The 114,839-nt window shown below is 44.5% G+C and overlaps 5 protein-coding genes and 1 long non-coding RNA gene across 27 annotated transcripts; 4 read left to right on the plus strand and 2 right to left on the minus strand.

The window, feature by feature from the left end:
- Positions 1–3,123: 3,123 nt before the first annotated feature.
- Positions 3,124–7,374, minus strand: LOC110534051 (radial spoke head protein 6 homolog A). The gene is made up of 7 exons (XM_021618692.3): positions 6,796–7,374; positions 6,482–6,710; positions 6,059–6,361; positions 5,516–5,965; positions 5,274–5,418; positions 3,778–3,895; positions 3,124–3,648 (listed from the first exon to the last, which is right to left on the minus strand). Exons 1-7 carry the CDS (start codon positions 6,888–6,890, stop codon positions 3,408–3,410), a joined length of 1,581 nt encoding a protein of 526 aa, XP_021474367.1. The 5' UTR covers positions 6,891–7,374; the 3' UTR covers positions 3,124–3,407.
- Positions 7,375–9,350: 1,976 nt separating this feature from the next.
- LOC110534052 (heterogeneous nuclear ribonucleoprotein U-like protein 1) lies at positions 9,351–18,113 on the plus strand. Of its 14 annotated transcripts, none has more exons than XM_090186826.1 (16): positions 9,351–9,649; positions 10,208–10,380; positions 10,633–11,001; positions 11,095–11,311; positions 12,190–12,263; positions 12,354–12,493; positions 12,633–12,732; positions 12,858–12,970; positions 13,074–13,340; positions 13,462–13,584; positions 13,681–13,809; positions 15,179–15,347; positions 16,231–16,488; positions 16,591–16,757; positions 16,873–17,046; positions 17,141–18,113. In XM_090186826.1, exons 2-16 carry the CDS (start codon positions 10,245–10,247, stop codon positions 17,240–17,242), a joined length of 2,538 nt encoding a protein of 845 aa, XP_090042952.1. In that variant the 5' UTR covers positions 9,351–9,649; positions 10,208–10,244; the 3' UTR covers positions 17,243–18,113. The 14 variants fall into 14 exon arrangements, 9 of the variants coding, with proteins under 9 accessions (XP_090042952.1, XP_021474370.3, XP_021474368.3 ...); XM_021618695.3 differs by having other exon boundaries at positions 9,501–9,649; positions 10,208–10,470; XM_021618693.3 differs by having other exon boundaries at positions 9,510–9,649; positions 10,208–10,494.
- Positions 18,114–18,858: 745 nt separating this feature from the next.
- On the plus strand, positions 18,859–21,798 carry LOC149980032 (uncharacterized). The gene is made up of 2 exons (XR_016483751.1): positions 18,859–18,941; positions 21,430–21,798. It is a non-coding gene; the product is annotated as an uncharacterized LOC149980032 (long non-coding RNA).
- A 2,614-nt stretch (positions 21,799–24,412) lies between these two features.
- Positions 24,413–30,323, plus strand: LOC110534054 (uncharacterized). 2 transcript variants are annotated; one of them, XM_021618700.3, is made up of 13 exons: positions 24,413–24,817; positions 25,071–25,156; positions 25,331–25,427; positions 25,522–25,805; positions 25,922–26,085; positions 26,176–26,316; positions 26,442–26,513; positions 26,670–26,781; positions 27,574–27,632; positions 27,725–27,875; positions 27,979–28,054; positions 28,176–28,590; positions 28,682–30,323. In XM_021618700.3, exons 1-13 carry the CDS (start codon positions 24,689–24,691, stop codon positions 30,211–30,213), a joined length of 3,318 nt encoding a protein of 1,105 aa, XP_021474375.2. In that variant the 5' UTR covers positions 24,413–24,688; the 3' UTR covers positions 30,214–30,323. The 2 variants fall into 2 exon arrangements, with proteins under 2 accessions (XP_021474375.2, XP_021474377.2); XM_021618702.3 differs by lacking the exons at positions 25,071–25,156; positions 25,331–25,427.
- An 817-nt stretch (positions 30,324–31,140) lies between these two features.
- LOC110533121 (ryanodine receptor 1) lies at positions 31,141–106,012 on the plus strand. Of its 7 annotated transcripts, XM_090186831.1 has the most exons (108): positions 31,141–31,398; positions 36,873–36,992; positions 37,084–37,185; positions 38,181–38,201; positions 39,452–39,526; positions 40,353–40,431; positions 40,514–40,626; positions 40,761–40,860; positions 40,976–41,072; positions 41,561–41,635; positions 41,739–41,895; positions 42,057–42,221; positions 42,427–42,548; positions 42,757–42,946; positions 43,057–43,192; positions 43,326–43,421; positions 43,532–43,650; positions 43,822–43,955; positions 44,054–44,295; positions 44,375–44,567; positions 44,677–44,893; positions 44,968–45,072; positions 45,161–45,264; positions 45,395–45,478; positions 45,710–45,869; positions 46,337–46,484; positions 46,703–46,908; positions 47,004–47,178; positions 47,311–47,519; positions 47,658–48,016; positions 48,370–48,496; positions 48,671–48,831; positions 48,930–49,092; positions 49,182–49,268; positions 49,463–49,689; positions 59,055–59,499; positions 59,589–60,155; positions 60,268–60,468; positions 60,548–60,659; positions 60,790–60,933; positions 63,315–63,588; positions 63,690–63,804; positions 63,921–64,053; positions 64,304–64,398; positions 64,503–64,638; positions 64,744–64,933; positions 65,058–65,172; positions 65,286–65,406; positions 65,630–65,799; positions 65,982–66,202; positions 66,470–66,560; positions 66,719–66,859; positions 66,990–67,153; positions 67,619–67,697; positions 67,789–67,878; positions 68,003–68,146; positions 68,261–68,338; positions 68,441–68,516; positions 68,648–68,771; positions 68,850–68,965; positions 69,091–69,158; positions 69,286–69,407; positions 69,615–69,664; positions 69,756–69,816; positions 69,924–70,050; positions 70,155–70,266; positions 70,426–70,507; positions 70,605–70,735; positions 70,859–71,179; positions 71,270–71,510; positions 72,098–72,185; positions 72,826–72,918; positions 73,619–73,633; positions 76,235–76,405; positions 76,545–76,604; positions 76,683–76,817; positions 77,180–77,292; positions 82,477–82,573; positions 82,674–82,780; positions 82,894–82,945; positions 83,067–83,159; positions 86,638–86,737; positions 86,914–86,993; positions 87,074–87,150; positions 87,287–87,360; positions 87,903–87,920; positions 90,847–90,927; positions 91,051–91,139; positions 91,352–91,480; positions 91,578–91,682; positions 93,616–93,633; positions 96,569–96,650; positions 96,754–98,063; positions 98,172–98,278; positions 98,442–98,607; positions 98,740–98,826; positions 100,576–100,863; positions 102,817–102,947; positions 103,062–103,104; positions 103,201–103,334; positions 103,493–103,553; positions 103,686–103,832; positions 103,920–104,054; positions 104,181–104,337; positions 104,474–104,538; positions 104,675–104,775; positions 104,864–104,915; positions 105,040–106,012. In XM_090186831.1, the coding sequence occupies exons 1-108, from the start codon at positions 31,351–31,353 to the stop codon at positions 105,133–105,135; spliced, it is 15,330 nt and encodes a 5,109-aa protein (XP_090042957.1). In that variant the 5' UTR covers positions 31,141–31,350; the 3' UTR covers positions 105,136–106,012. The 7 variants fall into 7 exon arrangements, 6 of the variants coding, with proteins under 6 accessions (XP_090042957.1, XP_036846352.2, XP_090042959.1 ...); XM_036990457.2 differs by lacking the exon at positions 93,616–93,633; XM_090186833.1 differs by lacking the exon at positions 93,616–93,633 and having other exon boundaries at positions 83,067–83,141.
- Positions 105,963–114,460, minus strand: LOC110534055 (tyrosine-protein kinase receptor UFO). Of its 2 annotated transcripts, none has more exons than XM_036990465.2 (18): positions 113,844–114,460; positions 113,283–113,490; positions 113,078–113,178; positions 112,814–112,996; positions 112,594–112,674; positions 112,185–112,496; positions 110,442–110,581; positions 110,192–110,336; positions 109,902–110,031; positions 109,697–109,791; positions 108,991–109,086; positions 108,767–108,844; positions 108,574–108,666; positions 108,317–108,438; positions 108,049–108,158; positions 107,188–107,347; positions 106,904–107,040; positions 105,963–106,792 (listed from the first exon to the last, which is right to left on the minus strand). In XM_036990465.2, the coding sequence occupies exons 1-18, from the start codon at positions 113,920–113,922 to the stop codon at positions 106,327–106,329; spliced, it is 2,736 nt and encodes a 911-aa protein (XP_036846360.2). In that variant the 5' UTR covers positions 113,923–114,460; the 3' UTR covers positions 105,963–106,326. The 2 variants fall into 2 exon arrangements, with proteins under 2 accessions (XP_036846360.2, XP_090042962.1); XM_090186836.1 differs by having other exon boundaries at positions 113,283–113,440; positions 113,844–114,295.
- Positions 114,461–114,839: the final 379 nt, after the last annotated feature.

A 114,839-nucleotide genomic window follows, 5' to 3' on the forward strand; every position in this document is an offset into this window, starting at 1 on the left:
TCATAAGTTTACATACACTAAGTTGACTGTGCCTTAAAACAGCTTGGAAAATTCCATAAAGTGATGTCATAGCTTTAGAAGCTTCTGATGGGCTAATTGACATAATTTGAGTCAATTGGAGGTGTACCTGTGGATGCATTTTAAGGCCGACCTTCAAAACTCAGTGCCTCTTTTCTTGACATTGTGGGAAATCAAAAGAAATCAGCCAAGACCTCAGAAAAAAATTGTAGACCACAAGTCTGGTTCATCCTTAGGAGAAATCTCCAAACACCTGAAGGTACAACGATCATCTGTACAAACAATAGTATGCAAGTATAAACACCATGGGACCACACAGCCGTCATACCGCTCAGGAAGGAGATGTGTTCTGTCTCCTAGAGATGAACGTACTTTGGTGCGAAAAGTGCAAATCAATCCCAAAACAACAGCAAAGGACCTTGTGAAGATGCTGGAGGAAACAGGTACAAAAGTACCTTTATCCACAGGAAAACGAGTCCTATATCGACATAACCTGAAAGGCCGCTCAGCAAGGAAGATGTCACTGCTCCAAAACCGCCATAAAAAAGCCAGACTACGGTTTGCAACTGCACATGGGGACAAAGATCATACTTTTGGAGAAATGTCCTCTGGTGTGATGAAACAAAAATATAACTGTTTGGCCATAATGACCATCGTTACGTTTGGAGGAAAAAGGGGGAGGCTTGCAAGCCGAAGAAAACAATCCCAATCGTGAAGCATGGGGTTGGCAGCATCATGTTGTGGGGGTGCTTTGCTGCAGGAGGGACGGGTGCACTTCACAAAATAGATAGCATCATGAGGTCGGGAAATTATAAGGATATGTTGAAGCAAAATCTCAAGACATCAGGCAGGAAGTTAAAGCTTGCTCGCAAATGGGTCTTCAAAATGGACAATGACCCCAAGCATACTTCCAAAGTTGTGGCAAAATGGCCAACAAAGTCAAGGTATTGGAGTGGCCATCGCAAATCCCTGACCTCATCCTACAGAAAATGTGTGGGCAGAACTGAAAAAGTGTGTGCAAGCAAGGAGGCCTACAAACCTGACTCAGTTACACCAGCTCTGTCAGGAGGAACAGGCCAAAATTCACCCAACTTATTGTGGGAAGCTTGTGAAAGGCTACCTGAAACGTTTGACCCAAGTTCAACAATTTAAATGCAATGCTACCAAATACTAATTGAGTGTATGTAAACTTCTGACCCACTGGGAATGTGATGAAATAATTAAAAGCTGAAATAAATCATTCTCTCTATATTATTCGGACATTTCACATTCTTAAAATAAAGCAGTGATCCTGACTGACCTAAGAGAGGGAATTTTTACTATGGTTAAATGTCAGGAATTGTGAAAATTTGGCTAAGGTGTATGTAAACTTACGACTTGAACTGTATATCCATTACACATTAGTCAAACATCTGTATTACAGCGCAACAGATTAAACAGAAGGATGATGATAGTTAATGATCCTGCTTACTTTCATTTACAGAATTGTTTCTAACCTAATTCACAGGGTTAGCAGAGATTCAACAAATAATGAAATGTTTTACCTATTGCGTTACATTGCCATGCATTCTGTGTTTTATTTTTATGCCAAATTAATACAAAATCTGTCCTTCTTATTCTCTACCTCTTTTATGGTTATAGAGATATACATTACCAGTCAAAAGTTTAGACACACATACTCATTCAATGGGTTTTCTTTATTTTTACTATAGTAGAATAATAATGAAGACATCAACACTATGAAATAACACATGGAATCATGTAGTAACCAAAAAAGTGTTCAAAGTAGCCACCCTTTGCCCTGATGACAGCTTTGCACTCTTGGCATTCTCTCAGCCAGCTTCACCTGGAATGCTTTCCCAACAGTCTTGAAGGAGTTCCCACATATACTGAGCACTTGTTGGCTGCTTTTCCTTCACTCTACTGTCCAACTCATCCCAAACCATTTCAATTGGGTTGAGGTCGGGTGATTGTGGAGGCCAGGTCATCTGATGCAGCACTCCAGCACTCTCCTTGGTCAAATAGTCATTGTCCTGTTTAAAAACAAATGATAGTCCCACTAAGCGCAAACAAGATGGGATGGCGTATCGCTGCAGAATGCTGTGGCAGCCATGCTGGTTGGACTCATCAGACCAAAGGACAGATTTCCACCGGTCTAATGTCCATTGCTCGTGTTTCTTGGACCAAGCAAGTCTCTTCTTCTTATTGGTGTCCTTTAGTAGTGGTTTCTTTGCAGAAATTCAACCATAAAGGCCTGATTCACGCAGTCTCTTCTGAACAGTTGATGTTGAAATGTGTCTGTCACTTGAACTCTTAAGCAGTTATTTGGGCTGCAATTTCTGAGGCTGGTAACTCTAATTAACTTATCCTCTGCAGCAGAGGTAACTCTGGGTCTTCCTTTCCTGTGGCGGTCCTGATGAGAGCCAGTTTCATCACAGCGCTTGATGGTTTTTGCGACTGAACTTGAAGAAATTAACAAGGCACACCTGTTAATTGAAATGCATTCCAGATGACTACCTCATGAAGCTGGTTGAGAGAATGCCACGAGTGTGCAACGCTATCATCAAGGCAAAGGGTGACTATTTGAAGAATCTCAAATATAAAACATATTTTGATTTGTTTAACACTTTTTGGGTTTCTACATGATTCCATGTGTTATTTCATAGTTTTGATGTCTTCACTAGTATTCTACAATGTAGAAAATAGCAAAAATAAAGAAAAACCCTGGAATGAGTAGGTGTGTGCAAACTTTTGACTGGTACTGCATATACTTATTGAAGGCTCACCCCACATGTTCTGACATGGCCAATTAAGGACAGGAGCAATTACTGAGGTATTCAGTTACTTGCCTGCTTCATGTGGAAAGTAATAAACAGTGAAGTCTGCCTTGCCAACACATCTGACAACGGTCTGATGTCTAAAAAAGTATGTCAATTAAATGCACAAACATTGTTTCATTAAAACCTGGTATTGGGGTGGGACACTGTTGGATCGTGGTGGGTGAGGGTGGGTTGGATTTGGTAGGGGATCAGTGTGTGTTTTGCTCTCTACCTGTTTGTCTGTATAATCTTTAAAAAATGACTAATAAAAAAAACATGTACAAGCATTGTTCTCTCAGTGGACATTGCTGTACGAATTGTTTTATTTGTTCTTAATAAATTAGGGGCTCTATTTAATCTATCGCTGAAGCGTTACAGATTCTGCAGTAGAAATGTAAAGGCAATTTTGAGCCGGCATATGCGGCGTTTACCATGAATGCAGTCTCAGCTAAAGCCGGAACATTGCCTTTAAATTTCAATCACGCTGTAAAGCTGAACTTTGCGACACGGATTGAACAGAGCCCAGTAAATGTTGCCTATTTTGTAATGTAGTGTTTGTTAACTACAAATTTAATCATCCTCTTCTTCCTCCTCCTCTTCATCTTCACCCAAGGCCTCTGTCTCTTCTTGGGCAGCCCTCTGCTCCTCCAGGGTTGCTTTCAGGGCTTGCTCTTCCTCCAGACTGGGATCCAGGGACTCTGTGATCTCTGGCCCACTGGGGTATTCTCTCTGGGGCATTGTTGGAACAGTTGGGATGTACCCTTCCCCTGCAAATTTCAGGCCCCAACCAATGTAGATGTTCTCAAACTTCCTAATTTAGTAAACAAACAAAAACATATTTATTCTATTGGGGATATTGTCTGTATCCCACAGTTATAATAATATATAATACATTACCCCTACAAAGTTCTACAAATAAATAAATGATACTCAATCTTACTTTCCACTGGCATAAGTATAAGCCCCCGGCCAGAGGTTTGAGCGCAGCACTGCAATAGCAAACTGAGAGATGAGGGTGGAGGACATCTTGGAGCTCCAGGGAGGGGTGTTGGTAGTCTCTGAAATGCATACACATCATGCATTTGAAAGGAGTTTAACACATAATAATAATAGACATGCCACCAGCATGGAGTGAAAATGTAGGCCAACCAACAGACTGAGAATAGACCAATGATTATATATGAATGGACAAAGCCATCGCTCACGTGACACCATTAATTCCTATGTGAAGACTCAATAGCGCATTGAAGCCAAATGAAGTTGGTTAAGATGGCATCTGATGGAGACATAAAATGCGCAGTTTGAGCTGAAAAAGGCTATAAGGATACGCCTGATGCCCAAACTGATATAAAATGTCAGAATTGATCAAAATTAGGTTAGGGTCTGGGTTAAGGGTTTGGTTAAGGTTATGGTTTCGTCTAGTCGGTCATAGCCGCGGGAAGTAAGGGTCCTGAGGGTGCTGCAGCATCCCCTGATAAATTGTAATGCCAAAACTATATATCATTAAAAAAAATCTAACTATGCCTTCATTACTCCGGCCGTCATGTTTTTTTCAGCTAAATCAGTGAACTAGGTCTTTATTATTCCTGGTGACTAATGAGCAGGTCATTATTTTTCCTCAATCCCCCCTCCCTCGCCCGTTGGCAGATATTTCTCGACAGCACCCCCAAACCATGGAGTCGGTGTAAGCGTCAGCTGTGTCCTTATAGCAGAGTTTCTAAACCCAAAGACGAAAAAATTGCCAGATTTCTGGGAATGCTTGCGAAGCAGACTCATCAGACCAGGGTTTGGCGTTTCAGAGGTCAATGAGAGAAGTGAAAACTTCTTCCTTAGTTGTGAATTTTCTATAAATCTAAAGGCACAACCTCGATTTGAGCCAATGTCATATGCATTTCAACATGTTATTACTCCAACCTTGTGAAAGTGACACGCTGACACATTTTTATTTTCATCAAAAATGAGTGCCTTTGATTTGTTTCTTGCTACAAGTTTGATCAGGGATTTCTATTGGAGAAGCAGTTTAAGCCTATCTTCATACCCTACTGTCTTTGCTTATTGTCGCTTCTGTTTGAAGCTACTCCGGGAAGTGGCGTTGCAGGCTAGCTCAGTGCTGCCACCTCTCATTTATTACCTCAAGTTGAAGGCCGACCGGGGTACTGCAGGCTGCCATTAGCAACTAAATTACCGTTATAACTTCTTCTCTGTGCGATTTTAAAATAATCGGTTCAAGGACAAACATCTGGTGTATTAGAAACAATTATTGGTACCATGATTGTCTTCAAATGTTGTATTTACTTACACGAAGATTGACATATTTCCATTCACTATAATGGGGGTCCTGTTTTGTGCAAACAATGCCTTCAGTACCGCGGTCGGACTTTAACTTCCATGGCTTCAATGAGAGGGGGCAGTTGTTCTCCGCTGGAATATACTGACCTGCATCCTCAGAGAGTGGAGTGAGGAGGGGAGGCCCCACCTCTGGATCAGGCTCATCAGGCTCCTCCTCCTTCTCCTCTTCATCTCCTTCCTCCTCAAAGTCATCCTCAGGCTTGTCAGCCAGGTTCACCCACACACAGCGACCCTAGGAGAAGGCCATGTGATAATTTTCAGGGCACAAAAAATGGGTTAAAAATGGCTTATCAGAATCACATTAGAAAAGTAATTTGTTTGAGTGTTACCTGTTGAAGGATGTGCTGGACATGATGCACCCAGGTGGATAGAGATTCTGCCATTTCAGGAACAGGAATTCCCTCAAAGTCAGAATTCTCTTCAAAGCTGTCTCGGGCTCCCTCCTCTTCCTCCTCACCTTCCTCCTCTGCAAACTGATAGAACCCGAGGGGACTGACCTGTGTGCCGGCAGAGATGCGAGCAATTTGGGCTCGCAAATAGTTGGCCTCATTGCCAGGAAAAGGAGGATAGCTGATGATGGGGGCATCCAGTCTCCCTGTGAAGAATTTGCGGATGTGGCGTGCGGCTGTGATCTGGGTGGGAGTGACAGTGGGCAGCTTCACCCAGGGAAGGCCAGGCTCTCTGCACACAAAGTAAGTAAACTTGTTCACACCTGTGCGATTGTCCTCCTTTGGCACCACAGGCGGGGGCTTGAAGGTGGATCTTGGGAGCGTATCAATCTAAAATGCAAAGTCATCATAAACTTTTCATACAAGAAGAAACGTAATATGAAAGCAACATACTGTAAGACAGTCATTTTTTCAGTAACTCACCACTTCCACCACATCGGCTTCCTCATCATCATCCCGAGGTTCTCCATCTCTTTCCTCATCTTCCACTGTTTCCTCATTACCCTCTTCCTCCTCCTCCCCCTCTCTGTACTCGCACTCAGCAACAAGATAGTTGCCCCCTGTGCCCAGGATTTTGCCCCAAAGTCGGCAGCGCACTAGCGGTTGGGAATCCACCAGCTGCTTGAGTGCCAGGAAGACCATCAGCATCTCCTCTCTACCCAGTCCCACTCCAGCCTGCTCGAGGAAGAAGCCAAGCTCACTCACATTGGGAAGCGGTGTTTCTACCTAATGAGACACAGACGCGTTGAAATAATTATTGATTACACTATACAACTTGCTCATTCATTCCCCAAATCAGTCTTGGTAAAGTGAATGTGCAAGGACCTGGGTCATTTATTCTCTTACCAGTTCCTCCTCTTGTTCTCCATCATCACCCCCTCTCCGTGAAAACAGTAACCTCTGCTGCTCAGCCAGGAGCTGTGCAGCCGTTGCCAGTGGCATGTCTCTCAAGGTGCTCTGCTTGTCCTGCAGAAATTCCTGCTTCACCTCACGGCTCATGTCTTCAATTATGTCAACCACATTGTCTGGACGCTCATCCATCACCTTGGTCAGTAATCGTGAAAGATGGTCATAGCTGGAAAGGTTGGAGAACAGTGTCATACTCACTTAACTAGCACGCCACCTTCACTATCCACTATGGCAATCATATAAATACTCACAGGTTGAGGTTGCTTTTTGTACTATTCTTGAGCATAAAGGCCTTGAAGCAGATCGCTGTGTGCTCCCTTTGGTTGTTCAGTGCTCCCTCTGCCATTTTTCTTGCGTTCCTAACAACTCAACAGAAAAACGGTCCTGTGGTGAAAACAGATTGCTAACACCCAATACGCACCACTGTCGTGGTTAAGTTAAGGTTGTTTATCAACACTTTTCCCAAACGTTAAAACTTCCAAAATCTCAAAAGATAGCCATCTGGGGGATGCTAGCTATCCGAGTTCTTGTTCTTCACCAGTAAAAAAAACACAGCGAGCAGCCCGTTGCTAGGGTAAACAATACTGTTGCTGTGCTCGTGGTACTTTGCTATGCATAGAACGTCCATCAAGCGGCAGCACATCCATCACCCCTGGCACTGCTAACCTGCAAACCTCCAAAACGGATCCTTAGCTGACCCCCACTAAACCCTTAACCCTGACCCTAACCAATTCTGAAGTTAAATGTCAGTTTGCAGGTCAGGTGTGTCAGTGTAACAGATGTGAAACGGCTAGCTTAGTTAGCGTGGGCGCTAAATAGCGTTTCAATCAGTGACGTCACTTGCTCTGAGACCTTGAAGTAGTAGTTCCCCTTGCTCTGCAAGGGCCGCGGCTTTTGTGGAGCGATGGGTAACGATGCTTCGAGGGTGACTGTGTGCAGAAGGTCCCTGGTTCGCGCCCGGGTATGGGCGAGGGGACGGTCTAAATTTGTACTGTTACATCTGTATAGCCTTTCCCTCCTAAAACAGTCTTGAAAAGGCATTCTCAATCAAAAACCTTAAATAACGGTTGAATTCACCGTCCACCTTTGACAGAGAGGTGATCAGTATATATGCATAGGCTGTACGTTGTTTGTTTCAAATTGGCCACAATGAAAAGACATGGGACAAATATAACAAACAAAAAGCTGTTTTCTTTTTTTTCTCATGACAGAGATTTTCTATTAAGGACTTTCAAAACAAAAATCTATTACATTTTGGTAAATATTTTCCCTGCTAGATTGCCCCAGTGCATTAGGCAATTTCGTCAAATACAAAACTAAGGACACATAACATAGATATTTTGGGATGAACAAGAATCAGTGTCTACTTTCAATAGGTTCATGGTGTTAAGAGCCAGTATAAATATAGAGGTGCAGTCACAATTTTGCAACTGTTCATCCTCAGTTTATAATATTCTTCTTTACGCCCTTCCACAGATGGAGCATAATTCAGCATTTCCTGTGCCAGTCTCAGGTTCTGTGGTACTGTCTTTCGATGACCACTTTTAATTGGTCAGTGACATCTGAAGGTTCGGTAGGTGTCTCCTTCATTGGCTCCCACTGTCTCTATAGGGTCCGGAGTAAGTTCTTTTCCACTACTGGCCAATCCACCTGGTGGAAACATAATTGAGTTATATTATCTACCATCTACCATCTACCATCTATCTACAGTATATCTAATAATAATTCAGCATGGGTGTTATGAGTGTCATTTTGAGGGGATACCCAGAGGGACTGTAGATGATTCTGCTCGTTATCGGTTGCAAGATACCAGTTGTGTCATTAAATCTATACCTTTTCAAAACGTTCACGTTCTTGTTGTACCGGATGGTTGTACCGGATGGGGTGCGGCCCAGATGGGGCGCAGATGTATGGTCAAGTCCTTGCAATGGGATATGGGATGGTTGATTTCAATCAACCTGGATTCGTATTATTCTGTATGTAAATCTGATGCATTTTAGTATGATATGTAACGTTTCATATGTTATGTATTCATTTGTGATGTCCATCACCCATTTCGTATGATATGTTACGGATTATATGTATTATATGTATTATATTATATGTATTATATGTATTATATTATATGTATTATGTATTATATGTATTATATTATATGTATTATGTATTATATTATATGTATTATATGTATTATATTATATGTATTATGTATTATATGTATTATATTATATGTATTATGTATTATATTATATGTATTATGTATTATATGTATTATGTATTATATGTATTATATTATATGTATTATGTATTATATGTTATGAATTTGGCTTAAAAATCCTTCTTTAACCTGTCTCCTCCGCTTCAACTACACTGATTAAAGTGGATTCAACCGGTGACATCGATAAGGAATCATATCTTTCACCTGGGTTTACCTGGTCAGTCTGTGTCATGGAAAGAGCAGTTGTACCTAATGTTTTGTACATGTTCACTGAGTGTGACACCTGCTCTTTCTATGACAAAAACTGACCAGGTGAATCCAGGTGAAAGCTATGATCTATTATTGATGTCACTTGTTAAATCCACTTTAGTATATTTTGCCATTGAAAAAGCATATGATACAATGTGGCGGGAAGGTCTATTGATTAAATTGAATGGGTATTAGTGGGAGAATGTACACCTGGATTATGGATTTCTTGTTTGACCGAACCTTCCAGGTCAGGGTGGGATCGGAGTTATCAAGAGGAAGTTGGAAAATGTAACTACACAGGTTGGTGCTATTAGTCCTACCTTAGTCATGTTGATGATTGATGATCTCTTTCTGGATATCGGACAGGGGAGGGGGTCTTATATGCAGATGATGGTTAGTTAAGAGAATATGGAGGCATAGATAGGTCGTGACCGGTCTCACACTCCAGGACAGTAGGTGGCGATGTATGCAGATGTCAGTTGGTAGCGATTCGGAAATAAAAACTTAAAGAAAAAGAAACAGACATACAGCGCAAAGATGTTTACAGCTTCGTTAGCGACAGAGTCGTCCATTTTGTTTTAGTTGAGTTGGTCGCTGCATGAATCTCTAGCAAGGACATTATAGGGGTGAGGAAAGAGGTTAGTAATGTAAATTCACATGACCTAGCTACACTATACTATCTATGGGCTCTCGAGTGAAGCAGCGGTCTAAGGCACTACAGACCCTGGTTCGATTCCAGGCTGTATCACAACCGATCGTGATAGGGCGGCGCAGAATTGGCCCAGGGTAGTACGGGTTAGGCCGTCAATGTAAATAAGAATTTGTTCTCAACTGACTGCATAATTTAAATAAAGGTTACAGAAAAAAAACATGATTGTATACAGCTAGTTATGTTGGTGTGACGTCAGACCTAAACTGGTTCTCCAGTAGAAATCTACCTAGCTAGCTAACTTTAAGAAAACTGTTGGATTTTGACCCGTGCGTTGTTTCGCAGTGTATTTATTGTATGTTTATGCTACGCGAGCGATGTCCGTGCATGGTCCTGTAATGCAACGAAATAGCGAGCTAGCTAGCTCAGGTGGGGCAATAATGTGTAACTAACTACAGTAAATAGCTAGTTAGCCAACGTTACCACTACTAGGCGGTTAAGTACATTTCTAAACTGAATTCCTTGCCTGTGCATTAATTTCGTATAGATTGGAATTTCTGATCACTGAAGAAGTTGCATGAAAAATGAGTGGAATCAATGTGAAGAAGCTCAAAGTCAACGAGCTGAAGGAGGAGCTTCAGCTGCGAGGCCTGGATACTCGTGGGCTGAAGGCGGATCTCGTCATAAGGTTGCAGTCAGCACTTGAGGCCGAGGCTGCAGGTGAAGGGGATGGGCCACCGATTGCCGATGTTGGGGAGGAGGGGGATCAGCAAAACGATATTGGCGGAGACGCTGGAGATGGTGATGACGGTACAAATATTGGGGGTTCAAAGTGTATGTAGACCGTTGTAAGATTGCACCAATACAGCCAAGGCCACTGTTGTTCACAGATTGTTTGCAGATGAAACTGCTGTGCTACTCCAAATATGTAAAACAAGCAGCTTGTGATACTGACACTGTTTTCTTTTTTAGTTAAAGATGATGGGGAAGAAGAAAAATATATTAAGGACAAGGAAGTACAGTTTGTCCCGCAGGCTGATGAGGCGAATGGTGATAACGAACAGAGTGAAGAAGACAGCCGGGATGGGGCGCAGATGTATGGTCAAGTCCCTGCAATGGGATCTGGGATGGTCGATTTCACAGAAGATGTGATGGAGCGACAGATTCCGCAGGCGTATGAGTCAGACAAAAGACTAGAGCCACAGGTGCTAGAACCGGAGATGGAGGAACCTGTGCAACCAGAACCTGTGCAACCAGAACCTGTGCAACCAAAGCCTGTGCAAAAAGAGCCACTGGAGTCGGAATCAATTGAGCCTGTGGAGATGCCTGAAATTAAGCCAGGTCAGTAATAACTTGTTCATGCTTAGTATATTCTCTCAATTCACACTGTTGCTCAAGCAGTAATTATTGACCACATTGACCTCATTGGTGCAGAGGAGTTTGTGATGAAAGCAGAGTTGAAAAAGGAGCAGGAGCAGTTGAAGGAAGAGAAGGAGTCCCAGCAGCCAAGGGCTCATCATCCAGAGCCAGCCAATGAATGGGGGGCTGAGCAGGCGACCCAGGCCAAAACGGAGGATAACCGACACAACCGTAAGAGGCCATACGATGAAGGCCGTGGCTATGGATACTATGAACATCGGGAGGAAAAAAGGTGTGTTAGAAACATTTTAAGTGGAACAAGTTTGAAATAGGGATGGGGGTTTAAAATAATTTCGCTATTCGAATAGTATCATGAATTTTTGTTGGATATCCAGATATTTGAAATGCATGTGTTGTTTTAAAAAAAAACTGCTGTGCGAGGGGAAAGGCTGGTGCTCTATTGCTGCATCTGCGGAGGTGCCTGTGAGATTGGAGCGAGCAGATGGAGGCATAGAGAGCCTCTACTGGAGTACAGCCAAGACTACCTAGCTTGTAGCAGACACAATGTTACTTATCATCCCATATAACAGTGCCTGTCTTGACTGGAGTAGCCTAGAGAGGCTAGCTACACTGTATGGCTAGTTGAGGCCACATTTAGTGATTTCTCCCCAACTCCATTCGGATAAAACAGCCTACCTGTTGGTTGCTCGTTGTAGCCTACTCCTTCTAATTTCGCTAACTTTTAATTCAGTCCTTTTATTCCGTTTTGCATTGCAATAGTGAACTCTCATTACTCTTGCTACACATTGAGCCGCTTTGATTGGCCAACATACACAACAAGCTACCAACGTGAAGGCTATCAGTCTTTTTTGTTTTATTAAATAAAATATTTGAAATGTCATGGTAGGATACTTGTATGGATACTTGTATAACATGTATCACATGGATATTATAATTTAATTTAGAATAAGCATTTCCAGTGTTAAAACAAGTCCATAAAATGTTTTGGCACAACAAATTATACTCACACAATATTCCAATACTAACGCCTGTTTCGGATATTCCAATAACTGTGCACATCGCTAGTTTGAAAACTACTTCACTGAAGTGTCTTGAAAACATTCTGTAGAACTACACCTCTAGCTTATGCTCCACACTCCTGTCACACAGGGGACGTTCTCCCCAGCCTCCAGCAGAGGAAGAGGAAGAAGATTTTGATGACACTCTTGTGGCCATTGATACTTGTGAGTGAAAGTACTATGTTTCGGGATTGTAGTAGGATTTGTTTAAATGGTTTATTATTGACTTTTGATGAGGTCTTGTTTTTTTTGCAGATAATTGCGATCTGCACTTCAAGGTATCACGTGACCGGTATAGTGGATACCCGCTGACCATTGAAGGTTTTGCATACCTGTGGTCAGGTGCACGAGCTTCCTATGGCGTCAACAAAGGGCGAGTCTGCTTTGAAATGAAGGTAGAGTATTTCCTTTTTAAATGAAGTTGCATTTCACTTAGGTGCTTTGCAGATGGAATATTCCTTTTTATTTATTTTTTGCTGTCAAGTCTCATTCGATTTTAATAATAATAATTTGGTGCATGTTTTTCTTGCCCAGATAAACGAGGAGATCTCTGTGAAGCACCTTCCCAGCAGTGAGCCTGATCCTCATGTAGTGCGGATTGGCTGGTCTCTGGACACCTGCAACACACAGCTCGGTCAGTTTAAAAAAAAAACGCTTCTGTACTTGAGCTGGAACACTTGGGATTATGTCATTGTTACTATCAATATTTCATGTGATTTGAAACAACACACAAACTCCTGTTTTTACTGCTTATTACAGGTGAAGAACCGTTCTCTTATGGCTATGGAGGAACTGGCAAGAAATCTTCGAAGTGTAAATTTGAGGATTACGGGGAAAAGTTTGGTGAAAACGATGTCCTTGGGTGCTACATTGTAAGTATTTGTGATGGTGCAGAAGATTCACTTAGATTCATCTGACTCATAGAAGCTGAGTACTCAATAAGCCTAAACGTTTTCCTCTCCATGTCTTGTTCAGGACTTCGATAGCGGTGAGGGAGTGGAGATGGCCTTCTCAAAGAACGGCAAGTGGCTAGATGTGGCCTTCCGTGTGTCACGGGAGGAGTTGGCCGAGCGGCCACTCTTTCCCCACGTTCTTGTGAAGAACTGTGCCATTGAATTCAACTTTGGCCAGAAAGAGGAGCCCTTCTTCCCCCTGCCAGAGGGATACACCTTCATTCAGAACGTCCCTCTGGAGAACAGGATGCGGGGGACTGTTGGGCCTGCCTCCAAGGCTGACTGTGAGGTGAGTGCCAGCCATGTTGGATCATGAATTTTTTTTATTCGTTAGACTAGATTGCTTCTGTCATCGGTAGCTGTGAGGTTCCATGACCAATTGCATGTTTGACCCTCTTGTTTTACCTCAGTTATTGATGATGGTTGGTCTGCCTGCGTCTGGGAAAACCACTTGGGCCTTGAAGCACGCGGAGGAGCACCCTGCAAAGAAATACAACATCCTGGGCACCAACGCCATAATGGAGAAGATGAAGGTCAGTTGTTATCTTTGTTTGAACACAGAATCCTTTAGTCTTGGTCTTTTTTGGTGTCAAGTTCCCCTCTAACGTAATGAAAACCTCTACCCTCAGGTGATGGGGCTGCGGCGTCAGAAGAACTATTCAGGTCGGTGGGATGTCCTGATCCAGCAGGCCACACAGTGTCTGAACAGGCTGATCCAGATCGCTGCCCGCAAGAAGCGTAACTACATCCTGGATCAGGTACTGTCTGATTTCTCATCCCATGCTGTGTTTTTGTGCTCACCCTCCCTCCTTCCCAACCCTGCCCACTGTTGTTCACCGATGCACATGTCCATTAATGCACTCTGTGATGCGGTCTCTCTAGTGTAGAGGCCTCGATCAACATCTGAACTCCTGGAAGTTATCACCCTGAACATGCTGCTGAAAACATTCTTTCTGTTTTGCTTAAATGAAAGCGGTGTTGCAATTGTATGTTTTTACTCAATATTTTTTGAATATCCTCTCTATGTTCTGTTCTTAAAGAGCTATAAGCTGTACAAATAGTCCATGTCTATAATAAGATGTTGAAAAACAAGTAAACACTGCCGGGTGGTGAGTAAGAAATACACCTTCTGTTCGTTAACTGTAAGATTAGTTCAAGTTTAAACTCTCATCACCTCTGATGTATGATAGTTGATTTATACATACAGACAGCATATGGAACTTTTTTTAAAAATGTTGTATGTTAAATAAATAAGACCTTAAGGTAAGTGAACTAACATGTTTGAATTTTCAGGGCGTTTGCTCAAGTTACTCAAGGTAGGTGAGGTTCTGGACGTTCTAATGGGTGCCACAGTGTGAGTGAGTATTGACAGGTAGGTATTGTCTGTTGTTATTGTCATGAGACAGTTGGGCTATTGACAAAAAGGTAGGTTCTGGTAAGTAAATGGGGACCCTGTTATTGTAGGTGAAATATTACCCAACTTTTAAAAATGCTAAATTATTTGTTGATCTTTTTTTTAGAGGTCATTATCAGAGCAGTGGTGTAGCAAATACCTGCCACATAGAACAGTTCATTGATTGTCCTTAAGGGTTTACCTGGAGACAATTCAATTGATTTTACAGATTTGGTTTTTCTACTGTTAATTATATGGAAGTGAATGTGAGCTGTGTGGCAGAAGGGATTAATGGGCACATTCATCTATTTGCTCAACCTTGTAAGGGTGCGTTGTAAACATGGCAAAAATGTATTAAAGGATGCAGCATATTTTTGTAATAGATTTTTTTTTTAAACGCAACTGTTATTTTGTAATGTAGAATCTGGCCTTAAGTAGCTAACGCTCTCAGCTTTTCACTGGAAACGTTGACCAGTTGAGAACTTGCAAGAATTTAGCCAATAGATGGCTAACATGGGTCCCCAAAGTTCTTTCTCCCAGGAAATGTATTCCAGACACAAAAGTAAGTTGTGAGAGAACCATATGTAGTTCCAGAACAGTATGGGGGGGTAAAAACTCTCACTTTCACCGTTGCAGGAATCCAATTTCCCTCCTATGGAACGCAAAGCCATAACAAAAGCAGACAAGTGAACAATAATAAACAGCTTCTACTTTTTTCTTGTCAACTTTGCTAGACAAATGTATATGGATCAGCCCAGAGACGAAAAATGCGTCCTTTTGAAGGTTTTCAACGCAAGGCTATTGTAATATGTCCCACGGACGAGGATTTAAAAGAGCGAACGTTAAAGCGAACTGATGAGGAAGGGAAGGATGTGCCCGATCATGCCGTATTAGAAATGAAAGGTAGGAATTCCATGGATAACAAAAATTAAAAACCACACAAAGACAATGCATTTCCTATGTTTTTTGTTTGTTTGTTGTTTTATCGAAACTTGGAAGATCCCACCCGTCCCCCGCCCCCCTTCAAAGAGCTATTCCCACTATTTCCCCCTTTATCATCTATCATTCTCTTGTTTTTTTAACCATATCTTTCATCTTTCTCATTCATCTATTTAGCACTGCAAACTCAGGGTGCAGGGGGATGTCCATTTCAAGTGTTGGTTTGGATGCTGACCCTTGAAGGATGAGATTTTTAATAGATTATCAATTGAAAATTTTAACAAAACCATTGGCAGTGCAATTTCCAGTACCAGGGGAGTGGAAGAAAATCCACATTTATTACTTAAGGACTAACTGAGGACATACGCCCACAGGCTATGCTTCCTTCCGTAAGCTATGCTTGTGGTTTACAACTGAAAACTCTACATATTCATCACTCTCCTTAGTTTTGTTATTTTTCTATGGTCTCCTGAGTGGGGCAGCGGTCTAAGGCACTACAGACCCTGGTTCGATTCCAGGCTGTATCATTATTGGGAGTCCCATAGGGCGGCGCACAATTGGCCCAGTGTCGTCCAGGTTAGGGTTTGGCCGTTGTAGGCCGTCATTTTAAATAAGAATTTGTTCTTAACTGACTTGCCTAGTTAAATACAATTCCTCCCTAAACTGGAGCAAATTCTCCCCTGTTCCCTTGAGGTAATGTTTTGCTATAATTCTGGTATAACTCTCCCCCACTTCCCTCTTCCCCTTCGTCCTAGTATTGTCTATCAGATAGTAATAATGATTTTCTTTCTTTCGACGGTGCCGCTATACTCGTCCTGACAACGTCCAACCCCTCTGCTTCCTGTAGCCAACTTTGTGCTCCCAGAAGCTGGTGAGTTTCTTGACGACGTGACCTTCATCGAGCTGAAACGAGAAGAGGCTGACACGCTGGTAAAGCAATACAACGAGGAGGGCCGCAAGGCCGGCCCACCCCCAGACAAACGCTTCGACAACCGCCAAGGAGGATTCCGTGGTCGTGGTGCACCCTACCAGCGCTATGACAACCGTGGTGGTCCCCAAGGGGCAAGGGGAGGCTATCAGAGTCAAGGTGGCAACTTCAGAGGAGGTGAGGTGGAAGGTTTCTGTGGAATTTATTTTGTTTTAAAAATTTTTTTTTTTTTTGCATGTTAGTGAGCCTACTTAACTGCTTTTGCTTTAAACTTTACAGGGTATAACCATGGAGGCTACCAGCAGAACCGCTGGGGGAGCAACCGTGATGGTGCTGCAGGAGGACAACATGGCTACAACCGCAACCAGCAATCTGGAGTGAGCTACAATCAGCACCGCCAAGGACAATATAACAAGGGAGCCACTGGGAGTTACAGCCAAGGACAGGTAAACTGTGTTAAATGGTATCTCCCTACATGTGGTTCTCCCTCTGGAATATGTTCCTCTGTCAACTCTTCACCAGTCCTTCAAACTTTCTGACATCGTATGTTTTAATTTGTAGCCACAGACATACAACCAGGGATACAATCAGGGCAACTACAACCAGGGTTACAACTACGGCAGCTACAGCCAGTACCCAGGTTACAGCCAAACTCCTGCCGCCTCCGCTGCTCCTGTTGCCACTGGACAGACCTACAACCAGCAGCAACAGACCTACAACCAGCAGTATCAACAGGTGAGTCGGGCCAACCTAGTTTCTTAGGTTGTCCCATATATCATGTTCACCTGTCTAAAGCTCTGTTGATAATGTCTTGCTCTCTCTGATCCAGTATGCACAGCAGTGGCAGCAGTATTACCAGAACCAGAGCCAATGGAATCAGTACTACAGCCAATATGGAAACTACAGCCAGGGTTCTCAGGGCACACAGTAGGCATAAAGTAGTGCGCTGACGAGACGGATCTCATTCCCTCAGCAGCATTCCATTGCTTATCCTGCCTGCAGGCTAGACCTCTGCCTTTTCATTGTCATACATCTCCTTAATGATTAGCCTGCACTTTCTTATAGCTTACATTTTCAAAAATGTTTAAGGGTCCAGTTTTTCTTCCCTGCCTTTTTAGATACAGGATTTTTATTCTTGCCACGCCACGACGTTAGCATTATGTTTGCAGTAGGTCCTGCAACACTTTAGTAACACGCAGCTTATTTTTCTTGCCTGTTCTCAATGTTGGCTATTTGAAATGAGCAACAGAGGTGTAGTTTAACATGCAGATGTAGGACAGTTTAGTGTTGCGCAAGTGAATGTTTGTTTATTAGAGCTCATAAAAGGTAGCTGGGATTTGCATGTGTACATTTCAAATGTGTTTTTAAGAGATGGAATATTTTTGGACAACATTGTTTTTGTTTTCAAATTTTGCTATTGACAAGACATTTTTTAGTTTTAGATCAAAGAACCATAAGTTTTAATGAAACTGGTGGAGTCTGGACTTATTATTCTCGTTTTGATTTAACCATTAATATTTTGCCCATATTTATTGAAATTGAAGACTGACATTTTGATGACTTTTTTTTTTATATAAAGAGAGATTGTAAAACCACATTTACCAGCATTTTTCACACCATTTAAAATATTCTGTAACATGTCCCTAAAGTCGTTTTTGAATCTTGTGATCAATAACTAGTTTGTGTGGTTGTAAAACTGTATAGAATGTATGTCAAACAGTATCTGCATATGGTTCTGTGTTCAAACAAAATGTAATCTTTTTGTATTTGAGAATATAATCTGAAGATTTTTACTTCAAAATGTAATTTAATTTGGTTGTCTCTTTTTCTTTCTGTCTTGTTTCCTTGAGTACGGCTCACAAAAGTCCAGATTTTAATTATGGATCATTACAAGAACCACACAGCTATAACATTGGACACCTAAAAGTTAGTGTTTTTAAAGGCACATTGTAAAGAAGTAATTAGGTGGCTTGGGGTTAAACACCTCACTGGGTTAAACTTCCTGTAATTTTCACAGAAACCACTTTTTCCACACTTTCATTGGCTGCCACTACTCTTGCTTAACAAAATGTTTTATTTGTCTCATCTCAACATTTTTTGATGTACATTGATATAATCATTCCCCCCACCCCCATCATAATGAGGATATTAATAGATGTGAGATGTGTAATGTCATTTTTACTTTTGATATTTGAGGGGGGGGGGGGGGGTGTTTTGCCCCGATCTATAACAAAAAAAAAATATTCTGCCCACTTCTCTTTAAAATGTGTTTGCTTCCGGATAGTTAGTACTGTATGTACATATCTAAATCTTACCAAAGGTTGCTTTTGGTTCTCATAAAATACATTAAGGGGTCGTTTCCCCCCAACACCCTACAACACTGCAGGCAACAACTAATATTATTACAAATGCCCCAATGCACATGAGTTAATTGCAATTTAGGTAAATTTAGAACTACACAGAAGTGGATATCTCATATGTCATGTGTGGTGATTTGATACAATTTATTTAACATTCGCATCGGTGCATCATCTTGACTCAATTATCGACATATGGAAACAGGAAGTTACAGTTTCCGTATCTTTGTCAACAAAACATTTGCGAAAGCCTGAATAAGAACATTACTCTCAGTAAGTACAATAGTACAATTTGTGAATATAATGGGGAGAGATAGGAACAATATGCTATATGGGTGAGTATATTGAAAACTGATTAGATAATGTTGACTTATTTATTTTATTATGGTGTCATGCCTCTTCTCACGGATCCCCAGCCCACATGAGCTTATAAAACACTATTTGCTGTAGCAAAGTAAAATAATATATACACACTTGACTTATTCCACATTTTGTGTTACAGCCTGAATTCAAAATGATTTCAATTGTTCTCACCCATCAACACAGAATACTCCATAATGACAAAGTGAAAACATGTTTTTAGAAATGAACAAATGTATTCAATTAAATACAAATATCTAATTTACATAAGTATTCCCACCCCCGAGTCAACACATGTTAGAATCACCTTTGGCAGTGATAATCGCTGTGAGTCTTTCTGGGTAAATCTTTCTCTGCAGACATGGATTGTACAATATTTACACATTTTAAAATTCTTCAAACTTTTAAGTTGGTAATTGCTAGACAGCCATTTAAGTATTGCCATATATTTCCTAGCCGATTTAAGTCCAAACTGTAATACGGTTGATGTCAACACCCCTCATCGAATATTTTAAAAAGTGTTAAAATAACGAGATGTATCTACTAATCCAAAGAGGAACAGGCGGGAGCTTGACAGCTAAACATGGAGGAGTCTTCTCTGCTTACAGATGTGTGCCATCAGGTAAGGATGAGACAGACTCCGACGGGAATGTGATATTCAAAGTGTCAGCAGAATTGTGCTGTGGATGCACATTTCTCGCACTGACTTCGGTTCAGGTGGAGTCACGTATTGCTGTGACAGAGCCTCTGCTGGACACCAATCTCAACCCTGAGCAATTGGTAGTTTGTCAAAGGAGGGGGTTGGTTTTCCTCATGACAGTGCTGAAGAATGTCTCAGTTTTTATAAGCCTTACTTTTCACTAGGTGATTCATTTCTCCATATGTTTTTTAAACCCATTTACAGGCAAATCCATAAGATACATCAAGATCTATTGGAGGACTATTAGTGTCAATGCCAAATGATAATCAAACGTTTTCAGGTTACGCTTCAGTCCTTGGCCTAGGGAGAGAAGAAAAATATGCAATATCGCCTGTATACTAAAAGTAACGTAATATGCAGGCTAAATCTATGTCCACATTAAAAGCACTAGAGCGCAAAGATTGAATTCTAGTCAATGGTGCGCAAACATATTCTCAAATCGGGCAGAACGAGACAGTGCAGCTCAGAGGCGTGTGCGCAGCACAGAAATGGATTTGGTTCCTATTATCACTTGTAGGGCTGCACGCGCACCACCCTGAGCAGTCTGGGCAAGGCACATATCATATCTGCTAAATATGATAGTGTGATAAGATATTACCTGTCCAACTCTAAGGGCCGTATTCAATCAGCGCCCGGTTTCCCAAAAGCATTTTAAGGCTAAGTACATCGTTAGAGCTTCGTTACATCTCCGAGCTGTTTCCCAAAACAATCGTTAAATTAGCTAGTAAGTGCAAGCTAACTAGCTAAATTGCCATAAACGTTTAATGCTTTTCGACCTGTTCCCAAATTAATATAATTGGTTCAGAGTTTGTTTTGATATTTTAACCTGCGTGTTGTGATCGCGTTTGGTGTTGGGGAACAAAATTAATTCATGCACGCGCGCAGCCGGTTTGGATTCGGTGTATAACGCTTGCCTCAGACTACCCATAGAAGTGCATCAGTGGATGCTTTGTTGCCCTCCGGCGTCACATATACATATTTAGATCTCCGCTAAACATAACATCACATGGTTTATTTGTCTCTCTGGACCACGGATAACTTCAGAACAAAGTTGACAACAAATACAAAGTTGCCAATGTCTTTGCAATTGATACAAACAAGCGATGTATAAAATATGCTTCAAATGAAAACAGAAATAAAATAAACAGTAGTCTATAGGCCTATTTCAATCATATTGAAATACGTTTAATGTTCAATTACGTTATATTTTTCTACTTGTAGGCTGTCTGTAATTTGTCTCAATATATTTCATGATGTGTAGTTTAACATAGTTAAAACATTCCTAAGCCTAAATTCCAAACTATCGGGAAATTGGGCTCGGGCCTGTCAACTGACCTGTATCCTTACAGCGCTAAAATACATATTTTTAGTCAGGAGCAAAGCTTGGCCTCAGATTGTGAGCTCAGGGAAGAGAACAGAAGAGCAACATAATTTTGAGCACTTAAGAGGGCACAGCAAAGTGCAGTGAGGAAGTCAGAACCAGAAGATGAGTACAGCTCCACAGAGTCAGCAAGAAAATTAGTATGAGGACGTCTGTGTAAGTCAGTCAGCATGAACATTTAGCATAATTATATGAAGTGCATATGGATGTAGACTTTTCTCAGTAACGCTTATATATCCCAAACATATCTTGTTTAGTTATATTTATTTGTATTGTTAATAGCTATATTAATGATGAACCTTTTTCCATGTTCTCCACAGCTGCGCAGCGCAGTGCACCTTGTCTCCCCGTCTCTTCCGCTTGCAGCAAGAAAGGACCAGTCTTACATTTTGCTAGTAAAGGCAGGGGAAAAGCATTGCAGTCTACAAGGTATGCTATAGCTGATTAACTCTGAGTTTTGTGTTTGACGTTAAAAAAAATTAAGATAAAGAGAGAAACTGCTCTGATTCTCCTCTGTCTCTGTTGACGGTATTGATGGCCGGTGTACCATTCTGTGGGTGGACGGCCAAGAGAAATTGAGGCCCCCACGCCCATGTGGGAGGGCCGGACTGAGGGAGGAGGCAGGCGGCATGGAGGAGGACGTGGAGAGCAACGTCAGCAACATCAGAACTTTTCTGGAAAAAAAGAAACGCACGACTGAAATTATGTGACAGAATTGATCAAAAATGGAGATAGAAAGACACCCACAAGGAGGGAGATTACATAATTCATGCAGATCCACAAAAGTGGCATCCTGACATTTTACTAAAAGTCAAATTCATAAACATTGTGTAGATTTGAATGTGCACTTTCAATTAAATTGTACTATGTTTGATGATGCATGTGTAAATAAGAATGGACTATAACCGTTTTATATAATATTATTTTTGTTGGACAAATAGGAAGTTGAGTATATGGATACAAGTCATTGTATTTAAAAAAAAAAAGATATATATATATATATCTTTACATTTGAATCATTTAGCAGACCCTCTTATCAAGAGTGACTTACAGAAGCAATTAGGGTTAAGTGCCTTGCTCAATGGCACATCCACTGATGTTTCACTTAGTCGGCTCAGGGATTTGAGCCAACAACCTTTCGGTGACTGGCCCAATACTCTTAACCGCTAGGCTACCTACCACCCCGGGAGTGTCTATTCATCGTTTGATTGACATTTCTCAAAATAGAAAGTAATCAAGCTGTATCTGTTTAAATAAAGACAAGTACTTCCTTGTACTTTTTTCTTGTTTTGTCATCATGAGAAAACAACTTGCACAGTAAGATCTGTTAACTTTTATCAAATCAAAATGTATTGGTCACATACTGTACACGTGTTTAGCAGATGTCATTGCGGATGTAGCGAAATGCTTGTGTTCCTAGCTCCGACAGTGCAGTAATATCTAACTATTTCACAACATATACACACAAATCTAAGTAAAGGAATGATGAATTAAGAATATATAAATATATGGATGAGCAATGTCAGAGCGGCATAGACTAAGTGACAGTAGAATAGAATATATACATATGAGATGAGTAGTGCAAGCTATGTAAATATTAAAGTGACGAGTGTTCCATTTATTAAAGTGGCCAGGGATTTCAAGTCTATGTATATAGGCAGCAGCCTCTAATGTGCTAGGGATGGCTATTTAACAGTCTGATGGCCTTGAGATAGAAGCTGTTTTTCAGTCTCTCGGTCCCAGCTTTGATGCATCTGTATTGACCTTGCCTTCTGATGGATAGCGGGGTGAACAGGCAGTGGGATGGATGGTTGTTGTCCTTTATAATCTTTTTGGCCTTCCTTTGACATCGGGTGCTGTAGGTGTCCTGGAGGGCAGGTAGTTTGCCCCCGGTGACGCGTTGGGTATACCGCACTACCCTCTGGAGAGCCCTGCGGTTGCGGGCGGTGCAGTTGACACACCAGGCGGTGATACAGCCCGACAGGATGCTCTCAATTGTGCAACTATAAAAGTTTGTGAGGGTTTTAGGTGCCAGGCCAAATTTCTTCAGTCTCCTGAGGTTGAAGAGGCACTGTCACCACACTGTCTGTGTGGGTGGACCATTTCAGTTTGTCAGTGATGTATACGCCAAGGAACTTTAAGCTTTCCACCTTCTCCGCTACGGTCCTGTCAATGTGGATAGGGGGTGCTCCCTCTGCTATGTCCTGAAGTCCACGATCATCTCCTTTCTTTTGTTGAGTGAGAGGATATTTTCCAGGCACCACACTCCCAGAGCCCTCACCTCCTCCATGTAGACTGTCTCGTCATTGTTGGTAATCAATACTGTTGTGTCGTCTGCAAACTTGATGATTGAGTTGGAAGCGTTCTTGGCCACACAGTCATGGGTGAACTGAGAGTACAGGAGGGGGCTAAGCACGCACCCTTGTGGGGCCCCAGTAGTAGGTAAAAATCTGTCATTCTGCCCCTGAGCAAGGCAGTTAACCAACTGTTCCAAGGGGCCAAAGACATGGCTGTTGATTAAGGTAGCCCCCCCGCACCTCTCTGATTCAGAGGGGTTGGGTTAAATGCGGAAGACACATTTTGGTTGAAGGCATTCAGTTGTACAATTGACTAGGTATTTCCCTTTCCAGTGTTGAGGATCAGCGGAGTGGAGGTTTTGTTTCCTACCTTCAGCACCTGGGGGCAGCCGTCAGGAAGTCCAGGACCCAGTTGGTTCAAGCTTAACGATGAGCTTGGAGGGTACTATGGTGTTGAATGCTGAGCTATAGTCAATGAACAGCATTCTTACATGTGTATTCCTCTTGTCCAGATGGGATAGGGCAGTGTGATGGCGATTGCATCATCTGTGGATCTATTGGGGAAGTAAGCAAAGTGAAGTGGGTGACAGGTAAGGTAGAGGTGATATGATCTTTGACTAGTCTCTCAAAGCATTTCATGATGACAGACGTGGGTGCTAAGGGGCGATAGTAATTTAGTTCAGTTACCTGTGCTTTCTTGGGTACAGGAACAATGGTGGCCAACTTGAAGCATGTAGCGACAGCAGACTGGGATAGGGAGAGGGAGAGATTGAATATGTCCATAAACACAGCAGCCAACCTGTCTGCGCATGCTCTGAGGACGCGGTTAGCGATGCCTTCTGGGCGGGCAGCCTTGCGAGGGTTAACACGCTTTTTAAAAAAAGGCCCTATGAATCAATGTCAATAAATGTGAAATATGTCCATTCCTGTATGGCGTGTATGTATGGGGCTCTTTTTCATTATGTATGGCGTGTATGTATGGGTCTCTTTTTCATTATGTACTGACCATTTCAAACTATATTTGTGACTTCAGAACAGACAAGCGTCTCTGTGAACCGTGCCCATCACACCTACATTACGCCTTATTTGGGCACAGGTGACCGGAAGTATCTAATTTGATGGCGGCGGGATGAAAGGCTCAAAGACGTGCATCAACGTAGGCAACATCATTTTTCTACCTAGCTCTGACGAAATGTCGGTTTTTAATAGTGATGGAGTTTTCAAAAGCCACTACTTTCAACTTATTTAATTTTTAAAGAAGACATCCTAACTGGATCTACCAATGCCAAACCCCATGGACGACCGTCTGCGCGTGATGGCGGTGATACACGCTTTGAAAGCATCTGGAGTTCGCGTGAAAAACTGGAAGAACTTCTTGAATGGGCCATACACGAGCGACCCTGTCAGACAGGTAACCAACAAGGCCAATATGTTTTCTCAACAATCAATCTCAATGCGTCATTAGAGCATGTTTTCCATTGTCCACAACACGATATGCTGTCACAGACTTTTGATCACTTGATTGATTACTGTCAAGGTCGCGTTTCTTAAATATTCAAATGTACTTATCATAATTTGCAAACTACCAGTGTTGAGGTATTGATTTGTTGTAGAAAGCCTTTTTAGCACATCACCATGATTTGTTGTTGATGGATGTCTTTCAGGAGAACCAATCTAAATTTGCTTTTGGTCGGGACCTGATATTGCTGCCACAGTGTGATTTAACTGATTTGAGTGGGACAGTGCCAAAGTACGTGATCTTGAGTTGTATGGTTGCTGTAAATACAGTCATAACTGGGAGATGTGATAAAAAAATCTAACAAAATCTAATGTGGCCTATTCTGATTACAATGAACAACTGAAAGCCCAACGTTTTGGTTGTATATGACTTAACTTCCATTTGAGTGATCTAACTATTCCATAGGTTCTTGGTGGATGCCTGTGAATTTTTATCCCAGCATCTTCATACTGAAGGGCTGTTTCGAAAGACCGGGTCGTTTAGTCGGATGCGAGCTCTGAGGGTGAGGCGGCACAGGAGGGATGTGCAGGAATGTCAATTTTCTTACCTCCATGGGTCTATCTTTTCTATGTTGACGCTCTACCTCCTCATGACAGGCTGGCCTGGAGCAGGGGGAGCCAGTCTTTTCTCTGCCACATTCAGCCACTCTGCAGCCCTGTGATGTGGCGTCTCTTGTGAAGCAGTTCTTACGGGAGTTGCCCTCGCCCCTCATCCCTATGGATCTACAGGTGCCACTGTGTCGTGCACAGGGCTTCGACGAGGAGGAGGGTCGGCAGGAGCAGGGCGAGGATGGAGCTCTTCTTCTCACAGCCCTGTTCCCCCCGTCGCATTCACGGGCCCTCCGATACTTCTGCACCTTCCTGAGACAGACGGCTCAAAGGTTTGTTTCCAGAAGTTCAGGAGGACTTCTTCTTTTATCTGGGCTAAGAGAGCGGGAGGTCTGTGTCTCTCTGTGCCTAAGTTTCTCCATCCTCTCCTATCACTCACATTCACTAGATGTAAAGAGAATCGTATGGAAGTGGGCAATCTGGCTCTTGTGATTGCACCCAATCTGCTACATTGTCCAGCTGGGGGCTCTAAACTGACCGCAGGTACAGAGAGACGACTGCATAGACAAGCAGCAGTGATCAAGAAACTCATAATACATGCTCATCGCATTGGTAAGTTTAGAGAAATATACATTTGTATAGTAGCTGATGACGGATGTTAGGTTTAAAGTTGATACTAATTTCACTCTTCTATGTCCCCAGGTGTTGTCCCCCCTTCTATTATGGACATGGCAACAGTAGCAGAGTCCTCCACACCCCCAGTTGATGGGGGGAGGTTTCAGGAGAGGGCAGGACTTGGTGTGTATAGACTTTTAGGACATCAAAGGAGGCGCAGTGTTGGAGGTGAGAGTTTTGCAATGACTGGATAATGAGGTTTATACTGTGATAATAATTTCAGAATAAATACGTTGCTGGAAAATGTATGAATTCAATTCAGATTATTATATTTTTTTGCTTGATCTCTCCAGAGATATTTGTGGATGCTCTCAGTAAATTGAAGACGGGCCGCACTCACACTGACCTTTTACATCCCCCAGACAGTACGTGCATAATGTTGTGGTAATGATGTGATTTTTGCTGCTTGTTAACTGGTTGCAAAGTTCAAATGCTGTTAGTAAAAAGTGATGCAGAAAGGATTGTCGTCAATAAGGGCCAATCAGTGTGTTGCCTCTGACTTTATAACCTTGACCTCACAGGCCAGCAAAATACAAAGACCGCTCACCACAACACACCTGAATCACCAATCACATCTAAACGAAAGTCGACTGAAGATCCTGTCCCTGATGTCGAGAGCTCTGCTAAAAAAAGGTACTTGCATTTAACTGTCTTTAAAAAATAAATACATACACACTACCGTGCAAAAGTTTGGGGTCACTTAGAAATGTCCTTGTTTTTGAAAGAAAATCACATTTTTGGTTCATTTTAAGATAACATCAAATTGATCAGAAATACAGTGTAGACATTTATTGTTGTAAATGACTATTGCAGCTGGAAACATTTTTTTAAATGGAATATCTACATAGGCGTACAGAGGCCCATTATCAGCAACCATCACTCCTGTGTTCCAATGGCACGTTGTGTTAGCTAATCCAAGTTTATCATTTTAAAAGGCTAATTGATCATTAGAAAACCCTTTTGCAATTATGTTAGCACAGCTGAAAACTGTTGTTCTAATTAAAGACGCAATAAAACTGGCCTTCTTTAGACTAGTTGAGTATCTGGAGCATCAGCATTTGTGGGTTCGATTACAGGCTCAAAATGGCCAGAAACAAAGACCTTTCTTTATCTAACACAACGTGCCATTGGAACTCAGGAATGATGGTTGCTGATAATGGGTCTCTGTACGCCTGTGTAGATATTCCATAAAAAATCAGCCGTTTCCAGCTACAATAGTCATTTACAACATTACCTATGTCTACACTGTATTTCTAATCAATTTGATGTTATTTTAATGGACAAAAAATGTGTTCTTTCAAAAACAAAGACATTTCTAGGTGACCCCAAACTTTTGAACGGAAGTGTATATTTTGATGAACCACGTCTCTGAGATTTTTATTTTAAATGCTTTATGGAGCTAATATTATCCTTCTCTGTATACAGACGCTCAATCCATGACCTTAGAGAAGAAAACCAATCCATGAGCAAACAACCCTCCAATGGTCACGTATTTATAGCCTGTACTGCAGTATAGCTTTTAGTCAGTGGCATAAGATACGGTATGAGAAGTTCTATGTTTTGATTGTCCCAGCAGATTTCGAGGCGGCAGTCGGCCAAAGCCCTACCCGTAGTCACACTTCTGTCCTGAGTGGAGTGGAGGGCAGTAGGGAGCACGAGCGCTCTGTCACTCTCACTGCCCCAGAGAAGAGGAGGAATCACAAGAAAGATTATAAAACATCAAACAAGTTAATCTAAAGCATCATAAGCATTGATTCTAGTTCTTCTATTTAACCCTTGTTTTGTCTATCGCCTTGTTTTTGTGTCTGACTGTGTCTGTGTTTCCCGAAGGCATCCGGTGCAGGAGGACAAGGCTCATCGAAGGACATCTCTTAGATTCTTCAACATGACAGTCTGGAGCAGCCCTGTAAGTCTGGCGCTGTCCAATATTCTGTCCTAACACTGGGTCTTCACGTTGCTCATGCTTGTCTTTTGACGCTGAGCTCTATTGTTGGACTTATCTACTTTCTCTACAACTTTATTCTCAGGACCCTTCCCCCACATCCATTGGGAATGACACTGAGAATTGGATCATGGGCAGTATATTGGTCACTGATGGTATGACTGAAGCATCCAGCTCTGAGGTTGGACCATCCAGGATTCCTGTCATAATGACTGATGGTATGACAGGACCATCCAGGATTCCTGTCATAATGACTGATGGTATGACTGGACCATCCAGGATTCCTGTCATAATGACTGATGGTATGACTGAACCATCCAGGATTCCTGTCATAATGACTGATGGTATGACTGAACCATCCAGGATTCCTGTCATAATGACTGAACCATCCAGGATTCCTGTCATAATGACTGATGGTATGACTGAACCATCTAGGATTCCTGTCATAATGACTGAACCATCCAGGATTCCTGTCATAATGACTGATGGCCCAGGGCAAGGTTTATATTTTTTTAAATATTTTTTCAGTTACATCATGTATCTACATGTTAGTCACTTAAATACTCAATGTGACATTTTATCTGTATTCAGTTCTAGTGAGGAGTGAAGTGGAGGATGACCCTGATCTGCCAAATTACAGCTTTGCTGAAAATCCCGATCACTTCCTGGATCTCGCGACATTGGCCTCACCTTCCAGGACACAAGCTGGGGAATCATGTGAATGCTCTGGTGTCAAGTTGGAAACCGAGACGATAGTGGAAACCGTTAGACAGTATGAAACAAACCATGTATTGAGGGATCCAGAGCAGGTTGGGATAAAAGAGGACCCTGACGACGTGGGTCTAAGCAAGAAGCAGTCAGAAGTGGATATATCTGTCAGTCAGAAGCCCCGTCACCCTCGTCGCTCCATCAGTATGCCAGAGGTGGCATTGGACCAACTGAGGATTCAAGATGAAATTTACAAGAAAGAGAAAACAGATTGGATGATCGAGAAAGAAGATGGAGTCTCTGGGGACACACTTCAACTGCCGGTGAAGAAAGAGAAGATGACAGAGTCAGGACTGGGTTTTAAGAGGACACACATGTCTGTAGCAGAGCGCATCAGGCGCTTTAACGCTCTGACAACGCTGCTCCGTAACCCCAGGGTTCCTCCAAGGCCCCCTGAACCTCAGCTCAATGATGTCCTGCATGAGAGTCAGCGGGAGGGGGGTCAGCGGAGCGTTGTACGTCTGCGCCGGCAGGGAGCACGGCGGTTTGGACGCTCCATCAGTCATGATGGTGTTCCCGGACCTTGGCCAGGACAAGCCTCTAAAAATCATCAAGAGGTGCCAGTGGTTGTTCAAAGCCTCAGTGAGCCAGTCCTATGTCCACCTCCAGAGCCAACTCCTAGTGCTTATCAATTTGCCCAAGAGGGACAGTTTGAAATCCAACATACTCCTCAACTACAACAGGAACACCTCATGCAGACCATCCAGGATTTGTGCGCTCCTCCGTCACCCAATCCAAAGCAGAACAAGGACTCCTGCCAAGTGACGTTTAAAGAATCACAATTGAATCTCAAAGAAAGACAATTGGAACCGGTGGAGGAACAACCTAAGGAGTCAGAGCTACATGATCTGCTGGAGATGCACTTGAATACATGCAATCCAAAAGAGGAGCAAGACAAACACCTCACAGTTCCAATTCAGGTGAATAGACCGTTTCTGACCGACACGGTCATAGATGGTCCACCTCAGACCATGGCCCCCCTACAGCAGGAGTCCAAAAGTACAGAAGTCAAATTCCCTCTCCATTTTCCAACGAAGCCCTCCTCTCTCTCTCAAACAGAAACATGCTCTCCCATTCCCAGTGGACCCTCTCCCACACCAATAGACAGAACATCAACTGACCTCTACACTGCACACTTGGTGGCTAACTGCTCCCCTTTCTCTGTCACGACCTTTGGCTTTATAGAGATAGACATGGGGGTCAGTGAGAGTGATGGGGGTTCTCTCCCCGTTGAACTCTCTCCATCACCAGCCTTGCAGTTCAAGCTCCCGGCCACCAAGAGACGCTACAGAGACTCGCCCTGCTGGCCCGTCCATGAGATTAGCATGGCCACAGGGGACCCATTGCAGATCTGAGGGGTACAGGACAGACTAAATGGTATTCCGTAACTAGCGCATTGGTCTTGAGTAGTAGGGTTTACAAATGGGAAAATAAGATCACTCGCACAAAGAATGCCATATGTTTTTTTAATATATATTTTTAATGTAATTTTCTGTTATGCCAATAGGTTATCCTAGAAAAGTAGTATTTTAAAGCGGCAGTCAACAGTAGAACAATAACAAAGTGGCCTCCCTGTTTCGGTAAAAATCTGAGGGATGGGGCTGGAGAAATGTAACCACTCTCAAATGTATCGACAAAGCTATAGATGCAAGGCCTGCCTGTCCATAATATAACAATGATAGTTTTAACCATGTATTGAGACTATATTGTGTTTGTTTACATTGTTTTTCAAACATTGGAGTAAAATAAGCTTATTTTGGGTTCTGATGGTGTACAAATGTTACTAAGCTGTCAATCAATGGGTAAATATCATTATATCAAGTAAATTATATTATGTAGCAACTGCTGATTGCAGATTTTATTATTGTGAAGTTGCGTTTTACATATCTGACTAATTTGTGTAAGTGTATGTATTTCAGTTTGAATAAAATGATTTATTTTAATATTTTGATGTATTAATTGATATCAGATTAGTCTATTCCTCTTAGTAAAATTAGAGGTGTTTTCCTGATTTGTTTAGAGGTTGACTTCATTTTTCTGACCTAGTAGGTAGCAAGGTTTAAAAATCTGTGTATTCACAAACCTGTTGCAGACCTCACCAATGGCAATCCCTTTGGGTCTAATGCAACGACACTAACGTTTTAGGCGATGGCTTGGTCACTGACACATATTGTAGATATTTTAAAATCGGACACACGTTTACCAGTACATTTGTTAATATGGTACAACAATTCTATAGGACTTCGTAAAGGTGGCACCATGTTTTACAGTTCGCTCCACCCACTTTTCCCTTGTCATGTTGCACGGAGCAAGGAGTTAGTAAACTGTCACTCTGTCTCATAACACAGCCATTGCCACTGAACCCACATTGTCCTTCAGTACGCCCACACGCAGACAGACGCTGGGAGTGAGAGAAAAGAGGTGGGAGAGAGACAGCGAGGCTTGCTCAGGAACAACCAGGGAGAATAGAGTGATAAGTTATACATTAGAGGATGGCGGAAGGAGGAGATGGAGAGGAGGAGATTCAGTTCTTACGTACGGTGAGTGATGCTGGACTCCTTTGGCTCTGTTCGTTTCGATTGTAACTGAAAAAGGCTGTGAGAGAGAAACCATACTGCAGTATAACTACGATAAGTTGCCTTATCTTGCCGTAGGCCTAATGTGTGACTTTGGTGTAACTTCTAGTCCAATGCATTAACTTCCATACGTTTTGATAGTGGCTTCCCTTTGACTTTGGAAAGACCAGATTGACATGGACAGATGCTGGGCTTGTCTGCATTGTTATCTATTTTTATACCAGAGCAGCTTGAAATGTTACTGTTTGGGAGTTGGGCAGTTTGCTGGGTGCCAAGTAACAGCTGACGCTGGCAAATAGAAACGCATGAAAACGAGGGGTAGTAATACAAAAATAAAAAACGAAGAATGACGAACATAAGATGTAATGGGATGCGGAATCAGATTGACTATCATATTGGATTTTACTTTTAGGTGCAGTAATATGGGTTTTCAGACATATCAGGTCATGAGGTGGCAGCATGATGGAAAGGAGTGGTAGGTTACGTTGGTGCATCGGCGCATTTGATCCAGTCAAGAGAAGGCATGTCTTCACAGCAATTTAGTGACAGACTACAGCACATTTTGAGACCAGCATGATAAAGATGCTGATTTCCACACTGTTCGTTTTCTGAATGGCGAAGATGTATTGTGTTAGACACCTTTTCCTAATGGTGTGTTGTGACCTGTTCTTAGAATGAGTTCCGTCTTCAGCTGTACAGTAATTACAGACTGGTCTGCTTGTGGAGGGTTAGACCATTCATACCACTGACCCAGTGTGGAGAGACACTCTCGCACCACGTCTCACTGAACCTCTGGGGACATGGTGGAGCAGAGACAAGAAAACCTTTACCCCATCAGTTTTCTCACAGGGACCGAAGGCCTCGGATGACTCAAGCATGTCGCATTTCATATCTGTTATATTAAGATACACCGAGAAGCGAGTTAGTGGAAACAAATATAACGCTAAGCACTGATATTTTTGGGAACAGGCATTGGCATACTGTATTAGATACTGTACACATTATTTTCAACGTGAATATATCTCTCAAAGACTACCTGTAAGCTACATAGAATGTACAATCACAACAAGGCATTGACAAAGAGCATGGCATGCAACATGCCTTTTCTGAAAAAGGCTCTCCTGTTTCGATTGAGGCAGAGCTCTTTTCCTCATTAGGGACTCCCATGCTGACGTGAGGCTGAATCACATTTCAAAGGCACGGTTTTTATATAACATGTATTGCTGTGTCAAACCTGACTGATGCCAGGCAGAGATGGAGTGTTGTGTGTACTTGTCGAGGTATTATTCACCACCAGAGCAGAACACTTTCTTTTTATAGTGCCTGCTGCATATAAAGAGCTTTGTCCTACATTGCCTCTCTGCTTTGTTAAAGGCCCAGAGCAGCTGTTTTTATATCAATATCAAATATTTTTATGGGGTAACAATTACAGTGCCTTGCGAAAGTATTCGGCCCCCTTGAACTTTGCGACCTTTTGCCACATTTCAGGCTTCAAACATAAAGACATAAAACTGTATTTTTTTGTGAAGAATCAACAACAAGTAGGACACAATCATGAAGTGGAACGACATTTATTGGATATTTCAAACTTTTTTAACAAATCAAAAACTGAAAAATTGGGCGTGCAAAATTATTCAGCCCCCTTAAGTTAATACTTTGTAGCGCCACCTTTTGCTGTGATTACAGCTGTAAGTCGCTTGGGGTATGTCTCTATCAGTTTTGCACATCGAGAGACTGACATTTTTTCCCATTCCTCCTTGCAAAACAGCTCGAGCTCAGTGAGGTTGGATGGAGAGCATTTGTGAACAGCAGTTTTCAGTTCTTTCCACAGATTCTCGATTGGATTCAGGTCTGGACTTTGACTTGGCCATTCTAACACCTGGATATGTTTATTTTTGAACCATTCCATTGTAGATTTTGCTTTATGTTTTGGATCATTGTCTTGTTGGAAGACAAATCTCCGACCCAGTCTCAGGTCTTTTGCAGACTCCATCAGGTTTTCTTCCAGAATGGTCCTGTATTTGGCTCCATCCATCTTCCCATCAATTTTAACCATCTTCCCTGTCCCTGCTGAAGAAAAGCAGGCCCAAACCATGATGCTGCCACCACCATGTTTGACAGTGAGGATGGTGTGTTCAGGGTGATGAGCTGTGTTGCTTTTACGCCAAACATAACGTTTTGCATTGTTGCCAGAAAGTTCAATTTTGGTTTCATCTGACCAGAGCACCTTCTTCCACATGTTTGGTGTGTCTCCCAGGTGGCTTATGGCAAACTTTAACCGACACTTTTTATGGATATCTTTAAGAAATGGCTTTCTTCTTGCCACTCTTCCATAAAGGCCAGATTTGTGCAATATACGACTGATTGTTGTCCTATGGACAGAGTCTCCCACCTCAGCTGTAGATCTCTGCAGTTCATCCAGAGTGATCATGGGCCTCTTGGCTGCATCTCTGATCAGTCTTCTCCTTGTATGAGCTGAAAGTTTAGAGGGACGGCCAGGTCTTGGTAGATTTGCAGTGGTCTGATACTCCTTCCATTTCAATATTATCGCTTGCACAGTGCTCCTTGGGATGTTTAAAGCTTGGGAAATCTTTTTGTATCCAAATCCGGCTTTAAACTTCTTCACAACAGTATCTCGGACCTGCCTGGTGTGTTCCTTGTTCTTCATGATGCTCTCTGCGCTTTTAACGGACCTCTGAGACTATCACAGTGCAGGTGCATTTATACGGAGACTTGATTACACACAGGTGGATTGTATTTATCATCATTAGTCATTTAGGTCAACATTGGATCATTCAGAGATCCTCACTGAACTTCTGGAGAGAGTTTGCTGCACTGAAAGTAAAGGGGCTGAATAATTTTGCACGCCCAATTTTTCAGTTTTTGAATTGTTAAAAAAGTTTGAAATATCCAATAAATGTCGTTCCACTTCATGATTGTGTCCCACTTGTTGTTGATTCTTCACAAAAAAATACAGTTTTATATCTTTATGTTTGAAGCCTGAAATGTGGCAAAAGGTCGCAAAGTTCAAGGGGGCCGAATACTTTCGCAAGGCACTTTAAGTACCTTACTGTTCTTTTTTTTGCCCATTTTAATCCAAAACTCCATCCCACTACAACAGGCTGAAATGTCATGCAGTCTTTTCAAACAGCTCTCACACTAAAATGGCATTATTAGCAATTTCACAGTAGTATTCCAACCTCAAAATGTGGAAATATACACTGAGTATACAAAACATTAAGAACACCTGCTCTTTCCATGATAGACTGACCTATGGTCCCTTAATGATGTCACTTGTTATATCCACTTCAGCCAGTGTAGATGAAGTGGAGGAGACAGGTTAACGAATGAGATATAAGCCTTGAGGCAATTGAGACATGGATTGTGTGTGTGAGACATGGATTGTGTGTGTGTGCCATTCAGAAGCTGAATGGACTAGACAAAAACATTTATGTGCTTTTGAACGGGGTAAGGTAGTAGGTGCCAGGCGCACCGGTTAGTGTCAATAACTGGGGGCGTTTCAAGCGTTCTACAGGGATGCTGGCCAATGGTGACGCCAATGCTTCCCACAGTGGTGTCAAATTGGCTGGATGTCCTTTGGGTGTTGGACCAACCCAGCAGAGTTGCATTTCTTGACACAAACCGGTGAAGCCTGGCACCTTCTACCATACACCGTTCACAGGCCCTTAAATCTTTTGTCTTACCCGTTCACCCTCTGAATGGCAGACACACACAATCCATGTCTCAATTGTCTCGAGGCTTAAAAATCCTTCTTTAAGCTGTCTCCTCCCCTTCATCTAGACTGATTGAAGTGGATTTAAAACGTGACATCAACAAGGGATCATAGCTTTAACCTGGATTCACCTGGCCAAGTCTGGCATGAAAGAGCAGGTGTTCATAATGTTTTGTACACTCAGTGTCTCTATAAACACAGGCAAATCACGTTTTTGACTGCACTGGGCCTTTAAGTCTGTTTCGTGCTTCTCTCAGGATCGTTACTTGAGTCGGTTAGATTCTTATTGGAGTTTAATTAGAGAACCGCAGACATGTACTTTATTGTGAAAGTACAGTACTTACTACGAACATGAAGTAGTGTAAAGACATCTACTGTATTCATGTCCACGTTTGTGTGTGAGCGTGCCGTGACTATCGTTATAGCAGTGTGTGGAAGATGACGCTCTCGCCAAGAAGGGAACCATTTTCTTGAGCTGGCCAGCTGAATGTGGAGGTGTGAGAGAGGCTGGCCGTCACTTGCTTTGATGCTGTTCATCTTGAACTCTGCTGAGTTCTATATTTACGGAGTCTTGGGATTAGCAGGTTTATAGCCAGGGCCATGGGAGCACCTGTTTAGTTCTGGCCCTATGAGAACTGCACTCGCTCTACACATTGAGTATGATGAAGTGCTTTCGATTATATTATCTTTTGCCAGGTCAGAGTGATGGCGTCGTGTGTATATATGTCATGTGCTCTGATAGTTTTGGTATGATTGACAGTGGTAGTACTAGTACAAATGAACTGAAGTACACTGAGTTCTACAGCACTGTAGGCTTTGTAAAAGGTTTCTTGTTACATCGACTTATCGGTGTCCACTGTTCTTCTGTCATAACTAAGGAGTATGTCTTTTGCCCACTTTTGGCTGGTCTCTATGGTTGACTTTGGCCAGGTTTAGTGTGACTTGAGCTGTCAGCCTAAGAATGATAGTTTGACACCGGGTCTGTCTGTCTCACTGCTCTCTGTGTGAGTGCATTACAAATTATTATGCCAGGCCGGGTCTCAAATATCCACTGCTCCACCGAGGGGAATGTGGGAGCAGCAGGTGCAAGGTTCTGAAATAGAGGGCCGGGAGGAGCGGGTGCTTACCCACAGTCCGACTACCAAGGAGATTAGTGTTAGGACAGGGGCAGGGCCCGGCACAGAAGAATGACAAAGAAAATGTGGATGTGAAGGTTAGGAATGTGAGATCCAAGACCAGAGAGGGTCTGTTGACCACTCTTTGTTTGCTTTTTGACCTACTATGTTTCGGCTCCCCGTTACGACGGCTTTATCACTCTGCTGGCTCTATCTACTCTCATTATTGTTACCATATGTTGGTCAGGGTTGCATCCTTGTTCTTATGCGACATAAAATATGCCTGTTTGGTGCACAGGAATCATATTCACGCTTTTACTATATTCTCTTCCACTACAACCATTACACATCCACACTTAAGCCCCTCTAAATGGGTTTTGGCTGTAACTCTACCCCCTCTATTCATGTCATATGGGCCTATCAAGGTTATGAATGGCAAGTTAAATATAAAGTACTACTTTTGAAATGTTACCCAAGTGATGAAACATCTTAATGTAAAACAATGAAATAATAATTATGATATAAACTAGCTCAGCTGATTAACATAATCTGTTTTGGCCTTTGACCTTTTTTCTCTCTCCTGTATGTAGGATGACCAGGTTGTGCTACAATGCACTGCCTCCATTCTGAAAGAACAGATCAAACTGTGTCTTTCGTGTGAGGGCTTTGGGAACCGCCTCTGCTTCCTGGAGACCACTTCCAATGCTCAGGTAGAGAGAACCACGTTCCCCAATCTGATTACGTCTGTACTCCAGCCGTTGCCGTTCCCTGGGTTTTGCTGACGGATGTGTTGTGTTGTAGAATGTGCCACCTGATTTGGCGATCTGCTGCTTCATCCTGGAGCAGTCCCTGTCGGTACGAGCCTTACAGGAGATGCTGTCCAACACTATGGAGCTCAACGAGGTAAGAGACCAGTAGAGGGACTGATGGTTCTGTTGTGTTGGGATTAAAGGAGCTTATTTTACATCTGATGTTAAACAATTCTACAGTGCACACTGAGTGTACGAAACATTAGGGACACCTGCTCTTTCCATGGCATAGACTGACCAGGTGAGTCCAGGTGAAAGCTACGACTCCTTATTGATGTCACTTGTTAAATCCACTTCAAATCGGTGTAGATGAAGGGGAGGAGACGGGTTAAAGAAGGATTTTTAAGCCTTGAGACAATTGAGACATGGATTGTGTCTGTGTGCCATTCAGAAGGTGAACGGGCAAGACAAAAGATTTAAGTGTCTTTTAACGGGGTATGGTAGTAGATGCCAGGCTTCACCGGTTCGAGTCAAGAACTGCAGAGCTGCTGGGCTTTTCACGCTCAACAGTTTCCCGTGTGTATCAAGAATGGTCCAACACCCAAAGGACATCCAGGCAACTTGGCACAACTGTGGGACGCATTTGAGTCAACATGGGCCAGCGTCGACACCTTGCCCCGTGCCCCGATGAATTGAGGAAGTTCTGAGGGCAAAAGGGGGTGCAACTGAATATTAGGAAGGTGTTCCTAATGTTTTGATCACTCAGTGTACAGTACATGGAAATAGTTTTTCTTTGGCTGGAAAATAGAGGTGGTCTTTGTGTAGTGTCTGGTGAGCTTAGTTCTTTCTGAATCAAACTAATACAAACAAATGTCATGTTTTTCCCATATTATGGGAATCAGTACTTTTGGTAAAAAATTTCAGAAAATACTGTTATGCCTTATATGGTAGTGAGAACATCCTCTCTTATGTCATCGACACATAGTTGTAAAAGTAGCATTGTCGTGAATAGTTATGTGCTAATGACACATCACTGATGCATTTGAAATATGAGTATTATGTCAAGGCCTTTTGTATTTTTTAGCAACTTAACTTCGTTTTGTCTCTTTTCTGACCCCACACCCCTCACCTCCCACCTGCCAACCATAGGCAGTCGATTTGGACAAATGGGTATGTCTGCTCATGTTTCCCTTCCTGTCACATTTCCCCAAAGTTTTCCCCTCCTCTCCACCCCTTGTCTACCGTGAGAGTGCTCTCATCTCTCACCCAATGTCCCTGTCTCAAACAGTGATGCGCCACTTTCGTCTGCCCTCACTCATACTACCTAACTCCACACTTTGCTCAGTGTTGTCATAGCTGAAATACCGAGCGGCGTTTCAGATGACACTCGAGGAACGATTCCTGTCAGCAACACAGGAGCAACTAAGAAGCTCTCTGCCGTCGAGGGCTTCTGGCTGCCGTATAATCTCTACACTACGTCCAACAGCAGAAACGTGGACCACAGACCTAGTGTTGGATGGTGTCATTTGAAACAAGGCTCTTTACTGCCCTGTGACATTGTCCCTCTGAATGTCTCCTATACAACCTTCATCATACTCCCATCTTCACTCCTCACAGGCACATAAGTCCCGTTCATTGAATGTGGAACCAGACCAGCCCTTTACGTTTTCTTAATCCTTGCTATTCCGTCATCCTGTGAGTTACTGTGGTTTGACCAAACCATCACGGCAATTCATCTTAATCTTCAGAAAGTCTGGAATGTAGGGCAAAGTGTAACCTTGAATATCAAACTGCACGCACGCACGCACGTATACACACACACACACACACACACACACACACACACACACACACACACACACACACGGGTTCACTAAATCTGACCTAGAAGTCAGTCTTGCGCTGTGTTCTGACTCTCCACTTACTCATGGAATAATCAAGATGATAACAACATTGACGGTGGAAATGATAACCACTAATTATAACAAATGTTGAAGAAACAATATAGTTTGATTGTCTGAATGTCACTTTTTCTGCCTTCCAGTTAAATGTGACATGTGACTTTCTGTGGTATTGTTTCTTGCTTCCAGTATTGTTAATCATTTGACTTTTGTTAATCAATTTCCCTTTCCACTCACCCCTGGTTTGTATTGACACAATGTGGACATGTTTGCTGTTGTGTTGGTTCTCTGTGGTGGGCTCTCTGACTCCTCTCAGCCAGATACGTTCAGTACACAGGTTCTCTGTTGCCTGCCACGTTGTTCTCAGTTTGGTACGAGGAGGATGACTCGCTCAACTCCTGTCTCCCTCCTCGGTCTTTAACAGTCCTGTGTGCCTGACCTTAGTAGGCTGAATGTTGAATCATACACGACTCTCTTCGGTTGGATTTTTAACTTCTCGCTCTCCTGTGTTCTGCCCAGTCATCTCAAGGAGGGGGCCACCGTACCCTGCTGTATGGCCATGCCATCCTACTGAAGCACACTCACTCCAGCATGGTAAACAGACTCCTCTGTCGCACTGCGTAGTTTCACATGTTTCTCATTTCACCAACCCACTATCAGTTTCACATGTTTCTCATTTCACCAACCCACTATCATCCACTTCTTTCTACTTCTAACTCACCCAGACTACCACCCACACTACCACCCACACTATCTCCCACACTACCACCCACACTACCTCCCACATTACCACCCACACTACCACCCATACCAACACCAACACTATCACCCACACCAACACTATCGCCCACACTACCACCCACACTATCACCCACACCCACACTATCACTCATACCAGCACTACCACCCACACCAACGCTATCTCCCACACTACCACCCACACAAACACTATCACCCACACCCACACTACCACCCACGCCGACGCTACCACCCACGCCAACACTACCACCCACACCAACACTATCACCCACACCAACACTATCACCCACACTATCTCCCCCACCACCACCCACGCAACACTATCTCCCACACTACCACCCACACGATCACCAACACTACCACCCACACTATCACCCATACCCACACCATCTCCCACACTTCCACCCACACTATCATCCACACACAATCTCCCACATTACCATCCACACTACCACCCACACCACACTTTCTACCTCTATCTCACTCGTCATAACCACATAAGTCCCATTCATTGAATATGTACTATACCAGCCATTTACGGTTTTAGTGTGGGTGGTAGTGTGGGAGATAGTGTGGGAGACAGTTTTGCAGTTACATGGGTTTGCTTTTCAATTAGCGCTTCATTATTCATTGTGTAATTTGTACTCTCTGTGTGCTGCAGTACCTCAGCTGTTTGACTACCTCAAGGTCACTCACAGACAAACTGGCCTTTGATGTGGGCTTACAGGAAGATTCCACCGGTATGGCCTTTACCATAGAGAACAGTGGCATATTAATTTTCTGCACAGTGTTCCGTTCAGTGACGCAAGTGTTCCTCCACAGGGGAGGCGTGCTGGTGGACTATTCACCCTGCGTCCAAGCAGAGGTCAGAGGGAGAAAAGGTCAGGGTGGGAGATGACCTCATCCTGGTCAGCGTGTCCTCTGAAAGATACCTGGTGAGCCGCTTTGGTGACACACTGCCAAGTGGACTTTCAACCCCAGCAGGTTATGGATGGAGCTGACATGTTCTCTCTCTCTCTCTCTCTCTCTCTCTCTCTCTCTCTCTCTCTCTCTCTCTCTCTCGCTCCAGCATCTCTCCTACGCCAGTGGTGACCTCATGGTGGACGCCTCCTTCATGCAGACGCTGTGGACCATGAGCCCTGTGATGTCTGGCTGTGAGCTTGCTGAAGGTGTGTATATGTTTTTATTGTTTTTCTATTTCCTAGTCGTTAGCTGATCATCTAGAAACACTACACTTGACTGCCGTGTCTTTCTCTCATTGCCAGTGTAACATCAACCCCTCAGGCTTTCTGACTGGAGGCTATGTTCTTAGACTGTTCCATGGTCACATGGATGAGTGCTTGGCTATCCCTGCTGCCGAACAAGGAGACGACCAGCGCAGGTGATGAACACTGTTGAACTATTCCACATTTACATTTGACATTATATATATATATATGGGGAGGGGGCGGGGTGCTGTGAGATAATTTAGATACTGTTTGAAGAGGTAGGGTTTCAGATGTTTCGGGAAGATGGGCAGGGACTCTGCTGTCCTGGCACCCATTGGGGTGCCAGGACAGAGACGAGTTTTGACTGGGCTGAGCGGGAACTGCCCTCCCGTAGGGGTGGAAGGGTCAAGAGACCTGAGCTGGCAGAACTGAGTACTCAGGTTGGGTTGTAGGGTTTGAGCATAGCCTGAATGTAGGGAGGGGCAGTGCCTCTTGCTGTTCCGTAGGTAAGCACCATGGTCTTGAAGTGGAAGCCAGTGAAGTGTGCGGAGGAGCGGTGTGACATGGGAGAACCTAGGAAGGTTAATCAGATGTTAATCAGATATTTAATCTGACACTGCATAAACACCACCTGTCACTAACAGCCCATCTCTGTTTTCAGAATTGCTCATTATGAAGGGGGTGCTGTCTGTAGCCATGCCCGGTCACTATGGAGACTAGAACCCCTCCGGATTGGGTGAGTGGATGCCCTTCTGTTCATCAGCTTTATGTAACAAAAAACCATTACAATTGTCTTACATGAGTTCTCTCTTTGGGGTTGTACTTATGGCTCTGTGTAGATGGAGTGGAGGTCACATGAAATGGGGCCAGTCGTTCCGAGTGCGTCATATAACCACAGGCCGCTACCTCTGCCTGGATGAAGAGAAAGGACTGCTGGTGGTGGACCCTGAAAAAGCCAACGCCAAGATGTCAGCCTTCTGCTTCAGAATCTCCAAGGTCAGGGTGCTCTGTTCATATAAAGAGCAGTGTGAAAAAACGCACGTGGTCCTTTTCATAGAATGGAACAAAAGCTTCTGGCAGCGTTCATATCATCCCTCCGTACCTAGCGCTGTTGACAGTCATTCTTTCTCCTTGTTGTTCCGTGTTCCAACCTGCAGGAAAAGATCGAGGTGGCTCAGAAGCGAGATGTGGAGGGCATGGGCACACCAGAGATTAAGTATGGGGAGTCCATGTGTTTTGTACAGCACGTCTCCTCTGGCCTCTGGCTTACATACGCCTCTGTCGATGCCAAGTCCGCTCGCCTGGGACCTCTTAAGAGGAAGGTATGGAGAAATCGTGCGGCAAGATGCCTAAAAACACCTGAGCTAAAGGACAGGAAGAACAACAGCAAAGGAAATGCTAAGAGATAATGAAGACCCCCGTAATATAGGGATTTACTGTGAATGCATTTTGTTCAGGCTTTTCAAATGCTCCGCTTTCCCCTGGAGTGCAACTGGTGTTTATCCATGTTGTCAATGTCTCTCTCAGGCCATCCTTCATAAGGAGGGCCACATGGACGATGCCCTGACCGTGGCCCGCTCCCAGACAGAGGAGTTCCAGGCTGCTCGTATGATCTACAACACAGCAGGCCTCTTCACTCAGTTCATTAAGTATGTCCCCTCTCCAGTCCCAATGTCTTCCCTATGGCTCTCTGAGAAAATACTTATCTAGGAATCTCTTGAGTTTGTACACATTATGGACGTATGTATAGACCCCTTCGACTTACTGTTATCCTTCAGGAGGGGCGGAGCGCCTTGGTTTAGTGTTTGACCTCGTGCTCAGTACAGTGACGTTTTCCCCTGTTCCCTGTGTCTCCAGAGCGCTGGACTCTCTGAGCGGTAAGAACAAGTCTTCTTCAGGCCCCCCGTCTCTGCCCATGGACTCAGTGGCCCTCTCCCTGCAGGACCTCATCTTCTACTTCCGGCCCCCTGAGGAGGAGCTGGAGCACGAGGAGAAGCAGACCAAACTACGCTCCCTCAAGAACAGACAGAACCTCTTCCAAGAGGAGGTCAGTGCTCACACACAACAGATGAGGATGATGCACTGTATGTTGAAAATATTCTTCCCGCACTGCTCCTCCCTTTGGTGTTCCTATGTTATATGTGTCATTCCGCACAGGGCATGATCACCCTGGTGCTGGACTGTATTGACCGACTCAATGTCTACAACACGGCGGCCCACTTCTCCGAGTTTGCAGGGGAGGAAGCTGCCGAGTCTTGGAAGGAAATCGTTAATCTCCTGTACGAGCTGCTGGGTATGTGACCTTCTATTCATCCCGTTGTTTCAGGTCCCATCATGTGTCTGCATGGCTGTGGTTACTGTGGCAACATGCCCTTTCAATCTGAACATGACATAGCTCTGATCTCTGTCATTCTCTTCCTGTGAAGCCTCTCTCATCAGAGGTAACCGGGCCAACTGTGCTTTGTTCTGTGATAACCTGGATTGGCTGGTCAGCAAACTGGACCGTTTAGAGGCCTCCTCAGGTTAAGTCCCACTACAACACACTCCATCACCTTTCAGCACTGAATCACATTGACTTGAACGTGTTACGGGAGTGCCCTCTGTGTTTCATTGCGTGTTATGCTCACCACAGGCATCCTGGAGGTGCTGTACTGCGTTCTGATTGAGAGTCCAGAGGTCCTGAACATCATCCAGGAGAACCACATTAAATCTATCATTTCTCTACTGGATAAGCATGGACGCAATCACAAGGTCAGTGAATACGTGTGCAGGTTATTGAAGTTTATTATTATTATATTTATTATTTCTATTATTAAGTTGTATTATTTAGGCCTGTGCTTATCCAGAGAAGTGTTCATATGTTGTTGACAGTCCATCTCCTTATGATTTGAGGGCTGATTTTAGAATTTTCTCTCTCCCTAGGTGTTGGATGTGCTCTGCTCTTTGTGTGTGTGTAACGGTGTGGCTGTAAGGTCCAATCAGAATCTCATCACAGAGAATCTGCTTCCAGGTCGCGACCTCCTCCTGCAGTCCAACATCATCAATTATGTCACCAGGTATACAGACATCTGGCCGTACTAAATATAATTTGTGAAAATACAACCACGGCAATTCGCTTTTTTCCTTCCAACCATTAACTGTTTTTTCATCTCAGTGTGAGACCCAACATCTTCCTCGGAACCTGTGAGGGATCCACACAGTATAAGAAGTGGTATTTTGAGGTGATGGTGGATTATGTGGAGCCTTTCCTGACCGCCCAGGCCTTCCACCTGCGTGTGGGCTGGGCTCTGACCGAGGGCTACAGCCCCTACCCTGGGGGTGGTGAGGGCTGGGGCGGCAACGGGGTTGGCGACGACCTCTACTCCTACGCTTTTGATGGACTCCACCTGTGGTCAGGTACGGCATGCAGGGGCTCGCTTTAGAATGCAGAACTCTATTACTGGTTGACGTCTTATAGATCCGTGTGTCTCCACAGGACGAGTCCTCCGGCATGTCGCCTCCCCCAACATGCACATCCTAGCGGCAGACGATGTGGTCAGCTGCTGCCTGGATCTGAGCGTGCCCAGTATCTCGTTCCGTATCAACGGGCACCCGGTGCAGGGCATGTTTGAGAACTTCAACCTGGACGGCCTCTTCTTCCCTGTCGTCAGCTTCTCTGCAGGCGTCAGGTGAGAACCGACGATAGGGCTTACAGAGCCGCTGTCATTTTACAGTCTTAAGAAAAGGAGTGATGTCAAATGAGTGATCACTGTTCATGTTCTCCTTGCAAACGCCAAGGGTTCGTTTTCTCCTGGGAGGGCGGCATGGGGACTTCAAATTCCTCCCACCGCCAGGCTATGCCCCGTGCTATGAGGCTGTGCTGCCCAAGGACCGACTGCGTATTGAGCCCATCAAGGAGTATAAGCATGATTTCAATGGTGTCCGCAATCTGTTGGGGCCTACACAGTCCCTCTCGCACACTGCCTTCACCCCCTGCCCTGTGGACACAGTACAGGTACAACCCTCGAATGATCTGTGCACATCTCGTTCTCCTAGCTCTTGCCTCCATTCACCGCGTTGTCCTTTCAGATTGTGCTTCCGCCTCACTTGGAGCGCATTCGGGAGAAGCTGGCGGAAAACAGCCATGAGCTATGGGCCGCCACTCGCATTGAACAAGGATGGACCTACGGGTCGGTGAGTGCTTCCCATACTGCCTCAGTCAGATCACATGACTTAAGGATATCTACTTAATCCAATATCTTGATTCTTTCCACTCCTCCAGTTCCGAGATGACAACAAGAAACTGCACCCCTGCCTGGTGGATTTCCAGAGCCTGCCAGAGCCAGAGAAGAATTACAACCTCGCAATGTCTGGAGAAACACTCAAGTGAGTCAAGGTCATGGACACGCACTCTCAAGGTCATGGACACGCCCTCTCAAGGTTTTGGACACGCCCTCTCAGCCTAGTATGTCTGCATGTGCTGGGTGTTCACCACCTCTCCTTCTGCTTCTCAAAGGACTCTGCTGGCGCTGGGCTGTCATGTGGGCATGGGGGATGAGAAAGCAGAGGAGAACCTGAAGAACATCAAGATGCCCAAAACGTGAGCGATACCTCAAGATTGTGATCTGACTTATTTAGGCATGACGTCATTATTCTCTGATATTCACATACGTGGTTGAAAAGTGAATGATCTGTTTGACATTATCTGAGATGGACATTGTGAAATGTTGGATTGTCATTAAAATTGAGGCCTGTTCACTTTAGTGAGATGAATAGCAATAATGACATCTGACTTACTAGTGTAATCATGACATCCCTTTTGTTCCATTAGGTATATGATGAGTAGTGGATATAAGCCTGCCCCTCTGGACCTCAACCATGTCAAGCTGACACCCAACCAGACCAACCTAGTGGAGAGACTGGCAGAGAATGGGCACAACGTGTGGGCTCGTGACAGGGTCCACCAGGGATGGACCTACAGCATTGTACAGGTAGCTTCTCCTCCCTCTGCCTGTCCTTGGTTCTCGCAGGAAACTCGCACACAGCAAGTAAGGCCAAACCTGTGGTAATACTGTAGCTCAAGTCCTTTTCAAACAAGGACTATTGAATCTCAGTAGTGTTTTTGTGGGGTGGGTTTTAATGCGCACGTAGGCGTGCAGGTGGGCACACAACAAGCTCACCTAAAGTGACGCAGCTATAGTACTTTATAAAAGTTGAACTCTGGGTGAAGCATTATTCATACCTGACTCATGAGTCGTTGAAGTCGGGATGTTTTCGGAGCCAACATTTACGCAACTGTTCAAGACAAATATAATAAAAATCTTCTTTTTTTTTCTGGAGCTAGTGCAGTATCACTCTTTCTAAGATGTATCAAGATGTAAGTCCATGACTTACAGAAAAAAATGTATGACTCCCACAATCGTTTGAGTTGATTTCAAGTCTTTATTTCCATGTTCAGGACATTATGAGCAAGCGCAACCCGCGCCTGGTGCCGTACAACCTGCTGGACGAAAAGACCAAGAAGACCAACAGAGACACTGTCTGTGCAGCTGTCCGCACTCTCATCGGCTACGGTTACAACATTGAGCCACCTGACCAGGAGAGCAGTGAGTCTGTCTGTCTGCCAAGTTGTTCATATTTCAGTACTGTACTGAACTAGCTACTAGTCCTGTTAAATACAGCTAGATATACTGTACACACACATACATATATATACTGGTCAAGGGTGCCAATAATTATGTACCTGACTACTATATATATATATATATATATATATATATATATATCATCTTAATAATGACACCTGTATCTCTGTTTGTGCAAGGTGGTAATGGAGAAGGTCATTCCCGTGGAAATAAGATCCGTGTGTTCCGGGCTGAGAAGTCATATGCGGTGACTCAGGGGAAGTGGTACTTTGAGTTTGAGGCTGTCACCGTGGGGGATATGAGAGTGGGTTGGGCCAGACCCAGTGTCCGCGCTGACACAGAGCTGGGGGCGGATGAGCTCGCCTATGTCTTCAATGGTTTCAAGGTATGGTCGGTGATGAAGGATCTGTTCTGTGTCTGTTTTAGGGAAAACATTTTCTAATGTGTCCTACTCCAAAACGTTGACTTTTCTTTTTGTAGGCTCAGCGCTGGCATGTGGGCAATGAGCCGTTTGGTCGTAGCTGGTTGCCAGGTGACGTGGTAGGCTGTATGATCGACCTGGTAGAGCAGAACATCTTCTTCACCCTGAACGGAGAGATGCTGATCAGCGACTCTGGCTCTGAGATGGCCTTCAAGGACATAGACACAGGAGATGGTGAGTGACTGCTGTGGCAGATAAATCCTTATAGGTTGGACCTGCTGCCCAAGAGGTGGATAGTATGATTCAGTATGATTCAGTGCCATTTAAATCTATGCCATTCATTAAACTGTGTCTCTCTTTCTCCAGGCTTTATCCCTGTGTGTAGTCTGGGCCTGTCTCAGGTTGGCCGGCTCAACCTGGGCCAGAACGTCAGCAGCCTGCGCTACTTCACCATCTGTGGCCTGCAGGAGGGCTTTGAGCCTTTCGCCATCAACATGAAGAGAGATATCACCATGTGGTTCAGCAAGAGCCTGCCCCAGTTCATCCCTGTTCCTACAGAACACCCTCACATTGAGGTACAGCATATCTTGTTCAGTAACAGTGGCTCGTTATGCTTAGAAATGACTTCTGTTCCCATATTACATGATCGTAAATTGACAAATGTCAAAGTTAGGTTTCTCTTAGATATCCATCGTCCCATGTACCCTTTGTAGGTGTCCCGTGTGGATGGGACAGTGGACAGCGCTCCGTGTCTGAAACTGACCCACAAGACCTTCGGCTCTCAGAACGCCAACACAGACCTGCTGTTCCTGAGGCTCAGCATGCCCGTGGAGTTCCACGAGACCTTTAAGGTTATGGCCGGGACCACGCCCCTCACCCGAGCTCTGACCATCCCTGAGGACGAGGTTCTGGAGGTTGACCCCGACTCTGACTTTGAGGTGCTGAAGAAGTCTGCCAGCCGCACAGAGAAGGAGGAGGAGAAGAAGGAGCCCTCTGTGCCTAAGGAGATCCCTGTCAACGAAGGAGGAGAGAACGTGAAAGATGCCTCTACAGAGAAGAGCAAGAAGAAGGGGTCAGTACTGAGCAGGGGTCAGATGGGTAAAGAGAAAGACAGTAGTCTTTGGACAGGCTACAACAACTCTGTTGGAAAAAAGTAGAAAGTGAATGCTGAAAACCAGGATTGGGGTCAATTTGAATTGAAATAAGCCAATTCAGGAAGTGATTTGAATTAAAAATGTGAAAATCAGTTAATTGAGGAATCGTTGAGCACAGATGCCCTTTTTACCCTATTAAATTGGAATTTCAGTTGACTTCCTGAATTGAACTGCTGAAAACTGCACTTTAACTGCAACCATCGTCGTGTTTTCTCAGTCGTCTTGTATAGGAGGTCCTACTCCACTGCCACGTTGTTTGTGTGCCCCTCAGGTTCCTGTTCAAGGCCAAGAAGGCAGCTTTCACTCCGCCCCCTGTTGTTCCCACCATGCCCCGCCTGATGGAGGAAGTTGTACCAGATGATCGAGATGACGACGACATCATCCTCAACACCACCACAGTATGACCTTTTTACGTGTGACCTCTTCAGACCCTAGTGTCTAAACCTAACTCTCTGAATGGATAATCACTTCTCTTCACCAGGACATTTTTGGAGTGAGGATTATTATTTGTTGTTGGGTTTAGTTCAATCCATTGTTAAGTCATGTTTTCTGCCCACTTCCTCTGTGTGCAGTACTATTATTCAGTGCGAGTGATTGCGGGACAAGAACCCAGCGGTGTGTGGGTGGGCTGGATCACCCCGGACTACCACCAGTACGACCTGCACTTTGACCTCAGCAAAGTCAGAAATGTCACTGTCACCGTGGGAGATGACAAAGGCAACATCCATGACAGGTGAGACACACACACAAACACACACACACATACACAAACACACAGAGATATTAAGATATTATCTTAGCGTACTGTTTTCTCTCACCTGTCTCCCTCAGTATGAAGCGCAGTAACTGCTACATGGTGTGGGGAGGGGAGTTCAGCAGCTCCCAGCAGACCCGTGTCAGCCAGGAGGACTTTGTGATTGGCTGCCTTATTGACCTGGACACTGGCCTCATGACTTTCACAGCCAACGGGAAAGAGATCAACACCTTCTACCAGGTGAGATGCTGTATTCACAGTGTAAGCATGTATTTAAAGGACAACGCGGTGCTATGGGCTTCGTCTGTGATACTGGTTGTTTGTTCCAGGTGGAGCCCAACACTAAACTGTTCCCAGCTGTCTTTGTCCTGCCCTCCAGTCAGAACATGCTGCAAGTGGAGCTGGGCAAGCTCAAGGTCAGACTCACAGAGAATCACTCAAGTACATTTGTCACTGTCTGCTTTTACAGTGTTAACTCATTACTGTCTGCTTTTAAATTGTTATGGATGTGTTTTTTTTCCTTTAATTCTCTCACTCAACCTATCATGTCACTTCAACGACCACCCTTCTGCTCTCCAAAGTAAGTGTTTGTTCTCTCCTCTCGCCGTAGAACATCATGCCCATCTCGGCAGCCATGTTCCGCAGTGAGCGTAAGAACCCGGTCCCCCAGTGTCCTCCCAGGCTGGACGTCCAGATGCTGACCCCAGTCATCTGGAGCCGTATGCCCAACCACTTCCTGTCCCCAGAGACGGGCCGTGTGAACGAGAGGCACGGCTGGATGGTGGAGTGTAGAGAGCCTCTCACCATGATGGCCCTGCACATCCCTGAAGAGAACAGGTCAGAACACGGCCACATTTACTGACCTCTAAGCAGAGGATTATTGTATTTGATGAACTGATTATCAAGTAATCAAGAATGGTAGGTATTGTTCATATGTTGAGAACTTACAAATACTTCAGAAAGTATTAATACCCCTTGACTTATTAAATTAAATATTTTATTCTCACCCATCTACCTACAATACCCCATAATGACAAAGCAAAAACATGTTTTTAGGAATGTTTTCAACTGTAATTAAAATGTAATACATAAATATCTCATTTGCATAAGTATTCACACCCCTGAGTCAGAATCACCTTTGGCAGTGACTACAGCTGTGAGTCTTTCTGGGTAAGTCTCTAAGATCTTTCCACACCTGGGTTGTACAATATTTTCCTATTATTCTTTTCAAAATTCTTCAACCTCTGTCAAATTGGTTGTTGATCATTGATAGACAACCATTTTCAAGTCTTGCCATAGATTTTCATGTAGATTTATGTCAAAACTCTAACTCGGCCACTCAGTAACATTCACTGCCTTCTCGGTAAGCAACTCCAGAATAGATTTAGCCTTGTGCTTTAGGTTATTGTCCTGTTGAAATGTGAATTCATCTCCCAGTGTCTGGTTGAAAGCAGATTGAAGCAGGTTTTCCTCTAGGTTTTTGCGTGTGCTTAGCTCCATTCTGTTTCTATTTTATCCTGAAACACTCCCCAGTCCTTAACGAATACAAGCATACCCATAATAAGATGCAGCCACCACTATGCTTGAAAATATGGAGAGTGTTTTATTGGATTTGCCCCAAACATTATACGTTTTTTGCATTTTTTACATTTTTTTGAATATTTGTATTATGTACAGGCTTCCTTCTTTTCACTCTGTCAATTAGGTTAGTATTGTGGAATAACTACATTGTTGTTGATCCATTTTCTCATCTATCACAGCCATTAATGTAACTGTTTTAAAGTCACCATTGGCCTCATGGCAAAAATCCCTGAGCGTTCCTCTCTGGCAATGCGATATCATCCCTGAGCAGCTAGCTAGCTGCTACCGAGTGGCCCAGCCCCGAAGCTAGCCTTGAGCCAGGCCCATCTCTCCGGCCTGCTCAGTGGACCCTATGATCACTCGGCTACACAGCTGATGCCTCCCGGACTCTTCACTAACACTACTAGAAGCCACTATACCACCGGATTCCTGCCGTAAGCTCTGGACCTTAGCATCGGTTCATCACAGCTAGCTAGCTGCTACCGAGTGGCTATAGTAGCTAACGCCCTTGTCCCGAAGCTAGCACCAGTTAGCCTCGAGCCAGGCTCATCTCCCGGCTTGCAAATGAAATGACTCCAACTACAATACCTCTTTTGCCAATTGGCTTGGACCCTTTGTCGACACGGAGCCCCGCCATCCATCACGAGTGGTCTGCCGACGTAATTCCGTCCATTGTGCCCTCAACCGGCCTTTGCCGGACGTCGGTGAAAAACGCTTCTGCTAGCTCCGGCCTGCGATCTTTATGAATGCCATGTCTCCTGCTTGCTAGCGTAGGAACGACTACCTAACAGCTTCCCTGTTTCATCTATTACTGTTCACTGGACCTGGCTACATACAGTGGGGAGAACAAGTATTTGATACACTGCCGATTTTGCAGGTTTTCCTACTTACAAAGCATGTAGAGGTCTGTAATGTTTATCATAGGTACACTTCAACTGTGAGAGACTGAATCTAAAACAAAAAAATTACAGACCTCTACATGCTTTGTAAGTAGAAAAATCTGCAACATCGGCAGTGTATCAAAAACTTGTTCTCCCCACTGTAGCTGATGCCTGCTGGACTGTTCATTAATCACGGTACTCCATTTAGTTTATTTTGTTTATCTGTCAGCCCCAGCCTCAAACTCAGGCCCTGTGTGTAGTTAACTGACCCTCTCTGCCTATTCATTGCCATTTTACCTGTTGTTGTTGTCTTAGAAAATTAAAAAAGGTAAAGTAGACATCCACCTCAAACCGGGCGTGAAACTGCATATAAACTCTTATTCCATAAATGAACTTGAAATGCTATCTGGCCATGAATTGAGTCCAGCCAAATGTGTGCGCCCAAATCTGCACGCTATTGTTGTCTGTAAATGTTTGTCTTAGCTAGCTCTCCCAATCAACACCTGTGATTGCTTTATGCCTCGCTTTATGTCTCTCTAATGTCAATATGCCTTGTATATTGTTGTTTAGGGTAGTTATCATTGTTTTATTTTACTGCGGAGCCCTTTGCCCCACTCAACATTCCTCAGATACAGTACCTCTTTTGTCCCACCTCCCACACATGCCGTGACCTCCCCTAGCATAACTAGTGCCTTCAGAGATGCAACCTCTCTCATCATCACTCAATGCCAAGGTTACCCTCAACTGTACACGCACCCTACCATACCTCTGTCTGTACATTATGCCCCGAATCTATTCTACCACGCCCAGAAATCTACTCCTTTTATTCTCTGTCCCCAATGCACTAGACGACCAGTTTTGATAGTCTTTAGCCGTACCCTCATCCTACTCCTCCTCTGTTCCTCGGGTGATGTAGAGGTTAACCCAGGCCCTGTGTGTCCCAAGGCGCTCTCATTTGTTGACTTCTGTAACCTTAAAAGCCTTGGTTCCATGCATGTTAACATAAGAAGTCTCCTCCTTAAGTTTGTTTTACTCACTGCTTTAGCACACACCGCCAACCCTGATGTCCTTGCCGTGTCTGAATCCTGGCTTAGGAAGGCCACCAAAAATCCTGAAATTTCCATCCCTAACTATAACATCTTCCGACAAGATAGAACTGCCAAAGGGGGAGGAGTTGCAATCTACTGCCGAGATAGCGTGAAGAGTTCTGTCATACTTTCCAGGTCTATGCCTAAACAGTTCGAGCTTCTAATTAAAAAAAATAATCTCTCCAGAAATAAGTCTCACTGTTGCCGCCTGTAATAGACCCCCCTCAAACCCATCCCCAAACCCAACACCTCCTTTGGCCGCCTTTCCTTCCAGTTCTCTGCTGCAAATGACTGGAACGAATTGCAAAAATCGCTGAAGTTTGAGACATATCTCCCTCACTAACTTTAAGCATCAGCTATCTGAGCAGCTCACCGATTGCTGCAGCTGTACACAGCCCATCTGCAAATAGCCCATCCAACTACCTACCTCATCCCCACATTGTTTTTATTTACTTTTTTTGCTCTTTTGCACACCAGTATTTCTACTTGTACATCATCATCTGAATATCTATCACTCCAGTGTTAATTTGCTAAATTGTAATGACTTTGCTACTATGGCCTATTTATTGCCTTACCTCCTTACTCCATTTGTACACACTGTATATAGATTTTTTCTATTGTGTTATTGACTGTACTTTTGTTTATCCCATTTGTTACTCTGTGTTGTTTGTGTCACACTGCTTTGCTTTATCTTGGCCAGGTCGCAGTTGTAAATGAGAACTTGTTCTCAACTGGCCTACCTGGTTAAATAAAGGTGAAATAAAACAATTAAATGGGTTCCCTTCTTTGCGAGGCATTGGAAGACCTCCCTGGTCTTTGTGGTTGAATCTGTCTTTGAAATTCACTGCTCGACCGAGGTACCTTGCAGATAATTGTATGTGTGTAGTACAGAGATGAGGTAGTCATTCAAAAACACACACAGAGTGAGTCCATGCAACTTATTATGTGATTTGTTAAGCATATTTTTAGTCCTGAACTTATTTAGGCTTGCCATAACAAAGAGGTTAAATATTTGTTATTTATTTAACCTTTATTTAACTAGACAAGTCAGTTAAGAGCAAATTCTTATTTACAATGACGGCCTACCCCGGCAAAACCCTAACCCGGACGACATTGGGCCAATTGTGCGCCGCCCTATGGGACTCCCAGTCACGGCCGGTTGTGATACAGCCTGGAATCGAACCAGGGTCTGTAGTGATGCCTCTAACACTGAGATGCAGTGCCTTAGACTACTGCGCAACTTGTGAGCCAATACTTATTAACTCAAGACCTTTCAGCTTTTAATTTGTAATTAATTTGTAAAAATGTAATTCCACTTTGACATTATAGGGTATTGTGTGTAGGCCAGTAACCAAAGCATCTCAATTCAATCCATTTTAAAATCAGACTGTAAAACAACAAAATGTGGAAAAAGTCAATGGGTGTGAATACTTTCTGAAGGCACTGCAGCTTTTAACAAAGATCACATGATTTGTGGATTTCAGTGTTTGCTATAGTATTGGTGTCATGTACTGTCATGTTGTGTCTTGTCTCTGTCCTTTCCCTTCACCCTGTCTCCCTCTGCTGGTCGTTGTTAGGTTACCTTTTCTCCCCCTCTTTCCCCCAGCTGTGCCTTGTCTCCTCCTAACCACCTCGTCACCCCTTTTCCCACCTGTTCCCTTTTTCCCTCTGATTAGGTCCCTATATCTCTCTCTGTTTCTGCTCCTGTCCTTGTCGGATTCTTGTTTGTTGTGTTTCATGCCTGAACCAGACTGTCGTCATGTTTGCTGTAACCTTGTCTTGTCCTGTCGGAATCTGCCGGTCCGTCTGAGCCTACCTATGTTTGGTAATTAAAGAAGCTCTGTTTAAGTTCATTCGCTTTTGGGTCCTCATTCACGCACCGTAACAGAAGAATCCGACCAAGAATGGACCCAGCGACTTCGGATCCTCTCCACTCAGCCGTCGGGATCCAGGGAGCGATGCTAGGCAGACACGAGCAGGAATTGTCTGCTGCTCGACATGCCGTTGAGACCCTGGCCACCCAAGTCTCCAACCTCACTGAACAGGTTCACCATCTCCGCCTCGATCCACCGGCCACTTCCAGGGCTTTCGAATCTCCGGAGCCCAGAATCAATAACCCGCCGTGTTACTCTGGGGAGCCCACTGAATGCCGCTCGTTCCTCACCCAGTGTGATATTGTGTTTTCTCTCCAGCCCTACACTTTCTCCAGGAGCACTGCTCGTGTCGCCTACGTCATATCTCTCCTTATTGGACGGGCTCGTGAGTGGGGCACGGCAATCTGGGAGGCAAGGGCTGAGTGTACTAACCAGTATCAGGACTTTAAGGAGGAGATGATACGGGTTTTTGATCGATCTGTTTTTGGGGAGGAGGCTTCCAGGGCCCTGTCTTCCCTATGTCAAGGTAATCGATCCATAACAGACTACTCTATTGAGTTTCGCACTCTTGCTGCCTCCAGTGGCTGGAACGAGCCGGCTTTGCTCGCTCGTTTTCTGGAGGGTCTCCGCGCAGAGGTAAAGGATGAGATTCTCTCCCGGGAGGTTCCTTCCAGCGTGGATTCCTTGATTGAACTCGCTATTCGCATTGAGCGACGGGTTGATCTTCGTCACCGAGCTCGTGGAAAGGAGCTCGCGTTCTCCGTTGCCCCCCTCTCCGCATCACTACCATCTTCCTCTGCCGGCTCGGGTGCTGAGCCCATGCAGCTGGGAGGTATCCGCATCTCGACTAAGGAGAGGGAACGGAGAATCACCAACCGCCTCTGTCTCTATTGCGGTTCCGCTGGTCATTTTGTCATTTCATGTCCAGTAAAAGGCCAGAGCTCATCAGTAAGCGGAGGGCTACTGGTGAGCGCTACTACTCCTGTCTCTCCTTCAAGATCCTGCACTACCTTGTCGGTCCATCTACGCTGGACCGGTTCGTCAGCTTCCTGCAGTGCCTTAATAGACTCTGGGGCGGAGGGCTGTTTTATGGACGAGACCTGGGCTCGGGAACATGACATTCCTCTCAGACAGTTAAAGGAGCCCACGGCCTTGTTCGCCCTGGATGGTAGTCCTCTCCCCAGGATTCAGCGTGAGACGCTACCTTTAACCCTCACTGTTTCTGGTAATCATAGTGAAACCATTTCTTTTTTAATTTTTCGTTCACCTTTTACACCTGTTGTTTTGGGCCATCCCTGGCTAGTTTGTCATAATCCTTCCATTAATTGGTCTAGTAATTCTATCCTCTCCTGGAACGTCTCTTGTCATGTGAAATGTTTAATGTCTGCTATCCCTCCTGTTTCCTCTGTCTCTTCTTCACAGGAGGAGCCTGGTGATTTGACAGGGGTGCCGGAGGAATATCACGATCTGCGCACGGTGTTCAGTCGGTCCAGGGCCACCTCTCTTCCTCCACACCGGTCGTATGATTGTAGTATTGATCTCCTTCCGGGAACCACCCCCCCCCGGGGTAGACTATACTCTCTGTCGGCTCCCGAACGTAAGGCTCTCGAAGATTATTTGTCTGTAGCTCTTGACGCGGGTACCATAGTCCCCTCCTCCTCTCCCGCCGGAGCGGGGTTTTTTTTTGTCAAGAAGAAGGACGGGTCTCTGCGCCCCTGCATAGATTATCGAGGGCTGAATGACATAACAGTGAAGAATCGTTATCCGCTTCCTCTTATGTCTTCAGCCTTCGAGATCCTGCAGGGAGCCAGGTTTTTCACTAAGTTGGACCTTCGTAACGCTTACCATCTCGTGCGCATCAGGGAGGGGGACGAGTGGAAGACGGCGTTTAACACTCCGTTAGGGCACTTTGAATACCGGGTTCTTCCTTTCGGCCTCGCTAACACTCCAGCTGTCTTTCAGGCATTAGTCAATGATGTCCTGAGAGACATGCTGAACATCTTTGTTTTCGTTTACCTTGACGATATCCTGATTTTTTCACCGTCACTCCAGATTCATGTTCAGCACGTTCGACGTGTCCTCCAGCGCCTTTTAGAGAATTGTCTTTTTGTGAAGGCTGAGAAGTGCACTTTTCATGCCTCCTCCGTCACATTTCTCGGTTCTGTTATTTCCGCTGAAGGCATTAAGATGGATCCCGCTAAGGTCCAAGCTGTCATTGATTGGCCCGTCCCTAAGTCACGCGTCGAGCTGCAGCGCTTTCTCGGCTTCGCGAACTTCTATCGTCGTTTCATCCGTAATTTCGGTCAGGTGGCAGCTCCTCTCACAGCCCTTACTTCTGTCAAGACGTGCTTTAAGTGGTCCGTTTCCGCCCAGGGAGCTTTTGATCTCCTCAAGAATCGTTTTACATCCGCTCCTATCCTTGTTACACCTGACGTCTCTAGACAGTTCGTTGTCGAGGTTGACGCGTCAGAGGTGGGCGTGGGAGCCATTCTTTCTCAGCGCTCCCTCTCTGACGACAAGGTCCACCCATGCGCGTATTTTTCTCATCGCCTGTCGCCGTCGGAACGTAACTATGATGTGGGTAACCGCGAACTGCTCGCCATCCGGTTAGCCCTAGGCGAATGGCGACAGTGGTTGGAGGGGGCGACCGTTCCTTTTGTCGTTTGGACTGACCATAGGAACCTTGAGTACATCCGTTCTGCCAAACGACTTAATGCGCGTCAGGCGCGTTGGGCGCTGTTTTTCGCTCGTTTCGAGTTCGTGATTTCTTATCGTCCGGGCTCTAAGAACACCAAGCCTGATGCTTTGTCTCGTCTCTTCAGTTCTTCAGTAGCCTCCACTGACCCCGAGGGGATTCTCCCTGAGGGGCGTGTTGTCGGGTTGACTGTCTGGGGAATTGAGAGGCAGGTAAAGCAAGCGCTCACTCACACTCCGTCGCCGCGCGCTTGTCCTAGGAACCTTCTTTTCGTTCCCGTTCCTACTCGTCTGGCCGTTCTTCAGTGGGCTCACTCTGCCAAGTTAGCCGGCCACCCTGGCGTTCGGGGTACGCTTGCTTCCATTCGCCAGCGTTTTTGGTGGCCCACCCGGGAGCATGACACGCGTCGTTTCGTGGCTGCTTGTTCGGTCTGCGCGCAGACTAAGTCCGGTAACTCTCCTCCTGCCGGCCGTCTCAGGCCGCTTCCTATTCCCTCTCGACCGTGGTCTCACATCGCCTTAGATTTTGTCACCGGACTGCCTTCGTCAGCGGGGAAGACTGTTATTCTTACGGTTGTCGATAGGTTCTCTAAGGCGGCTCATTTCATTCCCCTTGCTAAGCTTCCTTCTGCTAAAGAGACGGCACAAATCATCATCGAGAATGTTTTCAGAATTCATGGCCTTCCGTCAGACGTCGTTTCGGACAGAGGTCCGCAATTCACGTCTCAATTTTGGAGGGAGTTTTGCCGTTTGATTGGGGCTTCCGTCAGTCTCTCTTCCGGCTTTCACCCCCAGTCTAACGGTCAAGCAGAACGGGCCAATCAGACTATTGGTCGCATCTTACGCAGTCTTTCTTTTCGCAACCCTGCGTCTTGGTCAGAACAGCTCCCCTGGGCAGAATACGCCCACAACTCGCTTCCTTCGTTTGCGACCGGGCTATCTCCTTTTCAGAGTAGCCTCGGGTACCAGCCTCCGCTGTTCTCATCTCAGTTCGCCGAGTCCAGCGTCCCCTCCGCTCAGGCTTTTGTCCAACGTTGCGAGCGCACCTGGAAGAGGGTCAGGTCTCCACTTTGCCGTTATAGGACGCAGACTGTGAGGGCTGCTAATAAGCGTAGAACTAAGAGTCCTAGATATTGTCGCGGTCAGAGAGTTTGGCTCTCCACTCAGAACCTTCCCCTTAAGACGGCTTCTCGCAAGTTGACCCCGCGGTTCATTGGTCCGTTCCGTATTTCTCGGGTCATTAATCCTGTCGCAGTTCGACTTCTTCTTCCGCGATACCTTCGTCGCGTCCACCCGGTCTTCCATGTCTCCTGCATCAAGCCCGTCCTTCGCGCCCCCGCTCGTCTCCCCCCCCCCCCCCCCCATCCTTGTCGAGGGCGCACCCATCTACAGGGTCCGTAGAATTTTGGACATGCGTCCTCGGGGCCGTGGTCACCAGTACCTCGTAGATTGGGAGGGGTACGGTCCTGAGGAGAGGAGTTGGGTTCCCTCTCGGGACGTGCTGGACCGTGCGCTGATCGAGGATTTCCTCCGTTGCCGCCAGGTTTCCTCCTCGAGTGCGCCAGGAGGCGCTCGGTGAGTGGGGGGGTACTGTCATGTACTGTCATGTTGTGTCTTGTCTCTGTCCTTTCCCTTCACCCTGTCTCCCTCTGCTGGTCGTTGTTAGGTTACCTTTTCTCCCCCTCTTTCCCCCAGCTGTGCCTTGTCTCCTCCTAACCACCTCGTCACCCCTTTTCCCACCTGTTCCCTTTTTCCCTCTGATTAGGTCCCTATATCTCTCTCTGTTTCTGCTCCTGTCCTTGTCGGATTCTTGTTTGTTGTGTTTCATGCCTGAACCAGACTGTCGTCATGTTTGCTGTAACCTTGTCTTGTCCTGTCGGAATCTGCCGGTCCGTCTGAGCCTACCTATGTTTGGTAATTAAAGAAGCTCTGTTTAAGTTAATTCGCTTTTGGGTCCTCATTCACGCACCGTAACAATTGGAAAATAAATATAACCAATAGCCACCCACTCTGGCTCTGATGCAATAGATTTGTCAATCTATACTGCCTTGTGCCATACAGTTCTCTCCCTCTGTCCCCTCTAGATGTATTGACGTCCTGGAGCTGTCGGAGCGTATGGACCTGCTGAAGTTCCACTACCACACTCTGAAATTGTACGGCTCGGTCTGTGCTCTGGGGAACAACCGCGTCGCTCACGCCCTATGCAGTCATGTTGATGAGTCCCAGCTGTTCTACGCCATAGAGAACACCTACCTGCCTGGACCAATGAGGAGCGGCTACTACGACCTGCTCATAAGCATGCACCTGGAGTCGGCCAAGAGGAACCGCCTCATGACCAACAAGGAGTTCATAGTGCCCATGACAGACGAGACGCGCAGCATCAACCTCTACTCAGACACTGACAACTCCCATGCTTTACCAGGGGTGGGCCTCACTACCTGCCTGCGCCCCAAACTCCACTTCTCCCCCACTGGCTTTGTGGGGACAGACCTGGACATCTACACCCTCAGCCCATTCATCCCCCTACAGGTAAAAAGCCTCAGGCCGATGAAAGGAGAGAGGACGGGTTTTCTGTTTGAACTGACCAATGGTGATTAATGTCTTTCTTTCTCCTGTAGGTGCTGAAGGCGAAGGCCCTGACCATGCTGACAGAAGCTGTACAAGACGGTGGTCAGGCCATGAGGGATCCTGTAGGAGGCAGTGTTGAGTTCCACTTTGTCCCCATCCTCAAGCTCATCAGCACCCTGCTCATCATGGGCGTGTTCGAGAATGAAGATGTCAAGCACATCCTGAAGATGATCGAGCCCACGGTGTTCAGTGGAGAGGCAGAGGCTGCTGCAGAAGAAGCAGAAGCCACAGCCAAGGGCGCGGGGAGCCAAACGCTGGCGCTCAAAGAAGGGGGGGAGGAGGTGAAGGAGGAAGAGGAGGGAGCAGTGGAGAGTGGACATGAAACAGAAATGGAGGACGAGGGGATGGGTGAGGAAGATGAGGAACTGGAGGCAGAGCTGGAGGAGCTGGTAGAAAAAGAGGAAGAGGAGGACGGAGAGAAAGTGGATGGAGAGAAAGGTGCTGAGGAGACAGAGAAGGAGGCGACGCCTGGAGAGGCAGACGGAGAGGCAGAAGAACAAGTAGGTCTGGAAGAGGGATTACTGCACATGAAGCTGCCAGAGTCTGTCAAGCTACAGGTTGGTGTGTGTCTCTTATCACTTCACTGTAACTTTCAAAATCCTCCCAAGTTTGACCAATTATACTAATCAATATTGATACATCTCATGTCTTTTCCTTTCTGTATGTCAGATGTGCACTCTGCTTCAGTATTTCTGTGACTGTGAGTTGCGTCACAGGGTAGAGGCCATCATAGCTTTCTCAGACCAGTTTGTGAGCCAGGTGCAGGCCAACCAGAGAGCCCGCTACAACGAGCTCATGCTGGCGTTCACCATGAGCGCTGCCGAGACGGCCCGCAAGACCCGCGAGTTCCGCTCCCCACCGCAGGAGCAGGTACCTTCAGCCTCTGAGTACTGTCCCACTTGTAACAGTACATGAACGGTGACAACAACGTGTTGTCTTTCACCCGCAGGTCAACATGCTGATGAACTTTAAGAGCATTGCGGAGGATGAGGAGTGTCCTGTGCCTGATGAGGTCCGCGATGCCCTTCTGTCTTTTCACAAGAACCTGCTTGCTCACTGCGGTCAGTCAAACTAATTCAGTACTTATATCGCCCAATGTAACTTAGAACGTCACTTATACACATGTATATAGCCTAAATCTGAGGTGAGCAGCTAGTGGCAATGGTCTTTCATCCCTCATGTCACCTTCAGGAGTACACATTGAAGAGGAAGAGGTGGAGGAGGAGTTGGATATGTCTCTCAAAGGACGACTCTTCAGAATTTTGGACAAGTTGAGGCACCTTCGCAAGAAGAAGGTAGAGGAGGCGCCAGAACCTGTAGAAGAGACCAAACCCAGTGAGTCTCACTCTTTATCACTCGTCCCACTGAAAAACAGTCAAATCAAGCCAACGATGTACCTTCAATGCCAGAAGACAATCTGAATGATTGATTGATTTGATTTCGTTTATTGGATAATTACGTTTATTGGATAACTTTTTGGGCGACCTGACCAAATTCACATACAGTTAAAGTCGGAAGTTTACATAAACTGCTCCACAAATGTATTGTTAACAAACTATAGTTACACGTGACAAGTCGGTTAGGACATCTACTTTGTGCATGACACATTTACAAACAGATTATTTCTCTTAAAATTCTCACGCCCTGACCTTAGAGAGCCGTTTTATTTCTCTATTTGGTTAGGTAAGGGTGTGATTTGGGGTGGGCTGTGTTCTGTGCTGTCTATTTCTTTGTTTTTGGCTGAGTATGGTTCCCAATCAGAGGCAGCTGTCTATCGTTGTCTCTGATTGGGGATCATGCTTAGGCAGCCCTTTTTCCCACTTTCTGTTGTGGGATCTTGTTTTTGTTAGTTGCTGGTTTAGTGCTACATTACTTTACGTGTCGTTTATCTTTCTTGGTTTTTTGGGTTGTTCATTTAATAAATTCAAAATGTACACCTACCACGCTGCGCCTTGGTCTCATTCCGACGACAGCCGTAACAAAAATTCAGTGGGTCAGAAGTTTACATACACTAAGTTGACTGTGCCTTTTAAACAGGTTTGAAAGTTCCAGAAAATGATGTCATGCCTTTAGAAGCATCTGATAGGCTAATTGACATCATTTGAGTCAATTGGAATGTACCTGTGGATGTATTTCAAGGCCTACCTTTAAACTCAGTGCCTCTTTGCTTGACATCATGGGAAAATCAGCCAAGACCTCAGAAAAATAATTGTAGACCTCCACAAGTCTGGTTCATCCATGGGAGCAATTTCCAAACGCCTGAAAGTACCACGTTCATCTGTACAAACAATAGTACGCAAGTATAAACACCATGGGACCACGCAGCCGTCATACCGCTCAGGAAGGAGACGCGTTCTGTCTCCTATAGATGAACGTACCTTGGTGCGAAAAGTGCAAATCAATCCCAGAACAACAGCAAAGGACCTTGTGAAGATGCTGTAGGAAATGGATACTAAAGTATCTATATCCACAGTAAAACAAGTCCTGTATCGACATAACCTGAAAGGCCGCTCAGCAAGGAAGAAGCCACTGCTCCAAAACCGCCAGACTATGGTTTGCAACTGCACATGGGGACAAAGATCGTACTTTCATCTGATGAAACATAATGACCATTATGTTTGGAGGAAGAAGGGGGAGGCTTGCAAGCCAAAGAACACCATCCCAACCGTGAAGCACGGTGTTGGCAGCATCATGTTGTGGGGGTGCTTAGCTGCAGGAGGGACTGGTGCACTTCACAAAACAGATGGATCATGAGGAAGGAAAATTATGTGGATATATTGAAGCAACATCTCAAGACATCAGCCAGGAAGTTAAAGCTTGGTCGCAAATGGGTCTTCCAAGTGGACAATGACCCCAAGCATACTCCCAAAGTTGTGGTAAAAACGCTTGAGGACAACAAAGTCAAGGTATTGGAGTGGCCATCACAAAGCCCTGACCTCAATCCTATAGAAAATGTGTGGGCAGAACTGAAAGTGTGTGCGAGCAAGGAGGCCTACAAACCTGACTCAGTTACACCAGCTCTGTCAGGAGGAATGGGCCAAAATTCACCCAACTTATTGTGGGAAGCTTGTGGAAGGCTACCCGAAACATTTGACCAAAGTTCAACAATTCACCCCATGCTAACAAATACTAATTGCGAGTGTGTAAACTTCTGACCCACTGGGAATGTGAAGAAAGAAATAAAAGCTGAAATCAATCATTCTCTCTGCTATTATTCTGACATTTCACATTCTTAAAATAAGGTGGTGATCCTAACTGACCTGAGACAGGGAGTTTTTACTTGGATTAAATGTCAGGAATTGTGAAAAACTGAGTTTAAATGTATTTGGCTAAGGTGTATGTAAACTTCTGACTTCAACTGTAAGTTTAGTTTTTGCGTCTATTACTTTTGATTTTGTACACTAGCTTCAAACAGCTGCAAATAAATTTAAAAAAAATGTTATTGAAAAGTGTTTTACAATGATTCTCTAGACTCTGAGTGCTTGTTTTGTCACATTAACTGACATTTGGCGAGCTATTCGAATTTTAGCAACCAGCAAATGGCATAGCGATTCCTGCATATTGCACCTTTAAAAGCAGTAGGCTGCTCCAGCTGGAGACAACATTACAAAATTGAAATGTCAGTCTAGTCATGGGATAATTTCATTCGGTTTCAACAATCAATCAATCAATCAAGTGATGCCTCTTGTTTATAACCTCCCCTTTCTCTCCACAAGGCACCCTCCAGGAGCTCATTTCCCACACTATGATCCACTGGGCCCAGGAGTCGTTCATCCAGAACCCTGAGCTGGTGCGTCTGATGTTCAGCCTGCTGCACCGTCAGTATGACGGGCTGGGGGAGCTGATCCGGGCCCTGCCCAAGGCCTACACCATCAACGCCATCTCCATAAAGGATACCATGGACCTGCTGGAGTGCCTGGGACAGATCCGCTCGCTGCTCATCGTCCAGATGGGCCCCGAGGAGGAGAGACTCATGATCCAGAGCATCGGGTCAGTAGTACACAGTAGACCAGTAAAATAATTTACTATACAGAGAACTGGATGGATTGAGGAGGAACTGAGAGTCAATATGAGCCTTCTCTCTCCATCAGAAACATCATGAGCAACAAAGTGTTTTATCAGCACCCCAACCTGATGCGAGCGCTGGGCATGCACGAGACTGTCATGGAGGTGATGGTCAACGTGCTGGGTGGTGGCGACTCCAAGGTAAAGTGGTTACTTGGCTCATAACAACAAGATCAATGCTTGGCTGAACATGGGAATGCGTTAAATGTTATTACACCGTAGTCAGTGGATTCCCCCTTGCATGTGTTCCTCCGCAGGAGATCAGATTCCCTCGCATGGTCACCAACTGCTGTCGTTTCCTGTGCTACTTCTGTCGTATCAGTCGCCAGAACCAGCGTTCCATGTTCGACCACCTCAGCTACCTACTACAGAACAGTGGCATTGGCCTTGGTGAGGGACATTGATATCTTCCAATTGGCTCATTCATCCCCCCCCTCCTCTCCCCTGTAACTATTCCCCAGATCGTTGCTGTAAATGAGAACGTGTTCTCAGTCAACTTACCTGGTAAAATAAGGGTTAAATCAAAAATCTTCTGCCAATACAAGTTTGTATTCTTATAAGGTTAGGTTGACATAATCCCTCTAAAGGCAGAATAGTTTTGCTGTGTGTTGGGACTGAACATGTCATGTATGTCTTTCAGGAATGCGTGGCTCCACCCCTCTAGACGTGGCTGCAGCATCCTGCATTGACAACAATGAGCTGGCTCTGGCTCTACAGGAACAAGACCTGGAGAAGGTTGGACAGCCTCAACAAACACATGCAGTTTCTCTGATGCGGCCGCATATAGCACATTGGTCATCTCTCTTTCTGCCTCTTTTGTCCTGTGTTTTTCCTCCCAGGTGGTGAAGTACCTCGCAGGCTGTGGGCTCCAGAGTTGTCCCCAGCTCCTGGCTAAGGGTTACCCTGACATTGGCTGGAACCCGTGTGGCGGGGAGAAATACCTGGACTTCCTCCGCTTCGCTGTCTTCGTCAATGGTCTGTGTTTTGCGGACCTCGTAATGGAATACACTACTGTTGGGATGATGTCTTTCTGTTTACCTTTCATCACTGAGCGTGGTTTGGCTCTATGCCCCCCTGTAGGAGAGAGCGTAGAGGAGAATGCCAATGTGGTGGTGCGTCTTCTGATCCGTCGGCCAGAGTGTTTTGGCCCGGCTCTGAGAGGAGAGGGTGGGAACGGCCTGCTGGCTGCTATAGAGGAGGCCATCAAGATCTCTGAAGACCCTGCCAGGGACGGCCCCACTGTGAAGAAAGACAGGCGCTTCCCCGGCATGTAAGAGCCAAACCACTGAGGGACTGATTGAATATCTACAGTATTTACTAGTGTAGTAGATGAGAACACGTTCTCCTTTGACAAGTTTTGGGCCTACGTGTTGATTCTTCCTTTTCATTGGTAGGTTCCCTGGTGGGGAGGAGCAGCATGAGGAGAACAAGGTTCACCTGGGGAATGCCATCATGTCCTTCTACTCAGCTCTCATTGACTTGCTGGGACGCTGCGCTCCAGAGATGCATGTGAGTACTGAGCGTTGGAAAACATTAAGAGAGAAGCCAAGGGTTATGGAATGGAGCTGGCAAGCTGCTGCGGTTCATTCTAAGACGTTGCTATTTTTTGTTTGGCCCCGCAGTTGATCCAGGCTGGGAAGGGCGAGGCTCTGAGGATCAGGGCCATTCTGAGGTCCCTGGTGCCTATGGAGGACCTTGTGGGAGTCATCAGCCTCTCTGTCCAGATACCAGACTTTGGAAAAGGTGAGTCAGAGGCAAAACCGTTTGGATTCAATGAACTCTTGTGCTGGCTCAAGGAAAGAGAATCTTAACATCTTGATGAGGAAATGGAACTAAAGAGGGTTTAAGTTTAGTTTGATCAAAATATATTCCATTTTATATCTCTAATTAGTCAGAATCGTTAAATAATGTGAATCCTAACATTATTCTCCTCTTCAACTTCCCTCTGTCTTTTTGTGATGTCTAGATAACAGCGTCATTGAACCCAAGATGTCTTCCAGTTTTGTGCCGGACCACAAGGCTCCCATGGTGCTGTTCCTTGACAGAGTGTATGGTATTGACAACCAAGACTTCCTGCTTCATGTGCTGGAGGTGGGCTTCCTGCCTGACATGAGGGCAGCTGCTTCTCTGGACACAGTGAGTCATCCTTTCTCTCTCTCACTACTCATATACACTACATAAGGCATTCACTCTGTCTGCTCTTATGCTCCTCTTTTGATTAAAGGCGTCATATGAACACTTGCTTTGTATTGAAAAGGTAGTGTGTGGTCTTTTGAATGCAGAGAATATGACCGTTTAAATGGATCTCTCCCCACTAGGCGGCTTTCTGCACCACAGAGATGGCCCTGGCTCTGAACCGCTACCTCTCTCTGGCCGTGCTGCCCCTCATCACCAAGTGTGCCTTTTTGTTCGCCGGCACTGACCACCGGGCCATCATGATCGACTCTATGCTGCACACCATCTACCGGCTGTCCCGCGGACGAGCCTTCACTAAGGCCCAGAGAGATGTCATAGAGGAGTGTCTCATGGCTTTGTGCAAGTGAGTTGGACTTATTAGCCTGGCACGGTTCACCTTCTAACTGTCGTTATCTAACAATCTGTCTTTCTGCATTGCGTAAGTGGAATTTCTGTCTTTGTTTCCCCTATAAGTTAATGTTAATGTCTCCTGGACATTGGGATGTCCTCTTCTGTAAGCTATTTGCACAGTGCACTTTTAGTGAGTTGATTAACCATGCTTGATGCATTTATTTATTATTATTTATTCAGATTATTTACATGCGCTTATTTATTTGCCTCTATTTCTTAGGAATCTGCGGCCGTCCATGTTACAACACCTGTTGAGAAGGCTGGTATTTGATGTGCCAATTCTCAATGAATATGCCAAAATGCCACTCAAGGTATGGACATGTCTTAACCTGTCATTGGACAATCAAAACTTAATAGAAACAAAACAACTAAATGAAGATGGCCACGTCAAGATAGTCAATGAATTTATCATCCAGATGTTAGTATGCCAGATTAAGCTGATTTCATACTGTTATTTTGTTGGCTGCAGCTTTTGACCAATCACTATGAGCGTTGTTGGAAGTACTATTGCCTGCCCAACGGCTGGGGCAACTTTGGAGTGTCATCCGAGGAGGAGCTGCATCTCACCCGCAAACTCTTCTGGGGCATCTTTGAGTCCCTGGCCCACAAGGTTACACTATTACACTACTCTATCAGCTGCATGGAAACCTAGGAAATGTTTGCCTCCAATAAGAAAACGTTGATATGGTATATCGTTGTATAGACAAATATTTCGCTATGTCCTCTGGTTCTGGTTTCAGAAATTTGATGCTGAGCTGTTCAAAATTGCCATGCCGTGCATATGCGCCATTGCTGGGGCCATCCCTCCAGATTATGTAGATGCCAGCTACTCCTCCAAGACTGAGAAGAAAGCTTTGGTGGATGCAGAGGGAAACTTTGATCCCAAACCAGTGGAGACCACAAAGTAAGACCCTGGAATGGGAGAAGGCAGTAAACCAATAGGAGAATACTCTAAAACAAATTATAAACTGGGTGGTTTGAGCCCTGAATGCTGATTGGCCGAAGGCCATGGTATATCAGACCGTATACCACGGGTATGACGAAACATTTGTTTTACTGCTCTAATTGCGTTGGTAACCAGTTTATAATAGCGATAAGGCTCTTCAGGGGGTTGTGATGTATGGCCTATATACCACAGCTAAGGGCTGTGTCCAGGCACTCTGTGTTGCGTCTTAAGAACAGCCCTTAGCCGTGGTATATTGGCCATATACCACACCTCCTCGGGCCTTATAGCTTAAATAGATAAGACACCGTATCAACGGACAGTGTTGATATTTTCATAAATATTACGCATTATCCTCTGCTTTTAGCTACTGTATAGTAAGTTATGACTATGGCGTACTGAAGTCTACGATGTTTTGTATTCTAGTACTATCATCCCTGAGAGATTGGATGGCTTCATCAACAGATATGCTGAGTACACACATGACAAGTGGGCGTTTGAAAAGGTCAGAAAAAAAGATCAACTTGAAGTGTCTGTGTATCAGTACAATGTGCTGTGCAACTGAAGTAATTTGCTGCATGTCTGTTCACCTGCAGATTCAGAATAATTGGACGTATGGAGAGATGTTGGATGAAAATTCGAAAACTCACCCCATGCTCCGACCGTACAAAACATTCTCCGAGAAGGTAAGAGGCACAGTTGATCATTTTCTTTTTCTTCCGCAATGCATAGTGATTTCTGTCAACCACCACGTCTTTATGTTGCTGCTCACTGATGCCCTCAGCCTGTAACGATCTCTTCCCTTTATAGGACAAAGAGATCTACCGTTGGCCCATCAAAGAGTCCATGAAGGCCATGATTGCATGGGAGTGGACTCTGGATCAAACGAGGGAAGGGGATGAAGCCAAGACTGAGCAGAAGAAGGCCGCCCGGAAGATCTCTCAGACTGCGCAGGTACAGAGAAGTGGGAAGATCAAAAAAAGGATGGGGAAAAAAACGTTTTTCAGATCAGACAGAGATGATGAAAAGTCTTAATGAATGTTACGAATACAAATATGTGTATTTCAGGCAACATATGACCCCAGCCATGGCTACAGTCCCCAACCAATTGAAATCTCCCACACGGCACTGTCAAGAGAGCTGCAGGTATGATGACGCTGAAGTCTGGACCGTCCGTCCTGTTTGCTTCACGCGTTCTTTTTTTTACCATGTGTTTTTTTTTCTTCTTCTAATGTCTCATTTGCCCAGTCAATGGCAGAACAACTTGCAGAGAACTATCACAACACCTGGGGTCGAAAAAAGAAGATGGAGCTGCAGTCCAAAGGTCAGAGGTCATTCTGTTTTGCGGTGGGGGGGGGGGGGGGGGGGGGATGAAAGGGAGAATATAGACTATGGAATTACCAGTCACTTTTAGCAAAGTTAATGGCAACTCTTGTGTGTTTTGACTGTGTGTAGGAGGAGGCGCCCACCCTTTGCTTGTGCCCTATGACACCCTGACAGCGAAGGAGAAGGCACGAGACAGGGAAAAGGCTCACGAGCTTCTCAAATTTCTCCAACTCAATGGATTTGCAGTCACCAGGTAAAAGGAGAAGTCATTGATGTCATCGAAGCAACTGCCTATGTATTAACAAGTCGTGCTTTTCAATGCTTTCTCTAGAGGAATGAAAGACATGGAGTCAGACATCTCATCTATCGAGAAGCGCTTTGCCTATGGTTTCCTGCAGAAGCTGTTGAAGTGGATGGAGATCGCCCAAGAGTTCATAGCTCATCTTGGTAGAGTGCACTCTGGGAGGAGGGTGGATGATAATAACCAATGAAATAGTGCTCAGTTAATGTCCGTGTTGACATTTCACTTGTTAACAACACTCCAATATCTTTTCCCTGTGTGTTTTTTCCAGAGGCTGTGGTGAGCAGTGGCAGAGTGGAGAAGTCGCCTCATGAGCAGGAGATCAAATTCTTTGCCAAGGTGAGAGCAGAATCACTTTGAAACAGGCCCGTGTTCGAGGGGAGGACAGATGACATTTGATTCAGCTGTTACATGTTTCCTGCAGGGGTATAACGATATATGTGATGATGAACTGTGTTTGTCTCAGATCTTGTTGCCCCTGATCAACCAGTACTTTAAAAACCACTGTCTGTACTTCCTGTCCACACCGGCCAAAGTCCTGGGTAGTGGAGGACATTCCTCTAACAAGGAGAAAGAGATGATTGCCAGGTAACTCTCGGTCACATCGTCTTAAGGATATTGTTACGCCTCACTTTAGTTAGTCGACTTTAGACACTTTTATCTCTCATCATCCTCTCAAGTCTCTCTTTTGAACCTGTGCTGTAATTTCTCCTTTTCTCTTACCTTTATTTTCATAATTCATTCCCTTTCTCTGCATTTCCGCCTCTTTTCTGTTGGATTTCTCTCCTGTCGTAGTATCTTCTGTAAAATGGCTGCTCTGGTGAGACACAGAGTTTCTCTCTTCGGTAAGACATCTGCATTGTACTGATGATTTAGTTCTGTCTGGTCCAGTCAGCCGTTGTCTTTTCCCTTATGTTTTCCTCTGCACTATTTCAGGGAACGACGCTGCTGCTATTGTCAATTGTCTTCACATCCTGGCACGATCACTCGATGCAAGGTAATCGGGCACTTGTCTGAAATGTTTTTTACAATCCGAATACAAAGGCATTGGATCAAGATTTTCTCATAGCCGTACTTTTCCCCTCCCTGCTCTGAATTCCTCAGGACGGTGATGAAGTCTGGGCCTGAGATTGTGAAGGCAGGGCTCCGGTCGTTCTTTGAGGGTGCAGCTGATGATATCGAGAAGATGGTGGAGAACCTCAAACTGGGCAAGGTGTCTAAAGGCAACCAGGTAAGAGCAAAGTGTCTACAAGAGAACAGGTAGGAATTGAACAATTCCAGAACTTTTGCCTTTTGGTCTGAAATGTCTTGTCCTACTGTATGGTCCGTCTACAGCAGGTGAAAGGCGTGTCCCAGAACATCAACTACACCACCATTGCTCTGCTCCCAGTCCTCACCTCCCTGTTCGACCACATCTCTCAGCACCAGTTTGGAGATGATGTCATGTGTGAGTCATATGCCATCACAGCATTCATGACACAGCATTCATGTGATGACACAACATTCCAGTTTACTTACTCTCAAAACTTTGAAAAGGTGTCTTGTTGATAAAAAATAAAAATAAAAAAAACATTTTTGTTTTTTTGTGTGTGTTCGTGGTGGTCAGTGGATGATCTCCAGATGTCGTGTTACCGCATCATGTGCGCCATCTACTCCCTGGGCAGTGTCAAGAACCCTCATGTGGAGAGGTGAGTCTGGATCAGGCTCTGTTTCTCTGTGTTAACAGTACAGCAATACAAACCTGATCATCTGTGAGTTTGACTGGCCATGACATCCCTCCTCCAGGCAGAGGCCAGCCCTGGGGGAGTGTCTGGCCCATCTGGCGGCTGCTATGCCTGTGGCCTACCTAGAGCCCCATCTCAATGAGTACAATGCCTTCTCGGTTTACACCACCAAGAGCCCCAGAGAAAGAGCCAGTGAGTGTCCATCTGCTCCTGTGACGTGTTCTCTGTCCAACCCCTGACTTTTTAGTTCCTCAACACTCTCTCCTCTAACCTCTCTCTCTGTCTCTCTCGCTCTGTCTCTGTCCATGTCCATAGTCTTGGGTCTGCCCAACGAGGTCCAGGAGTTATGCCAGGACATACCAGAGCTAGACGTTCTGCTTAAAGAGATCGGGGACTTGGCAGAGTCAGGTGCCCGTTACACTGAGATGCCCCATGTGATCGAGATCACTCTGCCCATGCTGTGTAACTACCTGCCCCGCTGGTGGGAGAGAGGATTAGAGAACTTCCCTGAGCTGGAGGGCCAGATCTGCACCGACGTCACCTCTGACCAGCTCAACCAGCTGCTGGGCAGCATCATGAAGATCGTGGTCAACAACCTGGGCATTGATGAGGCCTCCTGGATGAAGAGGCTTGCTGGTGAGGTTGCCACAATGCTGTGTGTGTACTATGCCGGTCTGTGTGTGTTTTCTTGCCATCTCACCATGGCCACTCCTCTTCTATCCCTAGTCTTCTCCCAGCCTATTGTGAGCAGGGCCAGGCCAGAGATGCTCAAGTCCCATTTCATCCCCACCATGGAGAAGCTGAAGAAGAGGACAGGGAAGGTGGTGGCCGAGGAGGACCACTTGCGTATGGAGGGGAAGGCCGAGGGGGACGAGGAGGAGGGCACCATCAGGGATGAGTTTGCTGTGCTCTGCAGGGACCTGTACGCCCTCTACCCTCTCCTCATCCGCTATGTGGACAATAATAGGTACAGCACACAGGCAAACTAGTGGCCAGTCATGTTTTTTTCTTTAGAAATGTACACCCTTTCATGTCCAGTATTCTACTGTATCCTAACATTCCATGTCAGAAGCCATTTGTAATGCCGTGTGTGTAGGTGTCAGGGAAGTCGGGCGCAGGAGAACCGAACTTGGTATAAATGGAGTAGTTTAATAACGTTTAACAAAACTCCAAAGCCAAAGTACAATAATAAATAAAAGTGGGTACAAGAACCCGTTGCGCACAAATCCAAAATACACAAGCATAAAAAACAAACCATCTCTGACAAGGACATGAGGGGAAACAGAGGGTTAAATACACAACATGTAATTAATGGGATTGGAACCAGGTGTGTAGGAAGACAAGACAAAACCAATGGAGAATGAAAAATGGATCAATGATGGCTAGAAGACCGGTAACGTCGACCGCCGAGCACCGCCTGAACAAGGAGAGGCATCGACTTCGGCAGAAGTCGTGACACCATTCCCCCTGCCAGTTGTCTTTGCCTACATGTGTGTTGTGGTGTTGGCGGTCTCTTGGTCACTAAAACCTTAAAGAGATGTCCTCCATTTGCAGGGCGAGGTGGTTGACATGCCCTGACCCAGATGCAGAGGAGCTCTTCAGAATGGTTGGAGAGGTCTTCATCTTCTGGTCCAAATCTCATGTGAGTAAATGGTTGAAAGGTGACCACTTTCTCTGTCATATCACCAGCAGCATACCACCCTGCATCCCACTGCCAGTTTGCCTCTGAAGCTAAGCAGGGTTGGTCCTGATCGGTTCCTCGATGGGGGACCAGATGCTGCTGGAAGTGGTGTTGGAGGGCCAGTATGGGGCACACTTCTCTCTGGTCTTAAAATGATCGAATCCCAATGCCCCAGGGCAGTGAAGGGGACATTGCCCTGTGTAGGGTGCCATCTTTCGGATGGGACGTTAAACGGGTGTCCTGACTCTCTGCGGTCATTCAAAACTCCCATGGCACTTTTCGTATCAGTAGGGGCGTTTACCCCGGGGTCCTGGTTAAATTCCCGAACTGGCCCCATTTCCATCATGGCCACCTAAACATTCCTAATTGGCATATATCACTCCTTACCGCTCCACCATGCTAGCTGATGTGTGGTGAGCGTTCTGGCACAAAATGGTTGCCATGCGTCACCCAGGTGAGTGCCACACATTGGTGGTGGATGAGGTGAGTTTCCCCCTTACTGTGTAAAGCTCTTTGAGTATCTCAGTTGGTGCTATATAAACCCAATCTACTATTATTGTTATTGTTATTCCTTTTCTTTCTCTTTCTTGTGTCTCTGTAGAACTTCAAGCGAGAGGAGCAGAACTTTGTGGTGATGAATGAGATTAATAACATGTCTTTCCTCACTGCTGACAGCAAGAGCAAGATGAGCAAGGTGAGACCATCTGGGGTTAAAGAGCCGTTCAGTTACCTTCAGCGTTGAAATGTTGTGACACGTTAGACTGATGCCAGCGGATTTGGGGGAGACTATGGATTTCTGAAACGTCGATCGTAAATGAGGTCATAAATGAGGTCATGGAGCCGCCGTTTCATTTCACGTCCTGCATCATTTGCTTTCAAATGTTTCAACAGCAACACCAAACAAAAAAACATGTCTGACGTACTTAATTGTCAATTCCTTTTTTGATCTTCTCCTAGCCTATTGGAGCAAACCGTGTTGTGTTTAATTTACCTATACAAATCGGGTGTATATTTTTCAAAACTGTGTACTTAATATCTGCATAGCACAATGCTGTATCATCACTGACAATAACCACACAGAAAAGGCTCTTCTTTCAAGTCTTTTCCCTACGACATCTTCAGCAGGTATTGTATATTAGAAACCTTTAAAAAAATGTTTGTTTTTTTGCTAGATCATTTTGGCAACTTTTCAGCCATGTTTTTCATGCCGGCCTTGGCCTCTCTCTCTCTCTCTCTCTCCGTTTGAGGACTAAGAGAAGCATACGATCCTAATCTATAAGATTAGTCCGTGTATATGCCAGTAGAGAGGTCGAGTATTGTAGCGATAGCAGGTGTGTTAAGTGTTCTCTCTTTGACCCTTGTCCTCTTTTTCTGTGTTGATGCTGGGTTTCCAGGGCAGCGACTCAGAGGTTAGACTTTTGTTTCTGCACGACCGCTGTGCTGACCGCATGGCACCTCACTTTTGAGGGGCTTTTCATCAACCCCTCCGACACACTGGCACACCGGGATACCACAACCACACTTCTAGCGTGTTCCAATACAACACCCACACACAGCTAGCGGCCAAATACTTTGTATATAGAGACAGGTGTGCATGTCCACTTGGTAACTAGCTACGTGTTTCGCACTCTACCGCAACACCAATGGGACGAAACTGGGTCCAGCATTTCACATGTTTATATCTGCACGATGACACACAGAAATAGAAAACAGTTGGTCTGAATTGACTTACATGCGTCACTGATATGCTTTAGATCCAGTTACACTGTCGACAACACTGGGGACTGGCTTGTGTTCACATATCTAGACGGTGACATACACTCAGCTAAACGTCCAGCTCTTAATCTCTCATAAAACGTTTACTTTTCATCTGCATAGAATTACATTCATAAACACACTTGTGTGACCGAGTGTGTGACAGGCACAGTAGAAAAGGCCAGAGAAAAGCAGCATACTGATACAACATTATTGGACGAAGGGCCGGGCCATCGTGGGCCACCCTCAGTCCTGCCAGTGTGTGACGGGGGGAGTCTGGAGGAGCTTGATGAAAGTACTCTGCCTTAGAGTCGGGCTCATGGCACTAGGCTCCGCACTAGGCCTGCCCAAAGCAGCAGTGGGAGCAGAGTGCCATCATCCTGCCAATGAGTTTGCACTTAGTTGATTGTAGTTGGGTTGGAGTCATCCTGTCATGTCTTTACTTTTCTGTTGAAGGTTGGTTGGTCTATAGCGTTTGTGATCAAGCTCACTCCGCAAGGGGATGTTAGCCCCCCTCTCTGCGCTCAGCACTCACTCCCTTTAACTGTGTCAGACCATGGCTTAGCTTCTTCATATCCCCCAGTCAGTCTCCACCCACCCACCTGTCCCACTTTAACCCTGACCTGACACTATATTTAACAGGACTGAAGCAGGTCTCTGGGACAAGCTCTATACTACCCTATGTAGAATATGCCTGATGTGACTTTACCTCACCTCATTCTATTTTAATCAAACCTGTCTTCTAAAATCTCCCCTAAAACCATCGCACCCACCTTCCTCTAAACGAGCCTTATTCGTAACACACTCCTTGCATTGAAGGACTGGTTTGGAGAAGCGGTTGAATCTGCCTGGACTTATCAGTGGCTTTGAAACACTCCTACCACTCACACACACACTCCCAGGGAAACGTAACGGGGAAAAGCTAGATGCACTTTTTTTCGGCATGTAGGGCGTACTCTGAGCTGCATCTACATAGAGCAGTTAACTGTAACACATTGTTCTCACTTTTCACCACTGCAGATTCCCTTAGTCCTTCAGTGCATTTATCTACGACACGTTCTCTGTTCGTACGAACTTTGCCATAGAAGTAGCAGTTAGAATACTAATTTAATAGGATCTCTATGGGCTTTGCATCCTCTCCTGTTCTGTGGGGCGGCCATTACTATGGGCTCCTCTGTTATCTTCACTCCTTTGGCCATCCTCAGCCTGCTGTATGACACACACATACAAGCTTGCTGGGGACGTCATAGAGGGCAGACAACAGACAATGTTCCCTCACAGAAACAGCACAGGAGTGCGGGAGTAGAGCACAGGGGCGACGGAACGTATCCCATGGACATTTGGTTTGCTTGTGTGATCTGCTAGTTGGTAGCTAACACCTTCAGTCTGATTCTAGCTCCCATCAACATGGTGCTACTAACAGCACATTGTTTTGTGTGTTTTCAACAGGAGCGTCTGTTACTCTCCGACACCATATAACATATTCATTCTTCACCTAGTTCTGCTGGTGCCAAACTCACCTGAGAAACATACCGTAGAAGGTTGTTTTCCACCAGTGTTTCCATCGAATGCTGGATGGTTTTTCATGTGGACGTAATGTGTGTGTTGTAAGCATGTTTTTATATGTGCAGTTTGACTGATTTCCTGTCCTACAGATTAGAATGATTCCTTTCAGTTGTCGTCCCCCAACCCCATCACCTTCCCCCCCCCCCCCCAGCCCCCAACCCCCCCAGTCCTTCTCAATACACTATTACATTCTCACATTCCCCTCCCCTTACCAGCCAGGAGTTCAGAGATTCAGATCATTATGGTGCTGAGATGTAGCCCTCATTCCGGGTATCCGTAGGTTGCTCATTCAGTACATTGCTTGTCCACATGCCGCAAACACTGAAGGATATGGTAATGTAAAGGAAGTGACCTAGACTGAAGGGTTCAGAGAGGAGTCCATGGCTCTTGATATTACAGGGTGTTAATTATTGGTATTGTGATAGCTACTGTCCGGGTGAACAGGTAGGGGGACACTGTCTAACTCAACAGGTCATTCAAATGAGAAGAAATGGTCACATGTCCACTGGAATACAAGTAGCAAGTTGGGAATAATGCGTGTTGTGACATTGAATCAGTGCTGTCATGGGTTCAATGCTAAGCAGTGTTACTTGATACGTGGTACAGTGCCCCCGCATAGTGGTTGTGGCGCCAACCGTATGTATGAGGAAGACATGCGTAACGCCTTGGTCCCTCCTTATGTTCTCCAGGCTGGTGGCTCAGACGTGGAGCGTACCAAGAAGAAGAGACGGGGAGACCGTTACTCGGTGCAGACGTCACTTATTGTGGCTGCCCTGAAAAAGATGCTCCCCATCGGCCTCAACATGTGCTCCCCTGCTGATCATGAGCTTATCAACCTGGCCAAGATCCGATACTCGTTGGTAGTGTGCCCTCCCTCGGCTGTCTTGAATAACTCTGCCATAGTAACCATGTAGACTAGTCTTATGTGACGGACCATAGGGCTGTATATCTAGACAAAGAAATTGTTCCCAAAATAAATATCAAAACATTTTCTTCCAGAGGGACACTGATGAGGAAGTAAGGGAGTTCTTGCAAAACAACCTGCATCTTCAAGGCAAGGTAAGATGGAGTGGGTAGGTACAGGAAAGTGATACATGTTGTTCCCCCAGCTGCAGTGTGTGTGTGTGTTGTGTCCAGGTAGAGAACCCGTCCATGCGCTGGCAGATGTCCCTGTATAAGGAGATGGCAGGGAAGGCTGAGGATGCTGACGCTCCAGAGAAGGTGGTGAAGAGGGTGCAGGAGGTGTCAGCTGTGCTCTATCACATTGAGGTGGTGAGTAGAGTAATACACCCATGTTCAAACCTACAGCGTCAATATAATCCTACAGTGTCAATATAATCCTACAGCGTCAATATAATCCCACAGCGTCAATATAATCCCACAGCGTCAATATAATCCCACAGCGTCAATATAATCCCACAGCGTCAATATAATCCCACAGCGTCAATATAATCCCACAGCGTCAATATAATCCCACAGTGTCAATATAATCCTACAGCATCAATATAATCCTACACCGTCAATATAATCCTACAGCATCAATATAATCCTACAGCGTCCCTATAATCCTACTTGACACACATGGCATGATGTCAGTGGTGCCGTTTCTCTCAGTTCTTTCTTCTCTCACTTAGACGGAGCACCCCTTCAAATCCAAGAAGATGGTGTGGCACAAACTGCTGTCCAAGCAGAGACGCAAGGCTGTGGTAGCTTGCTTTAGGATGACGCCACTCTACAACCTACCCAGGTCAGAGAGACTACTACAGCCTTGTATTCAAACACATATACACACATATACACAATGTACAAAACATTAAGAACGTATTAAGAACACATATGAACATTAAGTGTGTGCAATGCTGTCATCAAAGGCAAAGGGTGTCTACTTTGAAGAATCTAAAATCTAAAATATATTTTGATTTGTTTTAGAAAATATAGTGTGTGTGTGTGTGTGTGTGCGTGTATTTACAGTTGAAGCTGGAGACTCATATCTCCCTCACTAACTTTAAGCACCAGCTGTCAGAGCAGCTCACAGATCACTGCACCTGTACACAGCCCATCTATAAATATCCCATCCAACTACCTCATCCCCATACTGTTTTTTTTTCTCCTTTGCACCCAAGTATCTCTACTTGCACATTCATCTTCTGCACATCTATCACTCCAGTGTTTAATTGCTGAATTGTAATTATTTTGCCACTATGGCCTATTTATTGCCTTACCTCCCTTATCTTACTTCATTTGCACACACTGTATATATATACTTTTTTTCATATTGTGTTATTGACTGTATGTTTGTTTATTCCATGTGTAACTCTGTGTTGTTGTTTGTGCCGCACTGCTTTACTTCATCTTGGCCAGGTCGCAGTTATAAATGAGAACTTGGCAGTTTTAACGACTCCAACCTATATGTATGTAAACTTTATACACAGTTGAAGTCGGAAGTTTACATACACTTGTTGGAGTCATTAAAACTTGTTTTTCAACCACTCCGCAAATTTCTTGTTAATAAACTATATTTTTGGCAAGTCGGTTAGGACAGCAAGGAAGAAGCCACTGCTCCAAAACCGCCATAAAAAAGCCAGACTACGGTTTGCAACTTCACATGGGGACAAAGATAATTATTTTTGGAGAAATGTCCTCCCGTCTGATGAAACAAAAATATAACTGTTTGGCCATAATGACCATTGTTATGTTTGGAGGAAAAAGGGGGAGGCTTGCAAGCCAAAGAACACCATCCCAACCGTGAAGCACGGGGGTGGCAGCATCATGTTGTGGGGGTGCTTTGCTGCAGGATGGACTGGTGCACTTCACAAAATAGATGACTTCACGAGGAAGGAAAATTATGTGGATATATTGAAGCAACATCTCAAGGCATCAGTCAGGAAGTTACAAATGGGTCACAAATGGGTCTTCCAACTGGATAATGACCCCAAGCATACTTCCAAACTTGTGGTAAAATTAAGGACAACAAAGTCAAGGTATTGGAGTGGCCATCACAAATCCCTGACCTCAATCCTATAGAAAATTTGTGGGCAGAACTGAAAAAGTGTGTGCGAGCAAGGAGGCCTACAAACCTGACTCAGTTACATCAGCTCTGTCAGGAGGAATGGGCCAAATTTCACCCAAGTTATTGTGGGAAGCTTGTGGAAGGCTACCCAACACATTTGACCCAAGTTCAACAATTTAAAGGCAATGCTACCAAATACTAATTGAGTTTATGTCAACTTCTGACCCACTGAGAATGTGATGAAAGAAATAAAAGATGAAATCAATCATTCTCTCTACTATTATTCTGACATTTCACATTCGTAAAATAAAGTGGTGATCCTAACTGACAGGGAATTTTTACTAGGATTAAATGTCAGGGATTGTGAAAAACTGAGTTTAAATGTATTTGGCTAAGGTGTATGTAAACTTCCGACTTCAACTATATATATATATATATATGTGTGTGTATACACACGCATCTTTTTAAAATATATTTTCCACTACCATCCCCCTCCCCTAATTGGAGTAAACTAATGAACAACAACACTTAGGCTTCTACTTCTAGCTTATACATATATACATTTTACGTACACAATCTATTTTACAATAGTTATATTTAGTTTGTTTTAGTCCGCACCCTTCAGCTCCGTTCAACTCCTCCCATCTATCTCTTAACACCATCCATATTGGATTTCTATTTTTCGTATATTTTTCAACTGCGCTGTGATGCTTCACAAAAGTTGTGAACCTTTCTATTTTCATAGTTTCTATAGATTGTAAGTTAAAGAAAATGTTTTGCTGAAAGTATTATTGATTGATTGACGATGCAGATTTAGCTCCAGGTAAATGTTGCAATTCTTCAGCCATTCCTGGACCTGTAACCCAAAACTAGCTACATATGGACAGTCCCAAAATAAATGACCTAATGACTTTGTTTCTTCGCAGAAAAATCTGCAGAGCTGGGAAGCTTGTATCCCCCATATATGTGGACATATATATATATTCTATTCAACATTCTATTGGTTGCAAGATTTTTGTATAATAATTTAAATTGAAAAAGTTTTGAATCCGGTGTCGTTTTCCGTATCATTTCATAAACCACGTTCCATGGAATCGATACATCGAAATCTCTTCCCAACTATTTTGCAATCTATAGGGTACAGCTGTTTTATTTTTTGGTCCTTAAATGAAACTGGTACATATTTTAATTCATCACAATTTTCCTTAACACATTTTGGTCTTTATTGCAGGGCCGACAGACCAGTTCCTTACTTTTTCCACTTTCCTCTTCCATTTTTGCGGTAATGCTGCAATTAGTTGGTTGCAATTTTGGGTAAAGCAAACATTTCCATATATTTTTGTTAGCTGCATGTGTGACAAAACTCCACCAGTTCTATTTATGATATAATTTACAAAGTTTATACTTTTTTATAAAAAAGAATGGTTCTGTTATATTTGAGTAACCACAATATTTGTTGTATTATTTGTTCAGTCTTTTCTGGTTGATTAAACTGAAATTGCAACCAACTTTCTATGGCTTGTTTTAAAAATAACAATATTTTTTATCGTTTTCAAATAAACGAAAGTGAGAGGTTGTAATCTGAATAAAGGGAAAAAGGCCATTCTTGAACATGGGGGAGACATACTAATTTGCTAGAGAACCCGTTTGGATTGAATTATAACTTTTTTATGATTGATGCCTTTAATGCTTTAATATTTAATAATTTCTGCCCTCCGAATTCATATTCATTATATAAATAGGCCCTTTTAATTTTGTCTTGCTTGCCATTCCAAATCAAATTTGATATTTTTTTGCTCGTGTAAGTATAAAAAGGGTCGCTAGGTGTAGGCAAGACCATAAGCAAATGGGTGAACTGTGATATGACTACGGAGTTATTGAGATTTTTTCCCCCCACAAATAGACAGGTATTTTCCTTTCCATGGTAGCAAGATCTTATCTATTTTTGCTAACTTTTGATTAACATTTAATGGCGTAAGATCATTTCTTTCTTTCGGGATATGTATACCGAGAATGTCCACATCCCCGTCAGACCATTTTATTGGTAAACTACACGGTAATGTAAAAGTTGTATTTTTTTGTGATCCAATATGTAATATTTATCATAATTTGGTTTTAATCCAGAGAGGTTAGAAAAAGTACCTAGATCCTCTATGAGGCTGTGGAGGTATCCAAATTGTGGATTTAAAGAGAACATGAATCATCAGCTTACAATAACACTTTTTGTTTTTAAGCCCTGGATTTCTAACCCCTTAATATAATTGTTGGATCTGATTCTAACAGCTAAAATTTCGATGGCAATAATAAATAGATATGCCGATAGTGGACAACCTTGTTTTACTCCTCTTGACAGTTTAAAACCTTCTGAGAAGTAGACATTATTTTACTATTTTACACCTGGGTTACTATACATAACTTTAACCCATTTTATAAGAGATTCTCCAAAATTGAAATATTCCAGGCATTTATCAAAAGCCTTTTCAAAGTCAGCTATGAATACCAGGCCTTGTTTCCCAGATGTTTCATAGTGTTCTATTGTTTCCAGTGCTTGTCTTATATTATCTCCAATGTATCGTCCATGTAAAAAACCTGTCTGATTAGGATTAATAATATCCAACAATACCTTTTTAATTCTATGCGCTAAGCATTTTACTATCATTTTTGCATCACAACACTGTAGTGTAAGAGGCCTCCAATTTTTTTAATGGACTATATCTTTTAATGTACCACTTGGATCCTGTTTCAGTAATAATGAAAGCAGACCGTCCGATACTATAACGGTCCTCTGAGTATATCAAAAAAGGTTTGGTATACCTCTGCCTAGAAGGCCAGCATCCTGGAGTCGCCTCTTGACTGTTGACGTTGAGACTAGTGTTTTTTGGATACTATTTAATGAACCTGCCAATTGGGGACTTGTGAGGAGTCTGTTTCTCAAACTAGATACTCAAATGTACATGTCTTCTTGATCAGTTGTGCACCGGGGCCTCCCATTCCTCTTTCTATTCTGGTTAGATCCAGTTTGCTCTGTTCTGTGAAGGGAGTAGTACACAGCATTGTACAATATCTTCAGTTTCTTGGTAATTTCTCACATGGAATAGCCTTCATTTCTCAGAACAAGAATAGACTGACGAGTTTCAGAAGAAAGTACTTTGTTTATGGCCATTTTGAGCCTGTAATCGAACCCACAAATGCTGATGCTCCAGATCCTCAACTAGTCTAAAGAAGGCCAGTTTTATTGCTTCTTTAATTAGAACAACAGTTTTCAGCTGTGCTAACATAATTGCAAAATGGTTTTCTAATGATCAATTAGCCTTTTTAAAATGATAAACTTGGATTAGCTAACACAACATGACATTGGAACACAGGAGTGATGGTTGCTGATAATGGGCCTCTGTACGCTTATGTAGATATTCCATTACAAATGAGATGTTTCCAGCTACAATAGTCATTTACCATGTCTACACTGTATTTCTGATCAATTTGATGTTATTTTAATGGACAAAAGATGAGCTTTTCTTTCAAAAACAAGGACATTTCTAAGTGGCCCCAAACTTTTGAACTGTAGTGTATGGTCACTTGATCTTTCTTGAATAAGTTCCTCCATTTCTTTTTGTTTTCCCTCTAACTTATTCTGAGCCTCTATGGTACCATTGCTTTTATTGCTGTTTATCTGTACTGTTAGTCCTTCCATTTTCCTATGGACTCTTTCGACCTAAATTGCTTTAGCTTTAGAGATGGGCACTGAATTGCATGGCCTCCAAATGTAAATGCTAAAAGTGTCCCATACAATAAGGGGATCTGCTGTACCGCATTCTGTCCATTATCAACACTTTTTAAACTTTTGGTGCCACTGTATATTTAATAACACCCAGCCACAAGTAAAATACAGATACTAACATTTTTTTTCTGTCTGACTCACAGGCATAGAGCTTCCAATATGTTCTTGGAAGGGTACAAACGCAACTGGATCCATACTGAGGGCTACTCCTTTGAGGACCGAATGATAGACGACTTGTCTGTAAGCTCTGCCGCCGCATGCTTGACTCACCTTTTGAGGATTTCAGGATCTGAGAGTTTCCTCCTATAGTTTTACTCCCACATTTCTTTCTCTAACACAGAAAGCCATGGAGCAGGAAGGAGAGGAGGAGGAAGAGACGGAGACCAAGCCAGACCCCCTTCACCAGCTCATTTTGCATTTCAGCCGTACTGCTCTCACAGAAAAGAGGTGGGACTCCTTTTCTCCCTCGAGTATTTTAGTTGAGCAGCTTTTGGATTGAATTCAACACATCTCCACCTTTGATATGTTGCCTAAACCTCTGGTCCTTCTGTTTGTTACAGTAAACTTGATACAGATTACCTATATATGGCATACGCGGATATTATGGCAAAGGTGAGTTATCTTTCTGTTTGAATGACATTTTAGGAGGTTATGGTTATTTGTATGTTAATGTGTTGTTGTTTTGTTTACAGTATGTCATGTTTTTTTTTCTTTTTTTTTCTTTGTGTTGTAGAGCTGCCACATTGGTGAGGAGGACGAAGGGGGAGAGGAGGTGGAGGAAGGGGCTGAGGATGAGATGTCCTTTGAGGTGCGACAGACAGAACTGGTATGGGGCGACCAGGGACAGGGGACCGGGGAGACACTGGAGCGGTAGCTCTCGACGCATCGAGTGACCACATCATTCACTGCACATCAGCCCCCATGCATATGTCTTTCTTCTGTCTCTCCTGTCTGTTTCATCTCTCTTTCTACTGTATGTGTGTTGCTTCATCAAAAATGTTCTGTCCCTCTTTCTCCTTATGTGTGTTTTGCGTCAACCCAAATGTTTCTGGATTGTACCTTGCCATTGTGGTTAACATCGTGGTTAACATTCTGGAGATGTTGCATGACAAAGTGATCCGGAAAAAAAACACATTCTGTAGACCAGGCATCATCAATTAGATTCTGCCGCAGGGGAAAAAATGATTGAGTGGATGGTTGGGGGGGTTGGAACATAATTACAAATCATTTGTAGACTGCAAATTGATTGAAAGAAGCCCCAACAGATATAATATTGGACTAAAGCAATCATTTCAAACTTTGCTTACATTTGTATATGATCACGTGTCTCTATTATGCGTGGGAATACTTGGGAACAGATTTCCAAAATGAAAATCACTTGGAGCTGATTTCCTGGTGTTTTTACACTATTTTATGTCCATCAAAAAAATATATATATATATATTATAAAAAAATAATGTTTGCTCAGAAACCACCTGCGGGCCAACTACGGCCGCCAGTTCAGCAACCCTACTGTAGACCATACAAAAATCATGTGGACCCTCCTAAAGCATCGACCTACCTGCTAAGCACAAAGTTCCACTGATATATTCCACTGTATATTCCTTCATTTTGGCAGGCAGAATGTGTTTACATGGGTCAAATTAATGTTGTCAAGATATAATGCCTCCTCCATTTTTTTCGCCAGTATATACACTCAGTGGCCAGTTTGTTAGGTACACCACCCCGTTTCATGAAAACGATTCGCTCCTACAGACAGTGAGTAACGTGGCTTGCTATATTAAGCAGGCAGACAGGCATCAAGGCATTCAGTTAGTGTTCGATTGAACGTTAGAAGGGGCAAAACGAGTGACCGAAGTGACTTTGAGCGTGGTATGATCGTCGGTGCCAGGCGCGCCGGTTCCAGTATCTCAGAAACGACCGGCCTCCTGGGCTTTTCACGCACGGCATTTTCTAGAGTTTTCCAGAGAATGGTAAGAAAAACAAAAAACATCCAGTCATCGCCAGTCCTGTGGGGGGAAAACAGCTTGTTGATGAGAGGTCGAAGGAGAATGACAAGAATTGTGCAAGCTTACATGCAGGCCACAAACAGGCAAATATAGGCGCTGTGCAACAAGTGGTTTGTAGAACGGCATCTCGGAACGCACAACTCATCGATCCTTGTCACGGATGGGCTATTGCAACAGACGACCAAACCTGCTTCTAGTCCTATCAGCTTAAAACAAGAAGAAGAGGCTCCAGTGGGCACGTGATCACCAACACAGGACAATTGAGGAGTGGAAAAAGATTGCCATCGGCATGACGCAACAGGAACTGGGATTTGTCGGACCAAGCAGAGTCAGGGTTTGACGTATGCGGCATTACCTTTATATCATATATTATATGGCCCAATCCTGCCTGGTGTCAGGGGTATAGGCTGGTGGTTTAATTGTGTGGGGAATGTTTTCCTGGCGCACGTTAGGTCCCTTGATACCTATTGAGAAACGTGTCAATTCCCGAAGAATTCGGTTGGTTCTGGAGGCAAAGGGGGGTCCGACCTGGTAGTAGATGGGTGTACCTAATAAATTGTGTATATCGGTAGTGTATATCGGTATATTTTAATATTTATATATAGTAAGTGGTATGTTTGGATGAATAGGAATTCTGTAAATAGTTACCTTTTAGAGTGGAGGAGGTCATTAGCCATGTTGTTAGCTACATGTATGCTACTACACATTGTCCCAAGTCTAGCCTATCACTGTCAGCTCATACCCCTTGTGTACTGTATGGTCTTTCATGTAGATTCAGATGGGAATCTCTAACAGAACAGATCCTGTCTGTTTCTCAGATGGGAGTCTCTAACAGAACTGATCCTGTCTGTTTCTCAGATGGGAATCTCTAACCGAACAGATCCTGTCTGTTTCTCGGATGGGAATCTCTAACAGAACTGACCCTGTCTGTTTCTCACACCGTAACCAACTAATGAACCTTTGACTGACTTCTGTCCGTGGCAGTTCCATGTTCTCTTTCCGCTCTCCCACTTACTCTGGCATAACACGTTCATTTCTATTGACGGAATGTTACTAATCAATGTTGTTCCTTTCCATACTTACTTAGCGTATTGACCAATAGACTACAGTGAAAGCCAGTCTACTCTCCTAGACACATAGGCAGACACATACAGTAACAGTATGTGTACACATAGTTACAGCACTTTCACTGGTAGACAGACTGTATACTATACCTCAGGCTGGGCTTATCCCCCAAAAAACTATTGTTTCCATGGATTGGAAAACCTCTAAGTAATGCCAAGTGCACCTTCACCACACTTACTGGGTAGACCATGGTCAGGCATACGCGGGCGGTGGGTGGTGCTTTGGGTGGGTGTGGGTGGGTTAGGAGGGTGGGGGGCTGTGGGTGGGGATACTGATAAAACATGTCTGTATTTTGTTTGAATTCAATCTTGTTTTAAAGAAAATGTTGGTTACAGTATTACATCTGGTTCGTTTTTATACCTTTTTATATATGCTGAACTGCATTACAGTAAATGTGGTTCTGTGACAAAGAGATGTTTTGGGTTTTTTAAAATAGAAACGTCATCATATTCCTTTGAGCAGAACAGCTCCACTCTGAGGGCTGTGTGAAGTTCAAAATGTGATTATAAGACACCAGGGGAGAAGCTGTGGTTATTCAATATATCCTGTATGGTCCCTTTGCATTTGCTACCACTGCATTATGCAAGGCCATCGGGGCTGTTTGCTGTAGTCGAACGTTTGCTCAAGTCGGCAAACGTGAAGAACTAGTGTAACGACTCCATGACTAATTAACCGGGGAGAGAGAATGAGACAGACAGGTGATATAAAGCTAATGAAAAGTGGAAAAACGAGTCAAAAAGCACACCAAGCATGCAGGTTTGAATTCGTTTTTTTTCCACACAATGAGAGGAAAATGACAAAGAAATAGAGACTGAGAATGAGAAACCATATCAACTGTAGACAGACACAGTATGTAGCACAGGATGCTGGTGAGGGGAGGACGGCTCATAATAATGACATGGAAACTATGTGTTTGATACCGTTCCATTTATTCCATTCCAGCCATTCCATTGAGCCCGTCCTCCCCAATGAAGGTGCCACCAGCCGCCTGTGACATGTAGCATGTACAACTATAGGCCTGCACTATTAAAACATTTACGGCTGTAAGTCCGTGGAGGTTAGGGAGAACGTCTAGCCAGCTAGGAACTAGCTGTGTGAATGCAGAGTGACTGCGGGGTGGGATGCGTGACCACCAGGACACAGTCACAGCATCTGTGTCTCTTATCGCAGGAAAAAGAGATGGAGAAGCAGAGGCTCCTATACCAGCAGTCCCGTCTCCACAACCGTGGGGCGGCTGAGATGGTGCTGCAGATGATCAGCGCTTGCAAAGGTACTTCCCCGGCCTGTACAGTACATCATGCACGCTCCCTACAGGCTAGCCCTACAAGTCAACGTCTCTCAGTCACGGTGCGCGTATTTGAAGGATACCTGTCATGGTCGACACATTACGAAGACTATTTATACCCGTCATCTAGAATGGTAAAGAGTACTTTTTGCTCCATCTAGGTGAGACTGGCTGCATGGTGTCCTCCACTCTTAAACTGGGCATCTCCATCCTAAACGGTGGTAACGTTGAGGTTCAACAGGTTAGTGTCACCCCAGTGGGCTCTGTCCATCTGACCTGAGGTTATAATCGTTATTGACTGGTCTCACTATCCGTTTGCAGAAAATGCTTGAATACCTGAAGGATAAGAAGGACGTCGGCTTCTTTTTGAGTGTCCAGGCTCTAATGCAGACGTGCAGGTTTTTGTCTTCACCCCTGAATTACTCAAGTATAGAATAGAACTTACATACGTACTGGAAAACGGAGTCAACAGCTTACAAAGTTTGATTAAAGGTGACTATGTATGCTTAGAAAAGTGTTGGTTTTTCATGGCAGTGTCCTGGACCTGAATGCCTTTGAGAGACAGAACAAGGCAGAGGGGCTGGGTATGGTGTCGGAGGAGGGAACAAGTAAGTGTTTAAAGCTCTGACCGTACAGGACGCTGGTTCTCCACCTTTGCCTTACCTTGCACCACCTTTGCATCCATGTCCTGTCCAGGCAATCACACACACTTGTTCAGTATCAGGGCCTATGGTCACTGAGTGATAGTTCCTCCACTTCATTCCTCATCTTACGAGTGTTAACGAGTAGTAACATCCATCAACTCTGCTGTCCAATAATGATTGAATGATTCGATGTTGTGATCTAACTGTGTAATTTTGTCAGATGTTGATTTGAATTTACAGAGTGTCTGTCTAGTAGTGTATTTTGACCTGCTAATATTTTGTGTTCTTTACACTCAATGTTTATTTGTAGAATATTTTTGTAAGTCTAATGTACTTGTAAACTAATTCTAAATTAGAATTGTTGACTATAGACTGTTGTTAACCTCCCCTCCCAACTCCTAAGTATTCTACTGTTGTCTGTCAACTCACTACCCCTCTCTTTCCCTACCTTGCCATCATTGCGTCCCTCCCTCCCCTCTCCCATTCCATCCTTTGCTGGTCCTCAGACATGAAGTCCGAACGGGGTAAATGATACCTCTGTCCCTCTGTTTTTCTACCTTTTTCTCTTTCTCTCCCTGTCACCTTCCCTGTCTCTTCATCTCCTTCAGCTCTTTTGAATGATCTCGTGTTGTGGCGCCCCCACCCCTATTCAATTTCACACTCAAAGAGTTTATGAAATAACTTCTCAGTCATGTCAAGTAATGCCAATGCCGTTGTTTACTTCAGGTAAATACATGTCTATGTATACATGGCAAACTTATTAAACTCTCAAAGAGGTCATTTTACTAGCAACAGACAGTGACTGAAAAGCATTCTTTCCCCTTGAGTGTCTAACTGTAGATCTACTGAAACTCCGAAGCTCGCCACTATTGCGACTTATAAGAATTCATGAGCACGGAATCAGCGCAATATCTCAATCCATTGATCTCTCAAATTCACCCTTAGTGTTAACTCGCTAACCCTGGTCCCTGGCCATGATTCCCCGATAAGCCCTTTGTGTCTGCTCATATGACTTACGCTGTAATCCTCCTCCCCCCGCAATGGCATCAACCCTCGAATTTACCTTGCTCGGACAGAACACCAAACTCTGGCCCTAACCTACACTCAGGGAAGTTAGAGGAGTATAGCAGGTCTGTGCTGCATGACTCTGTGTTTCTGCATGCACTGACTAAGGAAGGGGAGTGAACTTCTCCATTGCGTTGTATGTCTGTATACCGTGATGTCCATTGTACCTATCCATGTTGATGTGACCATGTACTTTTATCTGTGGATACTGTGCAAACAGTGGGGCAAAAAAGTATTTAGTCAGCCACCAATTGTGCAAGTTCTCCAACTTAAAAAGATGAGAGGCCTGTAATTTTCATCATAGGTACACTTCAACTATGACAGACAAAATTAGATTTTTTTTCCCCAGAAAATCACATTGTAGGATTTTTAATGAATTTATTTGCAAATTTTGGTGGAAAATAAGTATTTGGTCAATAAGAAAAGTTTATCTCAATACTTTGTTATATACCCTTTGTTGGCAATGACAGAGGTCAAACGTTTTCTGTAAGTCTTCACAAGGTTTCCACACACTGTTGCTGGTATTTTGGCCCATTCCTCCATGCAGATCTCCTCTAGAGCAGTGATGTTTTGGGGCTGTTGCTGGGCAACATGGACTTTCAACTCCCTCCAAAGATTTTCTATGGGGTTGAGATCTGGAGACTGGCTAGGCCACTCCAGGACCTTGAAATGCTTCTTACGAAGCCACTCCTTCGTTGCCCGGGCGGTGTGTTTGGGATCATTGTCATGCTGAAAGACCCAGCCACGTTTCATCTTCAATGCCCTTGCTGATGGAAGGAGGTTTTCACTCAAAATCTCCCGATACATGGCCCCATTCATTCTTTCCTTTACACGGATCAGTCGTCCTGGTCCCTTTGCAGAAATACAGACCCAAAGCATGATGTTTCCACCCCCATGCTTCACAGTAGGTATGGTGTTCTTTGGATGAAACTCAGCATTCTTTGTCCTCCAAACACGACGAGTTGAGTTTTTACCAAAAAGTTATATTTTGGTTTCATCTGACCATGTGACATTCTCCCAATCTTCTTCTGGATCATCCAAATGCTCTCTAGCAAACTTCAGACTGGCCTGGACATGTACTGGCTTAAGCAGGGGGACACGTCTGGCACTGCTGGATTTGAGTCCCTGGCGGCATAGTGTGTTACTGATGGTAGGCTTTGTTACTTTGGTCCCAGCTCTCTGCAGGTCATTCACTAGGTCCCCCCGTGTGGTTCTGGGATTTTTGCTCACCGTTCTTGTGATCATTTTGACCCCACGGGGTGAGATCTTGCGTGGAGCCCCAGATCTAGGGAGATTATCAGTGGTCTTGTATGTCTTCCATTTCCTAATAATTGCTCACACAGTTGATTTCTTCAAACCAAGCTGCTTACCTATTGCAGATTCAGTCTTCCCAGCCTGGTGCAGGTCTACAATGTTGTTTCTGGTGTCCTTTGACAGCTCTTTGGTCTTGGCCATAGTGGAGTTTGGAGTGTGACTGTTTGAGGTTGTGGACAGGTGTCTTTTATACTGATAACAAGTTCAAACAGGTGCTATTAATACAGGTAACGAGTGGAGGACAGAAGAGCCTCTTAAAGAAGAAGTTACAGGTCTGTGAGAGCCAGAAATCTTGCTTGTTTGTAGGTGACCAAATACTTATTTTCCACCATAATTTGCAAATAAATTCATTAAAAATCCTACAATGTGATTTTCTGGATTTTCTTTCTCATTTTGTCTGTCATAGTTGAAGTGCACCTATGATGAAAATTACAGGCCTCTCTCATCTTTTTAAGTGTGAGAACTTGCACAATTGGTGGCTGACTAAATACTTTTTTGCCCCACTGTATAGTATACTGTGTTTTTCCGTGTTTATGGACAACTGTTTCTGTACGTGTTTTATGTATGTGACGCTAATGGTGTTTGATTATGTGTATAAAAGTGCAGAAGTTCTTATCGTTGCTTGTTGCTGTGAATGTGCTTTTTACACGCCAACCTCTTGGCCGGGATTCCAGCAAGTGTTTGAGGTTTCCTGTTTTGTAGTCACACAGCGAGCAACCCCGGTATCCAACTAAAACGGTTGTTCGTCTATGTTGCCAAGGGGATCAGGAAGATGGATGGTCTGTAAGGAGGTCACTGCAGCTCTTACTAATGCGATTACCCAGACGTGATGGAGAGCTGTGCAATGATCATCACACTCATCTTATTGCTGCAAGCTTGTGTGCTGCTGACCATGGCGCGCACAGGCTAACACTCCGATGAATGGCGCAAATTGTCTAGTTAGCCTCCAGCCTACACCGCATACAGATAGAGGCAGCCTGACTGAACCCCCCCCCCCCCCCCCCCCTTAAAGACTTCCAGTATTCCTAGAACTAGTCTGATGCTCTGTCCCTTTGTCTCTCCCCCTCCCAGGTGAGAAAGTCATGGCGGATGATGAGTTCACCTGTGATCTGTTCCGCATGTTGCAGCTGCTCTGTGAGGGCCACAATAACGGTGAGAGAAATTATGACAATGGTGTTCTAGTTAAGGAACGACAGATTTATCATTGAATCAGGACTTGAATCATGACTCGCTGTAATGTCTTTGAGTGGACTCTTACTGTGTGTTTTGTCTCAGATTTCCAGAACTACTTGCGGACACAGACAGGCAGCACCACCACTATAAACATCATCATCTGCACTGTGGATTACCTCCTCCGACTGCAGGTACTGGGACTCTGACTATTAACACATACCTGTTAAAGAGGTGTCCTGTTATCCCTTTCACCTTGCACATTTTTCACACACTTTCTCTCTCTCTCTCTCTCTCTCTCTCTCTCTCTCTCTCCGCTTCTCCTCTCGCTCTCTCCGCTTCTCCTCTCGCTCTTTGCTTCTCCTCTCTCTTCTCTCTTCTCTTTCTCTCTCTCTACTCTCTCAAGGAGTCAATCAGTGATTTCTACTGGTATTACTCTGGGAAAGATATCATTGATGAGCCAGGCAAGAAGAACTTCTCCAAGGCCATGACAGTGGCTAAACAGATCTTCAACAGTCTGACTGAGTACATCCAGGTGAGTATAAACCCATTCATCTGTACAGCATGTAGATGACTGGATGTTACTGGGTATGGTATGTGTGTGACTGTACCTGGTGCCCCCCACCCCTCAGGGTCCATGTACAGGCAACCAGCAGTCCTTGACCCACAGCAGGCTGTGGGATGCAGTGGTGGGCTTCCTCCACGTCTTTGCCCACATGATGATGAAGCTGGCACAGGTACAAGCTGCCTACCTCAACACATACTGTACCCATCTCTCACCATACAAAACACCGCCAGCAGCATTTAGAAACCACAAGTGATCAACCTTAAGCGAACATTGATTTGTTGTGCATGAGGAAATGACACAGTTGAAATATCACACACATGTATCTGATATGTTCTCGTGCAAATCTGTGTGTAGCTAGTATACACTGCTTGCTGTGCACAACATACACGATCAGCTTGCAAATGCACCTACAAGATTGTGGTTTCACAATCAAAAGTGATCTGTGTTACCATTGCAGGGGTGAACATTTGTTATGAACTTACACTTGACTGCCAACTTTGCACTTGACAAACACTTTTCAAGTACACAACTTGAATTATTTTGTTGCATTGTTTGAGTCTGTCATTTCTAAAAAAAATATATATATTTACGGTAGAAGTAGTTTGTAGAAACTGAATCTGGAATGGTGAACTAAATATTAGTGTGATGCTAAAACATCTGCTACATCAAAGTGTCCGCTCTTACTCCCCCCCCCCCCCCCCTCCTCACAGAGATCTCCTCATGCTCTCTTTTCACCTGACATTCACACAAATGCACTGGCTTGCAGACATACCACCTATATGACTATGGCAGTGGTAATTGAAGAAATGAACACCATATTTGTATCGTAGTTAGTAGATTGGTAAAGTATATGTAAAGTACTTAGCGTTACGTATATTAGTGATGTCATGTTAGTACATAACACCTTGATAGAAGTTTCACAGGAAAAACCAAAGTACTTTGAAATGTAGCACTGTCTTTGCGTTCTTACTCTGCTTACAAAATCGTATGAGATAATGATTATGTAAACTGTCTTTCACATGGTCTATGCAGGGTAAAGTATGTATTCATTTTATTTATCTATCATTGACGTGATTGAGTGTTTACCAGTTTTTTTTCTTCCTGATTCATCCCTGGTTTCCTTTTTTTTTCCCCGGTTTGTTTTATACTCACCTGCCTTTTAAAGCTGGAATAAGAACTAGAAAAGTACTCATTGTTTTTGTAATGCAACATCCAAAACAATTAAAACAACTGAAAACAACCTACTGCGACAATAAAAAGCAGAGGTCCACATTGCTTTATTTGGTTAACGCAAAGTGCTTTATAAAATGACATTACTAACCTACCTGCTGTATATTGGATTCTCATTCCAGACTTTACTCAACTTCTTTATTAAAGTGGCAATCAGCAGTAGAATCAATAACTAAGCGTTTTCCCTGCCCCGTTTCGGGTAAAAAGCTGAGGGAAGGGGGTGGAGAAATGCAACCACTCTCAAATTCATAGACCGAGCTATGGATGCAAGGATTGACCATACATTATATCAAAATGACAGGGTTTCACCATGTTCTTGTTTACATTTACATGATTCATTTCAATACAATGGATGTAGAAACTGCTGCTTGCCCCTTTAACGGTCTGCCTTAGGCATAGTAACATGAAAGGCTTTAAAGCAGGTGAATGTAAAGCTAACTGAGAAAAGAGACAGCCCTTTAACAATCCCTGATGGAGCATACACTGTATTAATCTGCCCCTCTGTGTGACCTCATTTATGACTTGGATGACCTCGATACACAGTAATGGATGGTTGGCTGTATACTGTTCACTTCTGACCTGATGCTTTCTGACTAATTCTAACTTTGCCCCGGCATAAAGTCGGAGTTGCATGCTACTCTCTAGTCTTTCTGTGTTCAATTAATATTCTTTTTCACTTTTTAATAGTTTTTCAACTAATGTTGTTGGCCCAAAAAAAACCAAGTGAACATACAGGTTCTCTTGAATTGTAAGTTCCGTACATGTCAAATGTAACTTGATGTGTGTGTGGTACATTTTTTTTTCTTTTTCTCCTGATTTGTTAATTGTTTATGGTGAAATATTTTAAATGTGTGTCTCAAATAAAATGCAAGCAAAGGATCATCTTCAGGGTAAGGTGATATATCCCTTTAACCTTCAGCCTCTTATGTCTTAACATGGAGACATTTACTCTAATGGCCGTTTCGTACTAGTTCATAATGTATTTCTTGGAGTACATATAGGTAACTGCCAGAAATAAAGGAAACACCAACATTAAGTGTCTTTAAAGGGCGTTGGCCGCCAGAACAGCTTCAATGCGCCTTTCGCATACATTTCTGGAACTCTATCAGAGCGACGTGACACCATTCATCCCATGATAAATTCCACCATTTGGTGTTGATGGTAGTAGAAAACGCTGTCTCAGGCACCGCTCCTGAATCTCCCATAAGTGTTCAATTGGGTTGAGATCTGGTGACTGAGACACACACGATTTAAACCCCCTATACTCCTGTGAGACCCCTCTTTCAAAGTCACTGAGATCTCTTCTGCCATGGTAGCCAAATCAATGGGCAACTGGGCATTTTTATACAGGACCCTAAGCATGATGGGATGTTTTATTTGTTTTAACTCAGGAACCATACCTGTGTGGAAGCACCTGCTTTCAATATACTTTGTATCCCTCATTTCGTCAAGTGTTTCCTTTATTTTGGCAGTTACGTGTATTTTCAGCGCAGACCCCAGATGACGTAGAGGAGTAGTTATTTAACCACTGTGGGTGAATTTATCAAAGAAGATATAGCATGACTCTCAGGAGTAGTGGAGCACATAGTCGGTGGGAAAGGACATTTTAGATTTGGAGACTCATTGTGCTGGTGAACTCATTGAATACTCCTTAATGAAATGTGTTTGCACTGAAATCCAAACCATATGGGTTCAGGCCATCCCACTACTGTCATACTGCATGAATACTTCTAGATTCCATTGGCATAAGAATTATCTTCATTATCATTATAAGTCTACAGGCCTAAAATGTTCTGCACAGTGTCTTGAAGAAGTATTTGCACCCCTTGACTTTTTCCACATTTTGTTGTGTTAAAGCCTGAATTTAAAGTTTATTACATTTAGATGTTTTGTAACTGGCCTACACACAATGCCCCACAATGTCAAAGTATTTTTTTATGTTTACAAATGAAAAATGAAAAGCTGAAATGTCTTCAGTCAATAAGTATTCAAGCCCTTTGTTATGGCAAGCCTAAATAAGTTGAGGAGTAAAAATGTGCTTAACTTCGGGATCGGTGTCCCTTCCATGGGACGGTTGAGCTAACGTAGGCTAATTCGATTAGCATGAGGTTGAAAGTAACAAGAACATTTCCCAGGACATAGACATATCTGATATTGGCAGAAAGCTTAAATTCTTGTTAATCTAACTGCACTGTCCAATTTACAGTAGCTATTACAGTGAACGAATACCATGCTATTTTGTTTGAGGAGAGTGAACAATTTTGAACATGAAAACTTATTAATAAACAAATTAGGCACATTTGGGCGGTCTTGATACAACATTTTGAACAGAAATGCATTGGTTCACTGGATCAGTCTAAATCTTTGCACATACAGTGCTGAAATAATACATTATGGCTGTTCTCTTGCATTTCAAAGATGGTACAAAAGAAAATACAAAATAATGTTTTTTTTCTTTGTGTTATCTTTTACCAGATCTAGTGTGTTATATTCTACTACATTCCTTTCACATTTCCATAAACTTCAAAGTGTTTCCTTTCAAATGGTACCAAGAATATGCATATCCTTGCTTCAGGGCCTGAGCTACAGGCAGATTTGGGTATGTCATTTTAGATGGAAATTGAAAAAAGGGGCTAATCCTTAAGAGGTTTTAACAAGCCACATAAGTTGCATGGACTTACTCTGTGTGCAATAATAGTGTTTAACATCATTTGTTTAATGACTACCTCATCTCTGTACCCCACGTATACAATTATCTATAAGGTCCCTCAGTCGAGCAGTGCATTTCTAACACAGATTCAACCACAAAGACCAGGGAGGTTTTCCAATGCCCCACAAAGAAGCAGACATTAAATATCCTTTTGAGCATGGTGAAGTTATTATTTACACTTTGGATAGTGTAATACACCCAGTCACCACAAAGGCTTCCTTCCAAACTCAGTTGCCCGAGAAGAAGGAAACTGCTCAGGGATTTCATCATGAGGCCAATGGTGACTTTAAAATAGTTACAGAATTGAATGGCTGTGATAGGAGGTAACAGGATGAATAACATTGTAGTTATTCCACAATACTAACCTAATTGACAGAGTGAAAAGAAGGTGAGCCTTTACAGAACAAAAATATTCACTCGCCATATTTTCAAGCATAGTGGTAGCTGCAGCATGTTATGGGTATGCTTGCAATTGTTAAGGACTGGTGAGTTTTTCAGGATAAAAAATAAACAGAATGGAGCTAAGCACAGGCAAAATCCTAGAGGAAAACCTGGTTCAGTCTTCTTTCCACCAGATACTGGGAAATGAATTCACCTTTCAGCAGGACAATAACCAAAACAAAAGGCCAAATCTACACTGCAGTTACTTACCAAGAAGACAGTGAATTTTCCTGAGTAGCCGAGTTACAGTTTGACTTGATTCTGTTTGAATAATTATGGCAAGACCTGAAAATGATTGTCTAGCAATGATCAACAACCAATTTGACAGAGCTTGAATAATTTCTTAAAGAATAATTGCACAATCCAGGTGTGGAAAGCTCCCAGCAAGACTCACAGCTTTAATCGCTGCCAAAGGTGATTCCAACATGTATTGACTTGGGGTTGAATACTTATTTAATCAAGATATATTAGTGTTAAACTTTTTATATATATATATATTTTTTGCAATTTAAAGTAAATGTCCTTCCACTTTGACATTACAGAGTATTTTGTGAAGAGCGTTGACCAAAAAAGACAATTAAATCAATTTTAATCCCACTATGTAACGCAACAAAAAAAGTCAAGGGGTGTGAATACTTTCTGAAGGCACTGTATGTGTTTGTACTGTATCATAGGATTCCAGCCAGATTGGCCTGCTGAAGGAGCTACTGGACCTCCAAAAGGACATGGTGGTTATGCTGCTCTCTCTACTTGAGGGTAAAAATGAATTTTTATGACAATCTTTCTGCTGTTTCTGCCCTTTCTCTTTCATTTCTCTCACCTTCTTTATCATTTGCCTCCATTTTATGCCATGTTTCAGGTAATGTGGTGAACGGCACCATTGCCCGTCAGATGGTGGACATGCTGGTGGAGTCGTCCAGCAACGTGGAGATGATCCTCAAATTCTTTGACATGTTTCTCAAACTGAAGGACATTGTGGCGTCAGACGCCTTCCGTGATTACGTGACCGACCCCCGAGGGTTGATCTCTAAGAAGGACTTTCAGAAGGCAATGGACAGCCAGAAACAGTACTCTCCCTCTGAGATCCAATTCCTGTTGTCCTGCTCAGAGGCCGATGAGAATGACATGATCAACTTTGAGGAGTTTGCCGACCGCTTCCAGGAGCCAGCTAAAGACATTGGATTTAACATTGCAGTGTTGCTGACCAACCTGTCTGAACATGTCCCTCATGACCTCAGGCTGAAGAACTTCTTAGAGCAGGCAGAGAGTGTACTCAACTACTTCCGCCCCTTCCTGGGCCGTATTGAGATCATGGGTGCCAGCAGGAAGATAGAGCGTATTTACTTTGAGATCAGCGAGGTCAACCGCACACAGTGGGAGATGCCTCAGGTCAGAGAGTCTAAACGACAGTTCATCTTTGATGTTGTCAATGAGGGGGGCGAGTCGGAGAAGATGGAGATGTTTGTCAACTTCTGCGAGGACACCATCTTTGAGATGAACATCGCCTCCCAGATCTCAGAGCAGGAGGAAGAGAAGGAGGAGGAGGATGATGATGAGCCGGCTGAAGGAGGAGCTGAGGCAGGAGGAGGTGGAGGGGGAGATGAAGAGGGCAATGGGGAGGAAGGAGAGCCAGAGTCCAGCTCTGCCTTTGCAGACTTCATCAATAGCTTATTGAACTTCCTGAGTATCTTCACCTTCCGTAACCTGCGCAGGCAGTACCGCAGGGTGAGGAAGATGACCATCAAGCAGATAGTGGTGGGTCTGGCCACCTTCTTCTGGACTATCCTCATTGGCATCCTGCACTTCATCTACAGTGTATGTAAGGGCTTCTTCCTGCTCATTTGGCAAACTCTCTTTGGAGGAGGCCTGGTGGAGGGAGCCAAGAACATCACAGTGACAGAGATCTTGGCCAGTATGCCCGACCCCACCCAGGACGAGGTGCACGGGGACCTGCCAGGGGAGCCTAGGACTGGGGAGGAGCAGGAGGCAGGAGGGGTGACTGACCAAATGGACACAGGTGGTGGAGAGGAGGAGGAGGAGGACAAACAAGACAAGGAAGGTGGGGGGCCTCCACGCATTGATGCTCCAGGAGGACTTGGTGACATGGGAATTGAGGCCACTGTTGAGCCTCCTACTCCTGAGGGTACTCCTTTGACGAGGAGGAAACAGGTGAGGCACCTTTCCTATTTAATGCAGAGACTAAAAAGTGCATTGTGAGCTTTCCAGTAAAGTATGTCTACATTACTTATACTAATTAGCTTTTCTTGTGGTTTGCAGCAACCAGAGGAGGGTGCTGCTGCAGCTGCTGATGGCCAAGCTGCTGAACCTGCTCCTGCTCCTGCTCCTGCCATAGAGGAGCCCCCTCCAGAGCCTGAGAAGGCAGAGTGAGTACCTCAGGCCATCTTCCTTCATGTACAGTAGATAAACCTGTCCTGCCTCCCTACACTCTCCCATCCCCCTTTATTAACCAATACTGTACATGCGTTCATCTTTTGGTGTTTGTTGGAACGTGCTATAAACCAAACACCCCATTTACTTAATTTTCAGCACCGAAAATGGAGAGAAGGCTGAGAAAGAAGCTGAGACCAAAGAGGAGGAGAAACAGGAGGAACCGAAGGAAAAGAAGGCCAAGGATAAGAAAACTAAGAAACAACACAGGGAGCAAGGGTTCCAACTCTGGACTGAGCTGGACATCCAAAGAAACAAATTCTTGGTTAGACATGGCAATTCAATAATTGCTTTCCTCTAATAGTTTTTGTGACTTGCTGATGTGGCAATTTGGATACTGTCAATTCCTCTGTACCACCTGCGGTTTAATACAACGTTTTGTCTCTTTCTTTCCCAGAACTACCTCTCTCGGAATTTTTACAATCTGCGTTTTCTGGCACTGTTCATTGCATTTGCTCTAAACTTCATTCTACTCTTCTACAAGGTGAACAAATTCTTACAGGTTATATATAAAAAATAGCTGTCACTTGAAATACACAATATATGCAAAAGTATGTGGACACCCCTTGAGAAATTTCCATTCCTGCTATAGCTACCCCGGTCAACTATAAGTGCTGTTATTGTGAAGTGGAAACATGGTACAGTAGGCTACACAAGCCTACCATTTGATTTGAAGCTCACAGTGGGACCACCGAGTGCTGAAGTGCGTAGAGTGTAAAAATCTGTCCTCTTCAGTCGTAACACCCACTAACGAGTTCCAAACTGCCTCTGGAAGCAACGTCAGCACAAGAACTGTTCATCGGGAGCTTCATGAAATGGTTTTCCATGGCCGGGCAGCCGCACACAAGCCTAAGATCACCATGCGCAATGCCAAGCTGGAGTGGTGTAAAGCTGGCCACCATTGGACTCTGGAGCAGTGGAAACGTGTTCCCTGGAGTGATGAATCACGCTTCACCATCTGGAAGTCCGACGGACGAATCAGGGTTTGGCGGATGCCAGGAGAACGCTACCTGCCTCAATACATAGTGTCAACTGTGAAGTTTTATGGAGGAGGAATAATGGTCTGGGGCTGTTTTTCATGGTTCAGGTCACTTAGCTCCAGTGAAGTTAAATCTTTACGCTACAGCATACAATGTCATTCTAGACGATTCTGTGCTTCCAACTTTGTGGCAGCAGTTTGGGGAAGGCCTTTTCCAGTTTCAGCATGACAATGCCCCCGTGCACAAAGCGAGGTCCGTACATAAATGGTTTGTGGAGATTGGTGTGGAAGAACTTGACTGGCCTGCACAGAACCCTGACCTCAACCCCATCGAACACCTTTGGGATGAATTGGAACGCCGACTGCGAGCCAGTCCTAATCGCCCAACATCCGTGCCTGACCTCAACCCCATCGAACACCTTTGGGATGAATTGGAACGCCGACTGCGAGCCAGTCCTAATCGCCCAACATCCGTGCCTGACCTCAACCCCATCGAACACCTTTGGGATGAATTGGAACGCCGACTGCAAGCCAGACCTAATCGCCCAACATCCGTGCCTGACCTCAACCCCACCAAACACCTTTGGGATGAATTGGAACGCCGACTGCGAGCCAGGCCTAATCGCCCAACATCCGTGCCTGACCTCAACCCCATCAAACACCTTTGGGATGAATTGGAACGCCGACTGCGAGCCAGTACTAATCGCCCAACATCCGTGCCTGACCTCAACCCCATCGAACACCTTTGGGATGAATTGGAACGCCGACTGCGAGCCAGTCCTAATCGCCCAACATCCGTGCCTGACCTCAACCCCATCGAACACCTTTGGGATGAATTGGAACGCCGACTGCGAGCCAGGCCTAATCGCCCAACAGTCCCCGGCCGCAGCAATGTTCCAACATCTAGTAGAGGCTGTTATAGCAGTAAAATGGAGAAAACCCCATATTAATGGCCATGATTTTGGAATGAGATGTTTGACGAGCAGGTGTCAACATACTTTTGGTCATGTAGTGTATCTGACCATCATTTGATTTGTTTTATGTGTGATACCCTCTCCAGGTGGGAAGTGACATGTGGTTGTATAGTGTTCTGACCTAAACATTACAGATAGCCAGGGTTTTAGATTTTTAAATTCAAAGAACTTCCAGAATTGACTGCCTTCAATTGGAATTGACCTCATCCCTGCATAACACGTCAAGTGTTAAATGTTCAAATGCATCTGTGTTGTGTCTCTGCCTGTGTCCATTGTTCAGGTGTCGGACAGCCCCCCTGGAGAAGGTGATGAGGTGGAGGGCTCTGGCATGTTTGAGGGCTCGGGGGTGGGGGCGCTGTTTGAGGGCAGTGGGCTGTTTGAGGGCTCAGCAGAAGAGATGGAGGGATCTGGTGGGGATGAAGGAGGAGACGAGGAGGAGGAGGAGGAGGGCCCAGTCTACTTCTTCTTGGAGGAGAGCACTGGCTACATGCAGCCCACCCTCACATTCCTGGCCGCCTTGCACACAGTCATCGCCTTCCTCTGCATCATCGGCTATAACTGTCTAAAGGTGAGGTTCATGCAATAGTAGATACTACTACTACCATACATACATACATATACTACTACTACAGTGGAGGCCGCTGAGTATCAAACATACCATTCCATTCACTCCATTCCAGCAATTATTATGAGCCATCCTCCCCTCATCAGCCTCTACCGTATTACTACTTCTACTACTACTACATACTAATCAAACCAAACTGTATTAGTCACATGCTCCGAATACAACAGGTGTAGTAGACCTTGCAGTAAAATGCTTACTTTACGAGCCCCTAACCAACAATGCAATTTAAAAAATACGGATAAAAATAAGAAATAAAAGTAACAAGTAATTAAAGAGCAACAGTAAAATAACAATAGCGAGACTATGTTCAGGGGGGTACCGGTACAGAGTCAATGTGCGGGGGCACCAGTTAGTTGAGGTAATATGTACATGTAGGTCAAGTTATTAAAGTGACTATGCATAGATGATAACAAGAGTAGCAGCGGTGTAAAAGAGGGGGAGAGATGGGGGAGGCAATAAAAATAGTCTGAGTAGCCATTTGATTAGACGTTCAGGAGTCTTATGGTTTGGAGGTAGAAGCTGTTTAGAAGCCTCTTGGACCTAGACTTGGCGCTCCGTTACCGCTTGACGTGTGGTAGCAGAGAAAACAGTCTATGACTAGGGTGGCAGATTGTTGTTGTCTACCCTTGCCACCTGGGGGCAGCCTGTCAGGAAGTCCAGGATCCAGTTGCAGAGGAAGGTGTTTAGTCCTAGGGTCCTTAGCTTATTGATGAGCTGTGTGGGCACTATGGTGTTGCACTCTGAGCTGTAGTCAATGAACAGCAATTGGCTGTCTCTTTTGTCCAGGTGGGAAAGGGCAGTGTGGGGTGCAATTGAGAATGCGTCATCTGTGGATCTGTTGAGGCGGTATGCGAATTGGAGTGGGTCTAGAGTTTCCGGGATGATGGTGTTGATGTGAGCCATGACCAGCCTTTCAAAGCACTACATGGCTATTGACGTGAGTGCTACGGGGTGGTAGTCATTTAGGCAGGTACCTTTGCGTTCTTGGGCACAGGGACTATGGTGGTCTGCTTGAAACATGTAGGCATTACAGACTTAGTCAGGGAGAGGTTGAAAATATTAGTGTAGACACTTGCCAGTTGGTCCGCGAGTGCTCTGAGTACACACCCTGATAATCCGTCTGGCCCCGCGGCCTTGTGAATGTTGACCTGTTCAAAGGAAAGTGTGATCACACATTCGTCTGGAACAGCTGGTGCTCTCCCGCATGCTTCAGTGTTGCTTGCCTCGAAACGAGCATAAAGGGCATTTAGCTCGTCTGGTAGGCTCGCGTCACTGGGCAGCTTGCGGCTGTTTCCCTTTGTAGTCCGTAATAGTTTGCTAGCTCTGCCACATCCGACAAGCGTCAGAGACGGTGTAGAAGGATTCAATCTTAGTCCTTTATTGACGCTATGCCTGTGTGATAGTCCATCTGAGGGCATAGCGGGAATTCTTATAAGCGTCTGAATTAGTGTCCCGCTCCTTGAAAGTGGCAGCTCTAGCCTTTAGCTCGGTGCGGATGTTGCCTGTAATCCATGGCATCTGGTTGGGATATGTACGTACGGTCACTGTGGGGACGACGTCGTCGATGCACTTATTGATGAAGCTGGTGACTGAGGTGGTATACTCCTCAATGCCATTGGATGAATCACAGAACATATTCTAATCCTGTAGTGTAGCATCCCCGTCATCTGACCGCTTCCGTATTGCGCGAGTCACACTACTACTACCACCAACTACTACTACTACTACTACTACTACATACTACTACTACACACTACTAATACATACTACTACAACTACAATAACAACAGACATCAAGTGTATCTTTGCCCCATAACAGTTTTCATCAAGAACACGAGTGATCTGTATCAGGACATAAACATCTGAATGACAACAGACAATGTGCGTTCCTCTCAGATCCCTCTGGTGATCTTTAAGAGGGAGAAGGAGCTGGCCAGGAAGCTGGAGTTTGATGGTCTTTACATCACAGAGCAGCCTGAGGATGATGACATCAAAGGCCAATGGGACAGACTGGTCCTCAACACACCGTAAGCAAGCTCCTAGAAGGCCACCTCTACCAATAATATTATATCATCTCCTTTCAGAAAGTGTGAGGAATTACAGCTTAAATGATGCACATCTTTCCACATTTCTATTCACAGTTCTTTCCCAAACAACTACTGGGACAAGTTTGTGAAGCGAAAGGTAAGACGCTTTTTGGTCTTGGAGGCTCTGAAGGGATGAAGTTGGTTAAGTTGGTCTCTGGATGGAATGGCCCATGTTGTATGTCTGTGTGGCCAGGTCCTGGATAAGTATGGAGACATTTACGGCAGAGAGAGGATCGCAGAGCTCTTAGGCATGGATCTAGCCTCGCTGGACGTCAGTCAACAAACTGATAAGAAGCCGGAGGAACCAGACAATTCCACGTTGGCCTGGTATTAACCAATGCTGTTATTGCACACTTCTCTAATCTTGATAGGGGAGCTTTTCATGGGGTTTTTGAGCCACTTAAATGAACGGTATATTGTTAACCCTACTTGCTACATAAATACTAGAACATTTTGTCATTGAAATCCAATCCTATACTTTTCAGGTGTACATCTATTGACTTTAAGTACCAGATCTGGAAATGTGGAGTTGTGTTCACAGACGGGGTAAGAGGGATCAAAGATGAATAGTATTTTCTATATTTGTGCCGTAGATGTATTGGTTATAAACAATTGTTCATTTTCATACTGTAGGTTGAAGACAAGCTTTATATGACTATTTCAATCTCTTCCCCCCAGACTTTTCTCTATCTGTGTTGGTACACGATCATGTCCTTGCTTGGACATTATAACAACTTCTTCTATGCCTGTCACTTGCTGGACATAGCCATCGGTGTGAAGGATCTGCGTACTATCCTGTCCTCTGTCACCCACAATGGGAAACAGGTAGGGAGCTGAACAGTAACACCCTTCCAGCCTCCGTTTGTCAGTGAATGTGCTGCTGATACGACTCATTCCCTGTCTCCCTCCTAGCTCATGATGACATTGGGCTTGTTGGCAGTGGTGGTGTATCTCTACACTGTAGTGGCCTTTATCTTCTTCCGCAAGTTTTACAACAAGAGTGAAGATGAGGATGAGCCGGATATGAAATGTGACGACATGATGACTGTGAGTCGGTGCTATGTTTCCTGCCAGCTCTATGCTGTACCATATACTCTATAGCCGTACAGTATGTTTGAGTTGACTTACTACTTCTCTGTATTCAATGTGCTCTCTTCCCTCCACTTGTGTCAGTGCTACCTCTTCCACATGTACGTGGGAGTGCGTGCTGGCGGTGGCATAGGGGACGAGATCGAGGACCCGGCGGGAGACGTGTACGAGCTCTACCGGGTGGTCTTTGACATCACCTTCTTCTTCTTTGTCATTGTCATCCTGTTGGCCATCATTCAGGGTAAGGCACCGTCCCTCTTATGCATTCCAAAACACTACTCCACCACTGTACAGTACCTCAAGCTAATGGCAATCTCGGATAGCTAGTCATAATGTCATTCGACTGTAAGGGATGTGAGTTTGTGTGTTTCCTACAGGTCTGATCATTGACGCCTTCGGAGAGCTCCGAGACCAACAAGAGCAGGTTAAGGAAGACATGGAGGTACAGATCTTTTTTTTTATCTAAAATGTTATTGTATCTTTGGCGTTCATCAGTTTTAGGTGAGTTTAAGTCAGTCACATAGTTGGGCACATACCACCATCTTGCCTATTGTTTCTGTTTATTTGATTCTTGTAAGACCAAGTGCTTCATCTGTGGAATTGGAAGCGACTACTTTGATACGACGCCGCACGGCTTCGAGACCCACACCCTGGAGGAACACAACTTGGCCAACTACATGTACGTGTTCTCCCTGTAATCAGTCAACAGTGTGTGTCCATGACCATCTGCCATCACGCTGACCTGCCGGTCTGTCTGTCCTCTGCAGGTTCTTCTTAATGTACCTCATCAACAAAGATGAGACGGAGCACACTGGCCAGGTGAGTCTGTCAGTCAGTCTTTGTGTTCGTGGCACCAAATGCCTCCCATTTTGTAGCCATTAATTTCAATTGGCTGTCTCTTCTTTTCTCCCTCTGTCCTGGTTCCTCCTCTCCTCTGTTCCAGGAGTCATATGTGTGGAAGATGTACCAGGAGCGAGCGTGGGACTTCTTCCCTGCTGGGGACTGTTTCAGGAAGCAATATGAGGATCAGCTTGCATAACCATACTACTACAATTAGTAGGTTTAATAACATAGTAAACCATACTGAAATAGCTGCACAATACTGTATGGAAGAGAGTTGGACCCAAACACATGAAAACTAAATAACTGCATTTAGAAGTGTTTGTAGCAATGTCAAGTTGAAACATTCAGTGACAGTAATTCTTGAAATGTCATTGTGCGCGTGAATGTGGGAAAATACTCCCATTTGCCAACACCCACAAATATTCTCAATAATTAAGTGCATTATGCATGTCAATTTTGTAAAACTTCAGTGCCTCAATTATTGGAACAAACTTTATTAGTCGTATACTCCAGCAGCATCTTGATACTGTACCAAAACTGTCATGTTTGGTATAGTACTTTGATATCTCCTCCTAATCATAAAGCAAGAGATACCGGTACCAGATATACTGTAAACACAACTGGAGTATAGTTGATGGTACTTTATCCTTCCAAGCTATTTACACAACAGTCTCTTAGATAATATTGTACCAGCCCACTGGGAAAGCGCTATAACCACTACATACAGTACAGTATTGACTTTAAATGCTCTTCAACTGCTGCTTTTCAACTGACAAGGTTTTTCCCTGAAATGTTCTTTGTATCTGTTTTAATTATGACTATTTCTCTCAACAGAACTGATGATGGTTACTGTGTTGTTGACGTAGGAACTAGGGTTTGTGTATTTATTTGTTTTTAATTTATTGAATGTATTTTAAGCCTGGCTAGTCTGAATGCCATGAATGCATTATTGTATCCAGTACATTGTTTAGTTTGAGGGAACTCGCTACTTTGTTTTTCTTAAAACAAACAAAAAAATACTGGTTTATTAATGGGTTTGTTCATTGGTTTATTAAATAAAAGGCTTTGATGCACTTACAGTTTGATGCAGTTTCCTTTCAGTGAAGGGTTATACCAATTTATTACACAGTCCGTGCCAACGGATTAGTTGATTTGGTTTCTTAATATTCATATTGGGAAGATAAATATTTATCTAGCATGTGATTTGGTGGCTCCACATGAGTGACAATTGACTACAGTGTATACAGTATGTACACAACTGTTGAACCGTCCGTAACACAACCAATCCTTGATTTGTTCATTTGACTACCGTATTGTGGTGAACTTGTCTACTTTCTTCAGTATTTCTTCACAACTACTGGAAGTCCCTCTGTGAGCCTTTTAAACCTCACTTCCTGAAGACCCTCCGGTCCCATCCTTCTCCTTCCCTGTTGTCCTGCCCGTCCAGCAATAGAGAGGCGGTGGGGGAGGAGGAGCAGGAGGCCTGGAGCTGCAGGGTGGGGCTTGACGAGGAGGCCATCCAGCTCAGGCTGTCAATAGAGTCATTGAGATAGGGCTGGGCCTCGCGCTGAGGGCAGAGTACATAGCGATCAGCATGATGATGATGCACCTGGACGGTTTCCAGAGGGCCCATGTTCTTCTGGTAGGACGGGTGAGGCAGTCCAAAAGGCTCCCAGCCCCCCACGGCCCCCGACAGAGAGCCTGAGGGCTCCTCCATGTTGACGTAGAGCAGGTCATCAGCCTCCTCCTGCTCGGGCATCTCCTCCAGGGCTTTCTCCAGGTCACAGCGCAGGGAGGGGAACCCCGGGCGGTCCTTAGGACTCAGTAGCCAGCAGGAGAACATCAGGGAGTAGCTACAGTATAGAGGACATACAAAATTACCCAAAATCCAGATACTCCAGGAAAGGTACATTGGTTGCCTCTACTATACACCACTAAATACAGATCCAGAAACAGGCACTCACATGGTGTCCAGGCAGCTAGGGGGCTGTTTGAGGCGGTTGCCCTGTCTAAGGTAATCGTAGATCTCACTGTTTTCCACTCCAGGGTAGGGCGTCTGTCCCCGAGTGGCTATCTCCCACATAGTCACTCCAAACGACCACTTCGAGAGAGGGAAATAAGCACCGTCACAAAAATAATGTACTTGTGTTTACCCTTTGTTATGAATTCTTCTGCAGGATGTTAAAACACAAATACAGTAGGAGACATGGGTCACATAATGTAGCTGGACAAAGTTTGGATAGCTCACCACGTCACTCTTGGTGGTGTACACTCGGTCTGCCAGGCTCTCGATGGCAATCCATTTTACTGGCATCTTTGAAATGCGTCCTTGTCTATAGTAGTCTCCATTATAGATCTTCTTAGATAGGCCAAAATCAGCCACACACACAGTCATATTCTCGTTCAGCCTGCAGGACAGATATATACTGAGTGTACAAAACATTAAGGACACCTGCTCTTTCCGTGAAAGACTGACCAGGTGAATCCAGGTGAAAGCGATGATCCCTTATTCTTGTTAAATCTACTTCAATCAGTGTAGATGATTTAAGCCTTGAGGCAAATGAGACAATGGATTGTGTATGTGTGCCATTGAGGGTGAATGGGCAAAACGAAAGATTGAAGTGCCTTTGAATGGGGTATGGTAGTAGGTGCCAGTTGCACCGGCTTGTGTCAAGAACTGCAACGCTGCTGGGTTTTTCACACTCAACAGCTTCCCGTGTGTATCAAGAATGGTCCACCACCCAAAGTACATCCAGCCATCTTCACACAATTGTGGGAAGTATTAGACTCAACATGAGCCAGCATCCCTGTGGAACGCTTTCGACACCTTGTAGAGTCCATGCCCCGAAGAATTTAGGCTGTTCTGAGGGCAAAAGAGGGTGGGTAGAACTCAATATTAAGAAGGTGTTCTTCATGTTTTGTACACTCCGTGTGTGTGCAGATGAGCACACACAACGTAATAGCAGCGTAAAACAGTACTGTTACTTGTATCACTCAACATGCTCAACTTGCGTCACAATCATTCTCTCAGACCATCACAGAAAAACATTGAGGAGTATGTGGGAGAAACAGGAGGACACGGACAGAACAGAGAGGCGAGAATCCCCACATGCAGTTTCGCGCTGCCAGGTCTCTATGGATGAACCTCTTGTCGCTCAGGTATTCCATTCCCCGTGCGATGTCTGTCATGAACTTCACCAACATCTGAGACGGCAGGGACTGATGAATGGAGACAGAGACGATAAGATACAGACAGGGGGTGCTATACAGCAGCACAAATGGAACACGCATTGAAAGGAGAAAAGAGCACAACGCTACAATTTTTATTTGCGTAACAAAAAACCTTTCCGATCTGCGTGGGAGGGAAGGGAACTGACCAAAGGACTGTCCCCGAGTCGAGAGTAGAGCAGGAAACTGTGCAGGTCCCCGTGTTTCATACAAGGCAGGATGACGACAGGGGATGGGTAGCCTCCCCTCTCTACCGTCTGCAGACACACTCCTACAGGGAGGATTGGGGAAACAACAGAATGAATCGAGTCAGGCCTACTTGGTGACGGACACTTGGGAGACAAAAACGGCCGCGTGTTAATCGTCGCTCGATAAGTGACAAAAGAAAATCAGCCCAGTCTCTCACCGAGGAGTCTCATGACGTTGGGGTGGTCAAACTCCTTCATACAAGCAGCCTCCCTGAGGAAGTCCTCCATCTCGGTGCGAGTGCAGATGGAAACTACGAGAGGGAGAAGGAGAGGGTGGCTGAGGTCAAACTGACACATACTGCACCATGGGAGACGCACAATGGGGACATCCGACACTGTCCGATCACTCACTCTTCATGGTCTTCACAGCCACTTTGAGGACAGTCTCTTCATGCACCAGAAGCCCTTCCATGACGGAGCCAAACTCCCCTGCAGATCAAGACATGGACGCTCTGTTAGTCCGGTGGGTTGGTGTAGCTGGGGATCTAAGCCTCTTCAGGCCCTAGGATGTAGTCGTTCATGACTGACTAGGTGACAGCACATAGCGTATGACGAAGGCTTCAGCCGGAGCTCACCCTCGCCGAGGGTCTTGCCCAGGGTCAGCTTGTGTCGGTCCACCATCACATCCTGCAACTTGTGCTTCAGCTCGTCACTGATCACCAGGCTGTTCACTGCGGACAGGGTTAATACTCTCTCTTACACAGAAACAGGGATTCTTAAAGCATGAAGTATTGGAAAAATAACTTGAGCGTTAATCCTCTCCCACTGCCCTTTAAACAAATGAGAGATTCCGTTTTGAAGAACAATGCAGAATATGAGTCCATTATTGTGAAACTGTTCTAGGCTTACAGTCTATGTTTTCTCTTCCTGTTTTGTCTTTTCACAACGATGTGTGTCGAAACAAAATGCTCTGGCAACAAAACACATCCCAAAACTATGATTTAGAACATTTCCCATTTGTCCTGAAATAAATATAATTCAATATTTGTCCCCTAAGAATAATAGCAGCGTGACTCTGCAAAGATTTGAACTCCATTCTCAAACTAATTTCTCTGTGTTCTCCAGCGGATTGTGTTGTTAACAGCCAGATCCTGACACCACTCTGCCCCCCCCCCCCCCCCCCCCACCACCACCACATCTGGCACAGAACAACATTGAGCAAACGGATGAAATCTGATCTTCAACATCTGTTCCTGAACTCCCACACTTCATGACACACCGCTTGGTTCCAAGGCGTTTACCGGTGACTGTTCCTCTTACGTCACTGGCATGACAACTCACGTGTGGCCTCATTCGACTGGTGATTGTAGGTGCGTCGGGCGCTGTATCTTACGACGAAGTCCCCACCGCCGTTTCTCATAGGGTCAAATGTTTTCCTGTCGCGCAACACACAAACACACAGGTGTTTTTAATTGATCATCGAACAGTAATGACGACAACAAAATAATGGAACAAAGGGGATACAGGGAGACCCATAGGTACATACCCAAAGCATGTCTCTCTTTGACGCAATATGATTGCATACACCACGATGAACCCTATCAAGGCCAGACCGACAGCAATACCCATGATCACATACCACCAATGCCAGGAAAATGCCTGATGTGGGGAGAGATCTAAAAAGGCAGGAAAGAGAGGTATGTCAACTATTACACAGACACTAGAATATGCTACCTGATGAATCAACTTGAACATTTGGAATCTCCTGCCGTTTTCTCCTCTCCTTTGCCCCATCCCAACCATCCTACTGTCTCCCTCTGTTCTGTCCAGACTCACCAGGCTGTTTCTGTTTGAGGGTTTGGACAGGGCTCCAGGGGCCACACCCTGCCACAGTACAGGCACTCACACTCAGGGACACACTGTCCAGGAGGCTGGAGAGCGGGATAGCTAGCTCAGAGGACTGAACTGACTCCATAACAGCCTGAAGCAGGAAAACAAAACAACAGCAAAGATACCCATTACACTCAGAGAGAGAGAGAGAGAGTCTACAATATATGTTTACTTTGACAACAGTAACATGGGTTACCTTGGACTTGTTAGGGGTTCTGTACTCCACTCTGTACCCTAGTATGTGGCCATTCAGTCTGCCTGGTGGCTTGGTCCAGCTGACAATAACCTCTGTTCCATTAAACAGTCCACTCACATTGTCTGGTGCTGCCTCTGGTACTGTCAGATCCATGCCAAAAAATGAATAATGTTTACAACATATCAAATGACCTGTAAAACACACTACCAGACTCACGCTGTTAAAAACCAGTGTGCAAAGTTCCGTGCGTAAAATGTTATCTTATTAAGAGGACAATGTAAATAAAGGCATTTTTGTCACATTGTGAGTCTTAGCGTGGGCTGCGGCTGGGGCCTGTACTGGACCCTGCCTGGTGATGTCATCGGTGAGTGTTCCACTGCTGATCGTTTCCATATGTGGCTCCACCCCGGCCAACAAAAACACAAGCACCTTCCCCTCTCCCTCCATCTACCCGGCTCTTTCTCTCTCTCGCTCACTCCCTCAGCCCGCGGCCCTCTCACTCCCCTCTACCTCTGACCCAGGAGCAGTGGAGAGAGATGTAGATGGGAGGGATAAGATATTTTTACTTTGTGGGGAGGTCGGGAATATAGTTCGCTCGCACACACACACACACACACCTTACAGGTCTGTGCCACGTCATGCGCGCATGTTATTTTCAGATTAATAGGACAGACAAAAGCAAAAACTCTAAATGGTTTAGTTACGCTAAACACTAGGAGTCATGAGTTATCTACTGCATGCAACAACAACAAAAAGTGTTTGAAATGAATTAATTTGACAGTGACGGTCAGCATCGTTTAGCTAATGGAATCAAATGAATCCAAACATGCATTCTCCCAGCACAAGAAGGGTGTTTTCTTTTAAGCCTGACATCTGGTAACCGATTTGATAGAATGGAACATTCTTTAGTGGTCAGTTGATGGTGTGTTGATGTGCACTACACCACTGTGAAATTGGCTGTTTCCCCCTTTCCCCTTCTCTCCGAAAGTCTCTCTTTCTATTTCCCTTCTACACAAACATGTCTACATTACAGACTGCGGAAAGCATGAGTTGGCATGGAAAAACCGCTTCTCCACCGGCCATAATTCAAACACACTGCGGCATTATATGGACACAGCAGGATTGAGCCACCTCTGCCAAACCATGAATAGAGAATGCTTAATCTGTTTCCCTCCTGCCCTCAGTACCTCCTCCTTCGCTCAAGCAACTTTCTCAATATAGAAGTTTATATTTTAAAACACTGAGGATGGAGAGAAGGGTGTTCTTACTGGCAAATGTGACTGTCTGTTGCCAGCTCAGAGGAATAGCACTGAAAATCTTGATTTCACGTCAGGTTCCATCCATCTGGCCCTTTTCAGATGAATATTTAGAATGAAAGACGCCAAACCCCTCTGCTTTTCAAAACCATAAACCTGTATCTCTTCTGTCTGTTTCATCAAAAACAATTGAGAATCCTTAACCAATTCCCAAACTTCTTTCCAGAACAATCTTTGACCCATAACCAGCCTAGCTTCACAGTCACTCAACTCTCGTTGTTCCCCCTGTAGGTCACTGACCTCTGCTACATAGGTATCGCACTTTAACATTAACTCATTGTACTGTAAGTCACTCAGGACGAAATCATCTGCTAGAATACCTAAGAGTTGTATATGTGAAAACATAACAAAATACATGATCAGTAATAGAATTGCTATAAACACACGCTGATGGGTGGCGGGTCGAGGACTGTGGCAAACAGCTTACCTCCTTCAGATGTGCGCAGTGTTACCCATGGTGTCCAGGGGGAAGCACCTTGACTGCTACGGCAAGCCACCCTCACGTCATAGGAGGAGTAGGGCTCCAGGTCTGGGATCAGGTGTCGGGCAGGTGGTACATTTACATTCTGATTGTGGACCAGGTGATTAAGCAATGCAGTGCGGTCAGGACCAGATGGAGCTGCCTGTATAGAGCACACAGAGACAGGATACACCCCTCCAAAGCCAGGCTCCCAGGAGATCAGCAGGGAAGAGATGGTAACCTCTACAGCCTGGACTTCATGTGCCTGGGAGGGAACCACTACGCCCAAGACAAGAGAGGTAGTCATGAATAAGGCCAAACAAATCAACATAATCATAAGTCGTTTACGTTGAACGACTTCCCTGTTGGTACGGACCTGTCACTGTTCCCGAGGCTGAGGTAGCCACACCTTTACTGTTGTGGGCTTCACAGGAGAAGCTGCTTGTCTGGTTGAGGCCTAACAACAGGGATGCAAAGAGGTGGTCAGTCAGACGGACAGAAAAGCAAATAGACAGTTACAGAATGCGGTTTCAATTTTAAGCCTGTATAATGTGCTGTTTGTAAGCAAAATGCAAAAGTAAGAGAGAAGTCTTTACCTGTGATGTTGCGAGTGGAGGGAGAGTGGGATACAGGGTCCTGGAGCGTGTTGAGTGGTCCTCCATTCTGCAGCCAGATGATCCTGACAGGTTCTGGAGGCCCATGGGCCATGCACTGCAGGCTGAGGCTAACATTAGCCACTACTGTCATGTCATGAGGCTCCACTGAGAAATGAGGGATTCCTGGAAAAGACGATGAACTGTGAGTAAGATACTGTCGAAAATAAAAAGACAGATTATTGAAGAGACAGAGAGAAACTCTACCTTCTAGCTGAATGACCCCTTCCTGAGACATCAAGTCCTTCCGCCCCACTGTTGCCATGCAACGGTATCTCCCAATGTCTGACAGTTTCACATGATCAATTCTGATGACAGACAAGACATATTACTGTCACTGAAAAAACGATAAGTCAGACCAAGAATGTGTGTCATAAACAGAGAGAGAGAGAGAGTCATAATTGAGAATGACCTGAGTTCACTGAGGGTCAGCCAACTTCCTTCAGTGACAGGCACTTGGACTTGATTGGTGTCTGCGTAATCCAGGGATTGACCGTCCCTAAACCACACCACATCCGGAGGTTCCTCTCCACCTCCATCTCCCTGGAGAGTACAGAGCACCTGCACCGGCTTACCCAGGGATGAGGTTACATTGGCTGGGCTCTTCACAAACTGAAACACTTGATTCAAAGGACACCCATTAATCTGAATGTTAAACTGACATTCAGTAAATATGGTCCCTAAATTAGATTAATGGATACCAAGTTCACTCGGGGAAGCATAAATTAAGTTTACCATTAAATATAGTGTCAAATTGTCTTGTCAATCAACTGTAATATTAGACTAACCCTATATACCTGCCTAAAACGTTCATAAGTAAGATAAACCGCAATGAAAGAAAAGAACATACGTTTTTCAAATAATACAATTTATGTTTTTCAAATGATAAAACATACGTTATGGTCATTTCTGAGAGGTCATTTATATTGCTAAAATGACAACATCATCTCTGGTATCATCAATGCTGACTCACCTGGCACAGGGACCACTGTACCTATTATACCCATCAACAGAAGAACAAATAACGGCAAACACCCTCTGCTGCCCTTCATCCTCGTTCAGGTTTGCTATTGAAGAACAAGATTGGTCTCTACTACGACTAAAAGTGTGCCTCAGACAGACATCTTTCCATCCTTCCAGGCAAGAAATGAAATTCTTCCTCGCACAGTATCCACGTTAGACTATTTCCTTAAGGTTTCAAACGCTTTCCAAAAAGTTATCCTTGAGAGTAGACTATGCCATTCATAGAAATTATTGAAAAAGTTTCTTCTTCCAGGAGTCGAATATACAATATAACCTACTACTGCTGGATATGATGTAGCCTATCCCCGAGACTGAATTTAGTTTAATAGGCAAATAGTCCGCGAGTATTAGGCATGTCTCTCACGATTGAATTACTCATAGGGAAAACTTTAGCTCTTGACTAGCTCAACTGGCCGCAAGATGGCGCTATTATTCCATTGCGAAATAATAGCGCCTTCCTGCGGCCGGTTGGGCTAGCTCTTGACATTTTCCCCCTCCATTACTCCCTCTTCTTCATTCACATTTCTGACTTTCATGCACACTCAACCGTTGAAGAAATAGTACATTGAGAATAGTACATACTTTTAAAGAATTTGTTCCGCCCCTAGCATACATTACATACTATGAAGAAATAGTTTTTCTATTTATCTGATGTTGGAAAGTATGCTGCGTTCGTAACCAAATGGGATGTGGGAATTTACCAGTTGGGAAGTCGTAAATACCAGTTGGAAACGCTGATTTGTTAATGGCAAACAAGCATTATGTCAATAAAATAAATATAATATGAGATGCAAATGTCCCTCCTGGGTAAATCCATTTCAATTCAATCACTTTTTGACAGCACCCCTTTTGATTTGAACAAAATCTTCCATACATATTTTGCCCATTTCTAAAAGTGCTCAGAAAGTGACTTTTTGGGCCTGAATGACAAAACATTCAATAAATA

Source organism: Oncorhynchus mykiss, chromosome 10, assembly GCF_057628025.1.
Source record: "Oncorhynchus mykiss isolate SJ-2025 chromosome 10, ASM5762802v1, whole genome shotgun sequence".
NCBI lineage: Eukaryota > Metazoa > Chordata > Actinopteri > Salmoniformes > Salmonidae > Oncorhynchus > Oncorhynchus mykiss.

Bases quoted from the DNA above. Each gene is read 5' to 3' on its own strand.
- LOC110533121 (XM_090186831.1), top strand. From the start codon at position 31,351: ATGGCGGAAGGAGGAGATGGAGAGGAGGAGATTCAGTTCTTACGTACG. The intron at 40,432-40,513 runs GTATGGCCTTTA...GTTCCTCCACAG, and splicing joins CTTACAGGAAGATTCCACCG to GGGAGGCGTGCTGGTGGACT. The intron at 40,861-40,975 runs GTGTGTATATGT...TCAACCCCTCAG, and splicing joins TGGCTGTGAGCTTGCTGAAG to GCTTTCTGACTGGAGGCTAT.
- LOC110534054 (XM_021618700.3), top strand. From the start codon at position 24,689: ATGCCAAACCCCATGGACGACCGTCTGCGCGTGATGGCGGTGATACAC. The intron at 26,317-26,441 runs GTGAGAGTTTTG...TGATCTCTCCAG, and splicing joins AAGGAGGCGCAGTGTTGGAG to AGATATTTGTGGATGCTCTC. The intron at 28,591-28,681 runs GTTTATATTTTT...ATCTGTATTCAG, and splicing joins GACTGATGGCCCAGGGCAAG to TTCTAGTGAGGAGTGAAGTG.
- LOC110534052 (XM_021618693.3), top strand. From the start codon at position 10,245: ATGAGTGGAATCAATGTGAAGAAGCTCAAAGTCAACGAGCTGAAGGAG. The intron at 11,312-12,189 runs GTGTGTTAGAAA...CCTGTCACACAG, and splicing joins GAACATCGGGAGGAAAAAAG to GGGACGTTCTCCCCAGCCTC. The intron at 16,758-16,872 runs GTAAACTGTGTT...TTTAATTTGTAG, and splicing joins GGAGTTACAGCCAAGGACAG to CCACAGACATACAACCAGGG.
- LOC110534051 (XM_021618692.3), bottom strand. From the start codon at position 6,890: ATGGCAGAGGGAGCACTGAACAACCAAAGGGAGCACACAGCGATCTGC. The intron at 5,966-6,058 runs GTGAGTTACTGA...TTTGCATTTTAG, and splicing joins AAGCCGATGTGGTGGAAGTG to ATTGATACGCTCCCAAGATC. The intron at 3,896-5,273 runs GTCAGTATATTC...TATGCATTTCAG, and splicing joins TCCACTCTCTGAGGATGCAG to AGACTACCAACACCCCTCCC.
- LOC110534055 (XM_036990465.2), bottom strand. From the start codon at position 113,922: ATGAAGGGCAGCAGAGGGTGTTTGCCGTTATTTGTTCTTCTGTTGATG. The intron at 110,337-110,441 runs GTAACCCATGTT...TTCCTGCTTCAG, and splicing joins GAACCCCTAACAAGTCCAAG to GCTGTTATGGAGTCAGTTCA. The intron at 107,348-108,048 runs GTGGGGATTCTC...TCTGTCCTGCAG, and splicing joins CTGGCAGCGCGAAACTGCAT to GCTGAACGAGAATATGACTG.